The following is a 144,179-nucleotide window of genomic DNA, read 5'->3' as shown; positions in this document are numbered from 1 at the left end:
TTTGCACTTTCAGTTACCATAGAAGTCTCTGGGGAGATTTATCTGCAGACACTATAACTATAAGTATTAGTATTGCACTTAAAAGAAGGCAAGTCATAAATGAAGGATCATACAACTATTAAAATGAAGTGTGATAGTGTAATTGGTTTGAATTTAAATTCATTTTGTTTTTATTGGTATTATTTAATGTTATGTATCGTCTTTAAGTCTGTCAGGACTTCACACACTCGTCAGCGAGCAAAAACATAGACATTTCTGATCTGAAAAGGGGCCGTTGAATTTCTGCAGCGATGTACAATTTCATCCTAATGCTATTTTGACACACATTTTTTTTTCTTTACCCAATAATTGCAGTGCCTTTCAACTTGGATAGTGCACATGTTTATGATTTTGATTATTGTGGAATGCCAACGGTCATACAACTCATAGTCCCTTACCTGAGGGTGATGCAGATGAAGGTCAGGGTAGGAATAAGATGAGGAAGTCAGCACTGTGACTGTTTTACTCCCAACTGTGGGTGCGTTTTATTTACCAACTTAAATGGAAGTGGTGAATGTGTCACTTGTATACCAGTGCTTCCATCATCTACCAGTCTCACGGTGAAATACTGAATGTAGTGGTAGGTGGTTCCAGTCACTCACCAGTAATGCTTTTCACACATGTTCGGCAACAGTGAACTCGTTTTTTTGCCTGGGGGCAGCTGTATGTGGGAACACTAATGTTGGAACCAGTTGGAAAGGACATTAAATTGATTTTCTCTGCCAGCTCCCTGGTGCAAAGTCAGTGTAATGATGTCCGACTAAGCTGATGTCTGAATAGAGCCAGCCATTGTCTAGAGACAACTGCAGTGAGTGAGTGAGCATGTTGATGACATTCCTCTTCTGTTTTTTTTCAAAATAAAATTCCTCTGTGCAGTTTGCTCTACCTGAGATGTGTGAAAGGACAACACCTAAAGAATCAGGTCAGTCCATGTGAGGGCGTATACAAATAAAGCTTCCTGTCCTGACACCTGTCAATCACAGGTTCACGTTCCAGTGCTTCAACAGAGATTTAAACAAAGCTGGTCATCCAGTGGCATAGCCAAGGGCATTAAAGGGTTCATTAAAGTTCAGGCTTTGCTTACTCATGCTTACTATAAAACATAGCTGCCAGTGGGACACAAGAAAACAGATTGTACCCTCTTAATAAAAGGCTCGCCTTATAAAATCAGAATATTTTAAGAATACTGTATGTGTGCCACAATCTATTCCAACTGGAAGCAGAAAATATCCTGCACCAAATCCAAGTGATTTGAATTAGTGTTGGTATATTTATTTTTTTATTTTTCAATACTAGACTGGTATATGGAAAAACTGAAAGTGGCGTGTTCGAGGGACACCATTTTTTAGTGCTGCACCACCCATGCTAAGGGTTTAGCTGAAGAAGTAACTGTTGTATTAATTCACTGCTGTCTAAATGAGTAATCTCAGTGTTGTAATGTTATTTTGTGTCTTAAGGGATTAAAGTCCTTACTTTGATTTACCCAAGTGACAAACATTTACTAGACAAGGTAGAAGTACATCAGCATCTCCTGTGTCCCTGCGACCTTGTGTGTGCTCAACCCCAACTATACCAGCAACGTGTCTAAAGGGAAGAATTTGTTAATGGCTAAATTGTGTTCTGAAGAAAAACAAGAAAAAACACACTGCAGCTTTACTTTCTGGAGGGTTCAAAGGGAAAATAAATAAGTAACACACGGTGGAATTGAATAAATAGTTCAAACAGGGAATTTCAACAGCTGCCCTGAGGTTAGTGACGGTGACATCAGTGAACCAGGAACTGTTCCTTCCAGATGAAAGGATTTCACTCATAGAACTTTTGATTACATGTTCATGGTTCACCATGCAAACATAAAAGCAGTATCCAAATAGACTTCAAAAATACAAATGTATTCACATTCAGCAAGCTTTGTGACTGGCCTACTGTTCATGGCTGCACAAACAGCTTATTAGACATATAAACTGGCCTGTTTTACCTGCCACTTGCACTAAATACACCATACATACCTAAGTGCATTAGAGAGTGGTGGTAGTGTGGAATAGCAGTATGTTGAATGAATGGAAACATAGTCTGCCAGTGAGTGTTTTTTTTTGGCCCAGTTTAAGCACTGCACCTTGTGTTGTTCCTCCTCAGCTCCTCTATCATGCCTCTAAATTATTCACGTCTATATGATTCTCTGCCAACACAAATGGGTCTGACTATGTCCGTGTTAAACTTGGTCTTATTTCTAAACAGCTGACTTAAACTCTATTTATATTGGTTAAAAAAAGAATGGACAGGTTTTTATTTATTTAAGACTCAGGTGAACACAACAACTTACATTCATTTTCTATCCAAAGTAAAACATACAAAATAATAACTACTGTAACTATTAAATGTACACTCTCTTGTGCAGCTAATATTAATTGCCTTTTTTAGGGATGCCCCATATTTGCCAATATTCAATATGCCAATGTATCGGATGTGCTTGGGCTGATAACCGATACGATACCAATACCAATAATATTTCCCTGGGCCCAACTGCAGAGGCATTTAGTCTCTTCTGTAGTAAAATGAACATACTATTATGCATACTCGTGTCACAGCAGATGTAAATGTACATTTTCTTCACTGTGAAAAATAAACAAACGTAACAAAATAATAGTTTGAGAAGGCTCAAGCATAGAATTCAAGGATGTAGCAGCCTATTCAGCCTTTTGATTTAGTCATTAGTCATATCAATCATCATCATAGTCAATATTGGCCAATACCAATATTGTGCCAATAAAATAAGGCATCCCAGTTTTTTAGTGGATTCAACCAGGTTCAAAATCTTTTGTTTACCTGCTTACTTTAGTTTGAAAGAGAGATCAATCTGATGTCATTCTGAACAAAACTACCAACAGATCAAATAGCCAAATCTAATCATTCCACATCGAACTTATCATTTTGTTAGACATTTCAAATTCAAGCAGCTAATCACAAAACAGACGGCAGTATTGAAAAAGTCATGCACCTGTGCCTTTGAAAACCCTCACTCCTATTCATTGCAATTTATAACAGAGGCAGAATATTGACTCCATCACATTATTCATGAGCGTCTTAGCAGGGCACATAAAAACCAAGATAGAAAAGTCTTTACAGTATGCAGAAATTTAAAGTGGTAATTCATTTTGTTTGGAGGGCAAATTCTCTTTTTCCTTCCCCTTCCTCCCCCCTCCTCTCTGACTGCCTCTGCTATCTGCATGAGAATTGCATATCAGTGGCTCACAGAGGCAGAGCAGCAGCTTCCTTCGAGGCCCACAGCACATATTCAGATAGCCTGTAGGATGTCATTCTGAATGTGACACTGGCATATATTTACAGCGAAGGGGAGCGGCGGACACGGAGAGAGGAGTGTGGAGGAGAAAAGAAAAGGATTTGTGGAAAGATATGTGATGACAAGAGAATAAAGAGATGGGAAACAAGGCGGCGGTGACTGAGTTCCCCCTGCGGGCCAGTGAGCGAGAAATTTGCTATGCCTTGTTTTGATGTGCAGGCAGGTGTAAGGCTCCTCACAGAGCAATCAGGTCTGAACGTGCTGAAACAGAATGCAAAGATGTTTTTTTTTATTTTAAACAGTGCAAACCTCCAGTTTCTTCCGTATCCTTGATGTAGATTGATTAATCAGTAGAGGTCCAGGAGCTGACGTCACACAATCCCAATATGCAATGTTCGCAACCAAAACAACCATTTTGGGCAGGAAGCCATGCTGTTCAAAATTCATGGACTCATTTAAGTATCTTGTTTATTTTGCATGCATCTATTGTTGAAGTGTAATAAGATAAGAAAAGACAGTCCTTTATTAGTCTCACAGTGGGGAAATTTACAACGGAATGCAAAGATGAGGAAAAGACGAAGATGCTGGCAGATCTGAAATAATGTCTGCACCTTACACACTCTTAAATAGCACTTGCGGGCACTATAAAGGTCAGATATATTCAGTCTGAAGTACACTTCATTGGCAAGGGCCACAGGAAAAACTGATACTGGTTGACTTCTACCTATATCTCCAGAAAATGTTATCAAAGACAGTTGTTCAATTCTGCTCACAAACAGGCAAACCTATTTGAAAACATTAACGTTCATATGTATTAAATGAGTCAGCAAAATAATCTCAGACCCTGTTCAGACCTGGTTTTAACATCCATCCTGATTGGGTCACAAGTGGCCAGCAGTTCACGTCTGTCTGAGCGAGCGAGTGGCCCCACATGAGTAAACATTGGACCGTCTTATTGTGAATGACAGAATTTGCAAAACACAGTATGCCACTTCGCCCTGTGTCAGCTGAGATTGGCACCAGCGCCCCACGCGACCTTCATGTGGAGGATAAAGCGGTAGAAGATGAGTGAGAGATTGAGTGAGTGAGTGAGTGAGAAGCATGCTAAACAGACTTTGACTGGCATGAACATGGCGCCGTGGCTTGTGTTCGCCGGCTTTGTTAAAAAATTGGTCAGGAGTGGGGAAGGGAGAGGGGAGCGTCAGTGGGGACAGGGAGGATAAAGCAGTAGACGTGGATGGATAGATGCATGTTTACAGTGGTACTCTGAAACTAAAGGGCAGACCTGGTCATATTGTGGCCAGTATGTCAGTCATAAACACAAATGAACAAGTATTTATGCTGCGCATGCAATACATCTGTGTTGCTTTTATTTTGAAAAGCCTGACGTATGGACACACGTATCTGCGTCTGTCTGTACAGCAACAGGTGACTCTAGCCAGTTACCCCTGGCTCCCTAAAAATGTCGGCTCACGTTAAAAAAAGAAAAGTTTATTCCGAATTGCACGTTTTAAACAAGACATGGACTGCTACATATTTCTTTACAGGCATCAAAACTTGTGGTACACAAGTCGCTGTGTTTAAGGATTACAATCTGAATCGCTACGACATGACCAAACACGAAGAGAAATACAAGAACTTATCTGATGAAGAGCGCGCAAAGTCGGAGTCGGAGGCAGCCTATATCGAACGATGTCCGTGGTACCTTTCTTCTACAAGTGTCTCGGTTTAAATTCAGGAGTTATCATTTTCTCCCTCCCTGTTTATTATCTTATTATCTAACCAGCGAAGCACCGTGACTCGTATTTAAACTCATCCAGTGTGATTGTGATGGGGGGGGTGGGGGGGTTTGTGGTTGTGTTAGACAATATATTCACTGCACTACACCACAGTAGTATAATAGTATTCATTATATAGTGCAGTGATTTGATATTTTCAAATTGATAGAGTTGGTTAGTAATTGTGTTTATTGTGTGTTTGTATGCTGCCCAATTTACACCGAAACAATACAATTTACTACTTTTTTAGATAAAAGAGATACAATAAAATTAAAATTAATTCAAATTTTTTGTTTCTCATGTGGCCCCTTGGGGAAAATAATTGCCCATCCCTGCTGTAGGTGGAGCTCTGAAGGTGAAAAAGTGACCAGACTTGCAAAGCTCCACTTTAAGTTGAACCGTGTTTTTGGAAGTGAGTCAACGACATGAACCAAACGTATGTGCGGCTTTAAACGTCCTGTCAAAAGACTTATTTCTGTGTTTTGTCATCGTAACATCATAAACTCAGGTGATGATGACTAATGACTGAATCAGGACGACTAGGGAACAAGTCAAATTCAATTCCTAGGTGAGTCATGGCCATCTGTAAAAAAGAGAAAAGATTGTTAGGCTATTTTCCTTTCACACTGCAAGGCTGGAACTGGATCTTCAGGAAAAAGGGAAATTGTTGGTATGGAGAATAAGAGATTGAGAGAGATGTTGTAAAGAAAATAAAAAGGTAGAGACAAATTCAAGAGACTGGTGAATGTGGGAAAATGTAATGAAAGCAAAGGGAATTGCACAGTAAAGGTATTAAAAGTGGAAGGCAGGGAGAGAGACGGAGAGTGGAAGTAAGTAAATCCACTTCATCTTGGATAGGACAGGACTCTGCGCCCCAATATTTATTTTAAGGTAATCACAGGGGAGGACGATGTGACGGATGGAATCAGAGGGAGCGATGAGAGCGAGAGAGTTTGAAGGCTTTTTGTTTTTATTTGTGTGTTCATGATTGAAACAAAAAGTCAAGACGATGTAATATGTCCAGACAAAATGGGAGAGATGTTGAGTGTGAAGATAGACAATGTCTTTCTGCTTTAAAACATAGTGGCCCAGCAAAAGTCAAAGTGGTCAGGTTTTTTATTATTTTTTTTTTTATTATTATTACAGCTGCCCATATTATGTTCTCTGATTTTATGATTTTTTTTTTATTTTATATTGGACCAATTAATTAGTCTTTCAGCAAAGCTGTAGAAATAGGACATTGGAATTACTCTGCCTTTTTCATTGTTCTTTTTCCTCTTCTGGGAGAGACACTGAGAACAAGCTCTCGCTTTCAATTTTGTGTTGGAACTGTGTTCATCTATTCTTTGCCGTCTTATCCACTGCTTCAGCAGACATGGAACAAATGATGGTATTCGTCCGGTACTTGGTCAAGTTGTTTTGCAGATCTGAGCCTTTTTGAATTTAATAAAATGAATAGCAGACAAACTGTAATATCTGTACTTCAGTTAAAACATTCCACCAATAAATAGTGCCACATATTCTGCAGTTTATCCAATGTATCTGTTCAAAAAAAATTATTAGGAACATTTTGGGAGTAGTTGACCTGGCCCAAGGGTTAAGGCACAAAAACAGTCAATTATTTTTGTTGTAAATTTTGTTGTAAAAAAGTTCAAAATCATACATAGTCAAATGCGTATTGGCCGTGTCCACTGCCTCAAATCCAGCACCAGCTCCTCTCAGTGCACTTGAGCGGAATTTTTCAAAGTAAGCAGTCTGGCTGTTCCTAGAACTTTAGAACAAAGAGTGCACAAATCAACATCTTGTTTGCCATCTTGGCAAAGCCTCTGGGTAGTTATCTTAAGGATAACAAGACCAGGCTCCCATCTGAAAGAATGAAGAAAGAGCTGCTGTGTGCAGTACTTGCACTTTTTAATGGTCTCTAGGCTATTGTACAGATGAAATGTTGCTTACCACTTTGTTATTTCTGCCTATCGCTCCTCCTACAGTGATGTTAGGTCAGCTGCAAGGTCATCAGGTGATAACTGCTGTTCACCTATTTTTGCCCCCTGAACCAGGACATTTCTGCATGGGGGGCAGAGTGATAATGGAGAAGGATAGGGACATATCCCCTCTACCCCCTGCAGCTGCCTTTACAGGGGTGTTGCTCCCCATTTGGTGTATTTCCTCCATTAAGCCAGCAACTGGTATTCTTTGCCTTTCTACCTGGTTTGTCCTCACCGTGGAGCAGTTGGACAACTAACCCCAGCATCTAACCTCCACAGGGTAAATCCTTGTATCCCTTTTTTCTTGTGTGGTGTCTGACAGCTATTGTGTGATTGGCCAGAAATTTGAAGCGGGCATGGTTAATGTGGACGTGGTGTCATTCCCGATGAGGACTTCCCTTGAGTTTCTCGTGAAGTATGACATGTCTTGGCCAGAACTAACAGGATAAGTGGGATCAGCAAAGTTGGTAAATGAAAAAAAATATATGAATATGCAAGTATTCTCTACTACACATTGATCCATCATTTGATGCATATGGATTAACCCACGAGTGGTCATGGTTTTATGTCTGATGCCTATCATAAGCTTTCTTTTGATATAAGAAGACTCCTAAACCACATTTCTTATTATTATTTCTTTAGATTTCTGCTCACTCTCACTGAAAACATGGCTGCTAGTGGGGACACAAGCAAACAGAAATTAGTTAATTAAAAGTTAAGTGAGGGTATGACATACCTTGGCTTAGTTGTAATCATAAAACTGAAGTCTTTGTTTTCTTACTTCACTGTACGGTGCATGTCTTTTGAAATCAAACCGGATATGCCAATCAAAACTGAAGCAATGTACCACGATTTTTACATGAATCATCTAATGTTAAGGCAGTTACTCTATGGCTGAACATTAAAAACTGATGACTGTGGGCTTAGTTGGGCAGACCCTACCTTTTTGTCTACACAGTGGGCATTTTACCCAAACAACCAGGGAAGAGAAAATACAAGTACAAGCCCAGAGCCTCAACGTGTGCAGTCACAGATGGCAGACAAGTCTGCAGCAATGAAATTGACAAGTCAATCCCATTTCCCCCGTCATCAAATTGGACATGGTTTCATTTCATGCTTCCCACAAAGAGAAAGAATTCACAAAAGGTCAACCCTGTTTACAACCCTGAGACGGCATTCCCACAGACACTCTGGCATATTCTATGCAGCCTGTTTCCCCTTGTAGGTTAACAGAAAATATGAGTTATTTTACCAGAGGCTATGCATAATAAGAAACTCTTGTTGTGCGGAGTAATCACTTCTCCACCAACAGGTCTGCAACATTGTCTCGTTACACACACACACACCGCATTGTGTAGCAATAACCTGTTTCTCATTAGTGTACTTGGAAATGCCATGGTCGGTCTGTGCTGATACATTTGCTCGCTCCTCAGTTGAAAGCCTCAGGCTACAAGTGCAGCGGCAACACAGCAATCCACAGCTGAGGATTTAAAAACAACAATAAACACAATCGTTTCGCTGACTCTTATCCACATGCACCTTGCATGAACAAGCATGTATCATGATGCTGTCTGTGCACACCAGTTTAATACCAGTCAATTTGAAGGTAGTTATGGGAATTAATCAACATCTAGTCCTTTTTTTTTTTTCCTTAATCAGCCTGATTCTGCCTTACAAAGTTTAATGAAACCTACGCTCAAACGTCTTCTTCATTAGATAAGCCTCGTATTCATCACCCAGCTGCTGCGGTATTCCCCAGACAATCCAGAAATGTCTCAACTTGCCTCATCCAAACCATCTACCCCACTGCAGATTCATTTGTTTTCCATTAGAGGAGCATTTTATCCGCACTTTACTAGTGACACAGTATAATATTGACGTCTTACATCTATGAAGTCAAACCGGGAGTCTCTGCTGATAAGATTAGCCCAGTTTTGATTATTGTGAATTGAATTCACTCTCATTTTTTTCATTAAATATAAATCCATTATTTAGACCTTTATTCTGATAAGATGTGCTGAGCATGCATGTCCCCTTTCCTTTGCCTCTCACATTCATATAGCAAACTATCACCCATGGGAGCTGCAGGCTAAAAAAAAATGGGCCAAAGAATATATGTTTTGATGTTTCTTAAGGCTTTCTGAGCAGTAGGAAAATGAGTCGTTTATTCTCCAAAGATATTTAGTTATCTGCATCCATAGTCTGGAAAAATAATAGTTGAAGCCCTGCGTGTCCAGAGGGAGTAACCATTCCAATAAGACTGTTTTCCACATCATGGTGGCTTTAGCTGTGTGTTAGCATCTTATGATGAAGAATACCTGAGACTGTGCAGTCCTGACAACTCTTGAAACTATTTTGTGGTCAGGCTTTGTAATGCTGGCAGGGCTACACTAAATATACTTGTTACTTTTCAGGCAGTACACAATCGGGTAGTGTTTGTTGAGTTACGTATGGAGGATAGGACAGTTTTATGGCCCTTTTCCACTATACAGTTCTCCCACTATTTTTTTTTTTTTTTTGCTTTTCCATTAGGGAAAGTACCTGGTGCTCTTTTTGGTACCTGCTCTGGTTCCAAGCGAGCTGAGCCAATACTAAAATGTGATGTAGATCGTGACATCCGACACGGGAATCAAACTGAACAAAGGACGCAAAATATTGTTAGAGCGATGCTACTTTGACTTTGAAGACCAGTATTAAAACTAATTGTGCAAACAGCATGTATGCTATGATGTTACCTCCATACAACAAAGATTAGTTCAACCCAGCAAATCAACAGTAGATATACAGTAGATCCAGAGCATCAGAGTGGTGTATCCCTGCACAAACACGGCATTTTTTAAAGATAATAAACCGAGATGGTTTAGGTAATCATTATATAATGACGAACTAACAATTCATTATCAATGTTGACCTCTTTACAGTTTGTCCATGTACACAAAGAGTGGGGCACCCATTCCATACATATCCACTCTCCCATTCTCATAGTTAAATGAATATTGATTGTATATTTTACCATAAAGGAAGCAAATATGATGCAAATGCGGCTGTAATAATTGGACATACTGGTCTTTCTCAAATCTAAAACAAACCCTTAAATATATAAAAAAGAAACTCCTCTGTGATTATGGCCTTAAGCTACAACTGCCCCCTGCTGACATTTCACATAACCTTTTGAATGAGTGTCACTGGTGGAACATTGCCTGTGGTGATTTATACGTTTCATGGCTTTACTTGATTACCAATGTCCTGGCAGCTACGTCACACACCCAGGCCTGTGCTTGGTGGAGGAAATTGACAGAATTCACCAAGAAACATTGACATCAAAAGTGATGTGAAGCAAAATCTTGTCTGCTGCCCATAGTGCTGACAGGCACGTTTATGTTTTACAACCCAGAAGTCAGATTGTCACTAACACTTTGGGCCATTGTGGAGTCAGAGCTCATTGCCGTTGCAATGTGCTAATCTCACAAGAAGCTGAGAGCAGGAATACCCCAGAGTCTCTCCAGTGGAGAGTGAATAGTTTCACATTGACGCCAATGTATTTTGACATTAGCAAGAGGTAAAGCTGGTGTAGCATTGATTAGACGACAGAAGTGTAAACTAATGACAGAGAGATTGGTGCAACCTTCATATCTGTGCTCGGTAACAGTTTATAAGCTCACAATAAAGTTTTTTTTTCTTTAGCTCTCAATTCCTGTCCCTGTGGTTGTTTATGTGCACTCACATAATAAAGTCAGCTAAATTACACAAATATACTTCAGCGAATCGGAGCCATTTGACTTCTCACAGTAGGATTAACGTGCTTCACGCAGTACAGTCGGAGAGGTTTGACAGTTGTACCCGACAGACTCCCTCATGGACCGTGAACCAGATAGACCTCTTTGCTTTAAAATGTCTGCTTTCACTTCAAAGCAATGGGAAACTGGCAATTAGTAGTTTAATGTTTCACAGCACTGTCTGACAACCTTGTCACCTTAAAATCAAGTTTTTGAACAGCTTAATTATGCACAAATACAAGTTTTTGCAATTTTTGCATGAACTGTATTTTCTGAAACAAAATCACTTCACTTATTTACAGTGGGATATTAATTTACTTATACTTGTGGCTAAGTCCAGCTATTGATTTAAAAGTTTTCTATATGGTATTGATATCAATATCAGGACTTTTTTTGTTACCAATTTCTTAAAATACATTTTAACAAAAATTTGAATACACATTATTTTTTACAAAAAACAAGTCAAATTAATATTAGTACTTTATTTTTAGACAGCCCAGGCGTTTCACAAATATGGAATAATGTGTTGGCATAACTTTATATCTTCTCCAGGACCAGCCTCTAAAACACAAAACAGACCTGTCTTCTTCTAGTTTAAAGAATGAGCTGCATCTCTGGTTTTAACTTCTTGAGAAAGCCAAGTTGGTCAAACATCATGCTGCCTGATAACTCAGATGAGATTAACTCTTTAGGTACTGACATTTGATAACAAATGACAACACATTTTTAATATTAGGTGATAAAGAGGAAGTTCAGTCAAACCACAAAAGTCGATACTCGATACAAAAAATTGATAATTTTGGTCAGGTTTAGGCACAAAAAGCACCGCAGGTGCAGCTTCCTCTACATAAAATATCTCCGTTGTTTGGTGTTGCGCTCTTCTTGAACTTTGCCAATGCCAATACCGTTCAACTCCCACTGAGATGTTTGCCTCAAATACTTTTGAACTACATCATTATTGATGTATAAACAACCAAACTAATCTGGGAGAAAATGATTCCTCATGAAATGTAATTAGGAATGCAGTTTAGTTGCGTGGAAATAATGATTTGTGGGAGAGAGGATTGTTTCTGAGGAGTTATTAGTCTTCCTTTTTCTGAGCAGTCAGACCATGTCCTCACTATTCACATAATCTGTACCAATTTATGCAGTGCCTTCCTGAGATATTTTAGTCTCTAAAAAAAAAAACGTGCAACAATTGAGAGCACTGCCTCCAGTCTAGCAAAAAAGTTGAACAACTGAGTAAGTTGCATAACAAATCACTGCAAGTGCAAGTGTAGCTTAAAAGAAAATGGCAACAATGCAATCCACACACTCCAAACAAGTGAGAATGATGAGGGAATTCATTAAAAAGTCTGTCTTTACTGGAATGAAAAGTTGACCCAAATTATAGGTCTGTTTGGTTCAGCCCTGAACAAAATAACTAAAATGGTCCAAATAGGCTGGCTGTTATGATAAAGGACTACACTGCTCTTCTCACCAGAGCAACTGGTTGTTATTTGCATTACTGCAAAAGTGCCACCTTAATATCTAGTTAATATAATAGGACTGTAGAAAATATCGACGGGCTGAAATAACTCTACAGGTTATTTTCTTGACAGTGGATTTTGTGTTGCATTTCAGCATCTGACCACTATTTTTATGCATTTAACGTCGGCATGTTTACTGTAAGATGTTACATTTTGATAATGGGCTTGTTTTTTGTGTCCCAGTATATTGGAATATAGCATACTGTCACCCGTGTACACAGCCCTAAAATATTATAGCCATTTGGGGATCGTCTATGTTCCTGTAGTCTGTGACTAATCCTATTTGTTCCAACCTTGTCATTTTCTTACCACTTAGTGTTGAATTAAAACCAAATTAATGACCTTAAATCTGCTTTAATTTGGTTTGTATCAAAGCAGCGTGTAACTCTGAGGGATTTCTGTTGAAGGTGACTTTAATATTCTGCCTCTTTTTGGTCTTTTTGAACAGAAATGCTGTATCATTATTTGTGTGCTGCAGCTTTCACCCGAAAGCATTACATGTCATTTAGCAGACACTTTTAGCCAAAGCGACTTACAAGGGAATTGAGTACAACCTGCCAGGGGTGGAGTTGAACTTGCGACCATGAAGTCTTTTGCACACAGGGTACCGGTAAAACGGTAAAACGGGCTCTGTCAAGCAATACTATCAGAAGGAGTATTACAGCAGTAGCGCAATAACAGGTGGAATAGAGACGCATACATCCTGTTGAACCACCACCTTTTTTAAAGCAGCTCACTTCTGAAATGTTTTGTGGACGCTTCTTTGTGTACTCAGTTGTCCTCCAACCTGTTGGTGGTCGTCTCACTTTACTAGCAAAACAGAGCTGTTGAGAGAGTTGAGTGGAACTGATGTGCTTAATCAGCTTTGAGTGAACACATTTTGACAGTGGTTTGAATCAAGTAGGCATTTGTTTACATTTAAAAGTTAATGTCTAGAGTTTTGGGCAAGTAAATCCATGTTATTCTTATCGCACCTATCTACAGCTATTTTGATATCCAGCAAACTTATTTAAAAAAAAAAAACATGTCGACATCACATACATGTAGCTCTGGCTGATTTGTGCCACTCAGCACCTCACAGCGTGGGGATTAACCCACTTCCCTTCAACTATGCAGTCAGTACCACAGGGATGTGACATGTGCAATATTCCCCTGTCATTTTCCATGTGGGAGTGACACAAAAATAAGCAAGAATTTCCCCTGAAGACACTTTCCCCTCCTCTTGTCCTCTTCATCCTCCTCTCCCAGAAGCACCAATTCCTCTCTGGATAATGTACTCCCGGGCACTCTTTGTATTCCAGCCTTTTTACAAGAACAAACTGTTTGTGAGGAATAGAAACCGTTTGGATCCAAGACACAAAACATTTAATTTTTGTTCTCGTATCCACCGTTTACTTCCTCCACTTCACTAATCACTGCTTGCCATTCTCTCCTTTCCCCTTTTCTCCACAAGCTGTGACTGAAAACGATAGAGCAGTGCTTCTTGGCTTGTGCAGGTTTTATTTTTTATTCTTCTAAAGCCCCTTTGATATGGAAATTAAAAGACTCTCCCCAGTGTCAAAATGGCTGAGAGACAATCACAGTTTAAATTGGACTGGCTGTTTTTTTGCTTTGTTTTTTTTTCCCTTCAATATTGTCACGAGAGAGTAAAGAGAAGACATGATCACCATCACATGACTATAGCCAGGCATTTTGCTGAGTATTATTGAATTTGAATGTCCACCAACACAAAGGGACCTCCTTCAAATAAACGCCTCAGGGAGGGAGTTTTTGATAAAAGCCAGTTTGTCTTTAAGTTACTTTGCTGTCATTTCCCCCCGAGTAAATTTGACTTGCTCGCCCCTGAGAAGCAGCAAAGATAAAAACAGAAATACAGCCGTCCTAATGAGCTCATCTGAGCGGAACTGTTTGAAAATTGACAGTAGCAGTGTCATCGCGTGTTTGTTAGCTTTTCAAAGCGGAACCCTTCTTCACTGACTGTGACAACAGATAAAGGAACATATTAGACTCAATCAACCTTTTCCAAAGAAAAGAAAATACCCAGGCACCTGAGCAGGCATTCAGTGTAACACACTCCAGCACCAATTCACTCTCCACAATCATGCGTCGCTATTGTATGTAGACGACACCATTATCTTCTCATAATTACCCCAAAACATACTATTTCAAACTGTTTCTCACTGATGCCAGAGCATATACTTTACACAGCATTAAACAATATCGACATGACACCGATTAATGGAATACTTCTGTTTTTTTTGAAGTGCGGTTGTAGGAAGTGAGATGAGGACGCTCACTCTTACGGAAAACATGACTGCCAGCAGGCAGTTTTTTCTCTCTAAATGCTGGACAGCCTTTTTGTTGTGGAGACTGAAGTTTTTTTAATGCATTCACTCTCCTCCACTAAAGATGGAGAAATGAATGTTTTTAGCTCATGGTGACATGGGACCTGCTGGTCTACTGCTGCCTCAATTGGTAAGCTTTTGTTGTTTTGGTAAATGTGAACAAAAGATGTCAAATCCCCAAAAGTTATTGATGGAGAGAGTGTGGACCAAGTGCTTTACAAATTGGCAACGGCATTATGTTCCAGTCACACAAGGCTTTCAAATGCTGATATAAAGTGGCAAACATGTTCTTAATTAACCTTTTGTTAAGTGGCTAAAATTAGTCCACGTTTTATTTTCAATCCAAAGAATATAACAAAGTAAGTTGTTCCAGGAAACCATGCAGCGAGAGTCATAGCTTGATATAACTTAAATGTCCCCATCATTGACAGCCATTGGACAAGTTTCAGCTGATGAATCAGATCTGACCTCTGGGCATGCCTTGTTGAAGGTAATGAAATTCAGAAATAAAGCCAGGCCACCAGGGAACTGTCTTAATTTCCCTGTTCAGTCAAAGGTCTTAACTTTAACCTTCCCTGCTGTTCTGTTTTATTACTGAACGCGTTATAACTCTGGGATATGATGACACAGATCAGTAGAGTCCTAAAAGTATATGAGATTCAACTCAAGGAAAGTGACATCTCAGGTAATATGCTATTTTAGTTCGACTTTTGGGCATCAGAAGTCCAGGAGCCTCGGGCTCCCCGGTGACTCTGTGTCAACTGCTTTGTGACACATATATTCAGCATTTTCATCAGTTTATCATAACTTCAGGTACAGTTTTAAAGAAGATCAACTTGTCAATTATGTATCAAGTAAGATTGTGTTAATTGTTAAAGCCAAGGCGATACAAGGGAAGGCAACATGGAACTACACAAAGTTGAAATCTGTGGCATTTTCTTAAATTAAAATGCCCTATTTGGAACATTGTTTTTCAGATATTGCTTTTTCCATAGAAATAGTATGAACATGTTCACTCCCAGCCGGTGTCACACTAGACAAGTCGAATGCCAATTCTCTCAAGTTTTCTCTCTCCCTGCTTCTTCTCTACCATGTAAACTGGAGCTGCTGTTTTCACAACTTATTGAAAGAGTGTGTCTGCATAGCGGCTAACGGCTAAGTAGTATTGCTATCCTCACACTGTGAATTTGTGAATTTCTCTGTGAGATGAATAAAGTATCTATCTCTCTATATATCTACTGTGTAGGTATGAGCAGGTAACCAGTTCTGAAACCACATAAATGTTCTGTCTCACAGTATAAGCAGTTTTATCGATTTGTCAAAAACAAATCCCATGTCTACCTGTAGATAATAAACTGTATCGTACTGCTGGGGTTTATGGTTGAACAAAACATTCCCGGCAACATTGGGTGTGTCCTTCCAAACCATTTGTACGTTACTGCCAGTCAGATTTGAAGTCCATTGATGCATGAAAGTGACAAATGGAGTATGATGATGTAACTGAGCAACACTCAAAGTGATTTCAGAATATAAAATTGGCATTAGGATGTGTTATAAATAAGAACAGGACATTTTATGAAGTTCATCATTGAGTGAGTTATCTCCCTTTTTGTCTGATAATGAATACACTATTCTGAATAGGTGATTTTTTTATAAAAGTCAGACAGTTTTTCTTAGAGAGAAATAGCTTCTGACTGAAAGTTTCTTTTATCATCTTTATAATCATAATCAAGACATCACAGGGTTTAGCTTTTCTGATTATCTCCATGTTTTTCAGAGCTTTAGTGACAGAATAACAGCCTCAACACTGTAAGGACTTCTGTCAGGAAATCAAAGGATCTTTCTTCATTTAAAATGATGCTGTAATAGTTATTATTATGTACTTTGGTGTGAACTGTCCCTCTTTAAAAAACTGCATCGACACATGCAAAGTCTGGAACAGCAAAACAGTTGTTCGGGCTGTCAAGTCAATGTCAATGTCTAAAAGGCCGAGAAAAGTTCCAGTTCATCCTTCATAACAAGTGATTGCCGGTGCAAAGGTTGAAGGAATTCTTTCACGGCATCTTATAGGAACAGTTGACTTATATTCAGCTACCTTCATACAGCTGACTGTGCTCTGCGTGTCAAGGACGAGAGGGTGTATGCTGTGTGGAAAATGTGACTCCCACAGATTTCACTTGCTTCACAAAAGGCTCACCTAACAAAATGTATCTCCTGAAGTGTACAGTATCATCATTTTGTAAAATGGTGTCTCTTCTGCAAGTCCATAGAGACAATCAGTGTTTTTAGGTTGCATATACACAGGAGTTACTCGTCTTATGCTGCTTTGTGAGTCACATTTGTAAATCCAAACACAAGATTTTAAACACCAAAGTCACAAAATGACACATTTGAACTTACTGATGGTGACATGAGTAGATTATAATGTTCATGAGTAAGGGACAGATGGAAGAATAACCCCCAAAACACAATGCCTGTTTCCACAACTGTCATTGGCATTGGAGACTGGGGCTGAACAATTTAGGCAAAATATTGTTATGGAAATGTTTCTTGGAGATATCTGAAATAAGGACTCTAGAACCAAATTGTATTTCTTGAACTTTATTCTTTGCAAATAAGCTCAAGCAATTACACAGAGAGTGCAAGCAGCCTGAAGCAGTGTGTGACAAAAACCCAGGAGGAAAACAAGGCTTCTTTGTAGTGCTTGTGGTTATCAGCACCTTGAGAAAAGGAAACTAGTGACAGTGTCCTTGTGTGAACCAAGTATTACACAAACGTCAAGCAAAAACAGTGAAGGCAAAAAGAAAAATGTATACGATGATTAATCAAATTGTTATTTTTATTACTGAAAAAATAGTTTTCTTTGATCAAGGATCAATATGTGTAATATGTAACTACTAGAAATATCTAACTCTTGTTATTTATCACTTTAATGTAAGTGCTTGTTCCTGTGTAGATCCACTGTACATTACACTTTCATCCAAAGCGACTTACAAGGGAACTGAGTTACAACCTGCCAGGGGGGAGTTGAACCGGTGACCATGATGTTTCTGCATACAGGGATACCGGTCTTAACCACTGAGCCACTCCACCCTCTCCATGCTAGTTAGTAGACAGATCTATAAACTTTTGGGATATTAATGATTAACTGTTAGTCGATAAATTGCCATTGAGTATTTAACCAAATAAGAATTGATTAATTAATTGAGCAACACGTATGTTTACTTTTTTTTTGTGTCATTTCTCTGAACTTGTTGTTGTGTCATTAAGATCTGTACCAGCAGAGGGCACACACTACTGAAACAGAAGTAAAGAGGAAAACATCCTTGACGATAATCTCCTCTAAATTAGGGGACATGTAGTGCATTATCTTTCCACCAGTCAGCCACATTTCAATTTGGAGGAGATTATCGTCAAGGATGTTTTGTACAGTCTGAGTCATCTAAGCGGCAACCTTCCTTGAGATCTGAGATTTGATTGGCACCGTGTTGAGGTTTTTTTATTTTAAATAGGAACATCATTTAGAAAAATGGAAATCATGTTTTATTGAAAAATAAAAAAATCAGCATTTCCTTCTGAACTGGCCTCAACTGGCAAACCAGAAGACTTCTTCAACCTTTTATATACAATCCATGGCGTGATCAGTGAGAGTATTTCTTTGCAGCTTGTCTTAATGACAGGCCAACACAAGTGGCTCTTTCCAGGAACAGGATGAGGGGTTCCACTATGTACTGTTAACAATTAGCCGGCTGCTGTTTGATAATTGACCTAAGGAAAATTCACCACATTGCACGATGCTTGAACTACACTTCATCTTTACACAGTGAAAAAAAGGAGAAAGGAAATGTTGTTGGTTCTTGTGTTGAGAGCTGGTGGGATCCGTGACAATTGGCAGAGCTGGACGAGGCAGCATTCCAACAACTCACTATAAGATCAAGGGCAAAGAAAGTTGGGACCTGTTCCAGAAGAGATTGAGGGCAGGGGTTGAAGAGCTGCAGGAAAGTAGGGCTGTGGCAGCAAAGTGCATGCGGAAATAACATGGTCAAGAGTTGTGGAAGGTGGAACCCTTCAGCGTCAAGTTCTTTATCAAGTCTGTGTATGACGTTTTGCCCAGCCCATCTAGCGCTGGTGCCATGGCCATGTGCTGAGGGTAACTACTGAGTCCATCTGCAGCACCATTGACTAGGCCAAACATCTGGCCACTGGCATAGGTCACAATTAATAAAGTACTTTATTCACCTGGGCATCACTGCAGCAAGTAAACCTTCAGAGGCTCCAGAAAATGCTGAAAGATCGCTGTGAATCTGGAGGGACAAGCCTACTTGGATAAAGGCTTGGAATTGATCACCCCAATCAGGTCACCAGGGAAAAGGGATGACCTGAAACCCCCCCTCACACTCCCAGCACTATCATTGATGATGTGTCCAAAAGCATCTCATGATACAACAAACATATCAACTTCAGGGTAATTCTGAAGGCAAAAGGAAAACATTCTAAAAGACTTCTCACAAGAGTGCCAGTCTGTTTTTGCCTGGATGTGCATGTCAAGGTGGATGTGGGTGTTTGTTGAGGTGGAAGGTGTCAGTGTGGGTGTGAAACTGCACCACACTGGGAATTAGGAGGCAGATTTTAAGATGAACAAAAGGACACATTTGTGCAGGAAACACTGTTTTATGTGTGCGCCAGCCTCCGCAGTATGCAGCAACTGCTGAATTAACATTTGTGAGTATCCTGGCACACATGTATGATATATCACAGGAAAGGACTTAAGAAATAGGAGCTTATTTATGTTGTTGGAGCCTAAATTGCCTGATGTTAAATACATAACGGATGGTTAGGAGGCTTTTGTCTTGTCCAGGACTGGTAATCTGGCATACTGGGCATTTTTGTGGTGGACTATACAGCCCAAAAACCAGCCCATTGGTTCATTTACTATCCTGACACTGGGCCGACCCAATCATATCTATTACCGTCAGCCAGGGGTGGGCCAACACATAAGGCACAGACAGCGCATCATTTGTTTACTTCCTGACATTGGGCTGGCCCAATCTCATATTTCAATATCTCAATTACTCATAGTTTGGAACAGACATAGGGATCGTGCTTGTAAAAAGAAAATAAATCAGTAAAAATGTGATAAATTCGAAGCACAGGGGAGGTGCAGAGAAAATGCGGCCCAAACAAACGGATGCTTTACAGGTGGATGCCCGAAAGTGCTCCAAAATAACAGACATGTTAGCTACAGCAACATCAGGAGGAAGGAGGAGTGAAGGTGGCTGGCCGTAGAAAGCAGAACATAGAGAGCAAGAACATGACAGGGAGGAAGAAGAGGGACAGGGAGACCATGACGGGTCAAGGAGGGACAGAGTGAGGATAAGATGGAGGAGAGCGGAGTTGACGACGTGGTGGTAAGGAGTAATGTTCGCAAATTGACAGGGACACTCAGGGATGGAGGCAAGCTGTGTGTGTGCCTGGTATTCCTTATGTTGTGGGGACATGGGGGACACGCTTTATCATTTGGCTGTGACATTATTTTGCCAAACTGTATGCCCTCATCAAAAACTTTTGAAATGATCTGATCCCTATGTGCATATAGTCAAATCCCCAAACTGCAAGTACATATTACTGTCCAACTATTACTGTCTCACCAGTGACGGTGGGCTGCCTTGGCAAACAATGTCAGGGCTGATTGTTTGCGCCAGTCCAGCCCTGGTCTTGTCCTTTTTAATTTTGAAAATTAGAAAAGGTTGACGAAAGATTGAAGCAATAATACTCTTAGCTTACTTACTCACTCAAAAAGGGGAAGGGAAAGTCACATAAAACTGGCTGTCAATGTTAATTTAAAGTTTATTTTACTGAAGACAAAACCCACCAAGGGCTGTTAAAAACATTAAATCGTTTTGACCAAAAAAGTTTATAAAATGTTCAAAATAAACTTGAAACTGTTGAAAACTGTGAAGCCTGTTGCTTGTTGACATTTAAAAAAAAAAAAAAAAAAATACAGTGTACTCTCAGATTGTGCACAAACAATGACACTATTTGTTCATTATATTTTGAGAGAGCAGTTAATTTCGTTCCTCACATTACTGTAACAAGCAGCGAGAGAAGTCCAAATGCCTTTCACAAAGACTCTGTTCTCAGACCTAAATATCATTGTGATGCTGCGCTTGGAACGTTGACTTTTATCTCCTCAAGGACATGAATGTGTCATATCCTGAAGGGAGCTTGCTTTTTTTAGTTGCCTTCCCTTCTTCCATGTGCACTCAGCCTTTGGTGGTTAATGACGTTCAGTAAAAATATTCAAAATGAAAATGTAACATAGTCAGTGACTGACACTCAATAACAAATTGCACATTAACGAGGTGACAGACTAAGGAGCACTGTGTGTGTGTGTGTGTGTGTGTGCACAAGCGTGCATTTCACTGCTGTGGGGTGACAGAATGGGGGCAGATGGCAGATTGCTGGGGTTCCTGATGGTGCACACACACATACAAATAAACAAAGACAGTGAACCTGTTCACACAGAGCCACACTTACACCAGACACCTTGTGCAGGCCAAAGCAAATGTTTCCTTCAGGATTTTTTTAATGATAATTTCTTCTGGTTCAGAATCAAGTTTACACTGGGACGTACTGCATCCAGGAAATAGACATGCCTACAAACAAAGCACTGCAATGGTACAAATGCCAACTGCAACAAAAGCTGTTGCCAGTGATTTGCTTAAGGGATTTTTTTTTTCTGGTTCCCCCACAGTTGGTAAATTGTATTTTTTCTTGCAACTGTCATACTGCAAATGATATGTCGTGGTAACATATGCATTTGTTTACAAGTCAATGATGCAGTAGCCTATGTTATAGCATTTTATACAAATTATTACATTGTTTGTTTTTTTCAAAACATTAGAAATGTAAACTATATCTGAAAAAAAAAAAAGAAAAGACAAACAAAGTGTAGTTTACTCCAGGATTATACTTCATACGTATCCTTCACGTACCGTCTCTGTTGTGGCATCGGAAGCGATACACAACGTCAGTCTGTTGCTCCTGCGAAAAATTACGTTAGTGATCTGTTTTTCTTGAGAGGGGTACAGAGGCTTTTTAGGCGAGTATGGTCCAGACTAAAATGTAATTTGTCATTAAGGGGACAACTTTGACTTTTTATGGTGATGTTGGCAATTAAAATTTCGGACATGCATGGGACATATTTACATTGTTTTTTGATAGCTGTTTTAGTTGTTGGCCCTGAGGGATTCAGCCTAAAATGAAGAAGACGTCAGCATCATCCATCTCCACTGTATTCTGCAGTTTACCGCTAAATATTATTGGTGAGTTCTGCAGACACAGACTGTAGAACATCTTTGGATGACAGCTTACCTGAAATAGTCAGGCTGGAAACCATGTTGCGTCATGGAAGTTGCATAAAATATTTTGGAAAAGTAGGTAAAAGTGTGTGGGAACCCTGTCCAGTATCTCCAACACTTGGCAGCTAGCTGCTCTTTGCACAGACTGCTGGCATCCTGTGTGTTGGAGTGCTATGAGCTGAGTTATTGGGTGGGTGGTGGTCGGTGGCGCAACAGACCAAACCAAAACATTAACGCAGTTTATGACCCGCAAATGAAAAAGTATTCTGTGAATATACTGGCCTGTACAATTGTTATCAATGAAGCCACTTTTTCAGTTTCAGTTTCCTAAATCTCTGGTGCTTTTGACACATTTGTAAGTTTGATGTGATGGAGTTGGGCTTAAGTTGGATTCATATACGTCCATGCATCACAGGAGGGGTTAAAATTGATGTGTGAGGGATGAGAGGGTGAGGAGATTGCTCAAGAACACTTGCTTGACCAGCTAGACAATCACATAGTTCTACAGTCTTGTAGAGGAGCGGTTATGTAGTAATTAACATATTTACACTGGAAAGAAGAAGCTTGTAAACTGTAAACAAACACTATGTGAGACTGTCACAAATGTAGTTTTTTCGATGTGTGAGGAGTGTGGGAACAAACTCAAATGTGAAAACACAAGGTTACGATGTTCTGAAGCAGTATTGAATAACATTTTCATTTTATCCTCAGCTGTAATAGTACATTTCTACTGACCTGTTGATGGAAGACAGGACTTAAGACCACATGCTTGGCCTTCAACTGGTAAATCTGTGGGAACACCATTGCTAGGCAACAGCAACACCAGTTCTCTGTGGATAATGTTATACCAAAGGACGAAGACTGAAGGAAAACAAAATACTGAATTCCAGGATAATTAACAGGAGAAAAGCTTGCTGGAGCTCAGTGCAACTCACCATTTTGCCACGGTCATGTTTCTTACTATGACCTGTTTTTTCGAAAAAAGGCCCATCACTAGTCATGACAATTAGTAAAACATTGTCACAAACAAGCAGACTTAAAGTAAAAGTAAAAACAAAACCCTTTATTGCAGAGTAAAAGTTACACTACAAACTAATGTTATTGGAGGACAACAGATGAATCGGTTGTTAAGCAAGTTTTCAATCATCTAGATTGGTCAGAATTATTCTTTAAATTAATCGGGCAAATATTATGCAACTTAAGGAACTTGATAACTCAGACACACACACTCACATATGCCCTGCACACAATCAGAGGGACAGATCAATGCTGTTGAATACATTTTTTTATGACTAATATTATATACGAGGATGGCAACTTTTAACTGATGATTAATTGATTACTAAATTGTTTGTTATCTAATTTTATAACTGTTTAATTTAACTAATCTTCTGGGTTCTGGGTTCTTTGCCCCATATAACAAAAAAAAATATTAAAACCAACATTTTCTTACATTTTATGGACCCAATGATTACTTGATTAATCCAAAAATTAATCAATTCATTCTGAAAAGAATTGTCATTTACTGTTCTAATGCCAATCAGCAGCATGCACTGGCCATTGGTTGCACTGATTTCTAAAGCTTGCCCATGGAAAAACCTATATGAGTTGACCATTTGTCATTATTATTCAAAAATAATTGACCATTACTCAGCTTTTAAAGCAACACCAGAAGGTTCTCAGCTATTAAGTTGGAGACGCAAAGCAATGAAGCTTGAACTTGAACTGTTAGTTTTGGTCTAAGATTAAAATGTCCCCTGTGCAAGTCCCCCTTCAACTCGTAATCAGTCTTCTTTACATCGCCCTCCTTATCTGCGGCTCTCACATTACTGTCAAGTCAAGTCAAATGGGAGACGTGCTGAGAATATACAGTATTTGCTGTTAAATGATTCAAAAAGCGTATGCTCACTGTTGCACCCATTCATTCTTTATCTGTGTACCATCGTTCAACTGCTCTCTCTCGCATGTCCTCCATCTTTAATTACAGCTCTGCCACCCTACAGATTCCACCTCTCTGCAATCATGTCCCAATATTTATCTCTGTCATACATACTCCTTGTTGTCATTGATGCAACCAAAAGCAGCGCCAAAAGCAGAGGATCCAGCCTCGCACCGTCATTTTCAGTGCATCCACGGGGCCATAATTGGAACATAATGTTCACTGATGAACTCAAAACATTAAGCTTCACGTGCCATGGACTCCGCAGGAGCTCCACCCTGCCCAGTGGGATCTGGCACCAAGGTATTCACAAGCAGGTCCTGCTTATCAGAGAACACCATGAGCCTCATACTAAAGGCTGCTCTGACCTAGTTATTGGTCACAACAACATCAGGGACTTTCTTACGGTCTCTCAGGTCTCAACCAGTTTCTCCCACATACATTGAATATACCTCATTTATTCATTTGACAGTAATGTCATGACTCATCTGTGTACTCAGATTTGCCAAATGATTATTGGACTGGTCTTTATTTATGAAACTTCATTTTCAAACAAAGACCATGGACAGCACATGAAAATGGAAGTAGTTCTCAGGTTGTTGTCAAGGCCAGTGATTTGACCAGCGCCATGTCAGTTGCCAGCTGTGATACATCAAGTGAGAAGTAGAGGCTACTTTGTCATAGACTTCCATTTAAATCGATCTTGTTAGCAACCAGAGGAGTTGAGGTTTGGTCGGTAACTGCTACTTCTGTCTAGGGCCAGGTTCATATTGATTTTATTTGGCATAAAATCCTTAGATCAGTCTTTTTAATATTTGCCATTTCCTGTTGTCAGTGCGCCAAGCAAGACTTGATAACGATAGTTTCACATGACCAGGATAGTCTCACTTGACTGCAAGAGCTGCTCCAGTGAAGCTAACAGCTAACAGTCTGCAGATTTGTTCCTTGTGCAGATCCTTTGGAATCTTGATTGTTGCTCGGGAGGGCGGTTTAGTTGTTTTTTTTTCTCCTTTGCCGCCTCAAAATACCATAACAGCAGTGTTGTCTTCTGATGAGCAATACGGGTTAGGTAAGTTGTTTCAGACATGATGTAGTCTGTATCAACGGAACTCTCTCCTCCACTTTGCTCCAGGCTGTGCACGTCAATGTATTGGAGGGTGGAGCTCTGTCAAAGCAGCAGACAGGAGTCGGTGGAATTTATCATAGCATTTAGAGTGAAGTGTGCTTTTTGCACGCCTTTCCATAATTGTTGACCCCAGAGAACATGTCCCCAAACTGCCATGTCTGTAGTTCATTTCTAAACTTCTAAACTTCCCTTGTTCACATCGTCATGATGAAATTCTGTAACTGATGGTGACTTTTCTTAACGACTGATGAAAAGTAAAGAAATGTTGACTTGTTTTCATTTACACACAAAAGAGGAACAAAATGCAGCCTTTTTGTGACAGCCCATTATATCTCATAAGAGTTGATGCATAATAGATGGGTACTGCTCGCTTAAATTGCCTTGTTTTGGTTCCTGTTTTTTAATGGTTCATTAAAAAGTGAAGGAACTACAGGAAACAATCAAACTGCACAGCTCATATTAAATATCCTGTGTTTTAGCAGTGCAATTAGATATTTGAAACTTTAATATCATGTGCTTAAAACTTTAAATAATAGTAAAAAAAAACAACACTTTAAAGGTCTGGCGTGTAACATCTTGGAGGTCATATTAGAAGAAGCTGAATGTACTATGAATAATTGTGCTTTTTGGATTAGTGTGTATGCTAATACACTAATAAACCTTTGATATGTCTACAGATATCCAAATAGACAAACCAGCCTGCATTCAATGTTCCTCTAACTATGTGAAGGATACATTTTTGTCATCTTTTGTACAGTATTGATTTATTTAATAGGGACATTGCAGTTTAACATAGTTCCAATTGCTCATTTACTACTCCACTCTCTATTTGGGCTTTATAAAAGCCCAAATAGTCACAAAGCACACACATACAACAATTAAAAGTTTAGCTAAAATGTAAATTCAAGGTGAATGATTATATATCTGACACTGATTTGATTTGATTTGTCAGTGAATTACATTACTTAGATTATTGACATAAACAGTAAACACTAATGTGTCAATCATTTAAGGAAACGTCATCAACAAAACAGAAATTACCAATGATATCTGGTATGCAAAGGCCACTTTGCCTGACACACTTGGGGAAGAAGGAGTAAAGGAGTCCTCCTTTTTTTTAAAACCTTTATTTAAAGGGCAAAAAAGCTGCCGGCAGCGGTGACTGGGCAATAATGGCTATGATGTATTCTAATGGCACAACTGTGACATCCTACTTTATGGCCACTAAAAAAAATTGCTTCTTTTCTCCAATATGAGGCTTAAATTTTGGTTAAGAATCTGATAAAGTGCTTTGTGACATTCACGTCTTGCTCTGAATTCTCACAACACTCGAGAGTTGTTGAAGGAAGACGTGTGTGAGAGCAATTTGGAGGGAAGTCTGCTAAGAACAAATTGCTGTTAAGAATTCAGTTACTTCTTTATGACCGAAAATGAAGCTGAAGTGAACAATGGAAATCACCCTTTTGAATTCAACTATCAAGACGGACAAAGTGTTTCATAAATTGACCGCAGATGGTTACACTATGCAGTCTCGCCATTAGATCATGGACCTTCAACCAATATGTAAAAACTTAACTTTGATTGTTCTGACATTGTGGCTGCCTGTAACATCCATGTAAATGATTTGACAGTGAAAGAAAAACTTCATCTACAACTTTAAAGTAGAACTTTTTCACTTTGTCACCCTTTTTCTTTGCAGAGCTCCCCCTACAGTTTAGGAGTGCATATTTTAAAGACACCACCACCATAAACATCTATCCAATCAATTGTTTACGGCTTTATCGTCACTGTCGTAAAACCTTAGAGCTTTCCCCTCCCTTTCCCTCTCTTGTCCATGTACATACATTTTCAACGTAGCCTGCAAACACAAGCCGCAGAGCCATATCCATGCCGCTCGGCATCTGTTTTGCATGCTTCTGTGTTTTTTCAATTTCTGCCGTTGGAAAAAAAGCCAAAAGTCTGATGTTTACTCATGTGTCGTCCCCTCGCTCGTTTCCTCTTCCTTGCTTCCTCCAACAACGATTTTCACGGCTTCTTTTTCGCCGGCTCTACGATGATGCACGTCTAAAATAGCGCTATAGCTGCCTTGATCTTATTGCTGCTACCTGGTGAGGGTGTGTGTGTAGTGATTTCACGAGACCTCCTGATTCTGAGGACTCAGAATCTTGCAAGGCTGGTTTTCCGCTAACGGACAACAGGGGGAGTGGAGAAAGCCCCAAATCTCCCTGCAACAAGCCAGTCAACCATTACAATCACCCTGGAGCTCTTAAATGTGGGTACAAATCCTGCATAGTTTCACTTTAAACACCTTTGCTGCACTCACATTGAGCATCAACCACGTAATAAAATGCATAGCTCTCGGTGCTGTTGAAATAAATAAACCAGTAATTGATGAAAAACAGCATTAATCTCTTATCACTTCCAACATGGCAGCGACAGATGACACTGACTGAAGTGGATACAATTTTTAATTAAAGACCTATATCGGCCCCATGTTATCAGGGACAGGAACCACCTGCCTGCTGTTACAAGGCCTGTTTCATCTTCTTCCATCTCTGTGTCAATAGCACTCATTCTTCTCATGCTCCTCAATTTTCTTATCTTGGATTCCCTTCTTCATCTCTCCCTCCCTTATCATGGCATCTTTTACTCTGTCCTCTTCTTCTAATTCATGTCTCCTTTCCTCCTTCAGTCTCTGATCTTTCTGTCATCACTACCTCCATGTCTTTGAAAGCCTTTGAAATATAGATCAGGCTTCATTACCTACCTTCTTTTCCCCCCATCTTTTTTAATTATGTCTTATATTTTTTACATAAAAAAACACACTTTTCTTCTCTTCTCTCTCTGCATCATTTCCTTTCATCTCTTTATCTGCCTATCAATCCAATGACCTTGTTTGCCTGCTACACTATTATTCCTCCCCACTGTTGTCCTACTGAACCAAACGTAGATCGCATCCACTTCCAGCACCACTTCATACGTATGTGTCCCTACATTGCTCTCGCTCATTATCTCCTCGGTAACGGTCCCCATGGTGACAGCGTCTGTGAATCCAGGACATTCTTGAGAGGTGATACCTTTTCAGAGCAGGGGAGAGTAAGCATTAGATAGAGTAGAGGAAGGACAATGAATAAGAGAGGAGAGAAGAAGAGGGGAGATGTGAGGTTAAAAAATTGATAAAAAAAAATGATCATAGCCTTTATATTTTTTATACATCCACAATATTAATTTGTGGCAAACACTGGAATCCCGCAAGATATTGTTCTACGGTAGCCATTTTTAAAATTCTAGGACATTATGGCTTGTATTTGTTTCATTGTCCCAATTGAGAACTTTGAAAACAAAATTTCAGCTTCTTACTAGTTCCACACAGTTCAACATAGAAACAAACTTCAAAATGTTCCGTTAAATTAGGAGGTTATTCAGTCCATTCAGACCTTTGGGATATTCAACAATTTTCGAAACAAAAAAAAATATTGAACTTTATTCCACCAACTTCAACATACAAACTTTATTCATACTTCAAAAACGTTATGTAACTTTTAATACTGTAATTCAGTTCTATCATGGCCTTCACATATTTTGTTATTATTACAGCCTATTCTAGAATGATTGGAAGGTTCAGAGCTTGAGTGGATCACATCACACCTTAGTTTTGTAATGACGATACACTTCATCACAAGTTAAAAGTGTAAGTGCAGTATTTCATGTTGCAACGGTGTGAGTAGAGCATTGATTCACGCGTTGCAACTCGTGCTGATACACAAGAAATGTTGTCTGTATGTACTGTGGTTTTATTTAAGAGCATACATGTACAAAATGATCACTTATCTCAGCAGAGTAAAACTAAAAACACTATTTCGATGAAACCTTTTAGGGATGTAATTAGGATGTTTGAATGTGGTGGTGATACGGATTTGGCACCACTTAAAAGCAAATTGTGTTATTTTGTTGTTATTGTGAGGTGGCCACACTGGATAGCCCTGTTGCCTTACCACGAAAAGACCTGGGTTCGTGATCCAGTCCAATTGCATGTTCTCCCAATGTGCGAATGGGTTTTCTACAGGTTCTCCGGTTTCCTCCGAAAGTCCAAAAAACGTAATTAATTTATCTAAATTGACCGTAGGTGTGAATGGTTGTTCATCTCAATACAGTGTATATGCCCTGCGATGCTCATGTGGAGGATAAAGCGATAGTTAACTGTATATTAACACTTGACTAACCTTAGCAGAGGTTTGCAGTCTCTGAGTGTGTTCTCTAGGGGAAGCCATTCCATTGGTCTCTGTTTATACAGTGTTATGTTAATGTTGTTGTGAAAATTTGTTTTTCTTTACGTGATTGGAGGCGGGGCTCTGTTTAAGGTGAAGTGGCCCCTTTATCCGCTACACCCTTCTCTGTATGTCACTACGCAGATATTCCAAATTCTAACAATGTCTTTCTTGTTGTAATTTGGAAGTTGCATGAATTTGCCGAGTGAATTAAATGCATAGCTTGATTCTCCAGGGTATGGTGGTATTTCCCTGTCTACAATTGAATGTAATACATAAACTGACTTATGCAGGTTTGAGTGGAGTAACAAATAAAGATTCAGCACTCTCGATGAGTTTCTTCCATAAATTAAGGAAATTAGGTTATATTTTCAACCCAGATACATAGTAACATTCACTGTTCTCTCAGTGGCAGTAGCAACAGTCATTGCTCTTTTTATTCTCTACTACTTTATTTATTTATTTTTTTTTTTTCTTCAGGGAAAGGAGGACAACTTCAGGCAGACTATAAGCGGGGAAGAGAGAAACGTCGAGGCAGATGAAGAGAAGGACGTAAATGGACAGGATTACAAGTAAGAAAGAGCTACTTCAGGAGGGGACTAGTTCTTTAAGACATGATGAAGTGGGACTTAAAGTTCTCTCTCTTTCTCTGTGTGACAGACCAAGAGGGAGAGAGAGAGATGGGCTTTGCTTTTTGTTTTTAGAGACGGCATCTATGTGAATTTCTGTGTGAGGTCTGAATCTATGTTGTAGTTAGTGGTTGACTCATGGTGATGATTTAAAACATGAAGAGCTTCCTTGAATGCATTTCTTAGCTGCTCCTTTAAAGCCTGCCCAACTCTAGAGGATAACTGGCCAGATTTTGGCCCCAATCTGTCTGATTTGAGGCCGGTTTGAACAGATAATCTGGCCAAATTATCCCGTAGTGTGAATCACACGTGATTTAAAAGTCATCGGATGACTCTGAGTCTTCCCGAATAAGCATCAAACATGTTGGATATTGAACAGTGATTGAGGGCGTGTGCAAACCCCTACTATGAGTTGAGGGGTAAACGGATGTTGCTTACTTCTGAGTAGAACTGAAACATGGCCGAAAAAGAGGACAAACTTGTTGATTTATGGCAACAGTTTGATTGCTTGTTTAACAGGTCCTGCAAAACGAATGGAGAACTAACTGACAACGCAGATGGTCCGCCACCATTGCTGTTTACATTCTGAAGTCATGTTTTATTACACAAGTTTCTGTGAGCTCCAAATCCCTGGAATCTTCACCATGAAATAGTCTGATCAAACACCAAGTGTGTGGTCCTGCAACTTGACTGGATATTCTAGTACGTGCTTTCTCAGGATTAAAACATTGAAAATCAGTTAAAAGTGCATTGTGTCTCTAGTTTCCCAGTTTTTCGAAATCAAAAAGAATTTGAAAATCCTCAATATACTGTGGACCTTGCGTTACTCACACTAGCTTGCATGCGCTGTAGTTTTTGTTTTTGGTGTAAACAATTGCACTATGACAAAATTATTTCTGATGCTGAAACATCATCAAGATTTGATTTGTCACTGTCTATATGTGGCAAATCCAACTTAAACAAAACTAGTGTTTCCGTTAAATTACTACATTGTTTAAATAGTTGTATGGTAATCATGCTTGAATGAGCAAATATCACCTCTGACCCTTATTTTCTGGTTGCCGTGCGACTAGCCAGTAGCAACCATGCCTGTGGAGCTTCCATGCAGTGCAATATTTTGCGAGGCGAAGTCAGCCCAGCCATCACGCACTAATAACAGAGCCAGGGTTCGCTGATGCTGATAGGTTTTAAAAAAGTCCTAAATAATGAATTTTGTTATTATCAGTTTCTGCCAAGGTAGTGCTGACATAGCATGTGCTCTGTTCTCATGCCAACCAAGTTGTTGTCTACATCTGCCAATGAAGATGCAGAATGATGATAATGATGATGCTGAGTAAATATCCAAAATGCACAATGTACTTCTAGTTCTTTAATCATCTCTTTTATGTACTTATAAATAGTTATAGACATATAGCAATAAACGTCTGACAGACTGAAAGAGAAACAATGAGGGAATAATTGTTGGAAGCATCTGCTCCTGTCACTGTCATCATCACTCTTCCACTAAATATTCTTTCTCCTTGTCTCTGACTCTGGGACAAAAGCTGCGGCAATAATAATAATTATAATTTATCATGCACTTTCATTACTCCATGATTCACTTACCATGCATTAACAACTTCCCAGCTCCACTTAACATCACTTATTACTTGCTACAATGTCCTGTTTTATAACTATAGACAAATTATCTTAATATAAAAGCAATGTCCTCACTGTCCGTCTGTAAAATTCCAACCAAAAATGGGCATATATCAAGTATGTGTGAATGGGCAGACATGTTTGGCAGTGCCAGAGGACAATCAAGCTATCGCTTGCTCTTCCTAAATCAGTTTGACACTTACATCATCATGGTTTCTGCTTCCTCTCTTTAATCTCACTATTTGTTGGTGTACTCCCCACTATCATCATGCTTTTGTGTACCTGGGGGAAGTAGGGAAATGAATGAACGGACGACTGAAGACAAAACAGGAAAGAAGACAAGACATCATAAATCATTGAGCAGACAAGAACAGGTGGCTCTCTCCTACCCCCACATCATCTATACTTTCAGTGGGTAAAATATTTATCGGGCTGCCGTGAAGGGAGGCACTCATAATTTGGTTTCCATGCATGGCGGCACTCAGGCTCATTACAAGTAAATATTCTAAACATTTTTACTGAAAATGTCTTCATAACTAATGTGCTATTACCAGAGGTGGGTAGAGTAGCCAACAAAAAATTACTCAAGTAGAAGTAAAAGTACTCATGAAAATAATGACTTGAGTAAGAGTAAAAAAGTATGCAGTGAAAAGAAGTACTGAGATTCTCCGGATTTATTTTTGAAATATTCAGAGCAACACAAACGGTACAAAGTAGACATATTATAAAACAGCAATGTTTAAATTAAGATATGTTAAATAATATTTTTTTAAATAAAACAACAAATACGGTCTTTATAATAAAATAAATAACCTTTGAACTAAAACAATACTATATTAAGTATTTGGGCAATGAAATACATTACCGTTTAACTAAAACAAATTAATAATATATTAATAATAAATAACAGCTGGTGCCGCGGCACGGAGTAACATGACAACACTTGTTATGTGACTCAACTGGCTGCATTTGATTGGCAAGATTTTGTTTGCCATAGCCAACAGGGAGAGAAATAGATCACACATGTAATAAATTTAAATAAAAATAAAAAGTAACAACCGTCACTTAGCCAAAATGGAACAGCGAGTATACTCAAGTATATGTATATGACCTGACCCATCGCGGTCAGTCAAACAATTTTTGGAGCTGACTCTGGATGCAATAGGGTAGTGTCATTAGCAGCTGCCAATAGACTGGACAGACTAATGACTGGTATGTCCAGTGTCATTCAGTATCTGCAGAAGTTACCAAAAGTATTTTGTGACTCATTATAGAATTTAGTGGAGGCTGTGCACAGAGGGATAATAACAATACTCATAATAATAATAACAACTTTAATTTACAAAGTGCCTTTCACGAAACCCAAGGTCGCTGTACAAGTAGAGAAAAAGACAAAACAGGACAAAAGCACAAACACACAATCAGGTGGCAAAAACCTGCAGGAACAACTGTTGCTTCAACATTGATTTAAATGACTCGGATGCAGCAGTGCTCTGCTATTGTCCCCTCATAATGCTAAAATGTCAATGCCTTTTTCGTTTTAAGCCATGAATCCCTTAACAACAACTAAAAGACATTGTACACATATTTTATGGATATTGAAAGTTTTAATCGCATAGTCCAAGTTTTCCCTTACTGAACAAAAGATAAGGGATTGGCTTATATTTTAGCGCAAGATAGAATAGAACAAAATATAATAGAACATGTCTACAAAATAGGGGGAAAAAACAACATATGAATAAAACCACAAGGTTTGTGGAATAAAATAAAATAAAATTAGTCAGGATTGTAAGGTGCAGAGGAAAAGGGTATCGTGTCCTTGGCTCTGAGTGCGTGTCCGTTGGGGTGTGGATGGGATTTGTTCAGGGATTATTGGTAGTCCGTATGGCCCAGGGGAATAACCTGTTTGTCAGTCTGGTGGTGTGGGATTTGATTCACCTGAAGTGCTGTCCAGAGGGCAACAGGTCAAACAGGTGATGGGTGGGATGTGAAGGGTCTCCTGTGATGGCCCAACGTTTTGTGAGGCAACAAGATTTGGATTTTTCATCCGGGGAGAGCAAAGGGCAGCCGACCCTCTGCACAGCCTCCCTGTCCTCAGCTGAGGAGCCTGTGTACCACACACCCAGACAGTATGTCAGTACACTCTCCACAGAGGAGTGATAGATGGCCACCAGTAGCTTCTTGTCCAGATTTTTCTTCCTGAGGACACGGAGCAAGTGCAGCCGCTACTGACACATCCCCAAGGCCCTCAGTGTTATGAGTTCAGGAGTTGTGTGTGGTGCTGCGTGCATATAATAATTAATTATAATTGTACCCAGACATTGACAAAAAAAATATTTTAAAATAAACATTCCAAATGGATGATCTGACATCACAGTACAGTTGCATCATTTAGTCTACAGCTGAAACTGTCATCTGTGTGTGCCCAATCTCGATTAAGACATGTTTTAGTCATATTCAAATTTAACATCCCATTACCATCCATTTAGCAGTGCATAGTTAAATTAGAAGGCAATCATCATAACACTATGACAGGGTGTCAAGTATCATAGCACTTGCTGAAGGATTGGAAACATACACAAATTCAAAATCGAGAAGAGATCAATTATTATGACTCCAGTCACTAAATGGAGAACAAAAAAATAAATACATTTTAAAAAAGGGTAACTTTGAAAGTGTGTGACTTTTTTAAATGTATGTCAGTAATACTGCCCATCCCTGATTGTACCTTTGCTCTCAACTTCTAAACATCACTCGATGGTGGACGTATTAATCACCTCAGCATAAGAAGTGTGCATTTGATTAATTGTTCCCAGTCCTTGACAGATGTCTGGATGGGCTCACTATTCAAGAAGTTATTTGCCTCAGGTCAAGTGTTGAGAAATGTTATATTATGGATGTGAAAGTATAAGTGATTCTTGGCCGCGTGTGTGTCTGACCTTAAACTCTACTCAAGGTCTTCATTTATAAACTAAGTTTGCCGACCTAATATTCAAATGAATGATCATTTTCAGCCCATCTAAGGGTGATGTTTTGAAAGTGGGTGGAGACTGTTGATGTAAAATACTGTATATTATTGTCTACCATGATGGAGATTTTCTTGGGACACTGCAATCATTCATTCATTATCTAGCACTTTACACTATACTGTCATATTTAATTATATATGACACATTTTGTTGGCCTCAAGGTCTAGCATAAAAACAGAAAGCCCTACTATTGTGTGACATGTTGACAGTCCAATATTGCAACTCTTCTGGCTTGAGAACTCTTCTAAGGATTCTAGGGTCTTCATTTTTGGATGAGAGAAATTGATGAAAACATATAAATTAAGTCCTGTAAGTATGACAGCAGTAATCTGGGCTGTGATAGATGGAGGGCCATCATCAGGAGCTTATGAGCATCAAGCTTTTGTCTTGCTCATATGGCAAACTGCTGAGGTGCACAAATCCATCATCTCTGGACAACATTAACAGTCATCAAACAACTTCAGAGGCTTTACCATTAGTGTCTGGATGGGGGCGGGGTACAGCGAGGAAACCATGGAAGATCATTTACTTTAGATAGAGTTCTGCACTTTCCCTTGATGTATTACCACCTTTTTTTTCATATGAGTGGTGGTCCATGAGTGGAGCTCACTAAGTATATCTGTGCCAGAAGCATTCACTAATGAAAACTATTAGACAGGCAATCGATGACAGCTCAAAAGAAAGGTAAAATGGTCTTTGAACTTTGTGAAGAGCAATCCTGAAATGGAGAGATTGGATGTGACAGAGTCACAGTAGAAGAACTGTGAATGCAGAAATCAAATGTGTCCACTCATCTTTACCCAAAGGGCATTTTGAGTTGAGGCAGTGCACTGATGTTGAATATGAGGACTAATTGACTCATTTTACATTTGAAGCAGGCAGTGTACATCCTAATTAATATAGTGATACTGCTCCACTGAGCCTCTTAGCCAGTGGACAATGGGCAGTTAATGGCTTCTACTGTAAAGGTGCCAAAACCAACTACTGCTGTGTAGGAATTAATTTTCTTCACTGGTGTCACCAGCAAAAAATGGAAGCTTTGGTTGTCACATTGCCCAAATACATTTACATACAAGACATTCTTGCACCTGCAAATTGATGGAGGTGCAAATTGATCCCCCAAACATCTGTTTACAGTGAAGGTTGACAGCTGCTTTTAGCCATGCAGACCTTTGAACAACTGGTCTGGAACAGGCTCATCCCAGGTGAGTTTTTCTTTTATCAGCTGCTGCACCAGTGTTTTTGCAAGAAGAGTGAATGGAGACAAGAATGAGAATGTGAGATTTTATGGACCACATCGTGATCAGACTAGCTTATGAATCACAGTCGGTTGTGGCTATAGTTATGGCCTCACACAGCAAGAAGGTCACCAGGTCATATCCTGGTTAGGAACTGGCCTTTTTGTATGAAGTTTTCCCCTGTGTGCATGTGTGCTCCCTTGAGACTATGCATGTGCTAGCTGTTGTCTGTGTATTGGCCCTGTGATTGACTGGTGACCTGTTTACCTGTGCACATTTCCTCTCACGAAGGTCTGCTGGGATTTTCTCCAGTTCCCCTTGCAACCCTCAAAAGATAAGTAGTAGATAATGAATACATGTTCGAACCCCCTTTGGAAACAATAATAGAACTGCTCAGGATTTTACAATGATTTAACAGTAAATGACAAATGTTCCACTCCAAAAGAGGCAAAATCAATACAGGCACTCTTTAATTTCTTACTATTTAATGTAAGTGGAAGAATTCTCTTTTCTGTTTTTTTTTTTTTGTTCAATCAATCATCACTTAATATTATTTAGCTGCTATGAAATTGCTACATCATTTAGTATTGCACTAAAGCACCATTATATGAGTTGGTGAGGGATATCAGGCCCTAAGATGCAGACACCTAATAAGGGCAGGTTGTTCCAATGAAGGTGCATTTGAAATGAAATAACAAAGGTTTCCAGAAACCTACTAAACCAAACTACACTGAGGAAAATGAGGGAACAATATGTATACTATACAATATGTAACACTGGGAAGATAAATGCATTCGAATTAAAACACATTCAGTGCATTTCCATGCACAGTCAAATCGAGACACACCCACTGTTCATTTGGGCTATTACCTCTGCCCTGCTGGGACACACACAAACACACATACACACACCTCCTTCCAGCTTGTTAGAACGGCGATCTCTCGTTTTAAAATTGTTGGCTTGATTTGATTTATTTGACAAAAATAAAAAAAAAATAGACGCAGAACAGTTATAGGACTTATTATCAGTACGGTCACCTACAGGAAGTCAAAAGGGTGACACATGAAACGGATGCTCCACTTCATTGTTAAGAAAAAATAAATAAATAAATAAACGTGCACAGAATACATCCTCAAATGTTCAAAACATTATACAGTAAACCAAACAAAATAAATAAAAACATATAATTCATAACTAACACCACCATGGATGCAAGCATGCAATGACAAACTGTGACTTCCTGGACAAAATCCATGCTTTCTAACATTCAGCATCTTATCTAGCATCACTATTCCTTACATGTACTACATATTAAAGTACACACATAAATCCAGGACAAAAAAAGGCAAACATGTAGTGAGTGGCATGTCAAGCACCATGAGTCTTCCTACCATCCATTAACTTAAACATATCCCTGTCTTTAATCTCTGTCACTGTTGTCTTATTCGTCTGTGTACCAGCTTCTATTATTTAAAGGTATTAGATGGGGATGGGAAATGTGATGCATGTGCAGAACACAGTGGAATTTAAGTGGAATTATAAGGGTCCAAATAATAACAGTACAAAGAGTCAATGTGGAATCCGTAGATAACCTAGGACCCCAGGTGTTAGCAGTTTATCCTGTTAGAGTTTGGAGGGGGCCAAACCCAAGGCTAAGTACTGCAACTAAGTACTAACACACAGGTCAAGCAGCACTGACTGTGTGTCAGTACTTCATACAGCCACACTTCAAAAAGCTGAACTACGACATAGGAGTCTGTCATCATGCTAATTTCTTACTTTTTCCGCAGTTTATTAACCCTCCTGTAATTGCGTGGCACCGTTCAGCTAAATTGTAAAGAGAATTCTGTATTTCGAGCTGGCTCATCATCAGTGGAAGACATCAATAAGTCATCTTTCTTGGCTAAGAATCTTCGTTGCATACTAATTGTGGTGATATGTGCCTGTATGGGATATTTTTACTGTGAAATTCATAGAATGTAAAGTAGCAAATCAATCTTGAAAAAATGCCATTTCTCTGATCTCATACAATTAATATTAAAGAACATGGAAAAAAAATCCACAGAAACGAGTGTTTAATCTCTGGTGAGATGAAAAGACCTATTTTTATTGCATTATGGACATGCTTTGCCACAAGAGACAAAAAAAAATAACACACTTAAATGATGTCCCATCTGTCACCTCTACAGTAAAAATATATTTCACCACATCCATTGAGAGTTTAGTTTCTCACTGAGTCAGCCACTGAATATCACTGTGATGTGCAGGCGGTATAAAGTCATCAATGGCTGACAATGGACGTTGTGTCTTCCAGGAAGAGGACTAACAAGTCATGGAGTTTGTGTTCATGCAGTGCACGATAAACATGACAGTAGGAGTGACCAAGAAACAAGTAACACCGGACAAAATTATTTTTGTCTTGTGTCATGAGAAATAAAAAAAGAAAAATGTGACTTCCCAAGAAAATATACTGTAACAATATTAATAAAAGAGAATTATATATATATATATATTTATTTTTTTTTTCATGAAAATTGTATATAATTTATACTGACCTAATGTGTCCCTTTTTAGAAGTGTATCCATTACCACAAGGTGTCAGCAGCAGTGAATTCATTTATAGGGCTCCTTGAATGCATCTTGTAGCTAGTCCTCTAAACAGAGCAACAGATCACAACATATTGTGTATCCAAAAATAATCATAATTTACGATCGCTGACAAAAGCTAAATGTATTTCAAGCAATAATATCAGACATGTAAGAACTTGTTTATGTACATATGTGAGTGAGAACCACTGACCACTGACATATTCTATGAAAAGGAGGTATTTAAGAATGTCTGATGTGTTCGAACAGGATAAGCAAATCACCTATTGCTGACCATGAATTTCATGTTTCATAGTGTTCATTGAACTAGACCTGACCATATGTCCATGTGTGTTAACAAATGGGGGAGGAGCTGGTACAATATTGTTGCTGCTTGGATTCTTCAAAAACTGCCAAAAAAGTGTTGCATGTGTTCATTGATGAAGTGTCTCTGAAAAACAAAAAAAAACACACAATTACTGTACCGCTCCAGTATTTCACATTCCACAACGCAATAGTGCCACACAGTGAGAGTGCAAGCTGTCTTTTTTCCCCCCTCCCTTTCAAGATAAAATTAATTTTGTCTTGATAAGAGTGATTTATTTCATAATGCACATCTTAAAATGTGTTTAATTATGAAAAACAAATAGATTTTTTTATTACCACCCACTGCCCTCATTGCCCATGTGAATTTGTTATATAAATTTTAACATCCATTACATTGCCTTTTTGCGGGTCACCTGTGCAGGACACCACATGCAGTCATAAAACTATCAAATTGATGCCAGTAAACAATTTTCCCGTTATTTGCTAGAAAATGAATAATGACTCCAAAAATACCAAAATCATGGTAAATAGACAGTCAGACACAAAGACGATTGAAACAGCATTGACTTCACTTAAACTCCGCCGCCCCAGTGTTGTTTATCTGTCCGTGCCGTCTGCCATTTTGTTATTGCTTAGAGAGCCATAATGCCCCCTTATCGTCTCAAATTTTTAAAAGCTCTGGAGCATCTTCCCCACTCAGTTGCTCCACTGCCACAACTTCAGTGTTGCCCTCATACTCTTTTTTTTTTTTTCCAAGAAAAAACCCTGTCATTCCAGACTCCAATTATCTAACTACAATTTCCAAACTTGTATTGATTTGGTCTAAAATACTTGCACTCGTTGTCTTTTATTAACACAAGGAGGATGTAAAAGAAATTGACCTGTCCTCAGCTGGTAAACCTTTATTGATCTGCGAGCTCTCAATCAGGCAGAGGTTAAGTGATGGAACAGGAGAAATACAGTCCTTCAGTTTACTGTATTTGATTAAGTAGCAGTGCAGTTGATTTATGCCGCCAGACACTTCAATGTTTCACTCAACTCGGAGTAGTTCTTGTACGGAAAGATAAATCATTTTCTAAACAGTCCCCAGAATCCCAGGAGCAGATACAAAAGCTAAGTGGCATCACAAAGCATGGAAAGTAGTCATGTCATTTTTTGGGGGATTTTTTTGAAAATTGGAATCATTGTTCAAGAAGAAACAATAATTGATTTGAGTTCAAGGCAAGATCCAAACAAAATAGCAAAAGCAGCTTTAAAAGGCATTTTTTTTCTAAGAGCTAGCTCATCTTATAAATAGTCCATATTTCAACCAGAGGTCCTTATCAGGGCTACAGTCAAATCATAAGCTAGACAAAAATAAGGTGAAATTGAAGTGAGTTATTTGACTCTTCCAAGAGTCTTGCATTTAAACGTTTTCCCTTGTCACTTTATTAAAACCTGTGAGTGTCTAATGACTAATGATGTTCAGCACTGAGTCAAGGATGAACATTTCTTCCCTCTGCAGTGGTTGCTCTCTGACAACTGCTGTTTATTTTTTTCTTGCACTGCACTCCACTGTTATCACATCCACGTCTTTAAATATTAGAAAAAAAAAAGAAAGAAAGAGGGAAGAAAAAGTTCCCTGGGACAGGTCAGGAAGTCCTGCTGAGCAAAATGATCCCTGCAATTGGCTGAAAGCTACAGTTGGAAATGGCTCCTCTCTGAGCTAATGTGTTCCGCAGTACACTTTGTCTGGATTGTGCCAGATTTACTGGGGCCGCACTCTGTCAGACATCCTGTAAAAGCAGTGTCAAAATTCATGTCAAACTGACTAAAGCCTGGGAAATGTGTGTGAACTATATTGTCAGAGTTTTAAAGCCATTTTCACTCTCGTTTTGCAGCACCTTGCTTTTTTCCCTCCATCTTCTACCAGAAAGCCTAATTTTCATCAACTCCGTCCCTACATCTTTACCCCAGATAGGGCAAAGTAAGATGAATGGCCTCCCCTGTATAAAATATAGTACAATTCGCTCATTTACTTTAATTGTGATATTAGTAAGTCCTTCAATTCAGACAAGAGATAAGTCAATCCAAAACTCAATATCCAGTTTAATTAAAATCACTCCATAGGATATCCTAGAAAATTTTAAAAAGGTAAATTATGATACAATCTAAACATCAACAAAGTGTCAAGTAATTTGGTTTGTGAAATGTATTTGTCACTTGAAAATGATTTTATTTTTTAGTCTGCATAATTCATACTTATACTTATAATTAAGTCAAATGTATTTCTTTGTAATTTCACACTCATGTCTACTAAATGCATTTTATTGTAAATCAATTGCTATCTTTTAGGTAATTTTACTATATTGGTTGGTTTTCTTATGAGCTTTATTTACTGTTCCAACATTAGTTAAAACAGTATTTCTTATTTATTGTCATGTTTTTATCATGTTAGTTGTTTAAAAATAGAATACAAATATAAAATCAAATAACTTCATTCCATGAACGCTAACAATGACATAAATGCTTCACATTCTGTATAGAGAAACGTCTGCCACCATTATTTGGACTTGGGCTGCAAATGTCTGCCATTTATTTGGAGCATTATGTCTTTGTCAGCATTGTTAAATGACATCCTACTGGCTTCTGATTCAGGTGATTAGATGTTATTATTGTCCTGCTTGACCTTACTGCTGCTTTTTGTGGACCACAATTTTACTAATGCGCTTCCAGCATATAGTGGGCATTTGTGGTGCTGTTCTATCTGGCAGATTGAATTTTGTATGCAAGGGAGAAAAACGCGGTATCTCCTTCGACTGTAAGGAAGCTTACTTGGTCAAATCACTTCTTCAGCATGTCTTGAGAAGATTAAGGCTTGGACCTGGGCCCCTTAGCACTGCATGTTGAGCCTACAGTCACAAATCTGGGTTTTAAGATGGACAGTGATTTTAAATTGGACCGTCAGATTGGTGCAGTATTGAAGTCCAGCTGTTTTCATTTAAGACATGTAACAGTAATCCATGACTTTTACATCTCACCATTACTGCAATGCACTTTATTCCTCAGACTAGACTCTCACATCTCCAGCTTGTTCAAAATGCTGCTGCATGTCGAAAGGCACAGTGTGTGGTTGATAAAAATGTGTTCAGATGTTTTTTCAAAGAAAATGAGCCAAGGTCAATGAGTGAGAAAAAAATAATGAATCATATATTTTGATAAAAAAATGATAAGACCAAAATCTAAACGGAAACTCATAGGGGACAGAGCTTTTTCTGTTGCACCTACATTGTGGAACGATCTTCCTCTGCATGTTAGACAGGTGTGTTCACTATCCATTTTTAAAACTTGTTTTAATTTATTTATTTTTATTGTTTTTTTCATATTTTCTAGTTTGTTTTTAGGTATTGTAGGACTTATGTTTCTCATTTGTTTTATTTGTCTGTGATGTACAGAACTTAGTTTCAGCTGTTGTTTATGAATAAAGTTGGATTGGATTGGATTGAACTGGACGTTACCAGTATTGGTACGTTTTGATATTGGTGTTGAGAAAAACTTTTCCACTGCAGTTAATGAGAGGCCTTTAAAAGTGTGGTGTGCAATATTACTACTCCCTCACCATAAACTCATTTACAGCAGCAGAGATTTAGGGGCTGTCCACATAAAACACATGAAAATGAGTCTAGGTGAATCTGTAAGGGTTTTTTTTTTATTATATTGCCATTTTATCCACATGTAAACAGCATTTCGGGAGCCCTGAAATGCTTTTTTGGCATATAAACTGCAGCGTTTAGAGTTGATCTGGCATTGCATGTGGATGAAGAAAAAGATTGTTTACCCTTTTGCTCTGTTACTGTCTTTTTTCCATGGATATGTCACAATATGTCTTTACAGCACGTCAGCTCATCACTCACTGCTGTTCAGCCACCAATGCAGTTTCATTTGTTTTTGTGTGAGCTAGTATGCATACGAGGTGATGTCATGTGCAGTTTTGGTGATGGGTTGTCATTTTCTGCGTTGGCCTTGTTCCTACCACTCTGTTTCATTATTTGCCGCTACAGCGCCCGCCCTCATCGAGCTATTCCTACTTTAGACGATTCAGAATCAGAGTACCTTACCTGATGAGAACACAAAAGAAGTAGATATTTTTAAAAAAAAATATATGTACTGGTATGGCCAAATGCCATTTTTAGATTAATAAATGATAATAACTGATCTTTATCATTCTTTTTCTTTTTGTATATTAAAACCCCATGTTCCATCTGATGGTGGAGGACTGTGACAAACCTTTCATAGCTAGATTTGTCCTGTCCTGTCTTCTCAAAGATACCATTATGATTTGATTTGAATCCTCTGACCATACCACATTTGAGTCTTGAGCGAGTCGGCGCCGCAGGCTTTCCTCCCTGTGGGAAAAAAAGGACTCAGCAGGCTGTTCCTCATGCTCTGGAGGGACTTTGTGCTGATTCAGGGGTCATTATATGAAAGTGAGAGACAGAAGAAATTCTGCCCCATCCCAACACTTATCAGTTTGAGTTTAATACCGCCATGCCTGTCTCTGTCAGTCTCAAGCTCCTACTCTCTCTTACTTTCTCCCTGTGGTTGTCACTTACAGCCCCCAACACTCCCATTTTATATATAGTGTCACAAGTGTGGTGGTTTGGAATATAGATATGAAAGACATAAAGCTGTGTTTTATAATTGGGTCATTGAAAGTGCTTGAATTTTGTGCAAGAACAAAGTTAAATTGATATTTAAGTAAACGTCTCACACCGGCAATGTGCCCTTGTTTTTGCAACACCACCTACTGTTCCGTGCCCTGCATTGCTTGATGTATTGAGCAACGCCAAGCAAGATAGAGCAAATTACTTGATGCTTAGGAAATGCAAATTCCAAGATCTGACTCACCAAAGAAAATTAAAAAGACTGACTTGACCAAGATCTCAAGGACAATCACTTTATAAAGTCAATAAAAGTGGACGCCATGGGTTAAGTGACTCTTACCCTGGATTTCCACTGGCCGCGGAACGGCCGCGGCGCGGTTCTGCTTCGTCCTCTCCCAAATGTCAATCCCCACCGGGCGCGTTACGGCAGCGGCGCGGAGCCTTGGGAGCCAGCGGTATTCACGGAAGATCGCGTGATAATCTCGAACGGACGCGAGATCCCGCGATAGACTGTGTGTTTAAAGGAAACAACAACAACACAGCTTCTTTCATTTCTCCACTTCCATAATCAGTCTCTCGTCGTCCATTGTCTCCGAGACCCTCGGATCAAATGACTGTTGACCTGGGAGCACCGGTTATGACGTAACGTTGAGGTGAAGTTGTGACCTGCGTATTGTGTTTTATTTTGAAAGGGGGGCGGAAGTGTTTTACTTTGATACTGTGTCGGACTTCCTGTCTTGTGCGATCTGCTTCGTTGAAATTTACGAGGTTCAGCAGCGGCAACGGAAAAAATAGAACTGATTCCTATCGATAGCGCTGCGGCGCGGCAAGCCGCTTCTGGGCCGCTGCTGATCCGCGCCGCAGCGCGGCCGGTGGGAATGCTCACATTGATTAGAATGGAAGCTATTTGCAACGGCTGCCGTTCCGCGGCCGTTCCGCGGCCGTTCCGCGTCCAGTGGAAATCCAGGGTTACAAGTTGCCCTCTCATCTTAAGCTGTGCCAGCAGATTCAGTCCTTGAATTTCAGAAAATTGGTCCTGGAACGTGCTTGGAAAGTACTTCAATTTAAGTTTCAACCAAGGTGTGGGAACGCTTTCTCTTGTTAACTACAACAGATACAGTTAATATATATATCTGATATACAGGACCGCAAAGTGACACTATTCTGATTTGAAAATGAGAATTGATCAGGTGTCTGTGTCTCCAAAGCCCCAAAAAATCACATCAGCAGAAATACAAATGGCATATGAGTTACTTCAACCTGGTAATCCACATATAGCCTAGTTTGTCACCTTCCCTTCCCTGCCCCCTTTCCATCTGTAAGGAACACCTTTTTACGCCAGCTCGGCTTGTCTTTCTCTTCCTTCACATCGTTCTTTCAGTCATCTCTGTTTGTGCGTCGACCCAAGCCTCACCCTCCACTTCCAACCCACCCATCTGTCTACCGCCACACTCGCAATCCAACGCACCGCCTTGGCCCAACCCTCTCCCGGGGCCTAATTAATTTACTGAAATCTCAATCAGCCTTCCATTTCATTAACATAACCCCGTATCTTGTTTGATACTCTTTGCTCTCTGCTGGGGGGCATTAGGATGATTAAGTTCAGGATCTGATCCGTCTCTTCTACAGTGATGGCATCGTCTGGTTCCTTTAATAAAACCACACAATGATGGGGTACACGCCCTTCGCTCAGGTCAGGACAAATTGAATGTTAATGCCGTAGTTCTGAGGCTTCCGAGTTCAATCAGAGAGAACTCTGTGTGGGTGGTGAGTCTCTTGGGTAGACAATGAACTCATCTGAAGTCAGGAGGGAGAAATAGAAAAGGGGAGATGGTGAAGAGAGATAAGGAGAAATGGGAACAGGGGGAAAAATGGAAAAGGGCAACAGAAAGAAAGACGGCAAGAGAGCAAAGTTGTGACAGACAGGAGGAAGATCAGGAGAGAAGGAGAGACAGGAAAGGCTTTGAGGACACATGCTTCATGTCTTATTCATACATCGAGGCAGGCTCTCCTACATGCTTCCAATACATTCACATAATAAGCCAGAGTGAGCTGGGGAGATGGCCAGGGTAAGTGTAGGAACGAAAAAGGAAGACCGGGGGGAATCAATGCAATCAGAAGAAAGGAAGTGAAGGACAATTAGTGAAAAGGTCAATGTAAAAAAAAAAACAAAAAAAACAAGAATTAAAAAAAAATGGTCTAAGATGAGGGTGTTGCATTGATATTGATATTCATGGTGATATCAAAAATGTACAAAACTGAGCAATGTTTTATCACAGAGGTGGGAGAGACACTATTGTGCCTCTTTGATGATTCCTGTGGTGTTGAAGGAGAAGGACAGGTCTTCAGCTGGTGCACGCCCAGGAACTTGACCCTGCCAGCCCTCTCCACAGCAACACCGTTTATGGTGAGATGTGTGTGGTGATGTTTGCCAGATTTCCAAAAGTCAATCACCTTCTCAATCTCTTCTGTCTTTTCCACATTGATTGCGAGGTTATGGGATCTGCACCACAGTCCGAGTTGCTCCACCTCGTGGACTCATCGTCTTCAACCACTGTGGTGTCCTCCGCGCACTTAACAATGAAGTTGGTACTGGATCTGTCAGTACACCAAAATTTGAACAAACTGATTTTGACCTTGGAGAAAAGTAAGGCATTCATCAAAGTCACCTGCAATATTGGATCTCAATTGAAGGTTGTAAAGCATTTACTCTCCCGTACCAAAGTCCATAGACAAAAACATTTTGTCTTTTAGTTTTTAGCTTGAGACTCTCCAAAAGTGACATTTATGTGATTATCCTTGTGCCACTGCTACCAGCCATATTTTCATTGAGAGCGGACCTCAGTATGTCAAGCTGGTTCCAGGTTCAGGTGGTTACGACGATACCACCATTTTTTCAAAGACTTTGAACTGTCCCTTTCTTGTGTGTCAGCATCAGAAGAACCAAGCACAATATACTTGGACATACCCCGGTGGTCGCTGTATTTAGGTCTTTGTGCAGGTGTCTCTCCCATCAGCGGGTTGTCTACTAAATGCCCTTCATCTTTGGAAGGTCACTTCAGGTCCATTAACCTCAGGTCAAATGCAGGAATAACCTTCAGCTATGTGATGTTGGTGCAGCTCTTTTGTTTAGTTAGCTCTGTGGGGAAAAATAATCGTTTTATATTCACCATATGAACTGGATCATCTTTGGAAGCTTCAATAATTATGAACAAGTGGCATAGATACAGATACTGTATATCAGCAGCACATCTGCCAAGAACAAAATATCTCAAACATGTCACCAAATAGATATTAATTACACACTCTATGCCTGCCTGTCTGTATTATACTCTCTCACACTAAATCTCACACTTAATCTGAAGATTAATCCTGTCAAATATGTAATATTCTACACTTAAACTCCAGCATGTGAGAGCTACTGAGAGTCGGTGTGTTTACATGCATGACACACCGACTCTCCACTCTCTTCTTTTAAAAAACTTAGTGAGGGCAACATTGTGTGACTAGTGCACCTGCATTATCCTCTTTCACTTCATACATGTAATTGCTATGAATGCTACTGCTTCTCCTGACACCTTGCAACAAACACGTTTTTCTTTTTATCAAAGCAATAAATGATAAAAACTTTTTTTTCAGTTTGTATATTTTAAATATAATGAGGGATAGTAATATTTACCAATATACTTTTTATACACAAAAAGGTCCTTCAATAATCCAATATTCAAGAACAAGCAGTAAACCCCAGCGACCCCTGAGCTGCATTTTTGCACTGCTATAATCGCGACTTGGGGAGTGGACAGCTCAGTTACATGGTGCCACTCTTTGAGAACCACCACCAACCCAGGGACATTTACAGCATTGGAGATAAACAGCATTTCAAACAAGAGCCTTCTTGTTTATTAGGCAGAGTGATTTGTTGCATGAATGTCAAAAGAATGGCACATCATTTAAAATTAAAACTGAAAAAAAATTGCAATTATTTTTTGTTTTTTTTGGCAGTGTTTAACAAACTATTATAAGAATAATGCAAAACATGAGCAACTCCATGATTGACAAAACATTTTGGTAAATAAATACAGCTTTGCAAATATGTTATGTTTTATTTTTTGTAAAAATAGGTTTTCCTATTTTGGTTTAACATATTTGAAATTAATTGCAAAAAAATAACATTATAATGCTAATTGTTTTTGGCAATGGTAATGCATTTACAAATTAACAAGTCATAACTTAATTTGGTATTTGTAGATAGAACATTACTGAATTAAATATTTTCCTAAAACCTTTTTTAATCATGTTCCATTTTGTGATATTACAATAAGTGGTAATTACTTCAGACTGTACCACACTGCAGATGTTTTATAGGAAGGACACTGCACATTACAAATATAGCGATAGTTATTTGCAACACATATACACTATGTGAATAAAAATGATATACATGTAATGTCTGAGAAAACATTGGACCCAAGAGCACGATTCAGAGTGTCCAAAAAAAGTTTTTAAAGTAAAAAACCTAAGCAGCAAACAAAGGTGTAAACTAACTGAGGGAGGGAGGTCCAGAAAAACCTCTGGCATCAGTTGCAGGCAAGAGTCTTAGGCAGAGCAAAACTGGCAGGACGAGAGCAGGACATGTGGCACGACGATCTGACAGAGGGTGAATGAGAAAAACATATTTAAAAAAGAAACATACAGTAGCCTTAAAGAAAGAAGAAGCCATTTATTCAGACAGAGGTTTTACCATGGGGAGGAAATTAAGTATGCTGCATTGGGAACATTCAAAAGGCTTTGTATTATGTCTGAAAAGGCTCTTAGTCTGAGTCATTCTGCTGGAAAATATCAGACGTATTTGTCCATTTTTCCAAAGCAGAACTAGTTCAAGCAATTGCATCAACTCATCAATGTAAACCTCCCCGACAGCTTAGCATGTGTTCTTCCATCATGCATGACTGAATGAAGGATGAGTCCAGCCGTTCATTGGTTTAAAGAAGACATTCCCATGATGCCTGATCCCTCCTGTCTGAGGTAAAACTTTGAGGTAAAGGTAAATTGTTTCTGTTTGACCCTTCGGCCTCGATCATGGCTGCTGCTCCACACAGAGATTTAGACATTTATCTAATTGCACTTGGATTGGATCCATTGTTCCAATCAAATTACATTTTTGCTCTGCTCTGTTATGATAAAAGGAACTTCCAGCTAAAACTTATGTCCAGACTATGCTGTAAAGTGTGTCTTCTTATGTATATAGTCTTTTTTTAATTAATAGATGTGGATGTTTGAATTTTTTTTTTTTTTTTTTCGTAAGGCATAGCATTTTTGTTCTGTTATTAGAGATTCATCCACCACTGAGATCCAGACTGAAATTACTTAAATTTCAGGTGTTTTAAAGTGTGGTTGTATGACACATATTTAGCACTTGATGAACTGTGCCCCTGCTGTCACTCACTCATTGTCTACTGCTTTATCCTACACACGAATGTCGCGGGTGGCCAATCAGCTGACATTAGGCAAAAGAGTACATGTCACCAGTCCATTGCAGGGCAAACATACAGAGACAAATAACCATTCACACCTATGGTCAATTTACAGTCTCCAATTAACCTAACCTGCATGTATTTGGACTGTCGGAGGAAACTGGAATACCTGGAGAAAACCGCACATACACACGCAGGACAGCCTTTGGTTGAAGCGGGATTTGAACAGGTGATTCCATGAGGCCACCATATCCACATATGTCAGCCACAGGCAGAATAAGAGTGAAAGTACATCTGCTTGTGAATTATCTCATAATAAGAGGCAATGGCAAGGCGACAATACCTAAAAGAAAAGAAAAACATATAGGCATTAAATATCCACCAAAAAGTGTATGAAATAGAAGGGAAGTGAGAGAGAGCGCATTAGGTAACCGTGGCTGAAGTTCTCCACATTGTTTCCCTGTCTTGGGGAGAAGTATCCACACTGTATTTCACTGTGTGTCGTCAACTTCTCTCCTTTCATCTGTCTATATTTTACTGCATTTCCTCTGCAGACCCTCATTTTTCATCTTCTCTAGCCAAGACACTTTTAAGAGGACTACCAAGGCTTTTGCGGTCCGGTATCATTCAGTATTTGTGATGGTACTCTCGGCTCGCCATTCAGGCATCCAGTGTGTCAAAGGGCTATGGGATGTGTTATTGGTTTAGTGGGGGTTGTTGACGGCGGTAAACACAGTTTGCAGTCTACAAATTCAAATTTATTTTGTGAGAATACTGGCTACACCATTGTTATCAGTGAATGTTCTGTCTTACATTTATTAGGGTAAACCTCACTCAAGCAAAATAGAACAGGGTGCATACTTCAGTGTCTACAGTAGTTGGAGAAGACAGACTACATATTGATAAGATATTATTACTGGGGGTGCAAAAGTGCACTGTTGGTAGCAGCCCCAAACTTGGATGAATTGAAACAGGTATCAATGACAAATAAGTTTGTAGACTTAAGCAGGTGTATGTTTCATTTATTTTCATGACTCATGGAACCTCGAGTAAATCACCGAATAATGAGTCATGACTTCATTTACCCAGGACACAAAGGTTATGGATGGCTATTATGTGAGCAGAGAAATGTAAAAAAAGCCCACACCACACTTTTACAGAACATTGTTGAATCTTTGTTTCTACAGAATAAAAAACAACAATCTTACTTAACAAGTAACTTTGTTAAAAAAACAGTGATACACAATTATTTTGACACTGAACAGAAACGTCTCTTCGCCGCAGCTGCCAAAACTGTAAATAAAGCCTCTGTGTTTTCTGTACGTAAGTACACCACATACAGTTGTTCTGTCTTTTATTTTTAGACAGATTTCTTTATTTTATTTTATTATTTAAATGGTTACTCTTCAAAGCTTTGGTGACTAATTATTTTTGCAATTTTTTTCTGTCTGGAATGGAGAAAGGACACATGCGAAAACACACACTCATTTTGCAAGAGTGAATCTTGGGACAAATAATACATTAGAGAAAGGGGATGAATATGAATATGAATATGAATATATATATATATATATATATATATATATATATATATATATTTAAAAAAGTGTGTGTGTGTGTGTGCGCGCGCACCCGGGGTTATAGTTCTTTATCTCTTTGATAAAAATGATATACAAGCTCCAAGCCACCCCCCTTATTAAGTCCACTAATTGCTAGAGTGTTAAATAAATGCACATGCTTACTGGCACCTCATTAAGGAGATCATAAATGACCACTTGTAATATTTTACTGCTGCTGCCCCGCAGGCTGCCCTCTGAAGTGACCTCTCGACAAGCTCATCAAACCACACCGAAGAAAAGGAGAGCCTCCGTCTCCGCTCTCCCTTTAAAGATTCAGCAGTGTTTGTGTGGCACAAATAACAAAGGTAGAGGGGGGGAGAAGGTTGTTTCTGCAAGAAACTAAAACAAGCACATTTGCACTTGCATCGTCTGCAGAGCAAAAGCAGATAAATCAGTCTTCTGAATCCACAGAAAACTTAAATCTTGTAAAAGGAGAATAATACAGTACTTGGCACCTACAACCTCTTAAAACCCAACGTGTTTCATGTGAAGATAAAAATGTTACATGTTGTGGCTAGTGGTTCTTATGTAAAGGTCCTATTTAGTCAATCATTTAGACCATTGCAACACCATTGAATTTGGTATTGTGTGCAGCATCAGTGGTATCTGGGCATGTTACCACATTCTTTGATATACTGAACAGACATGCAAGGTTTGTGGAAGTGCAAAACGAGCTCCATCCAGAACGGCCATGCTTGGAACTTGAGTGATCCATAGACATGAGCTGGAGCTCCAAAAATGAAATCACAAGCTGGGACATCACAGCTGGCACCAGAGGTAGAAGGCTTCCGGCAAGGCAAGTGGGACACATGGTCATAACTAGTTTGGGAAAAGCAACGAATGTGAGAAATGAGGATGACCTACAACACATCTGGAACGATATCCATGACAGACAGCTGACAGAGCTGGACAAGTCGTTTCCAGGAGGATCAGTATGGAATAATGAGGGCAGCAGCAACTTTTCTCCCACAGTCTAAGACAGTCCAGGACAGGGTGCTGTGAGGGGATCTTGACTTTAGGGTTCTCACACTCAAATTACCTGTAGTTCAAAGAGCACTCTGGTCAGGACGGTGCCAGTCAAGCAACAAAAGTTGTTTCGATAACAAAATTTGTGATATTTCACAAAATGTCAACATAAATGGGTTTGTTTTTATATGGTAAGATATGAAGTCCTCAATAAAAAGGAATCTATAGATATCAAAAAGAGGCCGCATCAATTCTGGATGCCTTTCTGTTGCATATGAAACTCAAAACAGTCATTTTTGTTTTAAGCTGTCTTGAAGGCATGAAAATGGGTGACACAAGCAAACTAAACCGTTCTCCTGTGTGAAAAATAGAAACAGTAAAGCATCTGAAATGTGGCCTGTGAAAGTAACTTTGGTTCTGTCTGTGGACATGTCTGTTAGCTTAGCTGTTAGCTCCACCTGAGTGAGGCAGTGGAGGAGGCATCACAGACAGGCAGTGCAACAAGTGATCAACCTGTGTGTGGGCAGGGGGATGGGAAATCCCAATATCTCTGTGGGAATAGCTCGTAACATAATATTTGTTTAAATAAAATTTCTGGAAAGAGTAACATTCCTGGGACTGATGTATACAGTCCATCATGTTTGTGAGAAATCCTCTTCAAGTCGCCTAAGGGTTGGAGCTGAACCGTATAATGAATTGCCCCACAGATTGGTGATGTTCTGGAATTTTTCAAGGGAGACAGGCGATTTGACAAGTATGCAGTTTGCAAAATATTAAGCAGCAGCTCAGCTTTGTGCTCACAGCTGAGTTAGCGTACTCAAAAAAGCACATCCATCTGCTGGCAACGCTAACAGCACAGTTCTCTGGGTTCTTTAAAATAGTTAAATGGCTTCACTGATAAATGCTTATAGAAGTTAAAAAGAAAGTAGTGAAGTACAAATATCACTTTATTGTATAATGTAGTGCCTGCTTTACCTCAATTTCTGCTCTTTAACTGAACTCCTGACTTTAAAAAGATCTATATTTAACTTAGGGATGTCTTTGAATATTGTCTTTAATAATATCATCTTAGATATGCCTCCCTTCTCAACTGCAAGGACTCAGTATTCAGTATGAAGTTGCACATGTTCTGAGTGCTACAGACGGTGTTGTACTTGTACACATGTCACATCTTCACTCTATAATTTGCCATAAACCGTATGTGGTTTGCAGAGAAAATACCCAAGAGCTCTTTTCTTATTTTAGTTTATGTCCAATTAAATATATGGAATCATTGGCAGTGTATCCAGACATGTGTCACATAGACGTCAGTGATGGATGCACACATCCCAGACGTTACTGTACATAACCACCTCCTGTCTGTGAAGGTCCTTGGTCATCCAGGTCATAGTATTCGGGAAATGGACTTACTTTATTTTTCTTGAACCACCTACTGCATATAGTGTAAAATAACTTATTGCATGACCCGTAATATTTGTTTCTAATGGGTTGTATGTAATTGTTTTTCTTGTCTTTTCTTTCAACTTGAAGGTTGTAGGTTTGATTCCGGGCTCTGCTAGTCTACATGCCGATGTGTCCTTTGGCAAGACACTTAACCCCACATTGCTCCGTGCCCAGTGCTTGAATGGGTATGAAAGATAAGAAAAATGCGTAATGAAAATGTGAGTGTGAATGGGTGAATGGCAAAACTAAAGAGTAAAGCACCTTTGTGTAGACATTAAGACTAGAAAAGCGTTGTATGAATACAAACCATTTACTATATATGCTGCTGTACTTTTTACGAGCTTGGAAACAGCCAGGGAGGACATTAGTCAGTATCCTTCAACTTCCTGATTAACTTCCTTTCATCTTACTCTAGAGATTCACTGACAATTTACAAGAGTCTGGGGGGGAAACAAAAGGACACAATCAAGTTTTGTGACAAAAACTCAACACTGGAGTCAGGTTTTGGTTCTCTGTTTTGGTCTTTTGCACCACCTACTGCCACCCACCCAGTAATGCAGCTTGTCGCACATTGACTCCCGGATTTCCAGGAGAGTTCCTTGAACACAGTGAGCTGCAGACGTTGGTCAGAGATGCTGAATGTTAGCAAACCTAAAAAGCCTCATAACCTGTCTCAAAAACATCTCGGCAGAGGAGAAGACAAATGATTATTTGCTCTGGAGATGCACTCAAATATAGATGAGTGAAAGCAGAGAGAAAGTTGAGCTATGTTAGGTTAGCTAAGTCTCTCCCTCTCTCTGGTTGTTGGTGAATATTTAAATTTTCTCTGCTGCTGTGACTCAGACTTGCGATCCATGTTTCAGAAACACTGGCAACCATGCCCTACAGTGTTTTGAATTGATATTGCTGTAAACGCTTAAGCTCGCTGTTGTACGTATTTTACATATATCCCTTCGTGAAGCTGATTCTCGTTCTAATCATCAGGGACATGATATGATATTGAAAATGAAATACTGTTTTTTATTCTGATCACCTTTTTCACAGCAGAGGTGAAAATCAATGGTAGAACTAATAAAACTACTGCTTGCCGCATTACTTGAAGTGTCCCATTGATCAGTTTTAGTGATAGAGTGCGCAGCAAAGCTTTTGCAAGATGAGGCTCACCAAAAATGTAATGCAACCACCACCATCTATCACACGTGTGCTACAATATCTGCTATTAGTACTGCAGCAGGAGGACTGAGAGTAATGCAAGTGGTGAATCACAGATTACAGTCTGCATCTGTTAGGAGCAAGATGAGGACAAAAGGTTAACACACTGCTTCTACATTAGCACATGTACACAAGGGAGCATTTAGAATGACTTTTGGGGCTCTTGATATTAGAAATATGTATCTATATTTGATCCTTCCAACTCTTAAGTATATTCTTGGGAACCCCCTGGGACCTCTTCACCCTTGGGGTCTCTAGACCTGCTATTGATAACCATTGTTCAAACTACTACAATAGTGAGGGTCTATATAGGAAGTTTGAGAAACAGTTTGAACATGCATAGCAACATTTGTGAATTTTCAAGTTTCATCTCTTGAAACTAAAGTGATGGGGGGGATACACATTATTTAAAACTGATTACACCTGCCATGATTTGTATCCCCCTTATAAAGGTCAGATGTTGCAGTAACTTAATATGTTTAGTGATTTCCAAAGACTGGGTCGGGGCCCACAGATGAGTCTCACACAATTTTTAGGGGATTTAATTAATGTACTAAACATCTTGTGGAAATTATGCGTTTCCCAATTCAAAGTGATATTAGGTTTTAGAGATATGGCTGTAATTAGTTGCTAGCAGAAATTTGCTCATGTCATGTGATCTGGGTCCAGGTAGTTAGTCATCTATAAAAGTGGGTCCCTATATAAAAAGTTTGGAAAAAAAACACTGGATTAAAGTAAAAAAATATTACATTATCCAAAATACTGCAGAGAATAACCTTTACCCGATAGCTGCACAGAGAGTGTGCAAATATTGCCTGGGACAAGATGATCTTGTGTGTCGCCTTTGTAAAGGAACTGAATATTCTTTAAGCAGAGTGAATAAGCAAAAGACACTTTGTAAGATATTAATTATCTCACATATGTGTCATGTGGATTTCTGCATGAAACGCAATCATTTACATCCCTGTGTCTGCAAACTGTAGCCCTTAATTCCAATTATTTATGGTCCAGAAAATAAGACAAGGTGTAAGAGGTTGAGCCGGGTGTTCATGGGAGCTTGAGTTCTGAGATGTATTAGAAGAACTTTACTGCAGTTTTTCAGGTGGTTGTGGGACTGAGGGAATGCACTGACTGACAGGTTTCATACCATAGCAACCCAGTCATTTGGTTGAGAACCGCTGCAGTCGGCGCATATGGCAATACATCATTTTATCCTGAGTTGTGCATTGATTTTTCTTGTGTGTCTAGTGCAGCAGAATCAAACTAATTTGGACATTTGAATAACACCTGGGAAGACAAGTTCACACCCCTGCCTTCAAGCTCTGCATACATGGATGAGTTAGCACCCTTTCTCAGTCAAAAAGGAAAAAGGCTTGAGAAGAAAAACTGTGAGTGCTCGTGGGAGTTAAAGTTCTGAGCATAAAGGTTTTGATACGAATGCTGCTGCTGCTGCTCCTGTTATGGAGGAAGGGACTGAGGGAATCCACTGACTGACAGGTTTGCACTGGAAAGGAGCAGAGCTGTTAGCTCTGTGCTCTGTGCCCGGTGTGCTGCGGCACACACCACAGTGCTGGGGCAGGGAGGTTAACACACACACACACACACATCCCTCCACACACAACAGATGTTCACACACAGGCTATATACACAGCTTTTTTATGAGTAGCTGCAAAGGTGTTGCAAATCAGGACAAGATAACCTTTAGCTGTGTTGAAGAATGTCATTTAGAATATTACCAATACAAAGCTGCAGTCATTAGGCAGTTTAATGGCCGATATAACACAGGTAAAGCAAAGCACTGAGAAATCTGGATGCATTCCACTCAGGTGTGAAGTTTCATGGCTCTGTACTGTGACTGCCTGCTCAGTTTTGTTGGCATGGAGCGTGCTTTTCCTTCAAGGCCGAAAAGTGATAGTTCGTTTTTTTTGATGGTTTAATGAAGCAATGACATCACTGTTTGTGCCCCCGACGAGCTTCTGGAGCTTGTTACTCAGAAGCTCACTCTCACTGAAAACATGTCCGCCAGCAGGGACACAAGGAAAATCAGACCATGCCACTTGACAAAAGGCTCAACTAAGAAAATCGACAAATGCTTCAGTCTTAAATCTCAAAAGAATATGTTGGCTGCTTAATCTTGCCATTATAGACAGCCTTTTCCAACTGGAAAATTAGGTCTGTAAACAGCTCTCTCCCTCCCATACCAAAGTCCACAGAGAAAACCAGTATTTTGAGCTCATGGGAACACAGTGCTGTTCTACTGCTGCCTCAGTTGATACTTTTGTGCCACTGAGATACATTCGAACACATGATTTCAGTCACCAAAAGTCTCAAAATAACACATCTGAACTCACTTAGGAGGCAGAAGTGGATCAGCATCTCCTTTGGGCCGTGATGTAAAATCTATGATTTCCTCTATGGATTTTAGTGCAGGAAACGAGTAGTTTGCACAGTGACACCAATTTCAGTTTCCAGTCAGAAATGTCTGTCTGTGAACATAATCCTTTAGATAGCATGGATTTGACCAGGCATAGATTTTGTTTACCCTGCTGTTCACCCTCCTCAAATTTACTAACCTTTGAGGCTCAAGAAATTTGTTATAAGTAAAATTGTTTCCTAAGTTTATGTGACAGGTATTTTTGGTTTTTGTGGTGACTACCTATATAGCCCTTTAAATAAAATACAACACACCCCCTTATACATCCAGAATACCTATTATGCGATAAAGAAAGAGAAATATGAACATTACAGTCATTTTACCTAAACCTGTTTTAATGACATTACATTATTTCTAAGTACAGTTTTTTTTATTATTATTATTATTATTATTTATAACATTTGGAAAGAAAAACAATGTCTTTAAATGGCTAAAATCAGTTTTCATGCTTTTATTGAGAATTAGCATTTGTCTGTCAGTAAGCGCTACTAACCATATGAAAGTACCTGATCCAAGCACGCTTCAAAAAACTGAAACTATCCCTTTAAAGGGTTTTGGCTACACTGATCCTAGGCACAATTGTGAAATTATTTGTCATATATAAATAGTTTTTGTATTAGACTGTGTGCTGGATTTGTTTGCTTTGTTGGACCCTATTTTTCTTGGGAAATCTCTGTAAGAGCTCCCTATCCCTGCATGGTTTTAGAACTGCTATAAAGCATGAGTGACACTGGTCTATATTACACACACTCCCTGACAATAAGTCACACCATTTTTACAGTTGTTTTTTTTTTTTTTTGTGGTTAAATGTAGAGCGTAGCTCCTCACTTAACTGAACCCAGATAATCCCGACATGGCTTTCCCCCTTTGGACCCTGGGATGACAGACATAGTTAATCTTTTAAACCACCATAATGTCATGACAGCCTTTCAATTCTTGATGGACCTCACAAGCTTCTCTCCGGAGAGGCTCTGTCAGAAAGTCATAATGGATTCATCACATTAGGGTGGTACACCAACGGTCTCCACAGCACAAAGCACTGTGATGGGGTGAATTTAATGCATTTTGAGGACGCTGTCATACAGAATTTCCTGACTTTGACAGATATGATGCACATTTCTGATTCCCCTTTAAAATATATATCTAGGGAAATTAAAAAAAACATAATACTGAATGCAATTATTGATCATCACATGGGCACAGATGAGAGACTATTGAAGTGTCTCTACTCTTATCCGTTATAACTTTTTGTATAGGTTGCTTCAGTTTTGTCAGACAATCTGTTAACCTCTGTTTCCTAATGGTCTATTTACTGTGTAATATCAGGATCAGGTTGTGTTTCAACAATGGCAAGTACTTTTGCCTGTCAAAAAGTCACAGAGGAGGGTGTAGACTTGTGGAGGTCAGAGTACAGCAGGAACTGGCAGTGGTCCGGATCTGAGGTCTGCCAATTGCTCTGCTCAGCCAACTCGAAAAAGGAAATTTGCGTCACAGTGTGTGAAGAGCAGATAAAGGCACCAAATTAAGTTTTCAGACATATATATTTAAGCATCCAATCAGCCCAGATAACTGTTGTGTTTTTGTAAACAATTTGTGCTTTGTTTTATTTATTTTTTTACTCCCACCCCTTGCCCTTTGGAAGGCCTATCCCCTCATGGGCAAGTCTTTTAAATCCATCCCTAAAAAATGGGACGCCCTTTCAAGAATGTGACTTGAGTCCAGTGGCTTTAATATAAGCTAGCAATTGGGCAATTGAACATGCCATCTTCAAAAACAAGAAACAACTGTCATTTATGTCGGAAAATGTCTTCATCAACTGGGGATAAATAAGTCTTTACGTGGTTAGCATAGCGACAAAACATGCTGCCCACCTACCTCAACAATAACTGGGAAAACCTACTCCTACACATGGAAGTGCAATATGGAGGATGCATATGCACCTTTCCATTGTAGAATTCTAACTCGTCTCAACACAACTTTCTTGCTTTTCCATTAAAGATAGTACCTGGTACTCAAGGACATTTTCTCATACGAGAAATTCAAGTAGATCAATAGCATTAAAAAATTTCAGAAAAATTCATATTTAACCAAAATGTATACATACATATATGTATATTTATGGATCAAGCAATAAGTGTCCATACAAGAAATTAAAGTAAATCAGTAAATGTAAAAAAAAAAATCAAATGTAAGCAACATTTTGGCCAACACTTTTTACAAAGAATGGTGGACATATAACAATTAATTAACACCTAAACAACAAGACCGACTCTGAGACAGAAGCACAAGTTCATAAATAATCCAAATAAGCAGATTTACTAAATAAATGCAAAACTATCCATTTTATTAGCCCATGAAAAGACACAACACAGGGGGTTTGTTCAAGACCTCCTCTGTCATCCCCATGGTCATAAATGAACTAGGCCAAATCCCAAGTGACACTAAATCTAAAATTAAAACAAGGCAATCAGAAATGGCAGACTTCACCCCATTCACGCAACAAGCCTCTGGCGGCCTCTGTTGGTCATATTGACAAGTGCAAGTACGGAAACACAAAACAAAACAGAGCCACCAAAAACAATACTTCACTCCCACTCCAGGGGGTGAAGTGAAAAAGCTCGATACAATTCAATAATCTTTCTTATTCTATTATATACATCATCTACAATCAACACAACACGTGTAGGAGTAAAACTGTGGTGAAGAGCTACAACTAATTACTATCACAGCGTGCTTACCAGCCAAAAACACCGAGCTCTGCTTGGCCTGTAAACCACCCACTTGGAGGTTTAGAGCAGGTAATGTTTCTGTGGTGAAATTAATGTATTCACTTTGTGCGGAGTTGCTAAAGTTTGTGGACAGAAATCAGAATAGCTAATGGCTTTTAGAGAATAAAAATCCATTCCAGTAGCCGGGGGTACATCTGCCTTTTACCATCCAAATGCTCACATTGGAAAACAGAGGGGGCAATTTTGTTTGTGTAGTGTTTTTGGTTATCACTGTTGGCTCCATTAAAAGGAGAAAACTGCATTTAGCAGAGTCATTGATTGGTTTCCTCAGTGGACTCAACAGAAATGTTTGGCCTGTACACTTATGGAGTAAAAAACAATGTTACTTTAGCATTGTAGGCCTGGCTCATTATTTGCAATGTTTCAAGCTGTACTAATTAGTAATTTAAAAAAAAAAAAAAAATGATGAAATGACAGTTTAATTGGAAAAATGCTGCTCATAATCATCAATGACAAAGGGACAGATATTCAAATGTCTGCAAGCATAAACAACAACTGCGCCATGTCACATAATATAGCACTGTGCCTCTTTACAAAGTAGTTCCAAAGTATGGAATGTACGCCAACTTTATTCTTAAATAGAAAACCATGTCACGTCTGACGTGTAAGGTATTGATTATCAATGGAAATTGAGATCAAAGTTAAAAAAATGTATGTATAATTGTACTTCAACAGCTAGGAGACTTTCAAAGAGAACACAAGAAGAGATATGAATCTAGTTCAAGAAGTGAAGGTATGCTGAGTAGGCTGCAGTCTATAGCTGGAGCTCAAAACCGTGCTACTGTGGACTAAACTCAGAGCCTCATATAGAAAGTCCTTTCCCCTTACAAAAAAAAGTTAGTGAGTCACAATTTATAAATTTGAAGGTAATGGAGCAAAGGGATGACATTACCTTGAGGCATGCTTGCACACAAAATACTAAATGGGGCAAATCAGTTGATTCTTAAGTTTCTGTCATTGTCCTGCAGTTGCAAAAAAATGTGTTGTTATCATCTACGCCATTAGTGCCCTTTGCTTCGGAAATGTTATCAATAGTTACGGGGCATTCTGCTCCTGCTTGCTGCGTTTTCTCTTGCCATCTCTTCCTAAAGACATTACTGAGTATTCAGCTGGGGATCTGTAGTTAAGGACAACATTTTTGGACATCCTTTTTTGGACAACCAGGATTTGGTTGGTGAAACACTTTGACTGAAATACATCAACTCTTACCATTTTAATTTATATGCATTCATATGCTGATAGCTAATTTTTAATTTTAAGTTCACAGTTTTTCTCTTTTTTCCTCTTTTCTACCTTAGTCCCGGATCATTGATTTTATACAATTTTAACTCTTCTTAAATTTCTTAATTCCCATTTCAAGTGTCTCCAAGGTGTCAAGAGTGATATAATGTCCATCATTTGTTTACAATGTACCACACTGAGGTCTTATTGTCAGACAAATAATTAAATAATTGATGAACAATATGAATGTAACATAACCAGTAAATACTTAAAACCACTCAATAAGGTTGCATGTCTGATGCTACAAACACAATTTAAATTTATTTTAAACTTGCACAAGTATCCTGGGTATAACCTGAAAAAGTTATGTGAGGGTATGACATACATAGTTCTTTTAAAATGAAACAAGCTATGCCAATCAAAACATAACAATCATTGTATTATTATTATCAGATTTTTTGGTAGTTTTGAATCCGTTTAGAATCTGTGAGCATAACCATTTTTACGTGAATCATTTTGTTTTACATCTCTACTGTAAACGGATTAAAGTGAACTGTTAAAGCCCAGCTCGGGGGGAACAAGAAGCAACCTGAGATCAAGGTTTAGGTTTGTTCAAATAAAGAATTTATTTTACAAATGAGTGAAAGGAAGTAGTATATAAGTAGTAATAAAGTGGCAAAAACAGTGGATACTGTTAAACAAAACAAAATGCAACCCAAAAAAGGACTCTTCAAAATAAAAGAGGTAATCTACTTTATCAATCAATGAAACAAACCCAAAAAAAACTCATAATAACTCTAAATCAACCCTATTTGGTTAGTAGAAAATAACAAAAATACAGTTGGGAACAGCATCAAGAACATCACAATACACCCAGAATATCTAGATAATGAATTAAAATCTGGAATGTTTAAATCTTGAAATTTGGCATACTTCAAACACAAATCTCAGGATAAGGGTGGAGAGGACGCAGGCCAGCGGCTATAACATGAACAAAAAACAGAAGTCTTGGACACTGTTTATTGTGAAGCCTCAAAATGTTTGCCCATACCCGGGGGGAAAATTTTTCATCACATGATAGTCACTGGTTTTGAAGATTGAGTTTAAATCAAGCAATCAGTTGACTTTTTTTTCATCATCTTAGATGAATTTGCAGTGTGAGCAAACTTTTGTTTTGTTTTTTAAAACTGACTCTGTAATGTGATGTGACACATCAATATCTGGACCTGTAGCCCTTTTTCTGCTTGCAAGACGTGAGCTGCTTCTGTGAAGTGTCCTGGACCTTGACCCTGAAATGCCTCCTCCATCCATGGATATTATAGAAACAATCTTGGAAATAAAGAAATCAGGAACTCAAGGTAGTCAACAGGCGGAGTCATTCACCTTGCCGCCCCTGTGGACTTCTTGGCCAAGCACTGAGCCAAAGGAAATGAGTTTCACCCTGGTACCACAGTTTTAAAACAGGCTCTGATTCATTTTCTTCTTTTTAAATTAGTTGGCAATGTTTGTTGCCCATGATGTGATGCCCTTTAGTTTCACACCAGGGAGCTGTCCAACAAAACCAGTCTGAAACAGAGAGGTTTGGCTGTCACTACACTTATTTCATGGCAGCACCTGGTATATGGTGAACTTCTCCAGTGAGACAAGTGCTTTTTTTCCCTAATTTCTCCATCTAATTTGATGTTTTGGTGATTCACTGTGAACTGGAGTGGGATGAGACACAGCAGTAAGCCAAGCTGTGCAATGTCAATCTGGTGTTGGAGATGAGTGGGATTTGGACTCACGCTGCCTACCCTGCTTAAATATAGTTTGTTGCTTTCACAAGTCCTCCAAAGTTTGACAATAATTAAGATCTCCAGTTTGTGGTTGTACCAAAACAAAATCATAAAAAAGAATGCCCAATCTTGTTTGATTACATACAATGGCTGATGTTTTGTATACAGATCTATGCAGACCCAAATGGACTTTGTTGGTCTCAGTAAAACCCTGGTTGTAATTTGTGATAAGCTGCAAAAAAATGCAAGGTTGTGCAGAAGTTGGCCGATTGCTTACCATGCATTCTGGTATTAGCAGTAAATGATGGTTACAGAATGGCACTAAAGACCCAGAGTCCTAGAAAGGTAATATTTGTTTTATCTTGTAATAAAAAAAATACTTATCTTGGGTGCTTAAGATCCATATCAAACAAAATAAGATAGTGGTGTTTTTGGAATATGTTGAACTCATCTAATTCCTGCTAAGAGCTAGGGTAGCAAGAATGTCTTTGTCCCTTCCTCCAGTGTTTGTAATCTGATGTGTAATCTGCCCGATGAACTACTAATATAATGTGAACAAAGAGACCAGCAGTGAATCCAAGAGACATCATTTTCCAAAAGTAGCATGTTGGTTGTATATGCTACTTCATTCTGGGACCCATTTAAGGGCTACCAAAACACTGGTTCCGTGTGGATGAAAAGCCCGAATGATAAATCTCTTCTCATGTTTAAAGGCCCTAAGTGTCCATGCACACCACACGAGTTTTCATTGTCAGATCCTGTGTCTCCTGTTTCCACCCCCAGGTCAAACACAACTTCCATTGCAAATGAAATGTTAGTAACAAGAACCTGTCTCTTTCTCTCACACCCACAGATGTTACACAATATTGTTTCATAGTTGAAACAATATGAACAACATGTAGTGATGACATCTGTGTGTTGGTTTAAGAGCAGGTAAAATATGCTGGTGACATTCCAGGGTTCCTCAATCCTGGTTTTGGGAACCCACTGCCCTGCATGTTTTAGATGCTTCCTTGCTCCAACACACCTGCTTTAAATGAATGGATTGTTATCAGGCTTTTGCAGAGCTTCCTGATGAGCTGACCATTTGAACCAGGTGTAACGGAGCAGCGAAACATCTAAAACATGCAGAGCAGTGGGCCACCGGGACCAGAACTGTGAAACCCTACCCTTTAATGACATTCCGAGGTGAAAATAGAACTTGATTAGCTGAATTGTCTCCATTTTAGCTTTGAGGATCTGAAGACACAAGACATAAGAAAGTGATCGTTGTGCACACTTGAAATTAAGATATTTTATTTGTTTTTTTTGTTTTATTTCTTTTCACAGAGTATGAGGGGCCGTATAGGCCATAATCCATAATCACTAGTCTATGTGAGAGGTTTCAGTAGTCTATGTGAGAGGTTTCAGTAGTATATCTGAGAGGTTTCACTAGTCTATGTGAGAGGTTTCACTAGTCTATGTGAGAGGTTTCAGTAGTATATATGAGAGGTTTCACTAGTCTATGTGAGAGGTTTAGTAGTATATGTGAGAGGTTTCACTAGTCTATGTGAGAAGTTTCACTAGTATTTGTGAGAGGTTTCAGTAGTATATGTGAGAGGTTTCACTAGTATTTGTGAGAGGTTTCAGTAGTATATGTTAGAGGTTTCACTAGTCTATGTGAGAGGTTTCACTAGTCTATGTGAGAGGTTTCACTAGTCTATGCGAGAGGTTTCACTAGTCTATGTGAGAGGTTTCACTAGTCTATGCGAGAGGTTTCACTAGTATTTGTGAGAGGTTTCAGTAGTATATGTGAGAGGTTTCACTAGTTTTTGTGAGAGGTTTGATTTTCAGTAGTATTTGTGAGAGGTTTCAGTAGTCTATGTGAGAGGTGAGTTTGGATTATGGCCTATACGGCCCCTCATACATATTGATCTCCCTCTGATAATTTATGTACTTTTGATCACTGTTACGTATAGTTTATTTTGTTCAGCAAGAAAGCTTAAAACAGAGTTTTGTGAAATAAGTAATGGTTGTAGATTGTATCACCAATCTTTGCTTCCCCATCTTCTTCTGTATGACATTTAAGTCGTAAAAAATTACAGCAGATGTGGTTTCTGTGACCTCCCCCTCATAACTACATCACCCTGTGAGCCTGTGTTTTCATTTAATGTGACTTCAATTCATCAGCTTCCTTCTGCAGCACAAAAGTCACGATGTCAGCTCACTGTCATGCGACAAGAAGTAGAAAATGTACAAATTGACGGCTTTTTTTCATACATTCCGCCCCTGCTGCCTCCAGCAGTACGTGTCAGGCCAGCAGCAGTCCATCTCTAAAGGCACCTAATGCCACCAGCTGCTATACAGCAGCTAATTACCACCTGACCCTGTCAGGGGTCATAAAGGGCTCTTGCTGAAACGACTGACCCTGTCGTCTTCTGATGGCGATGGCGAGCAGAGGATGGCAGTGTCATCATGGTTGGTTAGAAGCAGACGATATAAAGCCCGATTATAATGACATTACTCAGGAATATAATCACTTGTTTCGTGTTTCAAAGAACAACCCCCGGTCGGAGGTCATCGAGCTATTATTCACTGTTAGCTGGTTAGTATTTGACATTTTGATTCCCATTATATGTACTTATGAAACAAGTGTCTGGACATTTTTAGGTAAATGGTGATTTCTTCCATTGTTTAGTCATTTAATTTGCACGTCTTTGTGTTTTCAGTCATACTTCAACCTGTTTGCAGCCATCTGGCTTTACTCGCACAAGGTTAACGTTGCCTCCATCTGTCTGTAGTGACATTAAGCAAATCACTTTCCGTCTGCAGTGGTGGGAAGTCACTGAATGACATGCGATCTAAACACAGCTAAGTGAGAAACTCAGACTGTCTTATGGAGCTGAAAGGATTAATAAGCACTATGTGACCTAATTTGACAATTACGGAAGAGGATTAGGGCCATGCAGGAAAAAGTATTTGAGTTCTGACTTTAAACTCAGAATTTCTGACTTTATTCTCAGAATTCTGAATTTATTCTCAGATTTTAAACTCAGAATTCTGACTTTAAACTCAGAATTCTCATTTTAACTCAGAATTCTGACTTTATTCTCAGAATTCTGAGTTTAAAGTCAGAATTCTGACTTTATTCTCATAATTCTGAGTTTAAAGTCAGAATTATGACTTTATTCTCATAATTCTGAGTTTAAAGTGAGAATTATGACTTTATTCTCATAATTCTGAGTTTAAAGTCAGAATTATGACTTCAATCTCAGAGTTTAAAGTCAGAATTATGACTTTTAACTCAAAAATCTAATTTTTTTTTTTTTCCTGTGTGGCCCTAATCCTCCTCTGTAGACAATGGATTGATTGTACAGTAATAGACAATTTATTTTTTTTTAATGTTATGCACCACAGTGTTTAAATAAATGCACATGCACTGCAGTGTGGAGAGGACAATGTGGACAGTGTAGAATAGAGACATATTGTCCATTAGCTGCAGTGATTTCTAAAGATCTGAGTCAACCATAAATCTCTCTGATCTAATAAGATCTAATAATTTTCAACTTGTCCAAATATTACCCGCTCATTATCAACAGTTTTTGCTATAATGCAAATTACACATGTCAAAAATCTTTAATTAAAAAATATGGGACGAGTACTTCACATGTTTAATTTGTTACATTTATAAATTAACTTGTGACAGATAGTCATGGCAAACTGATTGGCTTTATTAAGCCCCCCCCCCCCACACACACACACACACACACACACCTTGTCTGTTTTCAGGGCTCTGCAGTGCAGTGCTGGCTGTGTGGCAGTATGCAGGCTGCCCTCTCTCTGACTTGTCTCTATTAAATGGATGGTTCTTTTGGCAGCAGAGACTGTGTGGCTTGCTTGCTTGCGCTGGATATAAATGATGTCTGGTCTCCTCAGCAGGCTACAGACACTGCTGACTGCTCATTACAGAAGAAAATCCGGCCCAGCACCACAACAGCTAGATGGATTTCTATGATCCATTAAACCAAAGGGGCCTCACATGCTGTTGCTTTGCACCAAAGATGACAAACGGACAGCTGTGATTGGGGAAAAGTCATCTTTTTGCAAAAGGGAGGCATTGTTTTTGTCTACTTTGCATTATTTCCCCAAAGAAAAGGTTACAAATTACACCTCTATAAAGCTATTGTTCTCACATCTTGAGTAAAAAGGAAAGAAATAAATAAAACATGTGTCCATCGCCCTTTCTGTCGTCTGTGCTTTGTCTTGATCGAGACTTGATTCATTCTGATCACAGGCTTAGAAGTGTCACAGACTTGACTAAAGTTAGGGAAGGATTTAAGATTGAAAGACTTGGTTCAATTTGGTCACAGGCTTGTTATTTACCTGGAGCTTATCTAAAGCTGGCAACAGAATCGAACTATGTGGGACTTGATTTACTCTGGATGAAGACCACATGGTCGTTCAAAGGTGAAACCTACAGGCAAACTTCCTGCTCGATATGGGACGGATTACTTTACTTTGCAACAGTATCCGCCAATGATCCACCAATCCCTTCATTCCAATGTTCCTATTTCTATACCTTTTGCATTCTGTTTCCATGGAGAGTTGAGTCGAGTAGTGCTATGATGGAAAAGCACCTGAACCTGAAGACATTCAGAAAGTCTTCCAACAACCACTTTGCTGAGTTATAGTGATATTTCAATGGAACTAGACATCAATTAGATATAAATCTGTGAAATCTCAGATTATTTCCTCAACAGCCAGTGTCGGTGTTTCCCATATTGGTTTGCCCTGCATGTTTTAGAAGCTTCACACACCTGATTCAAATGGTCAGCTCATCATCAAGCTCTGTAAAAGCCTCATAACGACCCATTCAACCCTGAAAATGATGAAGAAGAATTGAGTCAGGGCGGAAGCCTGCTTGCTCTTCCTGCTTGTGAAACCCTGCTGCGTCAGATTGCTTTAAAACTTTCACAAAATCTCAGTCAGATCACAATTTACGTTAAGTTTGGCGAGTTTTCGTGCATGGCAAGGTCTTCAAAAGTTCCCCTTAAAAAGTAAGTGAAAGAATGATGATGAAAAAGAACAATCAGAAGATATAAAATGGGGCCTTTTGTACCCATTGGTGCTCGGGCCCTCGTGCATCTATATCAGTAATCAAGAATCTCAATGTGTCTGCTGCACCATGAAATTGTCTTTGTTGCACAGTCGGGAGTTTGATATATCGTTTGAGATTCAGTTTTGACTTTACCAAATCATTTAAGGAATTTACCAAAATGTAAGCAGTGATTTGAACCTCAGAAGAGAGAAATACAAAAAAATAAAAAAAAATAAAGATCACTTGCTGTGAAATCAGTGCATGACAATTCTTGATGATGACAATTCAATAGAGGTAAGCCGAGTTCCACATTGGCTGTCTGGCAGTAACAATGAATGCTTTGAGCTCAGCTCAGACACGTTCACATCCTTCGCTGCCTCCTTTAGACAGAAAGAGAATGAACAACGCTATTGTTGCTGCTGGAGGAAGGAAGCTAACTGACATGTTTTTCTTTTCCACTGAAGGTGTCAGACAGTAATAGTAAACATCCATACCTAAGGTTTAGACATGCACATATGAAACCATTTTAACGTCTCAGAAATAACTTTTTTAAGGTACATTAGTTAATTAAAGCTGCAAACACAGCTGTGCGCTAGTTTAGGAAACTGGACAGACAAGAGAGATGTGATTTCCTTCTTGTACGCCTTTGATTTGGGTTGCCGTGGCTACCCAAATAAGGTATTTCATCTGTCCTTGATCTGTGCAAGGCCGATCACACACAAGGTCCCCAGTAGAAAAGGGAAAAATGGACGTTTAATTAGCCTAAATGATACTTTTTGTTCAGGCTTTTGATTTTTGAAACAAGAAGAAAAAGAGGAAAGAAATGAAGAAGAGACAAAGAGAAAGAGCATTACACTCATTTTCATTGCTGAAACCATCAATCTTATTATGTTTATTAATCAATCAAACAACGATATGTTGGTTTTCAGTGTGTGTGATGAACATATTTTGTTATTTCAGTTTTCCAGCATGACGTTGGGAAGTCGTGAAATTTTGCAAATGAATTGTGTATCTTGTAGACGAGAGGATGTTGTCATCAGGAATATTGAGTTTCATGCAACAAAATACAGGCCTGTTAATAAATATTTGTTCTTTGGTGGTCAATAATTGAATGTGTTGTCCTGATTATCTACAACCTTATCTTATTTATGCCTACTTAAAATATTTGTGTTTGAAATCATGCTCAAAGTATTTTTTTTGTAAGGATTTTTGCATCTAGCTGGAGTTTATTTATTGACTGATGCCTCTTTTTTTTTATATATTTTTCTGCCTTGACTAAAATATGCATCGTCATTTGAAGAAATGGCTCACTTTGGGAATTTACTGTTCCTGGCCATAAAACCATTCCTCCTTGGCCGGCATCAGGAGCCCGAGAGGGGGTCGGGACAGACAGGCCAGACAGATATTCAAATGTTGGGACACTGAGCAGATGCTACAAATATTGGTGGAGAATACCAATATGAATACTGTGATGTTGCCTGGCAAGGTTAATATGATTGCAAAATTATTGGCAAGGTTGGATAATGGGAATGGCACTGAAATATAAGTGGTGAAATGCAGGAAACAGTAGCCAGACCTGGTGTCTTTGTTTTCTCTGCTGTCCTTTCCCTTCACTGAGGTTATTCCTGAGTGTTTTATCTCTGTTTGGCTTGATGGATGAGTGGACAGTTGTGGAGACAGCTGGATGGGTCAGAGATGCAGACAGTGGTAGGCACTCAGTGGCGTGCTGTGACAAAGCCAAATCCCCCACCCCCCTTTTTTTTAACAGCGTTGTTTCATTTTTAATAGCAAGGTCTGACATATGTTTAAGCTTTGTCTGCTTTTATTTTTCAACACCAGTTCCATAACTGCAGCAGCAGCAGAGACAAAATGTGAAACCATGCATAAAAGAAGGGAGCCGTGTGGTCCAAATAAACAACTCAGACCACAAAGTTCCCTCATGCTTTTTCCCTCCTCTTGTCCCCTTTTCTTCCTCTTCCTCCTCCTCCTCCTCCTCCGTCAGCACAGGCAAACTCAGCCAGCCAGCCGCCATCCACTCCTCACATCTCCTGGGCCCATTTAACTGCCAAGAGCCTCAAACACTCGTCTGAATCTTAATTAAGGGCCATTTTGTGTGGAGGATTTTTAACAACATGAAGTGAGAAGAGAAAACACTCTCAGGCCAACACTTAACCTTCCAGTGTGTCCTAGTTTATCTGTGCTGTAAATCCCATGGTGGTGCAGGGAGGTGACTGGCATCTATAGCTACACTACTATGTGTAGTATATAGTCGTGGAGACCAAAACCTGGTCCTAATGAGACAGAAGCTTTTTTTTTGGTTTCCTTGAATGCAGAGTTATACATAAGCGGGTACCAGTGGACTTCCTCATATAACCCGGATATAAACCACTGAAAAGAGTAAAGAGAAAATACTTTTTCTTTAGATAATGAAGTGTATTTTCATTGCAGGTCTCGATGCAGGTCACATCGGAGGGAATATGCTGAAGCCAATAAATAGATTTCAGTAAATTCTGATTTTCTGCTTTGGTCATTCAGTGTAACTATTTATTTTCATAATTTCATTCATGTGGAGTCAGAGCCAAAAGAAGCTTGTTTTTCATTCATTTTGTTATGAAAAGTGAAAGTGGGCGACGGTAGCTCAGTGGTAGAGCGAGTCGTCTTTCAACTTAAAGGCTGTGGGTTCGATTACTGGCTCCGCTAGTCTACCCCATGTTGCTGTGTGTGAGTGAATGTTTGAATGGCGAAACATTAGCGTACAGCAGCTTTGAGTGGTTGTCAAGACAAGAAAAGCCCTATATAGATACAAACCACTTACAAACCATGAGTAATGTAAATGATTACTTTTGATACCATTTAACAAGAAACATTGTGGCAACACCTTGCTTGCACAAGTAATATTGTTACCCTTTTCATTAAGTGACTTATTATGTCTTGACTATGTGTATATGTAATTTATGCCAATAAAAAATGTGACACATGTGGACCTTGAAATATTTTAAAGCTAAGGCCATAGATCTTAGGACCTAGAAAGTCCTTTCATTGAAAAACAAAATGAATGTGTGCACAAAGGACAAGCGAGTCAAACAATGCAAATGAAATTAAATCTAAAATTATAACTTTTTTTTATGACATTGTCCCACAAGCTGTTCATCACCTATTTCATTTTAATGTATTTGCTGTCAGAGTACTTATTGTTCACGGTCCCTGAAGTTGACTACTTTGTGCTACTATATATATATATATATATATATATTCATTTATTTATATATATATATATATTGATTTGTCAGATGAGCACAGGCAGAGAATTACAGTGACATTTAAATCTTTTGGTGCTAAGACTCCTCACAATGATAGAGTGGGTTCGGGGTCTCGACACTGATGGTGGTTCAAGCACATCACAAAGAAAAAGCCTAGAATATTTTTGAGACACCTACGAGTTTACATAATGAGCGAGCACTTGGTGACACTTGTGAGAAAAATCCTCCCTTTTAACAGCAGGAAATCTCTGGCAAATTACACTCCGATGTAATAATGCCACAGCAGCGATGATAGCGGCACCAATAACGATAATTAGAGTGATATCTATTGTAGTATTATGCTGACGTCTGCGCTGGTATTGATGCAGAGTCTGGTGGAGACGAGGGTGAAGGAGTGTCACGGCACATCTGAAATGACAGCTGACTGTGGGAGAGAGGAGCGCAGACTTTACATTTGACAGCAATGATGAATGTTGATTGCCTGATTAAAGTTTGGCAGGGGAATCTGATAGGGTTACTGAAGATGTCTCATGTCAGTTTATTAGATTTAAAGAGCGAGTGAGGGGGGGACTGTACACACGTGTTATTTAGAAGAGTTTAGAAGAATCTGCTAAAGTTATGCATCTTTTCTGCTTTTTAACCACATGGAACAAGTGTTTTAATAACCGATATGCCGGCCACGACATCCACCTCTCTTCATCAGTCACCAACCTTGGTGTAGTAATGGACCCTCACTTGACCTTTGGACTTCACATCAAACAGCTTTGCAAAAACTCTTTTTACCACCTAAAAAATTTTGCAAAACTCTGTCCGTCTCTCTCACTTCCAGATGCAGAGAAACTTATCCACGCCTTTATCTCCACCAGGCTGGACTACTGTAATGGTCTTCTTGTCGGGATCACAAACAAAAACATTCAGAAGCTTCAACACATGCAAAACTGTGCTGCCCGGATCCTCACAAAGACTCGAAAATTTGACCATATCACACCAATTCTCAAATCCCTTCATTGGCTCCCATTCTCACGCAGGATTGAATACAAAATCTCACTGCTAACCCACCAGTGCCTCTATGGTAATGCTCCAACCTACTTGAAGGAGCTAATCACCCCTCAACCCACTCCACGACACCTCCGCTCCGGCCAGGCAAACGTCCCGCAAATCCCAAGGACCAAGCTCCGAACGATGGGAGACAGAGCCTTCTGCCACACTGTTCCCAGTCTTTGGAACACTCTCCCTGACCCTAGACACTTTTAAAAAAGGCCTAAAAACCCACCTTTTTAAGAAAGCTTTTTTAGTTTAATTTAACGTTCTCTCTCCAATTATTTTTTATTTTACAAATACAATTCATTATTATTATTATTATTGTTATTATTATTATTATTATTGTTATTATTATTATTATTATTATTATTATTATTATTATTATTATTATTATTAATAATAATAATAATAATAATAATAATAATAATAATAATAATAATAATAACTTGGCTGATTCTTGAGTCCTTATGCATTTTCTAGCAAACAGAATTATTGTTTACTGGCATCAATGTGTGTGTGTGTGTGTATGTGTTGTGCAAATGTAGTAGATAACAAAAACAAACAAACAGACAAAAGATTAAAAGGTGCTGGCTCTGGAGAGGGCGACGGCAAGAGGGAAAGTTGAGTAGGTTGGACTTGAATGGTCTGCAGCAGCACTGGCTCAGGTGCTCCACATCAGGCTGCCATCACAATCAACCAATCAACTCCTCATACCTCAGAGACGGACAGAAAAACAAAGATGTCATCCTCACACCAAACAAACACCTGCTGGAAACAACAAGGCTTAGAAATAAGCGTTTCCCGGGTGGTCACAGAATGTGTGTTCTGCCAATAAAATGCAAAGAAAAAAAACAAGTGAAATGTGACTTTAATATCAATCTCCTGATACAATACTTTTAGAAAGAGCATGAATAACATTTCCAGAGCAGCAGAATCCTGTAAACACATGGAGAACGCCAGACAGAGTGGTGTTGTGTTTAGTTGCCTTCAGCTGTGTTCAGTGCACCGTCTCATCTCGACAACAACAAACACAGAAGGGTTGACGGGGGGGGTCAAAGGAAAGGGAGGGGTAGATGGATGACAGGTAAAGACAATGATAGAGTGGGAGTGTACATGCATTCAGCCCTGTGCAATGTGCTCAATGCTAACTGCTTGACTTGGTTTTCTGCCAGAGGCTGATTCAGAACCAAGGACAGCTCCCCTGCTCTCTGAGCCTGCTCACCGGGGAGAGGCGCACAACGTCTCCCCTCCTCCTCGTTTTCTGTCGCCCCCTTTGTCTCTGCTCCAAAGAGCGCTCCGTCTCACAGGGGGAAGCCCACATTTAGCTATGCTCTCATTCTTTGTCAGTCTTTCTATTCAAACTCTGCGCGGAATGTCAAATTTACAGCCGACCTCACCCTCTTTCTCCCTCTCCATTTGCGTCTCTCTGCTCAATTTCCCTTCGGTCGCTCAGCAGCCAGGCAACATTTAGAGTCTGCACCACGGGGGGACACCGTGGCCTTTACCTCTTTTTTCAATTAAGCTCCGTCTGACACACACACGCATGCAATTACAGCCTACTGGTGTCTGGAGACTAATGGTTCAGAGATATGACCTCAGAGAAATAGGCAAAGAAAATGTGCTTCAAAGAACATGCACACACAATACAGCTGCTTGATTTCTAAAGTAATTTTCAGATAGCGAATCTCTGCGGTAATTTATAACAGAGTTGTTTTTTTCCGGCTTTCTGAGCTTTTTTCTGCCCCTAATGGGCCTGAAGTATTTAAGTTAAACACACACGGGCTGCAAGCACACTTTGTTCCACTGTGTTTTGGGAGGCGATTCTCATCAGGATGAAATTAAAAGGAAAAGCCCACAAAGGCAAGTAGTTGTGTGTTCTTATAATGAACTAGAACAAAAAGGTTGGGGGATCATAAAATCTGCAAATCACCTGTGCAAAATATCAAAGCAGGCGCTCACGATAGAATCAGAATCCGGTCATGGGATCTTACGTCGGCAGATATACGAACATGTCTGTGTCCATTTCAGACATTAAAAGTGAAGACGTGGAATTGTATGTACAAAAACAAAGTACACAAGTTTAAAATGCGGACAGAGCACAGGCAGGCAAAAAGAAGGAGAACCTCGTCTTCAGTGTGTAAATAACGCTTCATAAATCGCAACGTGCTCATGTTCTGCAGCTGTATTTCAGTCTGGAATCTCAACTCTGAACTAAAGATTTCAAACACGAAAATCACAATATGACACGTTTGCTCTTACTGATCCAGGCAGCAGTGGATAAAACAACTCCTGTATGCCTTGATGTAAAATCGCTGATTTTCTCTGTGGAGTTTGGTGCAGGGAGCGAGCTGTTTACAAAGTAAAACAAAGCTGCATTTTCCCGTTGAAAAAAAGGGCCCTGTAACAGTGAGAAAAAGGAACTAACATATTGTTAAGATTTTTAAGACTCACGCAGAGATGACTCAGACTGCACACGGTATTTTTTTTTTTTTATAAAGCTGAGTGGAAGAAAAAGAACACAGCCAGCAGGAACTAAACTCACTGCATATTCCAAATAACAGGAAAAGAGTTAACAGGGAATGACAGGACAGGACAGGAGGTTTCTTTGTGAATCTTTCTCTCGGTGGTCAGATCACAGCCGCTTCTGTACCGCTGCTGACAGCTGCTGCTGGTTCAGCACTCTGGACAGAGGCCATAACAAAAAAAGCTTACTGAGTGTGTTTTAAAACTCCATTAATAACCTGACAGCAAATCACTGCATGACCATTGTTTATAAGACTGGACTATATGGAGCAGCTCAAGAAGTCGAGGCTATGAATCAGCACTTAGGAAGCTTACGCTGGCTGTAGAACAATTGTTCTCCTCTGAGTGTGAAATCAGAGTCATTATGAATGCTTAGGAGAAGCACACACATTTTTATTCAGCTTGGCACAATGGCATATTTTTATCTGTGAGACCATTTCGAGTTTGTCGTTAATGGTCGTACATTCGTCTTAGAAGCCGTGGGATTGATTGCATTCACTTCCAGGATTTCTATTTTATTAAATGTCACAAAAAAAAAGTCTGCACTGAGTTGAGGTAAAAAGCGTTTCACTTTGCCGCTCCTTCAAAGACACCTGATCTCACTGTGAATAACGCGGAGCAACACTGTGCATGTTTAAACTGATTCACGCTGCCTTGTTAAATCCCATTTAGCACATTTTGATACTTTATTATTCTGTGTTTTAGTCCTCTTGAATGAATCATTATTACAGTATTTCATGTTGCTGTGAATATCATCTTCAACACTGAGAGAGAAAATACATACTTTCCCAAACACATCAGCCAACACGGAACAGTTACTATGGTTACCATCAACCTTATTCAGTCAAAACAACAAAAGCATCCACGCATTTTAAACACTATGGTCTTGATATGCATGTCTGAATACATGTAAATAAACAACATTGTTTCGGCGCATTATAGTTCCAGTGTCGAGCTTCTGTCACTCCCCCGTGGAATTCTGAGCAAAAACATTGGTAATTGCTGCTTCACTGAATTGTGACTTCACTGGAAGAGTCAGAAGTGCAACGTCAGACACAGGAATCAAACTGAACAATCCCGGACTGTAGATTAGTTTAAAAGACTTAAAGATCCTGAGGGAATTTATATAATCTCAATATTTAACAGAGGGTTCTGGTGTATTTAGCGACGGTGGGGGAGGAACTATAGCAATGGAAAACGACCCTCCTGGTACTAAACTGAGTAGAGTAGAGCCGAGTAGTGCTAGAACTGTACAATGGAAAAGTGTCATTATAAATCACTGTAAATCACAACGTGTGACGCGCAGGAATGACATCACAAGAACAAAACTATACTGAGAAATACAGATGTTCACGTGGAGCTAATAGCTCACTGCTTTTTGAAATACATTCATTATGAAATGTACTGAAATTGCACTAAAACTGTGCAGGCATATCATTTGTAAATGACCGGGTTTCTTCCTGCAGTTGTTGCTTGTTGCCTGAGAGGAGGAGGAGTCAGCTCCTTGTGCCAAGGTGAGCGAGTTTGACGAGCTTCAGCGTCACATGGAGGAAGCTAAAGTGAGCTGTCATGTGAGGTTGCCAGTTCTTTCAGTGATTGGCCTTCGTGAACAGAAATTATGTAACATCATTTGTATGCTGTGTCCTTCATCTGAAAACAGGCTCTGCAAAGAAACACTATCAGATTATCAGACCTGACGTGTGTGTACCGGCAGTGCAGGTGTGGGAAACATCTTTTTCAACAACTCTTCTGAAACATTCTGTCATACGTCAACCTCTTTGCTACTGGCTTACATAACTGTTTTGCTGGGCTTTGTTTACTGTTTGAGAGTTGTGTGAACTCATGTGACACCGGTTCCGCAGATTTGAATAAAAACACTTTCATTAAATACACTTAAGATGCCCTCAGACGTGCATTGGATTTCCTGAAACTCCCTTGAGTGGTTGCAGGTAAATGTCCACAAAAGTGGCACTGGACTCATGCCAGACCTTTTCCTGCCAACTGCCTTATCACATTTCCATATAATGCCTGAGTGAAAAAAATTTAAAATATTGGCCTGGAGGGAAACAAATGGACACAATCTGGCTGTGTGACGTCAGCATTAGCAGCGGGCTGTGTAACATAAGTAATTGCTGCAATAAAGACAACAAATCATGGACTCAGACTAGATTTACCAAGCGCTAACCACAAAATCTGTTGCTTGTGGGTTCCCATCGCTCAGTCTTCTTCTGCTCACTGTGAACACATTGCATGGCAGCAGTTCACCGATGGCGAACCACCATCTTCACAACAGCTGATGAAGATATTGCCTGGTTTATGTGTTGTCTAGTACATCGTTCCCTTGCCAGAGGGTGTTACATTGGTTGTTTGACGTCATCTGCTAGAGCTCCATAGCATGTGATGTAATGTTTTTTCGAAAAAAGTGACAGCCCTAATAGAAACCCATTTAAGTGAAGTTGAGGAACTGAGAAGCGAGTTGAGAACAGTTTCTAAAGTCACGATGATACTCGGTGCGAGTGCGTCGCGGTGTCTCATTATAAAGCCGGATTCCTGCAGGTTGATTTGAACTCGCACTTCATGTAAATCAAAGTTGACTCCGTTTTCGCCCCTGCACGTCAGAAGACCATTAAACGCTACGTCGTGACAACCAGGTCCAACAGTCAACACTGTATTTTGACAGCCAATTAACTCCAACCAAAAACCTTGTAATGCAGGTGGCTCCACTGTATTTCTGATTATTGAGCAAAGAGCTCATGTGTTATTTATTCCAAGGTCACTCGGGGTTCAGGGAATATCCCTCCCTCTGGTAACATCTCTGGCACTAACGCGCCCTCTAATGGTCCTGGGTTTTATTCATTTATTCAATTAATGCAATTTGGCTGCTGGCACCAGGAAGAGGTCGGAGTCCCTACACACTCAACACACACACACACACACACACATATGCTCACACAGACAGGCAGACCTTTTTCCAGTCAATTCATTGTTGCTTCTCCAGAAAGGTTCCCCATTAAACAAAGTGGCATCCAAACACTGCAGCACCTACTTAGAGTGAGAGAGGGAGAGAGAGAGCAACGTGGAGGTAGAGAGAGCAAACAAATGAGAGGAGAGAAGATGAATTGCTCCTCGGCTCAGCTGTAGCTCTCTCTATCTGCATGTGTGTGTGTGTGTGTGTAGCTGCGTGTCTTTTCAGCTCCCACTCTCTGACTCACATACTTCATTGTTCATATGCTGAGTCCTTTAGCACGTTGATACTGATTGCTTCACACACACAAAACAAACACACTCTCCTTTCTCTCTCTCTCTGTATTTCACACACACACACACACACTTGTGCAGGTGCAAACTCACAGTCTGCTGAGAAGCGTCGTGATTCATTCACACACAGCATGAATGTAAAAAAAAAAATATAATGAATAAAATAGGGACACACTGGCATACACACCCACAAATTCACAACATTTTGAGAGTGAGAGGCTACTTTTGTCCTCCTCATGGAGACTAAAACCTGGTCCTGATGAGGCAGAGCCTCAGAACTGGTTAGGTTTAGGACTAAGATTTGAATTGGGATTAGGTTAAGATTAACTGGTTATGATTAATTTTAGGGATAACACTTTGTTCAGGCTGTCTAAATGAATGTAAGTCAACCTGAGTCTTATAAAATATGAAATACACATCGCATCAGATATACATTATACATCTGATGTGATGTGTATTTTATAGCAGGAAAGAAAACATGTCATAACCACACAAGGTGTATGGTTCACCTCTGCTGTTCATTCCAGAAACAATATCCTTTTACTTTAAATCCCTGCAGCTTGCTGTTTTTATATTTGACCGCTTTCCATCTCAGAAGATGATTTTTACGTTGAGCTTCTGAGCACAGATATACCTGCGCTGCACTTTCTGGGTCACCACAACTCTTGAGGTGAGGAAATGAGATTTGAGCTGGCATGGTCTAACCTGACCCCTGCACTTGTGGAGGTGGCCTGTATTCTCACCGTGATGAAGGCTGGCCTGAAGACACACTGCTCTGTGCCAGACTGACGATGAAAACATCACAAGCAATAACACTCCACCAACTACAGCATCTCTCACATTCCTCAGTTTGCCCCATCCTCCCTCTTTCCCCTCAGATATAGTTACTCACGCTATTATGCCCTGTATTTTCTCGTCTTAACTTTCCATTTTCGGTCTCCTTCATTCGCTGGGATGTCACATGTCCTAATGAGACCTTGATTGTCCTTGATGAAGTGTGACTAAACCACTAAACCACTTTCTTTGATTGCAAATCTTCACAGTATGATGTAAAGTATTGCAACCATACATGCAAAAATTCAGCGTCCGAAGCAGAATTAGATTCTGGGGGCCCCTCCCACCACCTTTGAGTAGCCAATAGGGCTGGGCGGATCGATCTAAAATATTGATAGTATCGATACTAACGTTGGTATTGGGTATTGATCGATACTTGTGTGATGAGATTGATTCTTAAGTACAACTCCAGGCATTTACAGAGTGACCGACTGGCCGTACAACATCGCTCTTCTCTCACTTCACTCATGCTCAATTAGCCCCTCCCCTCCCCTTTACTCTGCTGCCAACCCCCTCCCCCCTCCACTGCACTCACTCACTGTGAGGCGAGCAGTGCACTTTTGTGGCTGTGTGATGGCAGAGCGGAAGAGGAGCGCTGTTTTGTTACAGCTGTAAATCAAACCACTGCAACCTGTGATGTTTGCAATGTTGGTAATTGCAAATGCAGATTACCACCGGAAAAGGGAAATTTAAGTTTTAAGTTTTCTATAAACATTTCTGAGTTACTTTTTCTGACTGTAATTGCAACATACCTCAGAAAGGATTTTCTCCAAGGCAGGTCAGTTAGTAAGTGAGAGAAGAAGCTCAATAAAACAGAAAAATGTAAACAATATTTCTTAATAATAGTATTTTTATTCGCCTGAAAACATTGTCCTGTGTTTTTATTATCATCATAAACATGATTAATTAAAGGAAAACTTACAAAATAATTAAATATTCATGAAAATTCAATTTTTCAGTCAAATTTGCATATTGATGAGGCATTCACTTCATAAATTATGATACATTGCTCTCCCCTACACAAAACTAGATGGTAGTAGTAAAAAGTATCGGTATTGGTATCAGTATCGGCAATACTGGCCCTGTATTTACTTGGTATTGGATCGATACCAAATTTTGCAGTATCGCACAGCCCTTGTAGCCAATGCTTGGAGTTTGCATTATTTATAGTTGTGTTATTTGTTGTCACGCTTGTTTCTCTTTTTTTTACCATAGAAATCAGCCTATTCATTTGCACTAAGTACTGTATGTTGGTACTGGACTTAAATCAAACAAGTAACCCAGTTTACTGGCTTTGGTTTTTAAAACTTAGTGCACATTTGCACATCAGTTCTGAGGGAGCCTTGTTTTGACAGCAGCTCAAATCAGACCTTTTTCTAGACAATGTCAATATGGACACACGCATATCAGATTTGATCACTTGCAATATAAAACAGTAATTTAGGAAGATCAGATTCTGATTGGATATGCTTACAAATCCAATTTGTACTGCAGTCTGAGCAAGGCTGAACAATGTTGCTCTAATAAGTATAAGTTGGCAACAGCAGCAAACATTTAAAACACAACTAAATCACATAAGTAGTGATGACATGTTTGAGATTTCTCAAAATGCATCAATACATTTACCAGGGTCTTTGAATGCATCTCGTAAGCTGCTCCTGTCAGCTCAGCGTGTTGAGCACCGCATTACTTTCTCTTCTTCTCATGTGCTAGAGTTTATATTATTTGAATATTCTACAAAATGTATTGTTATAAAAATAGCATTTTTGCTCTTAATGGCCATAGTTCACAATAAGATACTGCCATCATATATGGATATTTAGATTACTTTTACTGAGTTGCTATTGTTGTAGTGGTGAATTTGGGTAGGCTTCAAAGGTTGTTTGATCTGTCTTTGTTCCTGGATTTCTCCGTTGTTTTTTTTCTTCTTCATGATGTCTTAGTTTCCTGTTTTATTTCATAGTGTCTTCCTTGTGTGCACTTTGTCTCCTTTTACTTCCTGTTTTCCCCTCTGTTGCAATTGTCAGCCCCGCCCTAATGTGTTTCACCTGCGTTCAATTAGTCCTGCCTCCCTGGAGCATTTAGTCCCTGTGCTCATCAGTCTGTTGGTTCATCTGTTCCATTTCCTCGTTCCTGCTCCTTGTGTTTCTGCCTCTCATGTTCCCCCAGGTATTTTTATTTTTTTTTCTGTTTGTTTTAAACCCCGACCTACACCTGCTTTCTCATTTGCTATTCTAAGTATTTTTGCCCCCTTGTGTTTTGCTGTTTTAGTAGTTTCATTAAGGGCACTTTTTGTTTAAAAAAAGAAAAAACAACTCAACCCTGTATTAGGGTTTTACTTGTGTTGCAGTCTGGCAGAAACCGGAAATGTCAGCGTCTAGCCAATGATTAGCTGGTACTTTTACTAAAGAAAAAGAAAATCAAAGAAATGCCTGGTAAAACCAACACTGACAAAATTACAGCTACCAAACAGAGATTTAGTTTTTTTTTTTTTTTTTAATGTCACATCATTCAACAACACACATTCTATTTGCTTAGATGTTAACCTGTCACTTCAAAAATCACAATACTGAATACAGTACAAATTGCAAAGAAATCACACGTTTTGTTTGCAGAGGACTTCTCTGTTAATTAATCTTTTTGTTATTCATTTATTTGTTTGTTTCAGATGACTGAGGCCCCCTCAGGACCATATTATGCCAAATCAAGTCAAGAAACTACTCCGGTACCACACCCTCAAAGACTACAGAAAACCTACGTCCAAAATTGAAGGTATGACAGTGACCACTAATCAAGGAAATTGATATTTAACAAATGGCTGGCTCACTGTTAATATGACCTATTTAATTAGCCAGTTCAAATGACATTTAATCCTAAAGGGTCTTTGGATAATATTCAGTGATGTGTCAGTTTTGTGCCATGGCTTTATTATATTTTAATCAAAATCATGTCTCCTTCTGTAATTTGAGCACTTGACATTTTTTTTTTTATTATTGACCGACATTTGTTTACAAATGTGTTTTCCAAACAGCGTTTTCAAAAGAAAAATGAATGTGCACATGTAATTTGCTCCCCCTGCATCGAGAACCAAGGTATTACCTACTCAACAGATGGCTCACCCAATAAATATATTTGTTTGCGTAAGTCTAGGATATCTTAAAACTATGTTTGCCACTTTACCTGCAGTAAGACAGAGCGCTGAAGTTTGTAAACTACTCTCTCTCTCTCTCCCACACCAAAGTCCATAGAGGAAATGTGTATATTTAACACCCAGGGACACTAAGTCCTGGTCTTCTGCTGCCTAGTTTGGTAAGTTTGTGCCACTTAGGTAAATATAAATGAAGGGTTTATAACACTGAAGACACCGAATGAAACATTTGCATTTCCTGATGGAGCCAGCAGTGGAGCAACAACTCCTGTGTGCCACGATGTAAAATCATTGATTTTCTCTATGGACTTTTGTGCAGGAGAGAGTGCGAGAGAGAGTGGTTTACAAAGCAACACAATACAACCACTCTGGAAAAGAATTGAATTATGAAACTATTCTCAATAGAATTTAGATTTATTTGTGATGGAGAAAGTTTGAAAATATACAAATGCCTAATCCCTTTAGTGCACATACTTTGCAGTGTTTCAGACACTCGGAGTCAGACGGAGATTGACTCTTTCGTGTGTGAGCATGCATTTATTTGCATGTTTATTTGTTGTTTTATTAAAACCTACTCTTTTACATAGAAGATCAAACGAGGAGCGTGAGAGCCTGCTAATTGGAGGTAGATTTTAGTGTCTTTTGTTTTCACTAATTCCCTCCTGTGCCCAGGTGTACAGAGAGGAGCGGGGGTGGAGTTGAATAGGTAACAACAACATTTGAGTCGTTGATTAGCTTTGCTAATTTCCTCTTACAGGTGAGATGCAGGAATTAGTCAAACTAATTGTGAAGGGAAGCTAAAAGATTAAACTTGTATTCACTTGGCAGGAATAAGGGCATAAAATAACACTGATCAAGGAGAGACATAGGGCAGAAAAAAACAAAAAAAAATGGCTTAATTAACACCTCCTCTGTTGTGTTTTGAAGTTTTCATGGCATAATTATATGTCTAAAAAAAATAAATAAAATCAAAGGTTAAAGAGCCGTGTGGGGAATTTGGGGTGCTATATCATTTATCAAGTCAAAACACCCGCCCACTCGGATGACTGCGGGTCAGCGTGGCTGGCATTTACCAGGCCTGGAATATAAGTGGGTTGAGGAGAACGATGACACAAACATAGCGGAGGAAAAACATGCATAAAAATATGACGGTGATTTATTTATTTATTTTTTTAAAGGATATCCTGCTGGTTTTTGTTTTTACAAGACCCGCAGGAGCTGCTAATATGAGGTCCAGTGCAAAGACAGAGGGCGGACATATTGATGAGTTAAATATATAGCAGTAATAATATTAATAATTAATAATACGGCAGCTTATTCATTTAATGCTGCAGATTTAAAGAGGCAGATGTTGACATGTGCCCCTTATTACCTCACATCGGTTGCATGTAGCGTCTCTATCGCGGCGTTGGAATTGATACGCATCCACTTTAGTCAGTGTGTACTGACTCTGGCATCGTGCTGTGACTCCGTGTTGTGCCTGAACATAACGGAACAACAGGCTTCAATTCAGCAGCATGAGCGTGACAGGAAGTCAAGCATTTTACAGAATAAAAGGCCCCGTGTTCCCGTGTTGACACCATATCACTCACTAAGCTATCAGTGCCACCTACTAAAAGCAGAAAAAAAAACCCAGGAACTCTTCAAATCCAGGGTCCTCTTCTTGTTCTCATTTTACAGTACACAGTATGTGTAGTAGTTTTTGTTTTATCACGAGAAATCCCTGTCTTGCCGGGTTTGCCATTTCCACAACTCACAGCAGCTTCTCTTCTGATCATAGCAATGGTCTTTTTTTTGTGCTGTAAAACAAAAAACAAAAAAAACACTGTCAGTCCATCAATAAACAATTTATATTCTTACTTTTGTTGATCCCACAACAGTGAAGGGTTACATGACTTGATGTCAACAGTGCAAAGTTAAATATCAAATTGTCACCCCCCCAACCTTCAACCTGAAAATGACAGGTGTATGGATGGATGGTTTTACTAGTGTTCTTGAATAGCAATATAATTTTTTTTGGGTTTAGGCTAATGTGACTATAAAGCTCAACAAAAGATGTCACTGGGTTGGATGAAGGGAGTGACACACCAATGAAAGTTGCAGGAGAAGTGGAAGAGGGACTGGCACCCAGGTACTGCATCCTCCATGTGCCACTATTTGGTGTATTTGATCGCTTAGTGATGTGTTTTGACTTCCTGTTCTGGGGTAGACGATGTATAGTTTTTAGGATGCCTCAGGAAAGTGTGTTGCGTGATCTAGTTTGCCAAATTGGCCCTGATCTTTTTGCTCTCATTGCCTTCTGTATCCGCTGTATTTTTCTGGATCCACCTGCAGATTTCCGACATTCTCTCAATCTACTTCTGGGTCAAAGACCAGGGAGTAAATGTTGGTGCCAAGTCCGACTCCAGTGCGACTATACATGCAGGAGTAATCGGACTATGAATCACATGATCCAGGTATGTTAGTCCAACTTAGACTAGCTTGATTTAGTCACTAGATTTTGGACAACAAAATTGGACTTACATGCATTTAAATGTGACCACCAATTACTTATTTTGAGAAAGGCATGGTTAATGATCAGTGGTCAACTTGACTCAATAACAGTTAAAACTACAGACGCACAGAGTAGGTTTGGACTGACCTGAATTTTAACAGCCACATAGATGATTACTAAATCAGCCAATGAAGATTGCTTTAAGACAGCAAGGGAAGCTTCCTCTAAAACGTTGTCAAATATGTACAGTGTTGTATTTACATTTCAATAAGACCAGCAACCGCCACTCAAATCAGCCAAGAATAAAGGGATTTCTATTAAAACAAGACAGGAACATGTTCATGCCTTTATTTTCTGTAGGTAAGATTACTATAATGGTGTCTTCACTGGTCTCAGTTCAAAATTAATGAGGCAGTTCTCATCCAAAATCCTGCTGCCAGACTCCTGACCACAACTAAAAATAAAGGAAAAATAAATCGGATCATACCTGTCCTTGAATCACTGTCTTCTAGTGTGTAAACAGATGGTTTGGATTTCTACATCCTGTTATTGGCCTACAAGGAACATCTCAGGCTTACTAGATAGGTATATAACATCCTAACCTCTCACGTCATCAGGGACAGGTTTACTCACTGTTGGGCAGAACCAAGCAGGGTGAATCAGCGTTTAGTTTCTGCTCCTTGTCTGTGGAACGAACTCCCTGAATACATGAGGTGTGCACAAACAGCTCATATAAATTAGGGCCAAACATTGTTTCGTTGTATTGTCTGCCTCTGTACAACACTGTTATATAAATGTTGGATTCATATGCTTTACACTTTTGCAAGTTAACACAGACGGACAACTAAAAATATAGCAAATCAGGTGTTTTCAGTGGTAAAATGTTATATTGCGAATTTGATTGCATCTCGTTTTAACAATTGGAATAAATTGCACATTGCTTTGTTGTGTTAAGCCTCAATATTAATATGCAGGCACCACAAAACTTTTGTAATAAGATATGTTAACAAATAAGGTTTTTAATTTGACACAGAACCAGTCCAGGAAACATCGGTTTCATCAAAACTGGCACATCTCCAGCTTCCTTATCCACAGTGAGGGGCTGCATTTATGTAGCACTTGATGCACTGTTCTTTTTCCTCTCCTTCGCCGTGGCTGCCAGCCACCATGCAATTTAGTGTTCTGTGTCTCATCAAAGGAACATGTGGAACATGTGAAGCCTACTGCTAGCCTTTGTGATGAGTAGATCAAGCAGTTTGCCACAGTGACAGTGCTACGGTCATGACCTAACTCTAAGTGTCAATGGATCAGCTGACAAAGGCACAATCATGTCTTGCTCGTTTTCTCTGAACACATGTTCAACATGACTGAAGCGAATGTCTCTTTGTCCATACCCAAGGACTGTTTACAAAGCCTCCTCCACATGGGAGTAAATGTTTAGTGTGGTTGTTCAGAAAGTTAATACATTGGGTTTTGTGATAATTTTACGAAAATAACTGGCCCTGTTTTGTAAAATTATATTTAGATTTTAAGGCTGCGCATTTTCACAATTTTGATTCTGCAGTTTAGTGGTCCAAGGTTTGAACTTTGATTATCTACATGCCTTTCTCTTGCCTACATAGATTTCCTGCTGTGGTAATAGACATGCAGGTTCCCATAGCAACTCAGGAAGTGTTAAAGCAAGGCTGTCCAAACTTCTTTCAAGAGCAGCGAGACATGATCATGTGAAAATATCCGAATATATGCCCTCCGAGTAATAATAAACACCATAATTACAATTTGTATTGGTCTTTTGCTCAAACTAACATCAAGTAACTTGCTGAGCAACAACGGCTTTTAAAGCGACAAGTGGTTATTCTTGTCCGTGTTCATCTAATGAGAGAAGCTCAGGATAAGACCCAACAATCAACTACTTTCCTCGAGATCCTGCCTGCTAATAGTTTAAGGCAGACTTTTTTAGTTAGTTATATTTAGATTAGACTGAAAGTTGTTGCCAAGTTCTCCACTTTGGGGCAATGCAGTAAATGCATCATTTACCTTAACATTCCAAAGTCTCTGTGGCTACATGCACCGTTCACCTTCTATCATTGGTGTGCATTCCCACGCTGCCCTTTCCAGCAGAGCAGCTGCAGGATCAGTGAATTGTTCAAAGTCACCTTGACAGCATTAAGGGAAGCTGGGGCACATAGCTCAGACTCTCTCTATCCACACTTTCACTGTTAGCCTGAGCATTTAAATTGGACCCAAGGGTGCTGAACGTCAAATAAGTTACGGCGCACGGCTTAAATCAGCTGAATTGCCCAACCCTACTTAGATAGATCAGTGACTCACTGTCTGACTCATGGGTAAATGTCACAAAATAGAATTTTTATGTCCAGGAAACTTGAATGAAACGGTGATAAACAGAATGGAGAAGTTGGACGACGGCCCTCATGTAGCAATCATATCTCAAACTACGAAGGGATGAGTGAAATTGCTGAAGACAATGAATGTGAAACGATTACAGGAAAGTTTTAGATTGGGAACTGACCACTGCCAGCTCCAGGAACAGCCATTCGGGGTTGAGCATATTCATTGTTCCACTCAATTCAAGCATGCAATACACTCTGGTATTCAGTATTCTAATACAATTCTATTTCCTTTCTTTCCCCTGGTTTGGTTCATTCGGTCTCTGTCTCTGTGATGATATACATTTTAATGTGTATAGCATCTTCTCTGTTTTTGGTGTACTGAGTTGTGAGTCATTTTTGGGGGTTTTGTGTGGATGGAGACAATTCCTGAAACAATGCTGTGTTCATGGAAAAGTTTCTCAAAATGACAAAGAAAAAGATTGTTTGGATGGCTATATCATGTGGCGTGCATTGTTGTGTTTAAACACTGGTTTAAACTTCAACTTAATTGCTCAGAAATTGTATTTTACTATATTTTCTCCCTGAAAAATCCTCCTATATTTTCTCTTATTGACATTTATATATTGTTTACGGTTTACATCTAATGTGTACAGTAATCTTAATTGGATATTCTGTATCCCTGAGATTCTGAAATTCATATGCCGCTCAAAGATACTGTAGTTTATTGGCACTGTGGTGCCACAAGAGGGAGATGTAGAGAGAGACTGAACTGTGTTCACTTTCGCTAAAGCTGTTTTACACCCAACAGTCCGCTAGACTCGGTACGATTGGGGACTTGGTTCAATAGGGGGTTTGCAGAGTTTGCTTTCAAGACAAGACAAACAATGAAAAAGAAAAGACGTTTATCTGTTGGTTAATGCAGGGCAACTTCTGTTTCCTCCACATAAGAGCAAAACATCGAGCTGTGTCAAATCCTATGGGCTCAGCCGTTTCTCCCGGCTATCGTTCTACGTGCTCGTATGTTTTTGGTTGTGTTGTACCCACAATGCCTTGCGTTTTAGTCCACTTCCTGCATTTGGTTCACTTGAAGCGAACCGAGACCTACGTTTTTAGGCGAACCAGAGTTTGCTTCTTTGTTGAGCGTTCACACCTACCCAAATGCACAAGACTTTCCGAGCAAACTTTTCTCTTGTTTCTGTTGGATTCATTTCACAGTGCGCTAATGCCAAACTGACCGTGAAGTACTCTAGCTAGCCTAAAACTAAAAACACTCTTGTGCGATCTAGAGAAAGTTAAAAGCCTCATGTACATCCCTTCTGGGCCTCCTTAGACCAGTCAGAGAAAAAAAGTTGCTCAGTCAAACTCGATTCCACCACAAAGCTAGCATTGACAAACGGGCCCAATCCACATGACTCTCTGTCACAATTTAGTCATATGATTATGCTAGTCTGTGTATGCATTGGTTTGACCTCCAGCAGTTTGTCTTCACAATGTCTACATGCCTATATACACATGAAGTTGCTACTTATGGCTGATTTATGGCGTGTTCATTAAGTTGCATTTCAACTCGTACATGGTACAAGGTACTTTTTCCTGCTCTGGTGAGGTTCCAACCGCGCTGAGTAGGTACTATGTGTGATGGTACTCTGGCCAATCAGTGGCCGGCAGTCTGGCAACTGGAAGAGACAACCAGCACAAAAATCAAGCCTATATTAAGTAATTCAACGTGTACCTAATGAGTTGGCTAGTGGGTGTATTCTGTCAGTTGTAAAAAATACATGATTGTACAACTACAACTAACAAACCACCAATTGTATACGCTCATTATCAGTCGACTTGTGTGTCACATGAGTCATAAGTCAGAATGTCATCGGCATATTGTGAAATAATTACAGCAATGCATATATAATAACAATGACAAATACAGTGTATTCTTTATGAATTATTACTCAAGGAAAGTTCTCTGGAAGTTGGTGTGAGAGAAGTGGAAACCAGTGGCTGAGTGGAGAAGTATGCAGACAATGGAGAATGATTGACAGGATGGTGATTGTTCAGCCTTTTCCTCACAGAATGTAGCAAACTAATACAAGTTAATGTTTGAATAACCACATCTCATTTTTCAGAACATTCCCTTGATGTGTGATTAAAAAAAAAGAAGAAGTTAACTTTTTTTTCGTTCTCCTAACTTTGCTCCCTCTATTGTACTAAGTGTCTATAGTTGAATGAGCTAATATTCAGACTGGGAGCAGAGGGAACAGTGAGTTTCTATTGTCATGTTCAGGGACAGGTTATATCACCACCGACAGAAGCTTCCTCCTACAGCTTCTCTCAGACAAGTCTGCAGTGGTGTTTGTGGCTGGTGTTACTTCTGGTTTTTAAAGGCTGTATTATTTACAGTGTTGTCGAAAAAGCTTGTGATGCTTAAACCTCCATACGCATATGGAGGTTTAACAATAACTAGATGGTATAGTCTCTATTTGTGTGACAAGAAGGCAACTATTCCAAAAATAATGTTTAAGAATAACTTGCTGTCACAAGGCAATAATAAGAGAAGTCCACTTAAAACTACACAATCCTGTAATTATAGCTTTAATTAATTTATTGCTAGAAAGTAAAACAACATATATATATATATATATATATATATATATATATATATATATATATATATATTAAGATTAATATGCTTTGTGTATGTGGATGTCACAGTTTAAACAAAAAAACTAATGCTAGTGGGAACTCTTATGTAACAGAATATAACCAAGTGTCTTTAGTTAATTAATATCTGTGCTTGGTTTAATTGGAGCTGTTATATAAATCTCACCCTTATATAAATATGCATCACTTATAATTTCTTGGGTTGTTAATCTCATAATCTTCACGAATCACAATCTTATATTCAATTAAAATTTCATTTTGGAATTATATTTTTTTTCATACGAAAACATCATTTTTAAAGTGAAGAGGAAATGCCACAAAAGCAGCACAATTTGACAGATTCCACGCTTTTGATGAAACTAAAACTGTCTTAATTATCAGTGCAGTCGTCCCAGGATACGTTTCCAGAAAGCAATGTGTTGATTTCCACCATAAAGAAGTGTAATTATGGCACTACAGGGTGCTACTGTTAAACCGTTTATGCTTGTAAGCACCGTGACATACAACAAGACTTAACTACATTGCGCCGCATAAATAACTTAAATAATGAGCTGAGCCGCTCGTGATTCTGCCAACTGTTCTTAAGAAAAAGGAAGTTACAGTTGTGTGGCGATTAAAATATTAAAGGGAAACTAAATAGATTTTGATTTGGATGTTGTGTGCGAAATAAAACCATGATTTATGAATGACTCAATTCACCTGATGTGAACAACCATGATTGACTATGAAAGGGAAATAAATGCCCTATCTTCGTCATTGTAGTCATCATCTACTCTTGTGTTTGGAGATTGTTTCCAACTACTCTATTAATGAAAACTAACTAAAATCAGGCTGAAGATATGTTAGATATCACTAGAACTGGCATAAAAAACGTACAGCCTACTTATTTTAGTGCATATATGTATGTATGTATACTATAACAGATAATGTTATGCACATAAAATCTTAAATCTAAAGTCTCTCTTTATCTAATGACTTTCATTATATATTATTATTATATATATATATATTCAGACGTTCATTAAAAGTATATAAATTGCAAACAGCTGCCTGTGCTTTATGTTGTTTTGTTACTGCATTCATATACAGTGTTTTTTTCCTAAATATTCTGTCGTCTGTAAGGAAAAATCATTAAATTTAATTATTAAAAAAACACACAGCTAATGCATATTGGCAGGAGTTGACTTGTAAAAAATGTTGCTGTTATTGCTGGAGTGCGCTGAAAATAAAACTGCACTGTCCTCTAACTGGTCATAAGTATTGTGAAATTATCCGGCGCTTGGCCTCCTGTTCGGCAATGACTGGACTGGGGCTCTTTCGATGCCACGCCGCAGCAATTTGAGGTTTTGGAGGAATTTTCCGCATCTCTGCTTTTCAACCTTTTAGTTTCACTCACATAGACTCTCACACACACAAGTCGGCGCAGCTATTCTTGTCGCTGTACTGTAGCATAATGTGACTTAATTTGAGTAGCCTAAACAAAACCTAATCCCATTAACTAGTGTGTAAGATCTAATGGTGAGACTGCATGAGGAGGGCTCTTCTGCTTACCCCTCCATTTCCCAATCACATTAGGGATCTACGGTGGCCTTCATACACCAGAAAGGGTTAATAGGCTCCTATACTACTCCTATACTGTACATCCACTGCAACCCAACCACAATTTAATACTCTAATCTATAAACAGAGCCTCAGACAATATAGTAATAATATATATAGTAACTGACAATTGACACAAACCTTTGCACTAACACAGTAACTTTGTCCAAAAACGTGCACATGGACTCTACCCGAACGCCTGATTCATCCATCCTACCACCTATTCATCACTCTTCAACTTAAAAATGCATAAAATATGATGTATCTTGTCTCTCATCTCCCCCTTTCTCTCTTTCTCACACACACTTCAAGATCTCCGAATAACGAAAGTCGGCTGCCCTCATGAAAATCCCCTGCTCGTTTTCTTTCCTTAACGAGCTTCAATCAGCTAACATCCCACTTTGAAGTGGCGACAGACTCAAATAATTAGAGCACTGAGGAAATTACTGGGATGGGGGGGGGGGTATGAGGCACAGAGGACTAAAAAGGAAAGGAGGATTAAAACAAGAAAATAGACAGAATTGGTAAAAAAAAAAAAGGTGAAAAATTAAGGATTATTTGTTTTCCATCCTGCATTTTTACCACTGTTGCCTCCAGGAGCAAGCAAGAGAGTAAAATATGGCAATGAAGACCGAAGGGGAAAGACGGAGGAATGAAGGAGTGTCTTGGAGGTGGAGGGAGGGAGAGAGGGAGGATGCTGCCAAAACCGTTTCTCTTTAGCACACGGGAAAGGAAAAGGAAAACGCCTGCAGCAGGCAAAAGAATAAACACAGCAACAACACGAATAAAGTGGCAGAAAACGCAGACCTCCACTGTTCTGTATGTTCACTCACGGGGGCAAAAAGGTTTCAAAGTTGAGAACAGAGCACACACGTGTGAGTGTGATTGTGGGCGGATGAAGCTCAGGTATGGTGATGATCAGGTAGAGAAGGCAGGAGGGTGGTGGGAGAATGAAAGTGAAAAATGAATAAATGAGACACGGTACAGAAATGAATGAAAGCACACTCTTATCAGCTGTGACAAATAGAGAGAATAGTTTTATCTTCATGGGTCGTATTTGAAACGCTCGGCTGTTTCCATTCTGCAACGCTGCAAACGTTTGACATCGGTCGCCATGCAGCTGACAGCGTTTCATAAAGGGAATTAATGGCTCAAATGTATCATCTTGTATCAAGTCACAGCAAAGGGAAGCTCACATGTTGATTTCCTGCTTTTTTAAAAAAGAAGGTATAATAGTTCATGGTCAGAAGCAGAGCAGAGGATGAGAGGACGTCACATTGATGTTTCCTGCTTCATGTCATATCCATGAATGTGTCAAATCTGCTATTTTAATGAAAAGGACAAATCAAGTAAACCAAACCAGGAATGCACATATTAGTTTTTTCCCAATACCATTTGATGTGTGGTTGTATAGGTGCCGTCACACATACACTATGTGGTGGAAGCATCAACAGAAACATTGCTCAATTACTTTGAATGGACAGGAAAAGTCGAGATGGTTTGGTCACATGCAAAGGAGAGATAGTGATTTTATTAGGAGGAAAAGAGGAAGAGCACAGTGTTGAGCAAGTCAGCATAGCCTTAGCCCCCTGTGCTGGTGTCCCTTTAAACTAATCACTCCAGATTCCACAGAGAAAATCTGCAATTTTACATCATGGCATATAGCAGTTGTGGATCCACTGCTGCGTATGGCATTAAGTTCAAATGTGTTATTTTATGCCTTCTGTATTAAACCCTTTGATCAGATTTACCTATGGCACAAACTTTAAAAACCGAGGCAGCATTAGTCCATGTGACACAAAAATTCAGATTTTTTTTCTTCAGATTGGCTCGTGTGACCCTGAAAGGAAAGCAGTGTAGATCATGGATTGACATTGATGTCAAAGCAAAACAAGTAAGTGTTTGTTTTTTTTTCCAGATAATTTCTACCTGTGAACAAATCTCTGTATGAATCATAAAAAGAACAAAAACTCCACTGTTTGTTGTTTTCACAATGTTTACATGTATTATAATCAACTGATTGACTGTTTATGCAGAGGAACGTGTGTGTCTGCGTGTGTTGCATTTTAGGCAGATCTGCAGGTTATGTTCCGCTCCGTGTGTAAACAAGCCCCATGGTTTATCGCGACTGTTCATCCTGTAGTTTGGCAATGCTGCTGCGTGACGGTGTGCTGAGCTTGTGCTAATTAAAAGAGCCGGCAACTCATCACGCTGCGCTTGTCCCACTGCTCCATTCCTGCAACAACATACTGTGGCAGAGGAAAACAAATGCACATTTAATAGGCCAATGGTAGATGATGTAGCGTGTGTTTTATTTAATTTATTTTTATTTTTTTTCCCTTTTTTGTTTGAGTTGAATAAAATGAAACAATATCAGCAAACACAGTCCAAGGTCAGCAGAAAAAGAAAACAAGTGATAAGGCACGCAGGCCTTTATTATTGCTGAGCCGTGACCTGGCAGCAACTGCTAAATCAAAACAAAACGCAAAGAAATGCAAAGGAGCCTATGACCTGCACATTTTAGAACTCATTAAAGCATGTCTCCTCTTACACAAAGCAGCACAGACGGGGATTATTTTTGGACCCGCCCTCTCAATTTTAAAAGTGCAAGTTAGTGATTTGTACATCAATACCATCATTATTACATCTAAACTCTGAGATACTCGTAGATGGTTTTGGTACAGAGTAGTTGCCAGGACAATTGGCAGCAGAATTGAACACTATTTTTTTTTTTTTTTTTTGGAAAACATTTTATTTATTTATTTATTTGGCAGGCCATAATTTAGTCTGCAATATGGTACAAACAAAGAGAATAGAGCTTTTGTCAAAGCTGTCAAAAATGACTTATTTTCTTACTTATTTTCATACTTATATCAGTATGACGATTTTCAAGAAATATTTTTAACATCTTTGATTTAAAGGTCAGTTACTGACTACATGCAGGCACTGATACAGATATTTTAATATATATTGCACTATCATGGTTATAGCTGATTGTGTTATATATGTTTCATACCCTTACTTGATGTTTTTTTTTTTTTTCTCTATCTGCAGCTCTCCTAATTTAAACCTTCAACCTCTGCTATAAAACCTTAAAAATGTGTACACTGTGTCAGAATTCACCTCAAATCTCCATTCAATTACATTCAGTATCATCAATGTATTAATGGTTAAAACAATTATTTTACCAAAAACCCCACACATCCTACACCTTCACTTTTTTAGGACTATTCAATGCTGTCATTCCCCAACTCACTCAACCCATGTCCTTCAATGTTGCACTCAATCACAAAAGGCCTGAAAACCAAAAAGGTATACATATAATAAATAGGTGTATGTGTGTGAGTGGTTGTGGGTGGATTAAAAAAACCGACAACTCACTGCCCAGTATGTGTCCACCTCAGTCTGTTCATCTACCAAAAGCCTCCAGATGTTTGGGAGTTTGAGTGTAGATCTCATGGATAGAGCTCTCAGATGTTGTACCTGTTGTCTGCTGCAGCCACTCTCCCAGTTTATAGGTCACAGCTCCCATTGCATTGATTACCACTGGCACCACTGCTGCCTTTTCTCCCCATATGTTTTCTAGCTCTAGTGTGCAGTGCAGTATGATGGTCCAGTTGGTCTGCCATCACGGGTTACTCAGTATTGGGTCTGGAAGTGGTGTCATTCAGTCTTACCTTGGGAGTTCAAGGCCATACTCAGAGCAGATGCTATTCTTGCCACCTGGTTATGGCATTCCATGTACGCTGTTCCTGCTTGTATCTTAAATCCTGCTATCTACTCAACTCTTTCAGAGGCCCATTTGTACAGTGTGTACATGGGTTCCTGTCTCTCGTGGTAGACCTCTGCCTCCATTGATCATGTACTTAATGCTCTTGTGCAGCCATGATCAATGCCTCTGTGTGGTCTTTCTATCTAGGCTTTTCTAGCCACTGTCTTGATTTCTTGATATCGGCATCTTTTGTCTCAATCAGTGGTACATACCATGTACTGTCTTGTCCCTCATGATGGTTCATCCTCTTCCTTTGTATTATTGTTGGGTTTCTGTTGTCCATTCAGGTATTCACTGTGTAGTTCCTGTTTGGCGGCCATATTCCTGATGCACCTGAGGGGTTTCACGCTGGAAAGTGTCAATTTGAGGAGCTTAGTTTTAGTGATGATGGCTCAGCGTTATTCCTATTCAACTAACTGGACCATGGAGTAATGAAAGAAGGTGGCCTGGTCTGATGAATCATGGAAGGAACCACTTTGTGTGTATTGTGTTTTTGATTATGATTTTAATTGAATCAATGACGCATGATTACGTTTAGTGGTTCCCTCTTTGGTCACTCTAAAGTGTCTCCTAAAAACCTATTTGCATTGGCTCATTAACACATGTGAGCCCTTCAAACGTTGTGTGTCACATGGTCTCAGCGCGAGAGGTGATTAGGTCTGGGTGGTTCATTGTCGTATACCTCCGGTGATTAAAAGGTCTTCAGATGAATTGTGTCTCGATGCAAATTTCCATTTGGTAAGTATTTGGGAGTGTCTATGTCCTGGTTGGATATTTAAGGAAAGAAAAAAGACCCACTCTTTAGGTAACATGTATACACTGTAAGGAGGTTAGACCTCTTTAAAAAGTGACATGATGTGTTGCATCTGTGATGACGGAGTGAAAAAGATCGCTCAACTCATCAGATACGTTCTCAGAAAAAGCTAAGAACCTTAAAGTCCTCACATCTTTCATCTGAATATAAGTCCGTGTTATCATTGCTACAGTTCAGGAACTGATCCAAGACTTGAGCAGCAGAGAGGCGGCTGTGTGCCATCATCCTCATTCAGTGCTTACTGCAGGAAAACCCCAAAACTGCTCCTTAGCTACAGATGTTATGAAGTGAATTATTTTATTTGGGGCAATCAACAGCTGCACGCAGACTTAGAAATTGCACACTGTTCTTTTTGTCCCCCCTTTACACAATACTACAAAATAAAAGTACTTTCTAACTATGTACATGTTTGGGGTGTGTGTGTGTGTGTGTGTGTTTGTGTTTCTAGGATATAAGCCCCTACCTTTCATCCTCAGATTCACAATTCTTACCCAAGAGGGTTAAAATAAAAAGAAAACAGTGCAGCAGAAGCAGATATCTCATGTTTTTTGTGCCATCCATTCTTCTTACTTGTCAAAACCTGGCATCTACATTACCCACAGTGCACACTTGACTGCTGACAGTTCACTCAGACATTCAGTTGGGTTAAGCTTGTGAGCTAATGTAGCATCAACTGCGAGGCATTCCTCTATATGTCACAGTGCTGCCTTCATATGTCATATTGTTTTACCCAAAAAAGGAGGAAAAGAAAGTTCTTTCTAACATTTCAGAGGCTTTTTTTTTTCTTTTTGTAAGACACTTATAGCTAGGAAACTGAGTGTTCACTGGCTAGAATTGTGTTTGTTGTCTGGCAGCATCAGCTCATCCAAAATTCTATCAGGTTGCATTGGGAACTGGAGGCTTCGCAGACTTCGGTGGCAGATCTGTTTTAGATAGACGCCTCTAGCCCTGGCATATGCAATAGTTTTGAAAGGGGAAATGGAAAGTAAGCAGAGAGCAATAAATAAGTAATTGAGTAAATTCTGTCTCGCCCTCAGACCCGGGATCAGTAATAGCACGGTGTGCCGAGATTCAAACAGCTTAAATTTACTCTTTTCCCCTGTGAACAAAACCCAAGGCAACTCAAAGGGAACTCTAACCATCAGGCATATGTATTATCCGAGGGCGGTGAGTACAAAGAGGGGACATCATTGCCACAACATTGTTTATTATTATTTTACAGTCACTTGTCTTTGAGAGTAACATGCTTCTCTGCTGTAAGAGCCATAAAAGAAGCAATAGAACAGCAAACTCATTTTCTCTTAAATGTAAAAAGCACAAGACAGGAATAAGGTCTCTCTCTATATGTATAGGTGTGTGTGTGTGTGTGTGTGTGTGTGTGTGTGTGAAAGCACAGATGAAGTTCCAATTTTCTATCAGAACAAGAACCAAACCTGGAGCAGTTGAGGGTCAAGTTATTGTAACCTAACCCTTAAACCACCTTTTTACAGGTGTATACTAGATACCCACTGGTTATGTTATTTGTTGATCCCAGTGCAAATCCTCACAGTTTAGTGTGAAGTATTGAAATGTTGTGATACAAATTTGTGTACTGCATTCAAAATTTGCCAATGGCTTGTTGGTCCATGCTTGCATCACTGCTATGATCTTTCGTCACTTTTGTGTCTTGTCCAACTAGTCCAAGGCTTGTTGTCCCAGACGCTTGTTGTCCCAGACTCCTCACCCTTTTATAGACGACTGACCCTTTGCTTCGTCCTCTTCCTTTCACCGCTGCTTGGAGTGCGGTGTGAGCAATTGAGACGCTCCCCTCACTGAGCACCTCACTCGGCTACAACCTGGTGTCAGATTTCACTACCAGACCGTGTCTCCTGCACAGATCCCTACTCTCTTTCCCTCACTCACGCTTTGTGACATTTTTCAAAATAAGGCACTGAGGTGTTTAGTTACCCTTTAATTCATATGCCATTGTATCAACCTCAGCTATATGTCCTTCTGTCAGCTTGGTTATTGTATCTCTATCTGCTACATTTTCTGGATGGATGTGAATCCCAGTACATTGGTTGAAACAATCGCAGGGAGAAAACATTTCGGTCTGAGTTAAGGAAAGGCTCTTTGCTACTAATGACACACGTCCATCTGTCACGACTATAGTTTGACAGCTTTACATTACATTACATTACATTACATGTCATTTAGCAGACGCTTTTATCCAAAGCGACTTACAATAAGTGCATTTAAACATTTGGGTACAAATAAGAGCTAGAAGTAAGTAAGAGCTTCAAGTAAATCAAACTATGAAGTGCTAGTCATAAGTGCGATATATATATATATATATATATATTTTTTTTTTTTTGTCGTCGTTATCGTCTTAGTCGAGGTAGAGTCGGAAGAAATGTGTTTTTAGTCGGCGGCGGAAGATGTGGAGGCTTTCCGCTGTCCGGATGTCGATGGGGAGCTCGTTCCACCATTTGGGAGCGAGTACAGTGAACAGTCTCGAGTTCTGTAAATGCCTCTGCGATCCTCTCAGTGAGGGGGCAGCGAGCCAGCTGAAGATTAAATATGTACTTGGAAACAGTGACTGCCAACCTGAGTGTGTGACTGTGTCTGTGACACAAGAAATGTCTACATGTATGTTATTTATTTCAATTTGACTCCTCCTAACACCCCCATCTCTCTTCAATTCTCAGTCTTTGTTGTTGTAAAAACCCTGAGACTAATTTTAGAATATAATAACAGCTGTTGGGAATAAACTGCATTTTCATGATGACACACACACACATACACACAAAATAAATTTGGAGCATTTCTCATCTCTAAACTCGGGCCTCCATAGAATAAAATTCCAAATGACTCATTCCCTGCATTCATTTAAAATCAGTGATGTAAAAAAATTCTTCCTTGTCATTGTATTACGACTGCACACATCCCATTTCATGTGATCTATTACGATATGCAAATACTGTATACATGCAGACTGAACTTAATGCATGTTTCTCTCTCTTCTGATTAAACAATTCATGCATATTTGCATTACAACTCACTTTAGATTTATTTCTTACATTAAATTTATTTTGTGCATGTTCGTGCTTCTAAGACTGTAGCCGGGACCAAGGGCAATTTAAATTTACTTGATGTTTTTGCTTTCAGAATTGCCTCATGATTGCATAGAGTTGTGACGGCAGAAAATGGTCAATTATGGTTCAGGATGAATGGAAACTGTCACAGAATCCATTCACAACACACAGGGTGATGACGGAAAATAACAGCTTAATGAATGTGCACAGCTACCCCACTAAATGTTTCATGCATTGGTTTCACTTTCTTTAATAGTGTTTAGGCCCAAAACTCTGGGGCTCATAACTCCAAAAAAACACATACTTGTCTCGTGAATAATTAAGATAAGTATGAGGCGTGGATGCGACACGGTGGCATGTGTGTTGTTGTTGTTGTTGTGGTTGTAGAGGCACTCGCTTGTGAAAATCATGTTTCATTGCAGGGGTTGTATTTAGGGCCATTTACAAGCAGTGTCTACCAGAGCTGTTTTAAGCCAAGGCACGTGTGAGGTGGTTTCAATTGAGTTTTTTTTTGGGTTGGGTCACCAAAGTGTCCGGTGAAGCAGGTGTTTGTTGGATGTGTGTCCTGTAGCTCGATCGTCAACTCAGCAGAAAATACATTCATAAGGGAGCTTAATGCCTTGCTTACTTCCAGCGCCTCGTTGGATTTGTCTCTATGTAGTGCTTTATCTGTCACACATCTATCACACCTATTAACATGCTGCTAGCACAGCTGCCCGGACCACTTTTGGGGTTAGAGTACAGTCGAGTCAGGGATCGAACCCCTGACCTTCCAGTGAGAAGATTATCCTCTCTAAGTATGATCCACGGCTCCCGTTTGTGCTTTTCTTTTTGTCTACTCAACCTCAGGTGCTGGGCAGCGGAGAAGAAGACATTTTTAGTGCTGCTGTTGCTGTGAGAATAGAGGAATCAGAGTGGCACAGCAGACATAGGTTCTCAGACTATTTTACACAAACCTCCCCCCCATAACAATAATTGCCCAGCATCTGAAGTGGAGGACCTGAGCTGTTTTTTTCGCAGCTCTAAGTGAAAGTGCTGTCCACAAGCTGACTTTTACACTTCTCAGCACTTGTACATTCATTTATTATTTTTGTCACAACCACAACAGTGATCACCACAGTTTTCTTAATCCTCATGGTAAACATTTAATTGTATAGCAGCGCAGTCTCTCAGGATCTAATGGTCCAGTGTGTAAAGTTATGGTAAGAGATTTAGATTTCTCAGAAGTTTTGTTTCTTTGTTTTACAGTAGCCAACTTAACATCCTTTTGAGTTTTGATGCTAACGGAAGGCTACCTTGGTTCTCCACCACACCAAGCATTGAATTGTGAAGAGTTTGAAGGGGAAATTGGAATCCCAAAAGATACTGATGTCATGGTCTAATTAAGATTTTGACACAACACATTTCACATTAAGGGTGTCAAGATTAGGCAAATAAAATATAAGGACAATTTACAAATACTAAGAATTAGAGGACATTTACACTATTTTCTGCATTTGGAAGCCAGTTGACGATGACAATAATATATAACCACACACGCTGTTGCATCCAATATAATATGACAAAGCTGTGACAAACCATTTTTGTTGTTTTTGATGCAAACATGAAATATCTTTTGTCCAATTCTAGCACTGTGATTTAAAAAAAAATAAGGTGACATTGAATGCTCGTATCGCACATATATGTTAGTTATGGAGGTCTACTTACATATATTAACTTGTTTTCATGGTTAAAATCCTCCTAGTCGCTGCAAACGAGCCGATTAAAATATCTCCTCATTGACGCTCTCGTCAGCCGCGCTGTTTCAGACCAAAATCACACCCCCAGAACGTGGACTGTGTTGTGATTGGCCAGCCAACGAGAGCTTTCCCACTGTCCTGTGATTGGCCAGGTACCTGGAAGTGACGTAATTGGTAGGCCAGCTCTTAGATACACAGCTCCCCCTCTGGCACGGTGGATACTCTGTATCTCAGCAGCTACAGAGTAGTTGAATGTACGCAACCGGATGTGCACGGACTAGTGCCCGCACCAGGAGGCGCTACGGTGGTGAGAGGAGTGGTGAGGTATACCGGTGACAACATCAACATACGGAAGTGCTGACCCGCTTCGCAGAGCCCAGGAAAACAATAAAACCCTATTTTCTCAGCAGTGGCTGAACTGTTTGTTCTGAAACTTTAGGGTTTCATAAACGAGGTAATGACGCAGATACACACACAAACGCAGCGTTAATTGGAGCTTCCGGTTTATGTCGCCTTTAATAAAAATACACAGCACATATTGTAATCCCATCAGCCTCAGCTGTAGAAATAAAACACTCACGAAGATAGCCAACATGTAAAAGCAGCATGTTAGCATCTCAGTTGTGGGCACATTAGCATGCCAGTATTCACAATTGGCCTAAAACACTATCTGGCCTACATTTGCCCCCCGACCCCCCCACCAAACATCACACACTATGATCAGCGAAAGCGCCTGACTGTGTGCGAAAGATTAACAGAAACACTCAAAACAAATTAGAGACGTTAGCACCTTCCAGCTAACAACTTCCACAGGCTCTAATGCATGGCACACTTCTAATAATTGCTAATTTCACAAGCGTGAAATGTTGTGCCGAGCAGAGTTTTGCACTCATATCCTAATTACTGTGTGTTGTGAAAGCTGGTAGTGGGAATTGATAAGAGGAGAGGACAATATAAACAACACCCAGATTGACATTAACTGTCTCTGAAATTCCTACAATATCAGCAGTGAGCAGCAACAGGACGACTCCAGGGGATGTATAGTTCCATTTTATCTCATTACCGCTTTTCCTTTAATGGTCTAATTTTAAAGAAAGAAACAATAATGTGTCTTTTTCTACCGCCGGAAAAGATAACCAGAGCTCATTTAAGTGGGGCGGCATGTCCAAACATAGATTTTTTTTCAGTAAACTTGCTGCCCTTTCCTCATTACAGCTGAGCAAGCCTTTAGGAAACGTCGTGGCTTTGCAGTCTAAATAAGATACACTTAATTTTCCCAGCCTAATTAATCATGTCTCATATTTACAAACCGCAGCCAGAGACAATTCTTTATCTGATTATTCATGAACTAACCTTTGAGGATACATTAAACACAGTAAACCTACAATGAAAACTGCGGACTAATATTTTATGTTTCATCTTATTCCCTTTAATATATGCTGAAGTCCCAGAGAAAGTGTGTCTTGCGCTGCCCTCGTTTACATCAATCACAGGGGCTGTTAAATTGGGTACAAAAATTAAAGACATCTGCCTGTGCCAGTGTTTTAGTACATGGCTCAAAGCCCTTTAGAGGAAGTTTCTCTATCTCTCTCTGTCCCAGATCCGTTGAAGGGAACAGATCCTAGTGTTCATGCTGGCATCTGGCATTAACAAGTGTCCTGGGTGTTAGGACTGTTGTTCAGACTGAGCACAGACACATCAAACACGCAAATGCACCCAAGATGCGCTGGAGGTACAAGCAGATTTCCTCTTGGAGGCGATCACTGACTGAAAACACAGATTCATTACATGTCCTGAAAATGGAAAATAAAAAGTGCTTTTATTTAAGTAACGTCTGAGACATTGTATATTTTCTTCCACTGAATTTAGTCTATATTAAGTTTACAGTGCTGCATCGATATGTATTTATATCAATGCTGCTCAGAGGGTAAAACATCAACATTTAAATTGCAATATAATATCGTATATTGCATTGTCAACATTCTCTACAGATGTATATGCTTTTAAATGGTTACATCAATAATTCAATTTTCCTGTTGTTTGAGAAACACGAGTAAAACTAATTGAATACCGTTAAATTGTTGCATTTTAAGCTTGTCCTGTCATCCCTTAGGAGATGCTCTCCTGTAATAAGTTGCGGTGGGAGATAGATTTAAAAAAAAAAAGATAATATGCCACTAACCTTTTAAATCTCTGAGAACAAAACAATTGTATTGAGAAAAGTCTGTTTTATGTCTTAAGTGGCAATACTTTAGTCTTTAGACCTTTTCCGAATCTTCAGAAACGCATTTTTTTAAGTAATTGTCCCTAATGGGAGATGTGGTTTGGGGCAATAAGCCATATAATACAATAGATCTCAAATACATTCAAAGAAACTCTCAAGACATAGGGAAACGAAAGAAAGAAACATCCATTTAATTGAACTTTAGAGCTTTTAGTCTCTATTCTTGGCTCCTCACTCAGACATGGCCATAAGTATTATTCAGGGCATTAATGGTTTGACCTTTTTTCTTACTTCTTTGGGAAGTGATGCTGATTGTGTCATCTTACGCACATTGGGCAGCATTTTAGATTTTTGTTTGGAGTGAACAGCGTGGTCAGGGTTAGAAATGAGCATATTTGAGGGAAATAAAGTAACAGAGTCAAGGTTGACATGGTTTGGTCAGAGTAGGGATGTCATTATTGGACACAGGGAGTTGAGGACGACCACAGAGGTCCATGAATGTTGTGAAAGAGGACATGAGGATCGATGTTACAACAGAAGAGGCCACAAGGTAATTCACGGCACCTATTTGACAGCGCCATTGAGTTATTTTTGCCCCCCCAGTGGACAACTGCTTCTTCTGTCCTAATCAAGTCAAGTCAAGTAGTCAGTCAAGTCAAGTCAAGTAGTTTATTTGTCAAATGTACTATATGTACGACATACAGCACAGATGGAATTGCAGTCCTCTCAGACCCACGGTGCAAAACAGGCAGTAAACATAAATAAACAATCAACAATAAACAATCAACAGACATGAAGTAAACAATCAACAAGAAGAATAAGTGAGGTAGTGCAGTTTAGTGCAAAATAGTGCAAAGTCCCTGAGTTCAGAGTGTGGGAATGGTTTTGGTGGAGGAGGAGGAGGAGGGGGGGGAGTGCAGGCCTGGTCTGTGGCAGGGGGCAGAGGGGGGGAAGATGAGTAGAGGTGGGACTGATGGTAGAGCAGGGAGGGAGTTGAGTCTCCTGACAGCCTGGTGGAAGAAGCTGTTCTTTAGCCTGCTCGTTCTGGCCCGGAGACTGCGCAGTCTCCTCCCCGATGGCAGCAGGCTGAAGAGGCTGTGAGACGGATGGGAGGGGTCACCAGTAATCCTGATTGCCTTGCTGATGATGCGGGTGTTGTAAATGTCTAGGAGGGGGGGGGCGAGAGACACCAATGATCCTCTCAGCTGATCTCACGATGCGCTGCAGGGTCTTGCGGCAGGACACGGTGCAGGCGCCGTACCACACAGTGATGCAGCTTGTCAGGATGCTCTCGATGGTGCCTCTAATGTCTATGCTTTCACATTTGTAGGAAAACTATCCAGGAAAACAATCTCATCCTTAACATCAGAAAGACAAAGTAGCTACCTTCTGTTGGCACCTTAGACAGTTGAAGGTAGGGCTGGGCGGATCAATCTAAAATATTGATAGTATCGATACTAACGTTGGTATTGGGTATTGATCGATACTTGTGTGACCACACAAGAAACCACTGCAACGTGCGATGTTTGCGATGTTGTTAATTGCAAATGCAGATTACCACCCCAAAAGGGAAATTTAAGTTTTAAGTTTTCTATAAACATTTCTGAGTTACTGAATAAAATTATTTTTTTCTCACAGTAATTGCAACATACCTGAGAAAGGATTTTCTCCAAGGCAGGTCAGTTAGTAAGTGAGAGAAGAAGCTCAACAAAACAGAAAAATGTAAACAATATTTACTTAATAATAGTATTTTCATTTGCCCGAAAACTTTGTCCTGTGTTTTATTATCATCATAAACATGATTAATTAAAGGAAAACTTACAAAATAATTAAATAATCATGAAAATTCAAGTTTTCAGTCAAATCTGCATATTAATGATGCATTCACTTAATAAATTATGATACATTGCTCTCCCCTACACAAAAGTAGATGGTAGTAGTAAAAAGTATCGGTATTGGTATCGGTATCAGCAATACTGGCCCTGTATTTACCTGGTATTGGATCGATACCAAATTTTGCAGTATCGCACAGCCCTAGTTGAAGGACTTCAGAATGCTCTTAAAGGTGCCTTTCAACTTTCACATAATGCTTCCTTGAGAGTATCTTGTTGGGGAAACACCCCAGCCTGGTTTTGGAACGACACCAAGCAGGGCCAAAGAGCTCTCAAGGGGTGGTGTGTTCACTAGAGCGCATTATCCACCCTGAACTCCCTGACCTACAGGATATATACAACAAGCCATGTTGGACCAAAGCCAGGAGAATAGTAGAAGACATTAGCAATCCTTACAATGGACTTTTTTTCCCCCAGTTGTGGTCAGGGAAGTGCTTTGGCACTCTGAAATGCCAGCACAGAGAGAACAAGGACAAGCTTCTTCCCGTAGGCCTTTCTGGCCCTGAATAAGGTCTGACTGTTTTATTACAATAACACTGACTGATGCTTCTCTGCACACTTGCACTTTTAAGAAAACTGTCTTTTTGATCTATCTGTTAACCGTGTGTTTTGTCATTTTAGTGTATTTTCTAATGTTGGGATTGAGATATTACATACTACGATATGAAATAAATAGAATTTAAAGAATTCAAATTTTTGAGGGGCAGCTGTTTCAGCAGAGCTGCTTGTCTTCTAACATGACGGTCAGGGTTCCAGGGTCTGTCCTGGGCACCCCAAAGTTTTCTTTCTTTGCCACAGAAAGCATGTATAGGGGTGTCACAATCTTGATTGTAAATGGAATATTGATCGAAACGACGTCACAATCTCAACCTTCAAAAGCAAAGGTGGAATAGAGGATTTAATCGGACTTAGATGTAACGATGAAAACAACTCCGTAAAAACAGGCAACTCTTCCGTCCTCATTTGGAGCGCAACATCCTCAAAATTCGACTTGTGCTAAATCGATAACTTGCGCTATAGGAGGTGTGGTTGTAGCATCAGCCATGTGACATTATTCAGTGGTGTAAAACCCTGGATTGAAGCATTGAGTTAACAAACTGGAACCACGCTGCAAAATGCCAAACAGGTCACAACTTACTACAAAGGCATTTCCTTCCATGTATGATAAATCAGTGCAGATTTAGTGGCCTTAACAACAGATTGCTGGACCTTCAGAGCTAAATGACCCTCTATGATTTATCTTCTTTTTCCAGTAAGTTTCCAATTGACTGGTTATTGTTACATTCATATTGTTAACACATTATTTCAATTTGACAGTACGTACCTTGGTGTGGTACACTGCCAACGAATGAATGATGGACATTATACTGGTCATGATACCATGTAGAATTAAATAATAAATTAGTTATCCTGACATAAAACCAATAATTGTATGAACCTCACAGAGCAATTGGCATAGTTGTATACATTTACCAATTCCAATCTTTGAAATGTGTTGGTAAATGTAGATGCATAAATAGGGTACAATTTAATTAAATTACAGACACAGTTTTGTACAACATCTCTTCATAGGACACTGTTTAAAGAAAGCATTTTCTCTAACCATAACCATAACCAGTTCCTTAGAAATTAGGTTTTGCCTCATTAGGAGCAGATTTTTGTCATAAAAAAGGCCCTTAAGAGGTAACACATAACATAACAGGACAAACATACACACACACACACACACTAATATAGAGTTTGCCCTGCAGAAGCCCTTTACATCTGTTCATGTCTACATCTGAACATACAAACAACCTCCATTAAAGCTAAAGCTAAAACAAACAAATCTGACACTGATTCAACACTTTACAGAGCTCCAGAGCAGAATATGCTGTTTATGATAAATAGATCATGAAGCCACGTTCTGTCGCATGACAGTTGGACGTAGGTGGAGTCCATCTGTATGTAAGGACTCTGCCCTCAGCGACAGGCAGCTGCCAGCTGGCAGACAGTAATGTACAACCCTGGACAGCACCCAGCACTGGTGAGGCGGGGGGTTGGCGGGGTTGGCGGTCTCACTGGGTGGGTGGACAGATGCAGGGCAGTGTCAGAGACTTCTGTGTGTGCAGCAGCATGGATCAAAGCACAGCCACACAACATCACTGTCACATGCATCTGCTGATGTTCGATGTTACGTCCCCCATTCCATTGGTCTTTTCCTTTCTCCAACCTAATGGCTTAATATTGTCTGATATGACACAATATCACAACCTTGACTATGTTCTGATACTGATATACATTAAGCTGTTTACAACAGATATATATCTTCTGATGCCTTTACCACCGATAGCCATAACCAGCCATTTTATTTATAAAACAGCCAATATATAATTCAGTGATTCTGACCAGTATCTGACCAAATCTAAGTATTGAATCAGCTCATCCCTAGTCCAAACTCTTTTTCCAACCAAATTTATTAAGTCCAGTGTGTGAAAATTATTAATGGGGAGACTGCAGATTCAAGTTTGTCTAATTTCTTACTGTTTCTAGTAGTTCCATGACAGAGCATGAAGTCGATGTGCTGCACAAAGAGTTTCTACCAAGTGCTTATTCATAACTCCAGTCCCTAGTTGGGCTTTTGAATGTAAAATAAATTTTAAAAGCTGCCAATATACATGACAACGCAACACAATGCAATTCCTCACAACAGACATATCACAAAGCACACATACCCTTAGACCATACAACAATTAAAACAAATAAGTTTAGTTAAAATGAGTACACATTTCGAGACACCATTTAACCTTCTACGTGAAGTATTTTATATCTGAAATTGATTTGATTTCATGTGGTAGAAATCAGAAAGATGTAAACTATATTTCCCTTCAGTGTCTATGAAAAAGAAAGCATTTTCATTTCACATTTTCACTGACATACTTCTGACTAGTATATTCCAGTAGACCATCCTAAATGTTAATCACTGGTGCTTTAATCTGTGGCAACAGTGGAAAGGACAATATAACTAGAGATAACCCTGTAAAATAATAATACATAATGTACCTTAAATTGATCCTAGATTCTCAATACAGATATACATTTTAATTTTACATACAAATCATCATCTTAATACCTATCCTTTTTTTTTATTACAAATATATTTGTAATTGGAAGATGCAAAACCAGTCTCCAGATTTGTGTGTTTGCATAAATATAACATTTAGTGTTTAGTGGTTGATTTTTGTGCCTAAACCAGAATCAACCATTATATACCACCATTATACCTCTATAAGAAGATCATGGTTTTACCTTTTTTAATACAATTTTATTTAGATTTGTTTTTATCTGTACAAAATATGCATCAACAAAACAATAAATGATAATCCACAATTCTAACAACAAAACAGCTGCCCCTCAAAATCAAACGTACAGCATACAGCTACCAACAAAACGACAGAAGGACGAACAACCTCAACTTGCTGAAATAAATAAACAAATCGTACATAAATTAAAGACAAACAAACACATAAATGCACCAGATAAGAAAAACCTTTCCTGTGGTTTGCAGAAATGTTATGGGACACGAGGCTAAAAGATGTACCACCAACACATTTTTAAAGGAACATAAAGGAGTGTTTGGTGTTTTTTTTTAACCTCGATAATTGCAGAGTCTTATCCTCAGTAAAAATGTGATTCTCTCTTCTCTTGACCTTTACTTATCTCATGTGGCACCCTACACCTCCCAGTTGCCTCAGCGAACAGATCTGATTGTCAGAGACAATAATTGCGTGGTGTTTAGTGTCTCTTTAGTGACTGGAGGAAACACAGTGTATATAGTAATAATAATCTGAGTCGTCACTGTGTATCCAAGAGTCATGTTAACACAAGGATACAAAATAACAATGTTTGAAATACCCATGATTACATCACAGTAGATGCCACAAAATTACCTCCGTCAAGGAGGTTATTTTTTCATCGGCGTAGGTTTTTCTGTAAGTTTGTTCTTCGGTTAGCAACTTCCTGTCTACATTTTTTGACAGATCAATCTCAATGTTGTTCTAATTAAAGTTAGGTAAGAATCTACCCACTGATAACGTCACAATCAACGATCACATTTTCAAGAACACTCAGACTTAAATACTGCAGGATTTGCATTATTATTTAAATTTAACACAGGGAGTCCCCATCTAACAAGTTCAGATGATATCAGTGACATCTCAAAGTTGAACTTTTCAAGTCTGCTGGCTTTTTCACCTCTTTCTCTATGGAGCTCCCCCTAGAGTTTCGGAGTACACATTTTTACGACATAATCATGAACACCCATCCATTGTCTACCACTTTATCCGCACTATCGTAAAAATGCTCCCTTGATCTTATGGCCTGTACGTGTATGTGTGTGCATGTAGTGTTGTGTAATCCATGTTTCTCGTGAGACCCGTCACTTCTTCCTGGTGACCCTGATCTTGCAAGGCTGGTTTCCCACTAACATATGGTAGTTAGAGTGGTGACAGCCCCCAAATGTCCCCACAACAGGCCATTTAACCATCACAATGACTCCAAAGCTGTTTAATTAGGATGCAAATCCCACATAGTGCTTGTTTTTGTCATGTGTATGTATGATGGTAATAGCTATAAGCAGGTAACGTTCAATACAGATCCAGAAAAGATTTCAGGTGTTGGTATGTAAGACACTGGTGACAAAGTGTTTAAGTCTTGGTCCGCACTCCCTGAGTGCTCTTGTAGATTATTTATAGTCATCCAGACATGGAACAGAAGCCAGGGAACTGAGACAAATGTAGAATACATGCACAGTTATATGACGCTCATGTACATGAAACCACACTGAGACCATAAGCGAAGCACTGGTGGCCTAAAACCCCAGAATCATCCATTCACTGTCACCTTTAAATGGACTTTTGCCACTGGGGCCCCTTGACTTTGGAAAAGCCTGTCTGAAGTAGTGAGTCAGACGATGAAGAGTCTTCATGTGTACGGTTTTATTTCAGTGAGTGCTGAACAAACCTGCTATTACAGAGTTACAACATTTTCTATCAGTGTTTTTTTTTTAACTGGTTGCTGAAATGGATTGGATATGGAAAATATCTGAGATGTTCCGAAGTAATAAACTGATTGCAATTCAAGTTGAAATACGGAACCAGCTAATTACTGACATTAACTTTCCTTGCTTAAAGGGATAGTGTGTGAAATGTATTAACATATATTAGTGAAGCTGTATGGTGCCGCTGAATATTTCTCACCCTTCCCTTGCAAGTTTGTTGGAGCACCTATTTAGCCTTAGATGAGCTTTAAAACTCAAAAGTTTCAGCTGACCTGGTCTCTGATATGAATATAAAAGGCTCATTCTGACTGTACATTTACAATTAAGTAGAACTATCTTATCTTCAAGTCCTGCCCAAAATCACACTGGGCCCTTAAAGCTGCAGTAGGCAGGATTGATATAAAAAAAAGAAGTTTTGTTGACTCTCGTTCTTAGATGAAAACTCTCTGTCCTGAGCTGATCCCACCAGATAATCTGATGCAATCACTCCATCTTTAAAACTGATTACCCTCGAGACAGAATGGAGCCTCGATGAGGTGCAGGAGCTTATTTCTCTCTCACAGCGACTTGAATTTACATAATGCTGAAAGGCAATTGTGGAATTGTTGATTAATTATGCCAAAAATGTGTTGCCTGTACTAACGGGAAGGTGTCCACACCTCTGCCAAAATTAAAAGTAGTGCTGCAATCCCAACATTGACATAAAGCTTATAATGAACAAACCAGCAACTTACAGTAGGTAACTACACATACTGAAAGTATTCAACAAATATCATAATTTTAAAGTAATTACAATAAATACAATATTTATACTGCACTTTTCAAGCTTTCTAGATTAAAGAAGAAGACAACTCAAAAGTCGTGTCCCCATCCCTCTGGATGGCAGACCAACATCAAGAAAATGAAATCACATCAAGCCCAAATATGATTAGAAAGAAATGGTCCAATGGAAATAATCAACCATGTCTCCAATTCATGATTAGATGAGAAAACCTTAATTGTTTAAAAAAAAAAAATCTTCTTGGATGTATCCATTTGTGTCACTGCACTGGAAAAAAAGAAAGAAATCTGAGCCAAAAGTCATTGTAACTTTTTCAATTTATTTATATCAACGTAAAAGACTTCAAACAAAACTAATCTTTGTCTTTTGTGGCAGAAATTTAAAATAAAACAAATTAATAATGATTTCCAGTATAAACAGTTTTACTATGCAGGTGTCAGCTGAAGTATAATATATCCAACAGTATTGTAGCTGGGTCCTCATTAACTGAAGTGATTGCATCATTAGCTGCGAGTCAAACAGGATTGGTGAGGAAAACAAGCCGAAAGCTGGAGACACGTGAGTGAAAAGGTGCAAACAGAAGTGCGACGTGTGTCTGACTGAGCGTCCCTGTGTCACACAGCAGCATGTTTCCGTAAAGTACAGCAGCTGCACTGGGGAGGAACAGTCGGAGCCGTCAATCAACTTAGCGCAATTCATTATAAAGTAATGAAGTCATTTGGATGCACGGCCCTTCAGTGACACATTCTGACACATTAATGCTCCCCCTGGAAGTTAGAGTTGACTGAAAACAATGGAGGAAAAGCTGCTTTCATATAGCTTTCAGGTTTACCATGAAGATTAACACATTTTCGCCACAGTGATAAAAAGAGTTGGGTTAGAAAAAACAAAAAAACAAATCCGTATGTCATGATTTTTTGGTTTACACTATTTCAAAGATAATTGTCTCCATCAGAATCATGCTATTTCTAATCAGTAGCAGTTGCCAATTTGCCTCAAAAAGTATTGGAAGTTGTGTTGATCTGTGTTTTTGTGTAATTCAGGGTTTTGAAAATACATTTTTCAGTCTCTTTTGAAACATTGTCATTTTAAGGCTCATGTTCTGCCAGGATTTGAGTGTTTAACTTAAGCACAATGCTCTGACCTGGGGCTGATTTTATCACCGTCTGCAGCATTCGAGAGCGGCGCAGCTTCCATACTAGGCCATGATGTTCCCCGTCAGGATACTCTCAGTAAAAGTTTGTGAGGTCAAAGTCAATTTTAATTATATTACACATGTAAAAACAACCCCTGTTCCCCCTTGGTGCTTTACATGCTTGAATGGAGTTAGAGGAAGGACCGCAATAACTGCACCCGTTAAAATAAGAATCATTTAAATATATAAATGAAAATGAATAGATAAATAAAATGCAAGCTCAACTGGAATGAAAAGCCAAAGCAAATAAGAAGGTTTTTGGCAAAGACTTAAAACTTTAAGTATCCTGTGTCCATGCCAAACCTCAGTTGCTGCAGGAGGAATAGACACCGTCTTGAAGCAGCTGCCTCTCCCCACTGCTGCTCCTGCAATGTGGAAAACACCTCCTGTCGTCCACAACCATGTCCTTGGTCTCACTGTCGTTGAGCAGGGGGTTGTTGACGTTGCACCGTCTGATCATTGTCTTTGACGCAGCCAATGATGGACGTATCGCCGGCAAATTGACTGCTATCGATGGTATAAAACTTAATAACACAGCACGTGAGGTCCAGAGAAATTACACGGCAACAATATGAAACCGACATAATCGCTTGATTAACAAGTGCATTTATAATACATTAAATGTTCATAGTCTCAAGGGCAATCAGCAGACTAATGGTTAATTAGTAACATCCCCACAAAGAATAAGGTCCCTCAACATCTGAACAAGGTCACCGTTTTCAAGCCCCGACTGAGGCTGTAGTAATAGTGCTTTCACACGCTGAGCTCATTTTCATGTTGTTATTTGTGTACATTTTGCTGCGTCATTTGTGTTTAGTCAAACACGACCTGCAAAATGAAAAAAAGGGAGGAGGAAGATGGCTGCCAGTGGACTCACCCACCCCAAGCTGAAGTTTTTTGTCACTTGTTGAGCCACTGCTTCCTCTTACTCAGTCCAAAATCCTTTATTTGGATCTGCCTGTGCGGCACAGTAGTAGATCAACAGCTTCTCTGTACACTTGAGATAAAAACAAGTTGCTTTCCTTTGGTGCAGGAGAGTGAGCAGAATATTGTATTGCAGCAAGCATTGTAGATATTGTAGACGTTAGGACTCTTGAAATATCTCTTTGTTGTACTCTTGTGAAAGCAGCATATTGTTTCATATTTGATATTTAGCGCACCCTCGGCACAGATCACCTATGGTAAATTGCCGTGGGAATAATACACAACTCCTTATATGGACATCCAGGGGGTGTGTTTGTAGGTCACATATTCAGGCCTTAAAACATTTTTTTTTTGTTTGTTTTTCTTTCGTCTTCTGATGTGTTGTTCAGTCCAAGTTCTGATTCATTTGATATTGCAGTTTTAGTAGTGATATAAAGTAGCAAATATAGCCTTTTAACATAGTAATAAGTTTAATTTAACAGCACCTCATAGTGGCTTGCACTGTTGCCTTACAGAAAAAAATACTCAGTCTGACAATGCACTTTTCTGTATAGAGTTTGCATGTTTTACCATGAGGAGGTTAATTGGACCCTCTAAAATGACCATAGGTGTGAATGTGAGAAAAAATGGCTGTCTCTCTGTGTGTTGGCCGTGTGATTGAACCCTCACCCTTCGCTTTGTTAGCTGGGATTGGCTCCAGCTGCCCTGTAACCCTCATGTGGAGCACCTTCCTGTCTTGTGATACAGGTCTGGACCCTGTATCCATAGGTGTCCATAGGTGTGAATGTTCCTTTTTCCCATTTTCCTCCCAAAACAAACTCAGTTGTTCATACTGTGTTGAAGAAGAAAGTGATGCCTGCTGAAGCTCCTGTTTGCAACATGGACATGGGCACCGATCATATTGCAAATATAGCATTGCCTTCTTTCTGTATTTTGACAAACAAATGTTTGAGCACTTGCTTCAAATCAACCTCTTTGACAGGTTTGCACAGCTATTCTTGTTTGGGTGCTGCATCGCGTTTCATTTGTTTGGCAAGCCTTACCAAAACCGTATCCCTAACCTTAACTGGAACCAGTTAATGCATAACCTTACCAACTTTTAACTAGGGCCTCAGAAATAAGGTTTTGTCTCATTAGTACCAGGCTCGGTTCCCATTGGTCAGGATTTGTAAAGAAAAGAAATTCACTCAGACTCACACAAATCAGTTTCTCTGCAGCAGCTGCTCGGTTTGCATCTTCTTTTCCGCGGTATTGATTTCTTGCCCTGGCATCACGCCCTGCTCATCCCGCGTCATTATGCCTCCTCTGCCCAGAGCAGAGCGCGGAGCAGCCAACGCTGCCACTGGACTGGAGGTTGTGTTTGTTGCAGATAAACAGGAGCCGATCAATATATTGTAAACTGATGAAAATGTTGTTGTACTACACAAATGCATGTCTCTTTTGCTCCCCACACAGTTTCTCTCTCATAGCGTCCTTCGACTCTTGAAATGATGAACTAATGTACCACCTTAAAGAGGCTTTATGTAAGATTATTCATGCATGGATCTTCCTTTAATGATAATCGGTCAATGAATTAACAGATCATAGGGTAATCTCAGTCAGGTTCCAGACAGTATGTCAATTTTATATTGTGACGTGAGACAAGATATCTTCATAGATTTAGGATAACGTCATATCATAATAATATATCTGTGATGAGTTTTCCTGGCTTTATGTGTTATCCATTCGTCCATTCATCTTCTACCACTTTATTCTCCAAATTAAAAACATTGGTGAAATACACTAAATAGTATGCATATAAATATAGATAAAAAATACATAATTTTTTGTGAAGCCTTTTTTTGACCATGTTCATATGCAATTGCAATCTGAAATTAGGGGTGATAACAGTATTTTGTGTTATACACAACATTAACAGTAGATATTTTATTTGAGTGTGCTTATAGTGTAGTGTCACTCTCTTTTCAAGCAACCTGTCTGCAGCTTTGTATATCCATAGCCTTAAAATATCAAAATATTATTTATAAGCCTTATCGTCCACTTATGAGTTTCCCAAAGATACCGTAGATGATGTAAAGTTTCATCATTCTTTGTTTGCTTATTGTAAACACACCCTCTAGCTGGTTTGTCCATTTACACTGCTGTAGAAACATGGCAGCACAAGATGGTGGACTTTTGATACACTTATACAAACATACTTATGGTTAGTAAATACCCAAAATCAGACGTAAACCCTCCTAAATATTACACACTGGAATGTTTTACTGCATAAGCCTGATTTGATTAGCTAGCCTTGTGCTGTAATATTTGCATAAACGTGATTGGATGGTGCTTGAGCTTCCACTTGGGAAGCGGAACATTTCCAAACATCTGCCACACAAAGCGAACAAAGGAAGACAACGGAGCCACAACCCTGACACTGTCCCATTCACAGGGAATGAGCATTGTTTCAATTGAAGCCTGAATGCGTTCGCCAACAGTGACTGACTCACCTTCCAAAAAATGAGGTTAAACCTTTGTGAATATTCATGAAACCATCAAAAACTATGTTTAATATTTAATCCTGTCAATGTTAGTCACCCTCAAATTCTCATATTACAGGTGTGGGAGCCCAGTGCAATTCTTCAAATTCTTTGATGTGTATTTTTGATATCCAGGCGACAAGCAACTGCACATTTTCTAGAGTTGGTGGTTGGTGGTGTGCAGTTGTCCGTTTAGCAGGAAAAGTATCTGCCTCTGTATCTGAGATGTGATAGAAGCTGTAGTGGGAACAGACATGTTCCTCATGAACAGGGAGGATTGTCTGAATTTAGACTGATTTAGCACATAGTTTTACAAAATTATTTCACTCACAGCAGCTTTAACCACTGGGAAAATATGGGGAAACAAAACATTGATACACATCCTGCCTTTCTGCAATCAACTTTTCAAATAAAAAAAAATAAAAAATACAAGGCTAATGGGACCACACGGTGGTGTAGTGGTTAGCACTCTCGCCTTGCAGCGAGAAGACCCGGGTTCGAGCCCCGGTTGGAACAAGGGCCTTTCTGCATGGAGTTTGCATGTTCTCCCTGTGTGTGCGTGGGTTCTCTCCGGTTTCTCCAGCTTCCTCCCACAGTCCAAAAACATGCAATGTGGGGATTAGGTAAATTGGACACTCTAAATTGACCACAGGAGTGAGTGTGAGAGTGAATGGTGGTTTGTCTCTATCTGTGTATGTGTGTGGCCCTGCGATGGACTGTCCAGGGTGTACCCCGCCTATCGCCCGATGTAGCTGAGATTGGCACAGCACCCCCCGCGACCCTCTGGCAGAGGATAAAGCGGTAGATGATGACTGACAAGGCTAATGTTTTGTGAGCAATGTACTTGCATTGTTCCCAACACTTAGAACTATTCTATTGAAGGTAATGAAACTTGTTTGCCTTTTATTAAATCACCTTTTAATGTTATCATCCACTTTGAGGAGTTGATGCATTGTTTTGTTGAGAATGTTTTTTTTTTTTTTTAAAGCTGGACTACAAAAGCAACCTCAGGAGAAAAGGCTGAGAGGATCAGTCACTTAATCAAGACGTGAGCTGAAACCCACACTGATCCCTGACATCATCAAACTAAGTCTTTTGATATACAGAGAGAGAAAAGGAGAGCCATAGCAACAGAGCTGTATGAAGAAAACGTAAGCAGTCCTTTTGAATATTGTAAAATAGACCATGTTTGCATTACTTCCACATTTGTCTTGGATCTGTTTATTCTAGGCAGGAGCAGGCATTTAAATTTAATATGCGCAGCGGGGCCCCTGAGGGTTGTTTTTGTTACCTGCCATAAACCAGTGATCTGGATTCTGACCAAACAAAGACACAGGCAGAGGATTGAGTCATACCTCCAGCTGCTACCTTCCACTACCACCTGCCATGGACCCAAAATGGTGACTGTGCAGCAGCTCACAAAGCTGCTCCTAGAAATTAGGTACTAAAATTGACAATGTAACTTCTTCCATTAAGCAACCATGTTATATACACTGGTGCCCTTTTAGAAACAGGTGTTGGTGTCCAGCCCATTGGTTTAGAACTTGAGTTACAAAGAAGAGAAAGTACTCAGAGACTGCAAACCGCTGCAAAGGATGTTCAGTTTCATAGTTCTTCCCTTTTGTTGAACCTTTTCAGACAAAACTGAATCTGCATGAGTTGAATTAACATTAAAAATAACTCTTATAATATGTTTCAAAACTGGTTGTTTTTGCTTTTCTGAAGATGTGTCACTTAGACACATTTAGCACAGCGATAGGAGAATTATTTATCCCAACCATTTATCAAAGCAGCTCTAGCCATAATAGAAAAGAGGTGCATTTGTCCTCTGAGTCTTCTTTTCACACCAATCATGAAGCCCTGGGTTCTGGAACTGGAGGACTTTGCCACTCGACTGATGCACTCGGCTCGTCTCTTGTTAGTGAAGCGACCATTCACTACCTGCACATATTCTCTTTGAAGTCTTCCCTTCCCTTTGAAGAGAACGGACACGTCGCACACAATAACTCATCTGCATAAACATGGGTTCATGCGGTTCACTTATATAATTTTCTTCCGACTCCCACCTTGTTTGCAGGCAGGTTGCAGAAGTGGCACAAACAATCGCTTTCTCCCGGTGTGTTCTTGTTGTTATGTTGTTCGCTCAAGGTCGAGCCTGCACTCCTCATTTGTAAGGATCATTACGGCAACTTCTTTGATTATTTTCTGGGGGGATTTCCCTCAATAATGTTCTGTAAAGAAGTGTTATTAACAGACTAAAACAAGTGATCTCTGTTTTTTGACTCGTTTGATTTGAACCTCAATGGCACAGGCTGTGATTTATACCGTTACGACACAGAAAACCTCAAAAACAAAGTGGATGTGGTGGCTTCCGACAGTGGTGATGCCGAAGCAGCACTATGCAGGGTTTTTACCCTATTTTAACAACTTTGGAGTCATTCTGATAACACCAAGGGCCCTATCCCAGACAAAAACAAAGCCAAAATTCAAAAAGGCTGACTTCCTGTTGAGTTGAGGCCATGCTCTTCCTGCCAAGTTTCTGGAAACTCGGTGGAACTCAAGCTATGCCGTAGTTATAGGGCACTTCCTGTTTCGTGGCGAATGGTCAAAAAGGTTGCCGTGAATCCACAAAACCTTTCGACAACTTTTCACCTTTGGTGTGTCTAGTACAAATTGGATGAAGCCTCTCATTTATGTGACCGGAAAGCCACGAAGCTGAAGGATAACAATAGGTTACTCACACAAATTCGTGCCAGGGGCCGTTTTGGCCACTGCCATTCATGGCTCGGGCCCCAAAAAGCTAATTTATATATGTAATTGAATGTTGTATGTGTTATTAAAGCATTGCTAGCAAACATGTATTATATTATATTCTATCAGCTACACAATGTGTTTAAAAGACGGTGAGGTCGGTGGCCATGTTTTTATTATAACATGATATTAAGTGGGGGGCCACATGTGGTCCGCGGGCCACCAATTTGACACCTGTGCTGTAGGTGGAGCGTTTTATATAATTTTCTTTAAAAAAAATCTTTCCTGGGAGGCAAAAAACTCAAAAAGTAATAACGTCAGGGAACATCAATGTCTCTCTCCTGTCACACGAAGTTGTTCTGATGCCGACAAAAAAGCCATTCACCCCACGCTAACCCCCACCACACTCGTCCATTCCAGCCAATAAATGAGTCCCTCAGATCAGTGTGAAAATGTCCTAGAAGCCTTTGAGTGCCTTCCCCTTCAGGCTGTAAGTTATAAACACAACAGCTACACAACATTAGAACAGATGGAAACATAAAGGTGATGATGAGGTGATGTTAACAGTTCTGTGAAAGTGTTATCGTTGATTAACAAATGAACAGATCTAACAGCACATTCCCGCAGCGATTTAAACTCAATGCTGCTTTGAGCTATCTTAACACGCAGCTAGGCTAATGTGACAGTAAACCCATGGGCAAATGAGCTCTCCTTGAAGTGATAGTGAATGGCTTTTGAAATGTAGACACACAGTAATTGCTGACCTCACCATGAACTTTTTCATGTCTGATATTATACCGTTATCACAAACTCAATATTGGTCATATACAAGCTATTTCAGACATGTGCAGTGAAGCATGTAGCAAAGTCATTTTTGGATTGTTTGTGTTATCTGTCTGATTTCCTGTCCAGTGATTTTGACCGGTATTGGACAGATACCAATACTGAGCATTGCATCAGCTCATCCCGACCAGAAACCAGTCTGAGAATCACTATCAGTGAACGCACGGATGCATTTCAGCCACTTAGTGAAAATCTCACATTGTAAAATCTATGCTGAAGTTCCCAATATGTTACCAATGTGTGGGTCAATTGATTGATTTCACTCTTCTTAGTTGATTCTGACTGGAAAATAAAGCCTGTAAACTAAAAGCCATAGAGGAAAAACAGTGTTGGGGAGCTGCTGGTGTTAAAGTTTTGTTTGTTTGCAGACCCGCCTGCCTTTAAATTGCCTTTTGGGGAATGACTTAAGTCATTTTGAATTGAACTCTGAATTTCGAGCATGGAAGTCACAAAATAATACATTTGAACTCACTGATGGATGCAGCAGTGGATCAACAACTCATGTATTCTGTGATGTATGGACTTTAAGTGCTTTCTTCCATAAGTTATAGCAGATAGGGGTGAAGTGGATGACATAATTAAAAGGCAACCAAAATGAGACAGTTCTGTTACAGTGAATAAGCTTTTTTCTATGGATTTGAACGGTATTTGAAACATTTTGGCAAATGTAAGTGCACTAGTCAACAAAGTATACAATGTAAGTGTCATTGGCGGCTTGATGGTGGCCCAGTGGTAGAACAAGTCTTTTAAATGGGAGATTGTGTTCGATGAAATCTGAATGGTGCCGAATGGCAAAACTGTAGGGTAAGACAGGAAGACTGGAAAAATTATAAATGTCCAATTTTTCCAAAATCCTGTCAGACTTCAAGGTAAAGCAGCAAGCATAGTCTTAGATTAATGTAGATTCAAACAGGAATGTTTTTAACAGCTTTAGTAGTAGTAGTTTTAGGAAATCTAACCCTTTTCAGAGAAAGCTAGTGTCCATGTCACAAGCTTGGACAGGCCGGACAGTACTTCATACAACCACTTCAGAAAACCTTAATTGTTCCTTTGATCATTAAAGGGCCACCAGTATTGCACACTGTATCCAGAGTCGTGACCCACTTGAGAACAAACGGTTAACATGGATTCAAACGCAGACAGAGCAGCATGTGTGTCAGAGGGAGGTGGAGCTGAGATCAAACATCCAGATGATGATGTTTCCATTGACAATGTCATACATAGATTGAGGAGAGGGAGAGCGTGGCAGATGGACAGAGTGAGGGAAAGAAACAGAGCCTTGTTTAGAGGAGAGCTGATCACACAGGCAGCTAGAGGAGGCCGAACCCCTCCGGTCTTTAACATGGACCTTCACTGGTCTTCAATCATAAACTGAGGAAACAAAGGCATTCTTCACAGACGTAGCAGCATGATGGCGTTGCATGTCTCTGTGCCTCACAGAGCATGTGTACATCACAGACATGAAATGAATTCACAAGTGAAACAACACTCTGAGCTTTTGCTCTGACATGAAACATGAGGCACCTCCCGCCTGCGTGTTCTCCCGTGCTGAGATCAGGGAAACGGAGCAAAAAGGAAACAACATGGGAGTCGTGCAGGTTACCTGCAGAGTGACATCACCGCAGCACAGGCTGTGTTAGAGCCCTGGCTCGTGAGATCAAAAATCTCGTCTGAAGGGAAACTTTGTCCTGTACTGAACATTTGGCTACTGGCGATGGTGGGTCAGTGTCAGGCTGAGTCGTCTTTCAACTAGGGAAAAAAAACAGTGAGCGGCAAATAGATAGATCGATCCTGTGTGCTTCGCCTGTGTTTGAACTTAAACATCTGGCCTGAGGTGGCTCACGCCAACATCATGTGTGGAGCATGACGCAAGGGCTCCATAAGTTGGTGCAGCCCTACATCATACACCTGAGTTGTGTCTATGCATGCGACGTATGCACAATGGATGTGTCCGAGGGAAAACTGTCCCGGCTGATTTTTCTCCATAAGAAACTCTATTAAACCAGGACTGACAATCACATGGTTCTCAGTTCTTGGAGAGAAACATTTAGTAAAGGAACACTAGGAAAAACCTACATGTGAGCTTAATTAAACTCAGTGTGAGACACAGAGACTTCCCCACATCTATTACACACATCCTTTCTGCTTTAATTGAACTTATTAGATGAAACAAAAAACAACAATTAACTGTGTGTATTCTAATGTTGGCACCATATGCATGAGCAGATGTGACATATCTAGTGATTCAGTATTGATGTGCGTTGCTTTCCGACCATAAACACCTCTGTGGCTGCTGTGCATGCCATCTGCAGAGGTCCATACTGCAGTGGTGCACGAATAAGGCCAGTTTTACTTTGGATATGTTTGCAGCACGTTTTGGCTGCGGTACATCTCTCTTTTCATGTTGACTAATAAGACTGTTCACGCTGTGAGAAGTGCATGCACATCTGGAATAGAACTCTCATCTATTTTTCATGCATTTCATGTCAGTACAGTAAGTCGGCGTAAAATATATCTGTTGCATAATGTAGCGCTCCATAGTCAAGACTCCTGGCGTTTGAAGATGTTATTTTAAAAGTAAACGCTATGTAAAAGATAGTACAAGCTGCACAGAAGGTTCACGGGCAGGTAAGCAGGAGGCACGCACCTGATGTGAACGACAGATGCATGCGAGACCATCACACACTGCACATGCATGCAGTGTGAAACTTAGGATTCAGTCCGTCTGGTTATTAACTGTAATGGCCCTGAATTTATTACGGCACATGAATCATGGTGTGATATGCTGTCTTCAGTGCCGTCGTCCTCTGCTTTCGCTCTCGAGTCTTCACAAAATTACTTAAATCACTTAAACTCCAGTTTTAAAGCCTTGAGATTCCTGATTTGTTGCCCCAATTAGATAATACCAGATGTGTCACATTGGTGTCTACTCATATGTCCTGTGCATTATGGTCTATTTTCTTTTAAATGTAATCTACAAAATGTTGTATTGAAGACCTGAAACTTTTGATTGACACCGTTAACTCCTCAGGTAAATGTTTACTAATGATAGTGAGTGGTGTATTTAAGATGGCAAACTATTTTGACCAAAATAACAATTTAAATCATAACATGAGCACATTTTTGCAGGAAGTAGTGAGTAATTTAGAGCTTTGTGTGATAAATTAATTAAAAGTTAACTGTATGCACATTCTTTTAAACATACGGACATCTGTTGGTCCTGACCCAGTTTTTATGTCCTCACAGAACTCTGTTCTCCGTGTATTCGCATCATTTACAGTGTAGCCTTTTATTCTAACCTTTTCCAGACTCTTTATGTCCATCTCGATGCGTAAAAGGTTGCAACAGATAACACAAAAGTGTCGACATCAACATCACAAATGCAGTTTTAAAGTCGATATCTCAGTCTGGTGAAAAGGGTTGGTTCTATTCCAATATAATGAAAGCTTTTATATTACATATCGTATAAATTAGAACTGCTGATTGAAGTGCTTCCAGAGACGGAGGTGGGTGTGGAGACACTCACTCCTCCAAATCCACAAAATCATATTCCTGTCAAGTTCAGCCAGCAAGGCCACACCCTCATACCAGCCCCATACTGAATATGTCCATAATAAAAAAATAAAAAAAATAAATAAAAAAAAAAAACTCAAAAGAACAGCACTATAGCAGCATAAGTGGAACACACAATGTTTCATATTATTATGTTCAAATACTAAGATTAGAGATAATAATAATAATAATAAAAATAAAAAAGCATCATACAAAATAGACATAGATGTTTTTTGTTTTCATTTTTACTTTTTTTTAAAGAGATTCTTCTGATACTCTAAACCAGTGATCTCAACCTTAAATGACCTTGGGGCCACTGAGGGTCTCGTCTTGTCAGGACAAGGACAAAAAAAAGGTTAACTTTGGGGTTGGGCCACATGGGCAACATTATATCACGTTATTCCATCATGATGTCATGATAATTGTCATGTCTCTTATGGAACGATATGTAGTTGGCAAATAATACACTATATTATGCATCTTGATATTTAGTGACAGCCTGCATGATATATTGTTGGGCTCTTGGCTCTAAACACAAAGATCTTTTGTTTTGTTCATATTTCACAGCCTGATTTATTAAATCCCACTGCTAAAACATTGGCAAACTTGACTTTGACATTTGTTGACGTATTATCTGATCAAGGGAGTTTAAAATATTCTAAATCCCCTCTTCAAAAAGAGGTTTAATATGTTGACAGGTGTTAAAACAAGAATTTAGAATCTGTATGGACCTGTAATTTGCATATATCTGTACTTCTAATATACCTAATTTGCTAATCTGAGCATATAGTTTCAGAAAAACCTGCAGTTCATACTGACTTCAAATAAAAATAAAAAATCCAGAAAGTCCTGAAATGAACCGAGAAGGGAAAAAAAAGTGTTGTTTAGTGGTAGAGCTATGTGGTTATTGAATTATGAGTTCACTTTGAATTTAATCAATTAGCACCACTGTGTGTTATTGTGCTGGCAGGCAAGAAGCTCAAAAGCCAGAGCAAGGTACATACCTCACTGTTTTGTGAAGCGAGAGGGAAATGCGAGACAAATAAAAACATTGACTGTTTACTTTTTAATTAGTCTTCTAGGAGTCGCTGGGATGTACCGGTCTGCAGCTTGCAAATAGACAAAATAAGGTTTCGGTCCTCACATGTTTTGTGCTTAGCTTCACACAGGAAAAGTTGACTGATTTCAGTCACGGATAAATGCACACATTTCAGAATCAGTGATAGACACATGGCTGCGGGCGATCTCCTGGGAGCGCTTAAATCTAAAAAAGAAGACGGCTTTTATCTTCCCCTCTCATTTGCTGCTCTGGGAAACTCGGTGTCAAAGCGTGAAAATGGCCTCAGTGATGTGAACATAAGTGGGAATCGCTCAAGAAAGAAGAATTAAATACATAAAGTAGGTTATCAAAACTAAAAACTAAACTTTGGAATGAAAAAAAAAAAGGTTTTATTGCTCTTAGCGGCTATGATCAAGTCTCTTTAAACTTCAAACTAGATTAAAAGATGTCAACTAAATAGAAGCCTGCTCGGCAAATACTGCTTAACATTAACTCAACACACAAACGCAACTCCCTTTCGTAGCAGTACGAACATGCCACCGATGGCCATAGGCGCCAATTTATATTTTTGCCCATGGGTGCCCAAATTATACAAATTCCATCATATAAAGATCATATAATTCTGACTATATAGTGAATGTGAGAGCTAAAAAAAGTGAATGTAAGAGCTAAAAAAAAGTGTATGTGAGAGCCAAAAGTAGTGAATATGAGAGCTAAATAAAGTTAATGTAAGAGCTAAAAAAAGTGTATGTGAGAGCCAAAAATAGTGAATGTGAGAGCTAAAAAAAGTGAATGTAAGAGCTAAAAGAGTGTATGTGAGAGGTGTTTTGTGTATGTGAGAGGTAAAATTGTGGATGTGAGAGGTAAAATTGTGGATGTGAGAGCCAAAACTAGTGAATGTGAGAGCTAAAAAAGTGAATGTAAGAGGTAAAATTGTGTATGTGTGAGGTAAAAAAGGAATTATGGCCTATGAGGCCCCTCATAACACGGTGTGGTGACAAATGGAGCAACAAAAGGAAATTCAAGCCAAAAACTGCAAAGACAACACAAGTGATACCGATGTTTGTGTGATGCCAGTGTGAGTGTATACCTTGTCTGTTTTAAGTCAGGCACTTCATTTGACTCTAATTATGTTTCTTAATGTGATTAGGTTTAATTGCACTTAATTTCTGTGTTAATTATTCCATTTGTTTATATAAACATGCAGAGAGCTGTTTCTTAGGTGTACAGCTGTACTGTGGAACGTTCGGAGATGCTTTCCGTTGTTATTATTTTGCCTTGATTATTTTGATGCAACAATATTTGTATGATGCGCAAAAACAAGACGTGTTTATTCCCGTCAAACAGCTGAACATTTGATTATTTTGACCAGTGTAACTCACTTCTGACACATTCCATGCACACTTCTCTGTTTGCAGTCGTCTCGCTTTACTAGCCCAATATCGCTGTTGTCTCCCTCTGTCTTTACGGAAAAAAATTCACTTAGTTGCTTGCCTGTTTGTTGCTGTACTGAGAGTTGTGTGGCATTTTCAAAAGTGTGAAACATGTTAGGCTTGTGCCTCTACAACACTTTCTGTTTCGTCCCCACCTGGTTCCTCATGTGCGATATAGCAATTATTTTTTTTTTCTCTGAACCTTTCAGAGCTCGCCAGTGACCTTAACGACAGACTGAAGTGTGTCTTTGCTGCTTAACGGGTCCCTGCCCTTGCACAGTCGGTGACCATGCAACAGCCCACACCAGGTAAAATGCCTCCGTCCTCTATTAATGGCTGTAAAACGACCATTTACACTCAGCTGTGCATGTCCAGTGTCATATCTATTGAGCAGCATCCTTCCCTTTGCTATTCTATCACCACAAGTCTCATTTTTGTTGTGGTGAAAATGTCTATGACAGACGTGGTGGTACGCTGTGGAGATAAATTGGTCTAAGATGTAAAAAATACTTTTGCAAGGTCAGAAATGACACTAAACTGTGTTTACCAGCTTTGAAAACCCCTTAAATGTTGTTTATTCAACTTGAAATTGTATGACTTTTCCTTAAGTGACCCCAACATGTAAAGTGTGAATAAAATTTTACGAAACACAAGGTTGCAAAGTGCTTCGACAGACGAAGCAAAGCAAAACAAGAAAAGAAAAGAGAGCCAGAGACAAGACAACGTGATGGCAAAACACCAAATGCCAAAAAACAAAAAGAGAAAAAAGGACATCACACAAAAGCAAGGATACAAAATAAAAGTAGTAAAAACACAAGTACAAATAGAAAAGGACAACATCACATAGGCAAGGCCATAAAAACAAATTTTACTTAATGTACATGCAATTGCACAATACAGCTATATCTGCAACACCTAATTAGAATTTTAATCAGTAAACAAACCATTCAAAAAGAGATGTTTGGTGAGTAAAATAAAATGTTATGTAATACATATACTCAAATTTTTGACTAAAAGGTTAGGAAAATTCAACAAATGTGTTTGGGGACCCAAACAAATACATCCTGCGATGCACCTGTGGGCCCCGACTCAGTGTTTGGGAAGCGCTGATATCAGTGATATTCTTGTTGATGTTAATGTTGTTTCATGTTATTGTTAGGCCTTAATGAGATTTCTGTGTGTGTGTTCCATCATCATTTACTCTGACCTGGCAATACACAGCCCAAGGCAGGATCTGACCTGCGGACCAGATAGAGCTGTCTTCAAAGGAAAACCAAATGACCCCTAAAAATCAATAAAGGTCAGCGCTATGAACCTTAGAAATCGGGTGATGTTATTGGCAAGCAGCAGTTTGACCAGTTGCTGATTACACTCGACGTAAGGTGAGACAACGCTCGATATCTTTGGTCTGCGATATTAAGCTCACTGCTGCGTTAAATGCATTAAAGCTTGGCTTTTATTTTGAAGTGGTCACAAATGTGATCAAAGTGAGGTCTTTGATTTACTTCTATTTGTCTAAATCTCACAAGTGTCTTCAGCAGACTTCTAATAAGTGGCACTGGTTTGAAAATGAAAGGAAAAGAGTAAAACAGGACTAAATGTTTCATGTGAAAGCTAATCCACTCTCCCACGCTGTGCCTTTTCCTCTTCCGTTATTATTTTATGCAATGGGTTTATGTGTAAGGAGCCATTCTAATGCATATGGATATGGAGCCTCTGCTTGAAAACACCTGCTTTGGCTGGTTTTGTGTGTTCAGGCAGCTTTAGAAACACGGTGGCACAAAATGGTGGCCTCAGAAAGACAACTACATATAAAAGGCTATTCTAAGGCCATATAATCTAAATTATTTTCCTAATTTTAAAGCCATTAGTACGTTTACAAACAAAGTCATGGCTAGTATATTCTGCCAATAACTGCCCTACATGTTACACACTTTTCTATGACTGTACTATTGTTAAATACATTAATTCTCATTCTCAAAACCTTAATTTTGAACTAATAATTTAATTCAATGTATTTTTTTATTTCATTATTTTTTTTTCAATTGCTTTATATCCTACATAACTTTGAATTGCATTCATTTTTTTTGCAAAATTGCTATGTAAATGAATTGTAGGGTGACCTTTCTGTGCTTTTTTCTATTTGACCCCCAAAGTTGAGATGTGCATTGCCTGGAGAACAAATTGTTTCAGAAAGCAACATTGCTGTCAGTTTTAATGCCGTTTTTCTTTTGTGTGTGTACAGCACTTTGAAATTACAAGAAGTGCACACAATAGTAAAATAGCTGATTAACAGTCATTTGGCTGCTGACTTGTTTATTTCATCGTGTTTGTGCCGACTGTGTAGAATTTGTAGAAAATCTGTGGCGCAAACATACTTTAAGAAAATCGTTACTGGGGTGGGGCATCAGAAACACATAAGAACACCGGCATAACACACACTTATCTGCAACCATTCTGCCTCATTAGAACCAGGTTTTGATCTCCATGTGGACTACTACTCCTGACAAAGTCAATGTTAATGCCAGGTGAGGTCCTAAACAGGCAACAAATGCAAGTACACTTCACCTCACACACACACGCACACACAAAGCCTTTACAACAACTCTCTCTGAATCAGCAGCTTTCGTTGGTCCCATTTTATTTATACAGCCGTGTACCCACCAGTTTAAAAAACACATCTCTTTAATATTTCTGTTCTTCAGGGGCAGAGAATGCATCACCACACAGTTGATAACAGATTAAACAAGGCAAGCAGAGATGGCAGACTTCACCCCATTCACACATCGAGCCTCTGTGGGTCACCTGAGAGTCAGACTCTACTATTGTGTGGCTTAGAAGAGAGCTCGCGACAGCATTGTAGGTGGCTGATAGTTGGGGTCTTAGTCCACCTCCTCTGTTGAATGATGGTTTCTCCAGTCTAAAACACCTTGATGGTTATCTAAATACATCCCAAGCATTTTCATCTATAGAAGTTGTCCACCAGGTAAAGTTTGTGTCCACCTAATCTACCCGTCGAAGCCTGAGTAGCTCAGTTGGTAGAGCATCAGACTTTTAATCTGAGGGTCCAGGGTTCAAGTCCCTGTTCAGGTGGATCTGTGATTTAGTTTAAGTTCCCCTTCGCAACATGTGCTGTGGTCTTCTTGAACGTTTCAATTTCAGCAAATGGCCATGGAGGGTGGACCTCCTGAGGCAGTGAGAACCATGGAGGTCCTCCAGTGTGGGTAGGGGGCACCTGGTGACCTTCTCAGCCATTTGAGTGACCCTCTGGAGCTCCTGCCTGTGAGCCACCCTTCAGCTGGAAAACCATGCACAGAGGCAGTAGGTGATGATGCTCTCCATGGTGGAGCGGTAGAAGGACACAAGCAGTCTCTGGTTGATGTGATTCCTTCTGAGGATTCTCAGGACCTGGAGTCTTTGTTGTGCTTTCCTGGCCATCTAGGAAAGATGGGACTAAAATTCTCCCTAAAGCAGTTTAAGGAGTGCCTAGTGAACGGCAGCCCATGGCCAAGTGGAAAGGGAACTTGGCTTGTCACCGGTTCAACTCCCCACCACGTCAAAAGGGCCGGGGTACTCCTGAGCAAGGTACCCAACCCCCATTGCTCCTTGGGCACTACTCAGTTTGGCAGCCCACTGCTCCTAATTCTAGGATCTTAAACATTTTATATTATTAAAACAGTTTTTATACCAGCTCAGATATGGGCACAGAAATCCTCTCGAGACTACGTTCATGGGTGATTCTTGAAATGGTCGTATCTCACAGATCTCAGTGAAAAATGTGGCAACTGAAAACAATAGTAATTTAAGTCTAACATCCCTGTATATTCACAGTTCAGAGTTTAAGACATGTAGACATTCTTCCAATCCTTTGGTGACTGGCCAATATATATAATAAACGTTAGAAGTCACACTTCTCATAGTGTATACAGAGAAGGGTGTCATAATTTGTCGACTGTGCCTCAAGTCCTACTGTCACCTTAGCTTCTCCAACTTTAAATATGCCGTTACCGTTACCATCCAATGGCTGTGCATATGTGAGAGCTAGATTTCCAGTTTTAGAGTATGAGGAAGCAGTGGCATGAGCTTTACTTTGCGAGATTGTCATAAAATACATAATATATGTGTATAGTTAATAGCCTCACATTAACTCACATCAATGTGACGGACGAGCACGTAGCACTCAGTAGTAACGTTTATTGGGTTCCCATCAATTCTAGGCATAAGTAGCAGAGGAAACACAGACGCACCTCCTGTAATAATTAAAAAAAAAAAAAAAAAAGTATTAGCGTAGGCATTTTAATAATAAGATCTGCATGTTCTCCCAGGTGTGGTGATGTTCTCGCATTTTAATAGCAGAGGTGCTGGAAAAGAAAACGCCTTGGGTGTGTTTTGTAGAGCTCCCCCTGCTGATTTAAGACAGTGACCCCCAACCCAGCACCTCGGCTCCATCCTGATGTGAAAACCTGTGTTCATGAGTTCAGACTTGATGTCAGATTTTATCATTGCCTCCACTCTTTCATACTGATGAATGCCAATGGAAATGACCGTATGCACAGTTTTCCATTCTTTGAAAAATGAGGGCCATTCAGTGCAGAGTGCAGCACCTAAATGAATAATCCATTATAAGTAATGGGAAAACTCCTACCTGACTTCCACCAACGCGCAGTATAGGTGAAATATGATCTCTGAATAACTTCATTATAATAACAGAAATGCCAAATGTTAGCTGATCTATCCTGTTGTGTTTCTGCTGAATATGCGCGTCGCTTTACTTTAGAAAAAACCCTGAAAAGTGCACATGCAGGGTTTCTGCTGGGGAATGTGCCCCCCCTTTTTATGAGAGTTTGAGTAAAACACGGGGGATGAATTTGTCGTCAAGGCAGACGACCACTAAATGTCCACGGCGTGATGTGGTGTTGTAAAATATCACATTAAAAAACAATGGAGAGTCATTTATTGAGCAGATGATGCAGCGACTGCAGTCACAGATGTCTTTATGGCCACAACACGCGCACACACACACACACACACAAACTCAGCCACCTAATTAGTTCTTGGCGTTAGGTGGTTTGTTCATCATTTTTAAACTACATTACGAAGGTGTATGTGCTAAAGTTGGTGCAAATTGTGACACACATTTCTCTGTTACTGACACACACACAACATTAATAATGAACTGACACAAAGTGAGACATTTTCAGGGAGCACACGTGGTTTGTTGTTTGTCTGTGTGCACATCCTGACATGAGCTCAGTGAGATTAATTTTGATTAGTGTGTGTGGAATACCAATCAGCCAATCATGTGGCAGCAAATATAGGTCAGGTTGTGGCACCCGATGGGCCTGGGCCTTTTGCACCGCAGCCACTTTGACGGGCACTGTAGGAAAATCACAGGGGTAAATAATGAAATTCATGATGGCTGAGTCCTATTTAGCTTCTCCAGTTTCAGGGCGCATGCACTTCACCCTGTCCTGATTTACATGAGCTGAACGTCAGCCATCATTAATGTGATCAGTGATGTCGGAGCTTTTCCCAGTAAATCATGCCTACATAGCCGCTGTTCAAAAGGCCCGTTGTTTCAGAACCAAAGAGGCTGCTCTGAAATGTCCTCTCTTTTTTTTATCTAGTAATTTTTCCTCTATTAAAGCTGAAACACTCTTTGTTGTATTTGTTTTTATGTCCAGATAGTAATGTGAAAATTGGAGAAAGACTGTCTGTGAGGGTTCAAAAATTAAAGGGTAACTGAATCCCTTCTCCTGTAGCTAACTCTGCCCAAAGCCCGATTTTGAAAAATGCCAAGACATGGGATGAGAGCTGAGGCAAAATTTGAATGCAGAAGCTGGTGTTTGACCAGAGCGGCAGTAGATTTTCACACCGATTTTCACAACAACATATTTGATTTCAATATTTTACACTGTTTTAGTGGGTTTTGTTATTACTTAATATACTTTAAGGGTTTAAAGGGGAGATTGGGACTGGGCCAATGCCTTGCACTGTTCTGCTGCAAAGTTTTTAATCTCCATTTCTTACTGTTTTAGTTTCCACAAGCTCTCTTTTATAAATTAGTCTCATGTCAAACATCGTTAGACTTGATAGTCGTTTATAACACAATGCATCACCGCTGATCACATCAATACTAGCAAAATCAAGTAACACCTTATAAAAGCAAATTGTTGAAACAAGTTCATTTGCATTGCAGATACTTTTCTCCTGGCATTGACAGACTTGTTCTCCGCTTGTTTTAATTAAACAAATGAAGATTTTAGGACTGAATGGAAGACTAATTACGACACCTCATTAAACGGCTTGAGAGGCAGTGTCCCTGGGACGTGCTGGGTTTGGACACACTGTTATTTTTTGCTGCAGTCCACCACAAGCTCCAGCCTTGGCATTGAGAAATTAACTGAGCTGCGCTTTGTTTCATTTAATTGGTTTGCATAGATGATACTGTAGTTACTTTTTTAGCTGCCGTCTCCTGCCCAGAAGCATTACTTCTGCCTTTACACCTGTTTCTTCTTCACTCTTTATTACACTTGGCTAATCCTTTCTAGTTTGATTTGTTCAGTCCTGCTTCCGTTGTCTCCTCCTCTCCTCTACAGTGCACTTTAAAATTGGCCTCAGCCTCAGAAAGACACATCTTTTCTACCTAAAACTAATGAGGCTTTGCCCCCCTGTCTTGTATGCTCCCCTGTTTTTTTGCATCTTAAATGAAGTAAAATGAGGAAAAATAAGACATCACTGAAGGAATGTACACACCTCATCAGCTCTCACCTACATTTTCACTCTCAATTTCAGCGCAATTAAGGCCTGCAAGGGGTTTAATTTCAGCTGGGATATTGAATTCTGTCAAGACTGCATCTGCGTTAGTATTTACACAGAGCTGAGAACACTGTGTAGATGTGTATGTGCGAGTGTGTGAGCGTGATGGAGCTCACAGACCATTTTATCACAGTCTGACAGGAAAGGAGCAATAATGAGATTGTGGAATAAAGTCAGTGATAATGGCATCTTAATACGAAAGCTTCACACTTAAAGTGGTGACATCATCATTAAGAATCTTCAATTCCGGACAAAAATGACATACAAGTGCCAGCGCCTATTTGAATTTTACTAATAAATTAGTTTGAATTTTCAAAAAAATGTAGAAGTTAACAAGCTCACAGAGTGAGATTAATTATTAAGTGTCTGTGGTTGAAGTAGAGAAAAAAAAAAACCTTCTAACACTTGAAAACTCCCCAATTAACAGTATTTCATTTATTTAAAATTCCGGATTTAGGAAGTAGGGTTGTATGAGATACTTGCAAATAGGGTATATGTTCAAATTACCAGCCACATTGTTCAAAAGCGATTCCAAAGTCGATTAATTACAGATCAGATTTTTATGGTTCACATTCTTAACGACTAGTATTTTACATCTGAATATGACTGACCTCTAAACATGGCATGCAAATAACAGAAAACATCATATTTGTGAGACCACTTTATATTGAAGCAGGAGGTATTTAAATAAGATATGTTTAAGGTTATTTTAGGGGAAACTGGAATTTGGTGACTGGATTTCTGTCCACAGCCCTGGAAAAATCTGATCTGAGTCAGATACGAGTCACTATTACCGGGTATGAACGCACATGTAGCTATTGGCAACACTCTGCATGTTCTTGGTCCTAAAAAGCAGCCTGGGAGGGTCTGCAGTGCCTGTGAAAAATCTGTTTTTTTCTGTGTTTTTAGTAATTGTTGGTTTGGTGTGTTTGAGTGCTCGTTGTTAGACGTTGTTCGAGTGGCAAGATGCTATTCTGTCTGCCACTTGTTGTCTGTAGCTGGTTATGTGGGATTCTTAAATGAAATGGCCCATTATCGCTTGTTTAAATTTGGGACCTTGCAGTCAGAATTGTCGTTTGTTTATTCAAATTCTAAAGACTCTCAAAAGTCGGCTATTCGAAGTGTCAGTTTATTGCACATCATGTCTTACATAGTTTTTAATAGCCACTGCATACCTGTGTTTGTTGGCGTGTTGTTGCAAAATCCACTGACTCATTGTAGCGCAAGCAAACTGCATTTAGCAAAATCCGCGGACTCATTTTAATGCAGGCACACCACATTCAGAGAGTCGTTGAGGTAAGACATAATAATCACCCACACATCTTAACTTTTTACCCACGGATTCAATTCTGGCCCGCTTATCCTCTCAGGTAGCCCACAGTGCTGTGTGAGTGAGAGGGGGAGTGGCTACCAGTAGAGCAGCGCAAGCCAATGTGTGCGTCTTTTACCGATATATTTAACGATATCTTTTGCATTACTTACCAAACAACGTCAAACTTCAATCAATCGTACCATCACTTCGAGAGATATGCGAATAACAGAGACAGACAGACGTTCCTGCAATTTATAGATAGATCTTCATCACAGAAACTGATGTTTTTTTTCTGTCCCTGAAATTGCCTACTTCTTTTCTAGGGGGTTTTTCAATGTGGATTTTATTGAGAAAAATTTGCAGAACTTGTGGATGCATTGCTTCATACTGTAAGACCCTGACATTGAGCTGAGTACAGAGTACCGCATTGAAAGCATCGCAGTGGCCAATAAAAATGCAACATGAAACGATATAATAATCAGCGCCACAGAGTCGAAAAGATGCAAAACTGAATGCCAGCATGTGGGATACAATGTGTATGGAGGGACTGTTCCATCTTTGAAGTTTTTCTCTGTAAACATTAACTGAACAATCGGCAGAGTGTGATTCATCTTCTTCTACTCTTTAGGATTGGCACACGTTAATGGCGTACCGACTTGTGTCTCAGGCGATGATGTTGCTAACTTGTTTCAAAGCTGATGTATCCAGTAGGTGTCGGCATCATACACAGTGATTTATAATGATATTCTGTCTATAATGATTCCTGAAATCTCCCAGTCTGTAGTAGGCGTAAGTGTGTGAAGCTAGGTTCAGGTTCTTCATCATTAAAAAGTGAGCCGTGGTATTCCGAATGTAAAAAAGACTGGTACGAAAGTCCAACCGAGGGGTTTCATGAAAGTGTTCATGCTGCAGTATCTTTTTAGGATAATGGCAGAGTTATTTTTAGACCTGACACAATGGTAACACTAAGATTTTCTATCTCATACTGTGGTTTTAAGAGGACACGAGACTGAGTCCGTCTTTCCTTAAGCAGAGTAATTACTTGTCAGTTATGGTCAATTGCTGTAGTGAGCGCTCTGAAAACAATCCATTGATTTCATGCCTGTGGTCAGTGTGCATTCTGTGAAAGTATTTTCTCCTTCAGATGACATTTTGGCCGACACATCTATCATCACAGAACTGAAGATTGTTTTTTTCTTATAAACTGGTCTAAAATGGTCATTTAACCAATGGTGGATGGCACGCACATTAACAACTGGTTGACCCATGGCCCTCATGTATGCAAATCTGTATAAGCAGCGATTAATCATACTAAATGTACCAATTATAGCTGCGTCATGAAGTCACCTGGCTACTACAGTCTAATGAGCAGGATTACAAAGGGATTCAGACAGAATTAACCCAGGTCATAGTGCAAGTGCTAAGGTAAAATCAAACTTCTAAAATCCCCAAAAGCACTACCGTCACAGTGAATATGCACTAATGTTGTCAGGCAGAATAAAGGGTACCAAACTTGTAAATAGGTATAAAATATTGTTTGTTCCACTTACAAAGTATTGATTTTAATATTAAAATCTTCAGGCTTCAAAACAAGCTCAGATTCTCGTGGGTGATGTCATTACCAGTTCCCACTTTAGTGTATATCATTTGTTATATTTGAGTAATGTCTTAATGTGCAATGTCTTAAAGGTACAGAAAGCAGCATATTTTTGCAATTTATTGATCATTTATTCCATTGTAACCTTTGAGTATAATGTGAATGAAAGGATCAGGGACACTTTAGCACCTCATCTGGGATTTGTTTACAGTCTCTGTTGCATCAAGGGAGGCTGTGACCAATCACAGTAGGTTCTGAGAGTGACAGAATTGGCCATGGCAGTTCATAGAGAGGCCGCTCGGATACATCTCTCACATCCCTTCTTTAAACAATAACTTTGTCCATATCAAAAACACCATAAAAGGAAAAGAGTGTAAAAGAAATGCAATGAAACACGTGGGTAGAGCTGCAACTAACGATTATTTTCATAATCGATTAATCTATCGATTATTTTCACGATTAATCGATAAATCGTTTGGTCCATAAAATATCAGAAAACCTTGATTGGTGTTCGTCAAACCTGGAAATGATGATGTTCTAAAATGTCTTGTTTTGTCCACAAACCAAAATGATTCACTTTTAATGATTTCTTTGTTATCCAGAGCAAAGACATTAAGAAAATATTCACATTGAAGAAGCTTAAACAATCGAAAATCTTGTTTTAATCGTGAAAAAAGCTTCAAACCGATGAATCGATTATAAAATAGTTGTCGATTAATTTGGTAATCGATTAATCGTTTCAGCTCTACATGTGGGTGCTTGTTCCTGTGGTCATGTATGTGGATTATTAAATGTTAATTATCGTTTGATTGCGTACAGTATGTACAAAATAACTGCGTTTATACCTGTTTTTTTGGTTGTTGTTTTTTGGAATTCTCAACGCCCAAGAGAGACAATTATGTATCAAACAGTGATTTCCATTCTTCTTTTGACCCAGTATTTTTGTTGACTAATTTGACACGATTATCTCTCAGTTAAAAAAAAACAAGTCTTATGTTCTTTAATTATATAGAATTTGCACACAACTAAATCCAAGTTATGATGCTTCCTGTTTCCTTTTCAAAACTTCTGCAGCTACAAAGAACCATTTACACCAAGTTACCTTGGGTTACTGTTTTACGAGCTAAAATGACACATTCATTCTGATTAATTAAATGAAATTGATGGCAGATACATGTGTCTTTGTTTGAGTAGCGATACAGAGTGTTGTTCATATATATTTATATTCACTGTTAATATAAAAAACAGTTAAGATATTGATTGGAGTTGCTTTAAAGAACTAACTGGCATAATGTGGAGGTGGTTGATCAATACCAGTGACATCAATTTCCTCATTAGGTAATCACTTTTCTGTTTTTCTACACTTGGCTCAGATGGGTCTGATTAGGTATCATTAGGTTTTTATAAATGACGTAATACTCATTTTAAACTGTAATGAAATGAAGGTAATGATGATTCATGCCCTTCCTTCCTCTCTCTCCCTCCCTCTCTCTATGTTTGTTTTGTTTGGCAATCATTTAAAATGGCGACATGTCCCCATGTATCTCCATTTATCCACATTGATTCCCGTCCCACACACATTCATTCCGATTGATCCGCCTTCATTGTCTTATTCATTCCTAATCCCTTCTCCCTAAGCCTCTTCCCAGTATTCTGTATTCACAGAATACGAGCAGCAGTGACATTTGTTTAAATCTCCAAAATACATCATAATCTATATGTGTGTGTGTGTGTTGGCCCACAATCATCAGAAATCTAGCAGTGCTTGCTGTTGTCCCCTGTTGCCCTCTGCCTCTCCTGTAACCCAGACAAATGGTAAATATAACCTTTATAGGCCCAGACACACTTTTACACCGGAAAAAAAGTCAAACAGTGTTTCCAAAAATGAGCGTGCAAACTTTCTTTCAATGGCTCTGCAGTATTCATTTCCACCTGCTGGCCATGTTTAATGCATTAGACCTCAGATTAGTCTGGTGGGTAGGGAGACAGCCCATGTAATTAGTGAGTTCCACGTTTGATCCCTTATGTATGGAGATGACTGAAGTTAAGACAAATGTGGGCTCAAACTTTGAGACATTGTCTGAGTATTTAATCTAAATCTGTGAGCGCATTAGCTGGAAACCATACTTTTGAAATGTAAACTGTTACATTTATAAAAGAGCATTGAGTTAAATTTGTATAAATATTTCAATTTAAATAAACTCAGTTTGGACAGTCACAAAAAACATCAGAAAACAAAAAAATACAATTATTACAGACTATAAAATAAGCACACAATAGCAACAATGAAGCACTACTCCTTTTCTTTAACCCTTTTAGCATTTTGGCTGCTTTTTTTACATTACTATGTTTAAACATGCATAATATACAGAGGCTATAAGAACGTGCAGCATAGAGTGTCTTATACCATTTTTCAGCACAACCTACGTAATCTGAAAACAATTCATTTTCATCGACTATATAAACACAACTGCGCAAAAAGTACTCAAAATGTTTAAAAATTGATTGAATTTGTGAAATTTGGAAACATTTCAGTTCAAAGTTCACTTGCCTCGTTTTTTTATGAACAAAAAGACAAGAAAAACAGTATTTTTTTTACTTCTGCACAGTCATTGCTACTTTATGTCACTACGAAAAATTAATCATAACTTTGACTCAACAACACATCAAAACATTTTAAAGCCTGAACCTATACCTAGGCATATGCTTGATCCTATAAAAACACACCTTCAGGATGTCCATATAAGGAGTTGGGTATCATTCCCACGGCAATTTACCATAGGTGCACCTGCGGCACAGATTTGTGCTGCATGAGCACTAAGGGTTAAAATCATTTTAAGGGAAAAGGACCTCCAATTTGATTTATCATGTCTGTCGTATATGAATGTAAACTTCACAATGGGCAGTTAATAAACCGCAGCATTGGTTCCCTCATGACACATGGGGGAACCAATAAGAATCATCATCTCAAAATGTCTTCGTTTCTGCCTCTCCTGGCTAAAACACATGTTTAAAACAAGAATGGAGGCAGCAGCAACTTTTTCTGAACTCTTGATGCAGTCTTTATGCATTTGTCAATGTAGAAAAGGAGTTGTGTGGATGTAGCCGCAACCTGTCTCCTACTTGTTGTAGCTCACTCTATATATTTAGGTTTTTGTCTCAGTTGTAAAGTGTAAGGTTCCTCAGCTCTGTTTTCTACTTTGTGTTTAGAGTTCCTGTCACTATAAAGTATGTTCACTTCACCAGCCTGTCCGCCACACCGTATGCATTTGGGTCCTCAATCTGATTTCTCTGCATACTCTTTGATGGCTGTGGACATCCCATTAGACAGACTGTTGACAGGTTGTGTATGACTGCTGGTTATTTACCATTTCCTTTACTCCCTTTATAGAACACCAAGGATAAAGAGAGGCACATTGAGTTGTCAAACAGTGGGAAAAGAACATGTCAACATGGTTGAAAGAAAACCTGTTCTTTGTCTATATTTTTAGATGAAACAAGTACATTTCGTAACAGACTTCAAGTCATTTTCCTGAATCGCAATGGGGAAGGCTCAGCAGGACACATGGGAGAAGTCGTACATGTAGCAGAACCATTTTGCCCTCACTGCATGTGGAATAATCATTTTAATAACATCTGACTGTGGGCACCCCTGCTGTTTTTGAAATGGTTAAAACAATATATTTGTGGAAATGTCATCACTGCTCCAGTTTCCTATTTATAAATGTATAAATCAATAAATACAGAAATCAATAAATAAGTGCATAAATACATGTATAAATAAATACAGAAATTAATAAATAAATGCATGAATAAATTCATACATAATAATAAATAAATGCATGAATAAAAACATTTAATAATAAATAAATGCTTTACATTTCATTCTACATTTCTGTTCACCTACATTTATTTATTTTGTATTTCTGTGTCCATATGTTAATGAGGTAGGAGGTCCTAATCTCAGTCAACAGCACGATTGGTCAAATCGGAGAGCCAGACAAACGATTCCTGATCCCAAGCCTTCCTCCCTGTAGCGTAACGTTGCAAACCAGCTCCAGTAAACGGAATGGCCTCGACCGGGAGGCCACAGGCTGACCTGCTCAGTGTTTGCCAAAATTCTGCAGTTACTGTGCTCAACAAGCAGCAGGTGCTGCCGGGATCCCCTCCCAAAGCACTCACAGGCGGTCAGTCTCACAGTAGCCTCCGCCGCAGTCCCAGCCTGCAGTCAGAGCAGAGAGGGGACCCTCACCTCTCCGCATCCAGGCTGCCGCTGTTCCTGCCCAGAGCAGGGTGTAAATGTGTCAGTACTGATATCTGTACCGTGTCACGGCACACGTGCAGTTATATCAGGCAAATGGCCAATTATGCAAATTGGACGATGACGTCATTTAGTGACTTCTGGCGACAGCCAATAGTGACTTTCCTTACTGAGGAGTTTGCAACAGTGCTGAGTGGGCGGTATCCAACAATATTCCTGTACACGAATCAGCACCGCTGGTAAGTCGAGCACACTCCTGTAACCAATCATGCTGTTGACTGAGGTTAGGACCTCCTACCTCATTAACATATGGACACAGAAATACAAAAATAAATAAATGTAGGTGAACAGAAATTTTGAAATAAATGTAAAGCATTTACTTATTTATGCATTAATTTATTTATACATTCATGTATGCATTTATATATTTATTTATACATAAGTCATGTTTCATCCTCCATATATTGGTGCAGAATTCGATTTGTCCTTATAGGCAACAATGTAGAAGTAACGTTTTAGATGCATATTTTAGCATTTCATAAGTTTTATATAAACAAATCGTCATTTAAGCTGATTTTGACAAAACACTATATGTGTGGTGCATCACACATCCTGTCACACCTCGAGTATCATGCGCATGTGTCTTCCAGACATTTCTCCAAACACAGTACCAGTAACACAACATTGTTGTTAATCTTAGAGAGCTGACTTAGGCCGAGTCAGCAAGGCACAAATTTCAACGGTTGCTTTAAACACTTTGCAACCACCTCAAAACCAGTTTCTTGGCAATGTACACAATGTAATATTGGGGATAATGTGGCTTTCTTTCTCAATTTCTACGTTTAAAGGAGATGTTAATTGAGCATCTGCCATGTTCAAGGATATTTTCCCTGATTAAGATACGCATTTTCAAGAATCTGGAGTTTCAATACAAAGTATGACTTTGCATATTGTCATCTTCCGTGATACAAGCATAGCAATATGGACTGAAGGATTTCAAATAGCTGAGGAGAGATTATAACACTGCTATATATGGTAAAAAAATGGAACCACTTTCTGCCAAAAAGACACAACCATGTTACCATTTTCATCATAGCATCCTGAAATTAAATTTCCCTTAAAGTGATACTTGCATGGTTGTGACTGTATATGTAATATTGCCTCCCACTTATCCGTCCTCTGCTGCTAGAAACTTTAATAAGTGACATTTTATCTCCTTTCTTCTATCCTCACTTCTCATTTCAGTAACTTTAAAACCTTAAATGGAGCAAGTCTTGACTCTGTCTTTGTATTCCTCTCATTCTGTCGCAGAACCACTCCCCAATATCAAATTTCCTTCGCCACCTCTTGTCATCTGCTAACCCCCTGACAACCTCGCTCTTAAAGTTTAGAATAATTGCGAAGAAGAGAGGTCTCTGAAAGTGTAGAAACTACATATCATACCGTGACACTTGTGAAGAAGGGATAGGGAAACCCCAGATGTGTGAAACATCACACATCTGGGTATCATAACACAACATTTTTGATGATTCTGAGGCAGAGTCAGTGAGACACAAAATTAAACGGTAGCTTTAAACACTTTGCAACCACCTCACTGAGCCTTGTAATCCAATTTGAAGCATCAAGACCAGTTTCTTGGCAATGCAAAAATGTAAAATTGGGGATAATGTGGCTTTCTTTCACCGCAGATCAACTTCTACATTAAAAGGGGACCTTAATTGAGCATCTGCCATGTTCAATGAGATTTTCCCTGATGAAGATGGACATTTTCCTTACTGAATGGAAAACCTCTTCTCTGGCAACCAGGGGTAATGAGTGAACTGGTTGCATGGGCATAAGCACCTCTCATTGTTATTTCAGCTGTGCTCTAGTGCTGATGCAGTCCAAACTCCAAACAGCAGAAAGTGCTGTTTAAGGGTGTACAGGGTATTGGGAAGATTCAAAGCTGAAGGCTGGTCTATGGGAAAAGACAGGGAGGTATCTATAAGAAAACATCTGTGGAATAAAATCGGGGCAGCGTTTGCCCCTTGAATTTATGACAGTGGTGGTGTTGTTTTAAGCTGCAGAAAGAAAAAAGGTGAATTTGCAAATGCAGTTAAATGTAATTACTTGCGTGGTATGTAGAAATACAGCATACTTCAAGCTGTGATTTTACAGTTCAACTAAAATAGCACACGCATTAACATAAATAAGGTTAGTAAGAACCATATAATCCCTGAGTAAATGCTATCATGTCCCCCCTGCTGAGTCCTAATCTAAGGCAGATTTTATAAGGAATATAAGCAAATATCATAAACTGTAAATTAAAAAATTCAATTTTAAAACCAATTACTTCTTGAGAAGAGGGTTGTTTCAGTGGCTGTGTTTTAACCTCTTCATCGACTTCAGACTCAAAGAGAGAATAATTGTCCCACACTGATGCTACAATGTGGCTCATTTGACACTTTAAGAATTACAAGACGGAAAGGAAGCCAGGATCACTGTGAGCTAAGGGTGCGTTCTCACCAGCCTCGTTTAGTATAGTTAAATCGAAAACTTGTTACCCCCTTAGTATGGTTAGTTTGGATCGGTGTGAGACTTCCAATGTCAACCAAACAATCAAAATCTAGCCTGCTTGAAAGAGGGTTTGTCGTTTGCCAGTGAACTCTGGCGCGTTTCATAACCAGTGTGACCTCTATCCCTCTTTCAGTGGAAGCTGGTATTAACAGCTACAGCCTCAGTGTTGGCAGTTGCCGGTTTTGCAGTGCACCGCGGTGATCGTGGTATCCGGCCACTGCCCACCTGCTGGTCTTCAGGGTGCTGCTCATCAGTCCTTGGACTCGCATCAGTAAAGCAAAGTATTTCAACACTGGCGACCACTTGATTTTTCTATAATGGATATAATCTTGTTTCATGTTACAACAGCGTGAGTAGTTCTTGGATTCACTCATTGACACATTTTTTAAACAGAAATTACACCTGTGTTTATTTCCTCCTCAGTTCACTTACATGTTCTTTCCTGTCTTGACTTAATTTAGATCCTGGTCCCTTCTCTCCACGTGTAGTTAAATTTAAATTTGCTCCAGTCCCAAGTACCTGGATAAATCTCTGTCATGGGAAAAGATATATACCTCAGCATTCCAACTCACTGCCACCTCTAAGGCTGTTTTTATCCTGATATAACTCAGAGGCTTTATTATGATTTGGGTTTGGAAACCTCCAGTCCATGTGACAAACTTTGATGGACAAGTGCTACCCGAAATGCAGTAATTGGCTCATCAGCTATATGGTAACACAGGGTGGTTTTTGTAGTGCAACGCATAGCGTACATATGTGCTCTCACATGGGCCTGAGTGGAATACTGCAAATGTATAGTGATATAGGTAGGAGGAGGTAGTAGATTTGCCCTGAAGGGTTCTGACATAGTTAGTCTACTGTCTTCTTCATGCAGTATTCAAGTATAAGAATAAGTTCAGTTTGAAAGCCAGTAGCCTGCAGGAAAGATGACACAGCAAAGTGACTGTAATCCAAGACTCATGACTTGCTCAAGCATAGTCACTGTAACCTCTTGAGCAGTGATTGCCAAAGTCTAGTCTACAGCCCCCTGGTGGGTTGTGGAGATACTGCACGTGGACCGCAAGTGGTCTTAAAAGAACCAAAAAATCTCCATTTTTGTTTCTGTAAATAAGCAAGTTATTTGAATTAAAGTGAATTTGCTATTTGAAGTTGAAACATCATAACATTGTATTGAAGTCTTCAAGAAGATTAGGTATCAAGTATTTAAAATTTTCAAGGCATTCACCTAATTAAAATGTCATTTTCTGCCTATTTATGACACAAATGATGATGGGATTTTCAAAATTATGATGGGCCACAATACGATTCATTTTGTGTGCAGCATGTCTAGAGCCTTCCTGACATCTGAAATGTTTATTGGAGGATTACAATTCATATACATTTGCAAGTACTAACAGTCACCTAACTTGAGGGGGGAAAGAGCGCTGTGTGCATTACAGAGTGTGAGATTGTGTATGGTTGAAGTGAAGTAGCATGAGGCTTACTGTCACAGTGCAGATTAGAGGATAAAGGTGCACTGGCATTTGCTGCGAGCGTAGAGACAGGGGCGTGTTAGTTGTCTTGTTCTATGGAATTAAACCCAAGTTGAGAAACTACATGACAGTGCTAGAGGCGTGAAAAAAGCAGAACAAATACAGTTGCGGGGTCAAAGTGAGGGTAACCTACAGTGTTGGGCATCTTACTTTACAAAAGTAATTAGTTATAGTTACAAATTACTTCTCCCAAAAAGTAATTGAGTTGGTAATTCAGTTACCACATTGTAAAAGTAATTAGTTACTCAGCAAAATAACGGACATTATTTTTTATGTTCTATAACGCTATAACATTCTTTAACATCCTATATGTCAAAGATGTTTATAATACCTGAATGAAGAATAAAACCCCTATGTACAGTATTTTAGAGCATTTGGTATTTATTTTAACTTTGAATTGAAGGGCACAATTGACACACACATGTTAACTTGGGTAAAGAGAAACAAAGGAAAAATGTGGCCTTTCTGTAGTGCAAATCTCTGTATCTGTATACCATTGCACAATAAACAGGGCACTATCCAACTCTTAAATATTCAGTAAAGTAAAATAAACAATATTCACACACTTTGCATTCAAGTACTAAACCAATACACACAAATGCTTCATTAAGTTAGAGTTGCTCGAGGTTGACGTGGACAAACTCCTTTTCCCACGTTGTAATGTTTAATGCCACTGACTTTTATTTTGATACACTGGAAAGAGGAAGTACGTCATGACATGCTAGGATGTAAACAAACAATAAAGTGTGGCTAGCAGAAGCTCCCAAGGAAACTGCGTGTATCTGAATTTACTGACGACATAACAAGTCACAACACACGTTGCATATACATTCTTTCCTTTTACCTCGGTAAGGGAGAAGTAGTGTCGATATTTCCACTTAAAAAACGCTACGCCTCCTTGGCTCGTCGCCATTGTCTCAGAGCGTGCAGTGAGACAGCGTGAGCAGGGCACCCGTCCACCCAGCCTATCATCATCGCATTTGCAACGGTGTCGCCATCAATCATCTCTACCCCTGTCAGATAGCCCGACACCGCTACGCTTCATTCAACCGAATTATAACACAAGTAACGCGCCACTTTACATTCTCAGTAACGGTAACGGCGTTGCAACGATAGGAAAAATAACACCATTAGTAACGCTGTTATACTTAAACGCCGTTCCTCCCAACACTGGTAACGTAGAAGTTATTTTTGTAGAAAAATGCAATGAAACCACAGGGATGGTCGCTAACCTCTGTTCCAATACCTTCAGTGACTGTTCATCCTGTTATTGAGGGTTCCTATTCTTAATATGTAGTCTGCTTTTTACTGTGATCTAAGAAAAATAAATAAATACATTCTTGCTGCAGTGCTTGATGCTAGACCTTTAATCTCTAAATATGCAAAGATATTAGTCACATTTATGTTATTGTCCTTGTGATTGGCTACTGAAAGTCAAGAATGTTTACTCCAAGGTACTGAGAAATCCCTTTTGTCAAGGTCGTGAGGGTCAGTGAATAACAGTGAGTTATCTTTCAACGTCAGGGTTGTAGGTTTGATTCCCTGTTCTGCTGGTCTACATGTCAAAGTGTCCTTGGGCACGACACCTGACCCCACGTTGCTCCTGACGGCTGTGATGCCAGGTGGGTGAATGGCAAAAAACTCTACTGTAAGCAGGTTTGTGTGGTCATAAAGAGTGCAAAAGCATTACATAAACACTAGAGCTGAAACAATTAATCAATGAATCAATTATTAATCGATTACTAATCTAATCGACAACAATTTTCATAATCGATTAA

At 39.4% G+C, this 144,179-nt stretch overlaps 1 long non-coding RNA gene and 1 other non-coding gene across 2 annotated transcripts; both read left to right on the top strand.

Annotated features, from left to right (window-relative positions):
- The first annotated feature begins 29,935 nt into the window (after nt 1-29,935).
- Nucleotides 29,936-124,621, top strand: LOC131472869 (uncharacterized). Its single transcript, XR_009242142.1, has 3 exons — nt 29,936-30,016; nt 81,129-81,232; nt 124,534-124,621. It is a non-coding gene; the product is annotated as an uncharacterized LOC131472869 (long non-coding RNA).
- A 2,723-nt stretch (nt 124,622-127,344) lies between these two features.
- Nucleotides 127,345-127,417, top strand: trnak-uuu (transfer RNA lysine (anticodon UUU)). The gene has a single exon. It is a non-coding gene; the product is annotated as a tRNA-Lys (tRNA).
- The last annotated feature ends 16,762 nt before the right edge of the window (nt 127,418-144,179 follow it).

This window comes from Solea solea, chromosome 14, assembly GCF_958295425.1.
Source record: "Solea solea chromosome 14, fSolSol10.1, whole genome shotgun sequence".
NCBI lineage: Eukaryota > Metazoa > Chordata > Actinopteri > Pleuronectiformes > Soleidae > Solea > Solea solea.
The sequence above is the reverse complement of the archived record's forward strand: the minus strand, read 5'-3'. Positions and strand labels throughout refer to the sequence as shown.